This window comes from Elgaria multicarinata, chromosome 5 (genome assembly GCF_023053635.1).
Source record: "Elgaria multicarinata webbii isolate HBS135686 ecotype San Diego chromosome 5, rElgMul1.1.pri, whole genome shotgun sequence".
In the NCBI taxonomy this organism is placed as follows: Eukaryota; Metazoa; Chordata; class Lepidosauria; order Squamata; family Anguidae; genus Elgaria; species Elgaria multicarinata.
The window spans coordinates 131,833,405-131,977,260 of NC_086175.1; the positions used below are offsets into that span (position 1 = coordinate 131,833,405).

Genomic DNA, 143,856 nt, shown 5'->3' on the forward strand with positions numbered 1-143,856 from the left:
CTTATCTGGACAGAGATAGCCTAGCTACAGTGATCCATGCTCTGATAACCTCTCGTTTGGATTACTGCAATGCGTTATACGTGGGGCTGCCTTTGAAAACGGTCCGGAAACTTCAACTGGTACAAAACAGGGCAGCCCATTTACTAACAGGGACTGGCCGGCAAGTTCACATCACGCCAGTCCTTTTCCAGCTTCATTGGCTGCCAGTCCAGGTCTGGGCCCGATTCAAAGTGCTGGTATTAACATTTAAAGCCCTTGGGGCCAGGCTATCTGAAGGAATGCCTCCTCCCGTATGCACCTGCCCGGACCCTAAGGTCATCCTCAGGGGTCCTTCTCTGCGAGCCCCTGCCAAAGGAAGTGAGGCAGGTGGCTACCAGGAGGAGGGCTTTCTCCGCTGTGGCACCCTGGCTGTGGAATGAGCTCCCCAGAGAGGTCCGCCTGGCACCTACACTGTACTCTTTTACCTTTTTATTCTCTCAGTATTTTAACACTTAATTTTAACTTAAATTTAAATTTTACTGTTCTAACTCTGTATTTTAATCTTATACCAATTTTGCTGCGTGGTTTTATCCTGGTTGTGCTTTTTATACTGTATTTTGTATTTGTGTTTTTAACCTGCTGGTCGTTTTATTATGGTTTTAATTTTTTGTGAACCGCCCAGAGTGTGTCAGCTATTGGGCAGTATAAAAATGCAATAAATAAATAAATAAATAAATAAATAAATCTTATAGACTTCACTATGGAAAAATCTCAGCTGTCTTTTTTTTTAAAAAAGCAAGTTCCTAGCCCTCAAGAATATGAAGATAGGCTTGGAAGGATGTCACAAATTGTTGTGAAATTTCAGAAACCAGAACGGGGCGAAAATAGATTTCCTTTGCTCAGGTCAGGCTTCACAACTCTTTTCCCCCGACCCTAGAATGAACAGATTAAATGATCCAAACTGCAAGTTTCCATAGTATCTACAGGCCACAGATCTTCACTTTTCTTAGAGGACACACTGTCCTTTAAGGTTATTTTCTGAAGCCAAGCCTCAGGAAAAAAAAATCTCACTCTACTATGGATTAATTTTGGGGTTCCTTTCTGAAATTGAACCACTGGGAAAGGATTCAAAGGGAACTAGGAAATAAAGGGCCCAGAAGACAAAATTCAGAAGGAAAGTTTGAAAGGTTCTTTTGCCCAAAAGCTTTCTCAGATAGTGGGGCATAGCAAATTCACAGTGGCGCTAATATCTAGGCATATGAGAAATTGCTGTGGGCGCCGCCACAAAATGGCTCCCTTTGTGGATGCGGCTAGTCAAAAGTGGGAATGGCAAGGATAGAGGCTGGAAGGAAGGTAGAAACAGCAAGGCAAAAGAGGAGAGGGTGGCTAGAAAGAGTGAGGCTAGAAAGAGAAAGAAGTCCGCTCTAACATTTCCCATGATTTTCTTCGAATATTTTTCTAAGGGGGCAGGAGGGGAGAGGTTTATGAGGGCAAGTGGAAGTCCCCATGGAGCCACCATGGTGGCCACTACACTGGCCCCAAGGGCTACACTGCTCTCAGTTGAGGGACAAGGCACCAAACCCTGCAGGTTTCCTTGAGTTATGCTTTTCTCAGCTGAAAGTCCTTTGTACACAGACCAATCGTGAACCTTTGTTTATGTCTTTTTTTTAATCCCATCCATCTTTAAAGAAGACCAGGTCGGCCTACATCGGGGTGGGGACACTTTTCTCACCGGGGGCCACATCCCCTCTTGAGGCAGGAAGTCCCACAAGCTGTGGGTTCTACAAGGTGTGGTTCTCTTCTCTTCTCTTCCCCTCCCCTCTCTCACCCCCCTATTTATACAGGTCGACCCACCCGACCCAGAAGATTTATGAACAGTTTTCGACCTGTCCGGAAGCTGGGCAGAAGGACCTAAGGGCTGCCTTGATGGATTGGTCGTGGGCCCCTCGAGTGCAGGATGACACCCACTAGCACGAGAGACACAGCTGGCTGAGCGCCCCACTTGCAGCCCGTAATGGAAGGCAAGGCTGACCCTGGAGGTGGCGTCCGGCTGCGTCTGCCTTCGCCTCGCCAGCTTGGATCCAAGACCCCTCGAGTCCAGCACTCCGTCTCCCCCCGAAACATCCCAAGAAGAAGAGCAAAGAATGTGACATCTTGTCCCCAACATCTGTTATTCAGATGTGCCTGGAGGGGTCCAACTAAGCAAAAGAACCACAGGTAGACTCATCATTGTCTAAATCTTTTTAGACTCATCACTGTCTAAACCTCTGCTTGGCAGACGTTCTGGGCTGTCCGAGGCCTCTTTTCTCAGACCCGAAGGCCTCGGTTCTGCTCCTGCAAGGCCCTGCATTGGAGAACCTTTCTTCTGTTTTGGTAGTGGCAGCTGGAGGACGGGTCTCAGCTCCTCCACCAGCATCTCACATTCCTGGACACTCTCAAGCCCAGCGAGCATGGGCAAAGGGCACAGGCCGGCCTGCCAGCCTGCAGAGACAAAACGAGAGCCCGTGGGCAAGGCAGTCTGGAGCCGCGACCCTCTGCGTGAACCCATGGCCACGGCTATCTCCACAGGACCACCGTCTTGCTGCGGTCCACGCTGCCAATGTACGTGCCGGAGGGAATCCAGGCCACCGCGTTCACAGACGACCTGGAGGCAAAGGAGCAGAAGAAAGAGAGGGAAGACGGGTCACCCGAATCCGATGAAAGGTTTCATAACGGAATCCCTGCAGCAGAATTTTGCCTCTGCTCCTACGCAGGACCAGACCCCAGCTGGTGGGGGCGCCAGGGCAGTACTGGGGTGGGGTGGGGTGGGGCCCCTAGGATAGGGGTCTCTGTGCTTTGTTAACAAACCCCACAGAGTGGGGTGCTCATTTCAGTTCTAAGAACGTTGCAAAAGACCATGCAAAACTTCCTGACTGTTAGAGCAATACAACAATAGAATCAGTTACCTAGGGAGGTGGTGGGCTCTCCCACACTAGAGGCCTTCAAGAGGCAGCTGGACAACCATCTGTCAGGGATGCTTTAGGGTGGATTCCTGCATTGAGCAGGGGGTTGGACTTGATGGCCTTGTAGGCCCCTTCCAACTCTGCTATTCTATGACTCTATGATTCTATGATTTCTACCTTGTATTTCTACCAGACCAGGAATACTGGGAATTGTCATCCAATTATGTATTTTATGCTTATTTATTTATTTATTACATTTCTATACCGCCCAATAGCCGGAGCTCTCTGGGCAGTTCACTTGCTGTGGTTCCCCACCTTGATCCAATCGGAGAGGTGGGTAAGAAATATTATTATTATTATTATTATTATTATTATTATTATTATTATTATTACATCATCTCGAGGGCACCTGGTTGGGGAAGACTGCTTCTAAGTGCATTACAGTTAACTGAACGAAGGTCAAGTGATCTGCAGCACTTTGTGCCATTCCTCCTTCAACACGTGGATCCTTTGCTTTCCTCAACTGAGATATACCAGCCCTCGGGTTAAAAATACAGAAAGGAGAGGGAGGGGGGCGTCTCTTTCACATATCTCACAACTCTGTGACCCATAGAGGTCGGGTCTGAACCGGGATGCCTCAGCGACACGGCTCCGAGCTCCACCCCACACCTCGAACGAACGGAGACGGTCCTCACCGATGCACTCCGGGCAGACTGGTCTCCAGTTTCCCCGTCTCGATGTTCCAAAGGAAGAGGGTGCCGTTAGCGGATCCAACCAAAGCGTAGCTCTTATCAGGGCTGGAACGGGGGAAAGGGAATGGAGATCAGTCGTGTGAGTGTGTGTGTGTGTGTGTGCTCCCTGCTGCCAGCCACCCCAGGGGAGGGATGTGCACAACCTGGGTGCGTACATCAAGAGAGCCAAGGTGCAGCCCCACAGGGCCACAGGGTGTCAAAACTAGGGTGACCCTATGGAAAGGAAGACAGGGCTCCTGTGTCTTTAACAGTTGTACAGAAAAGGGAATTTCAGCAGGCGTCATTGTCATGCATGCAGCACCTGGTAAAATCCCCTCTTCGTCACAACCGTTAAAGCTATCTGGTCACTCTAGTATACCTCCTGCTGCTTTAACGGCTGTGATGAAGTGGGAATTTCAGCAGGTGCTGCACGCATATGAATGACACCTGCTGAAATTCCCTTTTCTACACAATTGTTAAAGATACAGGAGCCCTGTCCTCCTTTCCATAGGGCCAGCCTAGGCAAACCGTTACCCCCACAGTTCAGCTCAGGTCTCTGTTCCTTCTTCCTCTCCAATTCCTTCATTTCTTCTGGCCCCTCCCCCTCTGGTCTGCTGCTTCCCTCCCACTCATCTGAACCCCCTCCCCTCTCCACAGGGTCTGTGCCGCCTTCCCCTCCCCCCCTTTCAGGGCCTGCCCTGCCTCTGCCACCCCTCCCCTCCCCTTTCTAGGTGGTTTTGCCATCACCTGCGCAGCCGGGGGGGGGGGTGAAAGGCAGGGAACCTAAGTGCTCAAAGAGAGCATTTGGGGTCAAGATGGCGGACGAGGGGATGGAGTATCATAGAATCATAGAATCGCAGAGTTGGAAGGGGCCTACAAGGCCATCGAATCCAACCCCCTGCTCCATGCAGGAATCCACCCTAAAGCATCCCTGACAGATGCTTGTCCAGCTGCCTCTTGAAGGCCTCTAGTGTGGGAGAGCCCACAACCTCCCTAGGTCACTGGTTCCATTGTTGTACTGCTCTAACAGTCAGGAAGTTTTTCCTGATGTCCAGCTGGAATCTGGCTTCGTTTAACTTGAGCCCGTTCTTCCGTGTCCTGCACTCTGGGAGGAGCGAGAAGAGATCCTGGCCCTCCTCTGTGTGACAACCTTTGAAGTCTTTGAAGAGTGCTCTCATGTCTCCCCTTAATCTTCTCTTCTCCAGGCTAAACATGCCCAGTTCTTTCAGTCTCTCTTCATAGGTCTTTGTTTCCAGACCCCTGATCATCCTGGTTACCCTCCTCTGAAGTAGGATGAGGGTGCAAAAGTGCCGCTGGAGGGAAAGGGGGAAGAGGGCAGGGTGAAGCCGGGGCAGGCTGGAAGCTGCAGTCCAGCACATCTGGAGAGCACTAGGTCAGGGAAGGATGATCTAAGGACAGAAGAGGCCAGGTGCTATTGGCAGGGTGGACAACCGAGGGACGTTTGGAAACCGGCATTTCACTGATTCAGCAGATGCAGCCTCATCTCTGGCTGCATCAACGAGTTTCTCTCTTTGGGTTCTTCTTTCTGTTGTTTTACCCAGTACATGTCAAGAAATACTTTTGTAAGCCGCCGTGAGAGCCTTTTTTGGCTGAATGGCGGCATAAAAATCCTTAAATAAATAAAATAAAATAAATAAATAAAAATCATGTCTCCCCTCAATCTTCTCTTCTTCAGGCTAAACAGGCCCAGTTCTTTCAGTCTCTCCTCATAGGGCTTTGTTTCCAGAGCCCTGATCTGGTTGCCCTCCTCTGAACACGCTCCAGTTTGTCTGCCTCCTTCTTGAAGTGTGGAGCCCAGAACTGGACACAATACGCAAGATGAGGCCTAATCAGTGCTGAATAAAGGGGAATCAGTACCTTGTGCAATTTGGAAGCTATACTTCTATCAATGCAGCCCAAAATAGCATTTGCTTCTCTTTTTTTGCAGCCACATCACACTGTTGGCTCGTGTTCAGCTTGTGATCTACAACAATTCCAAGATCCTTCTCGTTTGTAGTACTGCTGAGCCAAGTATCCCCCTTCTTGTAACTGTGCATTTGGTTTCTTTTCCCCAGGTGTAGAACTTGGCATTTATCCCTATTAAATTTCATCCTGCTGTTTCCAGCAGAAAACATGCAGATAGCGAACAGGGGTGTTATGTACGCAGACACAAAGTTTAGCTATGCCATTCTGCTGTAGGATGTGATTTAGAAAAGGTCAGGCAGATATATCAGTCTAGTTGCCGGCTTATTCCTAGAATTGTGAACAATGGAAATTGGCAGAAGCAGGTGAGGCACACGGCAAAAAAAGAAGTCAAAGAGAGAATGACCAGATTCTCTCCAGCAGTTAGAATCTAGCATAAGTAGTTTTCTCTGAATTGCCAGAGACTCACCTGAACACGGCCTTAGTCCCATCAGAGCTGCACTTGAATCCTTCCACCCTACAGGAAAAAAAGAGGGTGACAGTGAACCAAGAACCTCCCTTTGCCCGCCCAGAGGGGTAAAGTCTTGTTCTACTTCCATTTGAATTGAGCCTCAAATATCAGGTTTTCATGGACAAATTTCATGGAACACCCCATACGCCAAAGATCTAAAAATCCCCGAATAGTGATGGGGAGGCCCAATCGTGGTTTATATAAGCCTTGGCTCAAAAATAAGCTGAGCCACTTTTCCAAAACCTGGATATGCCAGGAATTCTTCTCTAGCTTGGAGGAAAAAGTGCAATGGCTCCTAACACCTGTCTTTCTCTTGGACATGAGCACTGCAAGCTCCTGAGACTCATCTCTGAGCCCCGGATGAACACATCTCACTGCTTTAGGGTAGATTCCTGCATTGAGCGGGGGGTGGGACTTGATGGCCTTATAGGCCCCTTCCAACTCTACGATTCTATGATTCTATGACATCTCGAATTCTGAATCTGATCTCTGAACGTCCGAAACCTGAGTAAGAAGGGAAGTGCACTATGCTCTGGCAAATGAATGTGCAAGATGTACATTTGCAGAGATCGCTCAAATGTAGAGACGGGGCACATGCAAGGGAAACTCACCGGGTGGGGAGGGAGGGGGGTGTTCCGCTCTCCTCCGTACCTGCTGGTTCCTGGCGGGTGCCATCTCCCGTCCCTCATTAGCGCTGCAAGTTCTTCTCCTGCACTTCAGTCGTAGGAGTGGGCTTTGTTTATGAGCGAGCCAATTATTTATTTATTTATTTATTGGATTTCTATACCGCCCAATAGCCGGAGCTCTCTGGGCGGTTCACAAAAATTAAAAACATTCAAAGTATAAAACCAATAGTATAAAACCATACTATAAAACACAATATAAAAGCTCAACCAGATAAAAACAGCGGCAATGCAAAATTACAAATTTAAAACACCAAGTTAACATTTATTTATAGACTGTTAAAATGCTGGGAGAATAAAAAATTAGGTGGCAACGCTCCGATCCAGTGCGCCTACTGGAGTTTCACACCCTGCCCAAGTGGCTGGTCTAAGGGAAGGCACGAAGGAGCATCCCCTGGGCCCATTACCTGCACGCAAGTCTCCCGCTCACAAGTGACAAGCCAGCCGTGCGGCTTCTTGCGGTGCACCGGGCTGGCTGTGCTCGTATGGGCACACCTGAAGCCAGCCCGATCCTGGAAGCCTTCTGGAGGGCCCCATCCTGCAAGGACTCTGCCTAAGCACCCCAAGAGTGGCTGTAACCTAGTCCAGCCCTGGTTTCATTTGACCTTGAGAGACTGAAAGAACTGGGCCTGTTTAGCCTGGAGAAGAGAAGATGGAGGGGAGACATGATAGCACTCTTCAAATACTTGAAAGGTTGTCACACAGAGGAGGGCCAGGATCTCCTCGATCCTCCCAGAGTGCAGGACACGGAATAACGGGCTCAAGTTAAAGGAAGCCAGATTCCAGGTGGACATCAGGAAAAACTTCCTGACTGTTAGAGCAGTACGACAATGGAACCAATTATCTAGGGAGGTTGTGGGCTCTCCCACCCTAGAGGCCTTCAAGAGGCAGCTGGACAACCCTCTGTCAGGGATGCTTTAGGGTGGATTCCTGCATTGAGCAGGGGGTTGGACTCGATGGCCTTGTAGGCCCCTTCCAACTCTGCGATTCTATGAACTCTATTTGGGATTCTCTCTCTCTTTTCTCTTAACTCAAGGTCATGAGAGGGCTAAAACATTCGTGTTCCAAAGACTTAAGGGTACTGAGATGCAATCTCAGGTGGCTGAGATCAAGACTTGCCAATCGAATAGTTTCTATGACTCCTATATTCCCGTGTATTTTTCTTTTCCGGAATACCTCGTAGATCTACCAAATATTAAAATGAGGGTTGCCTTCACTCAGGCAAGATTAAATGCTCTTCCATTGGCAGACTGGGTGGGATGGCACAAGGGGGTTTCTAAGAAGGATGGAGTAGGCCTGGAAGTGGGTAAGCGGCCTGTTCTGGATGAGGTGGCGCTCCCTCTGAAGGAGCAGGTACGTAGCTTGGGAGTACTCCTAGACCCATCATTGTCACTGGAGGCCCAGGTGGACTCTGTGGCACGGAGTACTTGGGGTCAGCTTCGGCTGATCCGCCAGCTACGGCCTTTCCTGGACAGGGACAACCTAGCCACAGTAGGGCATGCACTGGTAACTTCCCGATTAGACTACTGCAATGCACTCTACGTGGGGCTGCCCTTGAAGACGATGCGGAAATCGCAGCTAGTGCAAAATGCAGCAGCTAGATTGCTGGCAGGTAGTTCTTACAGAGCCCACATAACACCGGTCTTAAAGGAACTGCACTGGCTGCCTATACGTTCCGGTCAGAATTCAAGGTGCTGGTAATGATGTTTAAAGCCCTAAACGGCTTGGGACCTCGATACTTGAGAGAGCGCCACTCCTTATATATCCCTGCCCGAGACCTTAGATCTGTTGCAGGAGCCCTTCTCCGCATCCCACCAATGCAACATATACGTTATGATGGGACAAGGGAGAGGGCCTTCTCTGTGGTGGCACCCCGGCTGTGGAATGCCCTCCCCTGGGAGGCCCGATTGGCGCCAACGTGGACTGCATTTCGACGCCAAGTAAAAACATGGCTTTTTAACAAAGCCTTTGATGGTTAAACTCACTGGCGCATTGTTTTAACTGTTTTAACTGCATCTATTGCTTTTAAATTATATATTGTTTTAACTTGGATTATGGTTTAATTTGTTTTTAACTGTGTATATTTATTGTTTTATACTGTATGTTTTTATCTGTACGTGGTTCCGGCTCAGCAGCGGCTCAGTTCCCCCTCACCTGAACACCTGCCGGATGTTGTGCATGCGGAGGTCGATGACCTTGAGGGCGTTGTCGCGGGAGCAGCTCAGGAGGTGCATCTGATCTTGGCTGATGCTCAGGGAGGTCACCTTGCCTTCCACGGGGATCACCTGCGTGCACCGGGGGGCCCTGGGGAAGGGAGAGATTCCACCAGGTGGGTGTGTCATATTACACGATGCCACGGAGAAAAGCTAGGCAGGGGATTGGAACACCCTCTGAAAATGGCCTCTCATGGGGCAATTAAGATAAGGGGGGAACCAAAAGAAACTTCCCTTGTCACCAATGGAGACTTAGGCTGTTGCTAGATGAGGCGTTAGCGCGGTGTGAGGCCCGGTCTCCCTCCTGTGCATCCAGATGACGCACAGGGGATTCCGGGGTCAGGCCGGGCTAAGACCTCGCTTGAACCGGGATAAGCGGACTCACTTATGGCCCGGCTGCGGAAAGTCTAGCGACTTCCGTGGCTTTTCCCGGCTGCTCGCTTACTCACGAGTAGCTGGGAGAAGCCACGGACTGGGCACAGCATTCCATAGGAGCGCTGTGCCCATCAGGCCGGGGGGGGGATCACGGGGGGGGGGAGATGGGGGCCGGAGGAAAGACCGACCCGGCAGGAGGGGGGGGGGAGAAGAACAGGCACGGAGCATGGGCATTGGGGATGGGGGCGGGGGAAGAAGAACGGGCACGGACACAGCCATGGCGGACAGGGGCGGGGGAAGAAGAATGGGCACGGGGGACAGGGCATGGCGGACAGGGGGAGGACGGGTGAGCGAGTGGGCAGGGGGGGCATCATACATCATGGGGGGCGAAATCAGGGGGAACGGGGAACCCTTTATTTTTTTAAAAAAAGCACATACCTTTCCGGTGGTGCGCTCCAGCGCACATGGCCCTTTAAGGGGGAAAAGCGGAGCACGCGACCTTTCCCTTGCCCCGTCGCGTGATGACATGTGGAAAAGTGCAACGGCGCACGCTAGCTGTAGCGCGCCGTCACCCCGACTCCCGGCCGGATTATCCGGTAGGTCTAGCAAGGCCCTTAGGATAGATTCAGGGCCCTGGGAAATAGATCCAGGGCCAGGCCCCCAGGCCTAGTGACACCCCTGCTTATAGGAGTGCCGGGAAGCTGAGGCAAAACACGGCAGGACACTAAGGATCTTTGGGTAAGGCAGGAGCAGCAGCAGCAGCTGCCCGCCTGGAGAGCCCTGGCTGATGTACGGCGCAGCGTATGTGGTGCACGAACCCAACCGGAGGCTGCTGCGAGGGGAGGCCAGGCTAGCGAGCCAGGTGAGCATCACCTTTGGAGCCAAGGGGTTTTTTGAAACTGGTCCAGTTCCAGCCCAGCAACTCTGGTAGGATCCCCAGACGCTTTGGCCGCTGAGGCTAAACCTGCGTTACGGCATCCAGGAAGAAGCCTCCCTTTGAGGGGACGGAAGCCGCTGTGCTAGCCAGCCGGAGGAAATGGATCCTGCAGCATTGCCCAATGAACGGAGGGCTTCTGGAGCCCTCACAAGCGAAAGGAAGGGGGCAGCCTGAGTGCATCTGGATGCCGGCGGCAGCAGGAGACCCATTTCGCACCCTGACCTCCCTAATACAGGGAGTACGAATTCCAGGCAAAGGAGGAGGCAGGGAGTGCGAGAGGCGCACTCGATACGAGTGCTTTGAGTCACCTGTGAAGCGTATCGGCTATAAATAGAATCATAGAATCAAAGAATAGCAGAGTTGGAAGGGGCCTACAAGGCCATCGAGTCCAACCCCCTGCTCAATGCAGGGATCCACCCTAAAGCATCCCTGACAGATGGTTGTCCAGCTGCCTCTTGAAGGCCTCTAGTGTGGGAGAGCCCACAACCTCCCTAGGGAACTGGTTCCATTGTCGTACTGCTCTAACAGTCAGGAAGTTTTTCCTGATGTCCAGCTGGAATCTGCCTTCCTGTCACTTGAGCCCGTTATTCCGTGTCCTGCACTCTGGGAGGATCGAGAAGAGATCCTGGCCCTCCTCTGTGTGACAAGTCCTGCTCACACATGATGAGTGAGAGATGGAGCAAATCAGACCAGTGAAAATGCTTATGGGCAGAGAGCAGCACAGAGGCCGGAGGGTCTCAGTCTGAATCCTACCCAAGATACGAAAGGGGACCCCTCTTTGGCGGGTTTGTCGTTTATTCGTTCAGTCGCTTCCGACTCTTCGTGACTTCATGGACCAGCCCACGCCAGAGCTTTCTGTCGGACGTCGCCACCCCCAGCTCCCCCAAGGTCAAGTCTGTCACCTCCAGAATATCATCCATCCATCTTGCCCTTGGTCGGCCCCTCTTCCTTTTGCCTTCCACTTTCCCTAGCATCAGACTCTTCTCCAGGGTATCCTGTCTTCTCATTATGTGGCCAAAGTACTTCAGTTTTGCCTTTAACACCATTCCCTAAGTGAGCAGTCTGGCTTTATTTCCTGGAGTATGGATTGGTTTGATCTTCTTGCAGTCCAAGGCTCTCTCAGAATTTTCATCCAACACTACAGTTCAAAAGCATCTGTCTTCCTTCGCTCAGCTTTCCTTATGGTCCAGCTCTCGCAGCCATAGGTTACTACGGGGAATACCATTGCTTTAACTATGCGGACCTTTGTTGTCAGTGTGGTGTCTCTGCTCTTAACTATTTTATCAAGATTTGTCATTGCTCTCCTCCCAAGAAGTAAACGTCTTCTGATTTCCTGGCTGCAGTCAGCGTCTGCAGTAATCTTTGCGCCCAGAAATACAAAGTCTGTCACTGCCTCCACGTTTTCTCCCTCTATTTGCCAGTTATCAATCAAGCTGGTTGCCATAATCTTGCTTTTTTTGAGGTTTAACTGCAACCCGGCTTTTGCACTTTCTTCTTTCACCTTTGTCATAACGCCCCTCAGCTACTCCTTGCTTTCAGCCATCAAAGTGGTATCATCTGCATATCTGAGGTTGTTAATGTTTCTTCCTGCGATTTTAACTCCAGCCTTGGATTCGTCAAGCCCAGCACATCGCATGATGTGTTCTGCATACAAGTTAAATAGATAAGGTGAGAGTATACAGCCCTGCCGTACTCCTTTCCCAATCTTAAACCAGTCTGTTGTTCCGTGGTCTGTTCTTACCGTTGCTACTTGTTCGTTATACAGATTCCTCAGGAGGCAGACAAGATGACTTGGTATCCCCATACCACCAAGAACTTGCATCAGGAAAAACTTCCTGAGTGTACATACATTTTTATTATGCGGTCACAGACTCAATAGAAACAATACCCACAATCATTAATTTAAAACCATAAAATCACAGTCATTTGTTCATTATACGAACAGGCTAAAAGAGTTATTTAAAACATACACATATTTAAAATATATAGGCATAGGTAGAACACCTGGTACAAAAGATAAGCAACAGCAGCATGGGATTGAAGTTACAATTAAGATGAGGTCGATTTGCGAGACCTTTGTATGGAGAAGAGGAACTTAGCCACTAACTCTGTTGTTAACTTGTTTGTACCTGCCAGAAAATATTCCAAATATTGTTTGGGTGTCCTTCCAGGGCATTTTCTCATAAGAGGGCCAGGAAATCTATTTCTCTCCTCCCTGTGGAAGCTACATTAAAAAAAAAAAAACACGGTCCAGCGTTTTGACTGCTTTGTCACCACACCCATGATCTCCTTACTGCCAAGTCTAAAGGCCATTATTCCGTTCTTATTCTCCTTGATCTAACTGCAGCCTTTGACACGGTTGATCATGATCTTCTCTTAGATTCCCTTCATGACCTTGGATTTTGTGGCTCTGTCTATAACTGGTTTGCCTCCTATCTAGCGGGTCGCTCTTTCAGCGTGTTGACTAATGGCAGCTCGTCTTCCTCCTTTCCCCTTTCAGTAGGGGTTCCGCAAGGCTCGGTGCTTGGCCCGTTGTTGTTTTCCTTATACATGTTGCCCTTGGGCAAGCTTATTCAATCTCATGGTCTCCAATATCATCTGTACGCCGATGATACACAACTATATCTGTCATCTCCGGAACTTTCTCCTGATGTTCACGATCGTATCTCGGCATGTCTTTCAGATATCTCAGCTTGGCTGCTTCATCGTCGCTTGAAGCTTAACATGGCAAAGACTGAATTGCTTGTTTTTCCTCCTAAACCTTCTCCTCATCTCTCATTCTCTCTTACTGTCAATGATGTTACGCTTACTCCGGTCAAGGAAGCTCGTAGCCTTGGCTTTATCTTCGACTCCTCGCTCTCCTTTATTCCTCATATTGAGGCAGTAGCTAAATCTTGTCGATTTTTCCTGTATAATATTGCCAGGATTCGATCATTTTTGTCTGTCTCTTCTGCCAAGACGCTTGTTCATGCACTGGTTATTTCACGGTTGGACTACTGCAACCTTCTTCTCTCTGGCCTTCCTTCTTCTCACATCAGCCCGTTGGTTTCTGTTCACCACTCTGCCGCAAAGATCATCTTCTTAGCACGCCGCTCCGACCATGTTACTCCGCTTCTGAAATCTCTTCATTGGCTTCCAATTCACTTCAGAATCCAATATAAACTTCTCCTGTTAACCTTCAAAGCTTTTCACGGTCTAGCTCCTTCCTATCTCTCCTCTCTCATCTCACACTATTGCCCCGCTCGTGCTCTTCGCTCCTCTGATGCCATGTTTCTCGCCTGCCCAAGGGCCTCTACTTCCCTTGCTCGGCTTCGTCCATTTTCGTCTGCTGCCCCTTACGCCTGGAACGCTCTTCCAGAACATTTGAGAACTACAAGTTCAACCACAGCTTTTAAAGCTCAACTAAAAACTTTTCTTTTTCCTAAAGCTTTTAAAACTTGATGTTGTGCAGACTTCTACTGTTACTTTCTACTGTTAGTTTTTCCCTACCCTGTGCCTGCTTACCCTTCCCTGTACCTGTTGGCATTCTCTTCCCCTCCTTATTGTTTTACTATGATTTTATTAGATTGTAAGCCTATGCGGCAGAGTCTTGCTATTTACTGTTTTACTCTGTACAGCACCATGTACATTGATGGTGCTATATAAATAAATAATAATAATAATAATAATAACACAGGGACACAAAAGCGGTCCTCATATGGGATGCGCTGATAACGCCCTTCCAAGATTGCAGAAGTAAGGCAGTTAAATCTAGCCCTTGTAAAAGCATGTCGGTACTTGGGGATGGTCAGATAGTCCAGATATCTAGCGTATCTGGGAAGTTCCAAAATTAGACCAGAGTGTATTTGAGAGCAGGATCTACGTGCCTTTGTCATAGCATATTGAAAATCTATATCCTTAATCCGTTGTTCTACTATGGATTTTGCCACAGAGTAATCTTGTGTATGTAGAAAATGCATTGGTAGACCTGATATGCGCAATCTGACAGTAAAACCTTTGAACCATGAACTGGTAAAAACATCTCTTTGCAAAAGATAAAGATAACTTTGGGATGAGTTGGCATATACAACCTTTAGCCAGTATCGAAAGGCAAGGGACCAAGCCCTGCCTTCTATAGATGCTAGGCCAGCCTCCAGGCGCAATCCGGCAGATGGCACACACCTCGGCATTCCAAAAAGTGAGTGCAAGGAGTTTGACAGAACACTCTCGGGAGTTGTATTAAATCCCTGGATCCATAGCCAACTCTGCTCCGCTTCCAGCTCCTGTCCCTCACCTGTCAGTTCCTCCTTCAACTCTCTCGGCATTCCCTTCGGTCTCAGCTGATGAACTGTCTAAAATACTGCGCTCGTCGAAGCCTTCCACTTGTTCCCGTGATCCGATTCCCTCTCGCGTCTTTATTAATCTTATCCCCGCTATCCTCCCGTCCTTGCTTCACATCATTAATTTTTCTCTGTCCTCTGGTTCATTTCCTTCTGCTTTTAAACATGCTACAGTCTCTCCCATTCTCAAAAAACCTACTCTTGATCGACTATCCCTGTCTAACTACCGACCTGTCTCCCTCCTGCCCTTTGTCTCAAAGATCCTGGAACGTCTGGTCTACTCTCGTTGTCTTGACTTTCTCTCTAATAACTCTGCTCTGGATCCCTTTCAATCTGGCTTCCGTCCTTTGCATTCCACTGAAACAGCCCTTACCAAGATCACCAATGATCTTCTTACTGCCAAGTCTAAAGGCCATTATTCTGTTCTTATTCTCCTTGATCTAACCGCAGCCTTTGACACGGTTGATCACGATCTTCTCTTAGATTCCCTCCACGACCTTGGACTCTGTGGCTCTGTCTATAACTGGTTCGCCTCCTATCTAGAGGGTCGCTCTTTCAGCATGTCGGCTAACGGCAGCTCGTCCTCCTCTTTTCCCCTTTCAGTTGGGGTTCCGCAAGGCTCGGTGCTTGGCCCGTTGTTGTTCTCTCTATACATGCTGCCCTTGGGCAAGCTCATTCAATCTCACGGCCTCCAATATCACCTGTATGCCGATGATACACAATTATATCTTTCATCTCCGGAACTTTCTCCAGATGTTCACGATCGTATCTCGGCATGTCTTTCAGATATCTCAGCCTGGCTGCTTCATCGTCGTTTGAAACTTAACATGGCAAAGACTGAATTGCTAGTTTTTCCTCCTAAACCTTCTCCTCACCTCTCATTCTCCCTTACTGTCAACGATGTCACGCTTACTCCGGTCAAGGAAGCTCGTAGTCTTGGCTTTATATTTGACTCCTCGCTCTCCTTTACTCCTCACATCGAGGCAGTAGCTAAATCCTGTCGTTTCTTCCTGTATAATATTGCCAGGATTCGACCATTTTTGTCTGTCTCTTCTGCCAAGACTCTCGTTCACGCACTGGTTATCTCTCGGTTGGACTACTGCAACCTTCTTCTCTCTGGCCTTCCTTCGTCTCACATCAGTCCGCTGGTCTCTGTCCACCACTCTGCCGCTAAGATCATCTTCTTGGCCCGCCGCTCTGACCATGTCACTCCACTTCTGAAATCTCTTCATTGGCTTCCAATTCACTTCAGAATCCAATATAAACTTCTCCTACTGACCTTCAAAGCTCTTCACTGCCTAGCTCCTGCCTAGCTCTCCTCTCTCATCTCACACTATCGCCCCGCTCGGGCTCTCCGCTCCTCTGATGCCATGCTTCTCGCCTGCCCAAGGACCTCTACTTCCCTTACTCGGCTTCGTCCTTTTTCTTCTGCTGCCCCTTACGCCTGGAACGCTCTTCCAGAACACTTGAGAACTACAAACTCAATCACTGCTTTTAAGACTCAGCTCAAAACTTTTCTTTTCCCTATAGCCTTCAAATATTGAGTTTGTTCTGACTTTACACTGTTGGTTTTGCCCTACCCTGTGCCTGTTTACACTTCCCTGTGCCTGTTTGCATTCTCCTTCCCTCTTTATTGTTTACTACAACTTATTAGATTGTAAGCCTACGCGGCAGGGTCTTGCTATGTATTGTGTTATCTGTACAGCACCATGTACATTGATGGTGCTATATAAATAAATAAATAAATAATAATAATAATAATAATAATAATAATAATAATAATAATATTGGGATAGTGTACAACAACTGGGCCAGAATTTTAGCCTTCAAACTTCCTGAGTGTTAGAGCAGTACGACAATGGAACCAGTGACCTAGGGAGGTTGTGGGCTCTCCCACACTAGAGGCCTTCAAGAGGCAGCTGGACAACTGTCTGTCAGGGATTATTTATTTATTTATTTATTTTATTACATTTATATACCGCCCCACAGCCGAAGCTCCCTGAGATGGATTCCTGCTTTGAGGTGGATTCCTGCATTTTTTAAAAAAATAATTTTATTTATTAAACTCCATTTAACAAAGCAGTTTTTAAAAAAGTTAAATATATATATATAAACTCACAAGTCAGACAGCGTTTCTAATAAATACACAAACACGATTTCTGTAGTTGCTGAACCGAGCTTGTTTCCTTCAATTTACTGTGGTCAGAGGAAGATTTGTTAAACCAGAGTTGGATGCCACATCTGTACCATTGATGTAATTAAGAAAAGGAGACCATATTTCATTGAATGGGTCATAGCTAAGTTGGCCCGACGAGACTCTGCGGTGGTAGGTTAATTTTTCAGAGCAGGCTATATCCCACACTTTCCCTTTCCATCCAGTGAGTGTAGGGCCCTTCGGATCCTTTCTGTGTTCGGCGATTTCTAAACGAGCTGCCGTAAGGAGGATAAATACCAATTCTTTATGGGTAAGGGAGGGGTTTAGAGCATTGGGCAGGGACAGCAGGGCCTGGCTTGGTTCTGGCAAGATTATCTGATCAGTGGCCTTAGAAATTATATTGAAGATAGTTTCCCAGAACTGCTTCAGGGCCTTACACTCCCACCACATATGTAAGTAAAAGCCCTTTTCATCGCATCCTCTCCAACACAGTGGGGAGATTGAAGTCGTTGCATGCGAGAGTTGAATTGGAGTTATATACCATCTTAATATAACCTTGAGGGCTGACTCCTGTATGCGGGACGATATTGTTCGGAGGGGGGGATTTATCCAAATTTGTTTCCATTTTATATCTTCAATCTGTATATGTAGATCAGTTTCCCATATGCTCCTCAGAGCCAGGGAAAAGGAGGTGGATTCCTGCATTGAGCAGGGGGTTGGACTCGATGGTCTTGTAGGCCTCTTCCAACTCTACTATTTTATGATTCTATGATTCTCTCCCTAACAGGTGGCAGTGTGAGAAGCGCCTGCTACGCTTTTTAAAAAACCCTTCTTTCCAAAACACTCAAAACAGCTTGAAATCAAACACAAAAAATAACAACATAAAATACGTATTTTGTAACACAAAATGCAAAAAAAGAAGAAGAAAAAGACACCTTTCCCGCATCAAACCATGAATCAACCTGGCAGCAAACATAACAGCAGCAGTCACAAACAGGGAGGCAGGAGGAATTTGGTCTTTGCGAATTCCACTGCAAAGGGACCTGATGCTCTCCCCCATGAACAAACGTGAAGATCGGAACTTAAGTTATCCACCACTTTTCCAAATCATCGTCATCATTATTTGCATCCCGCCTTTTTCCCTATACTGTGGGACTCAAGGCAGCTTTACAAAATTAAAACATATACAATAAAAAGATGTCAATAGAAATATAGTGCTTTTTATACTGTATTTTGTATTTGTGTTTTTAGACTGTTGGTTGTTTGATTATGGTTTTAATTTTTGTGAACCGCCCAGAGAGCTTCGGCTATTGGGCGGTGTAAAAATGAAATGAAATAAATAAATAAATAAATAAATATACAAAAGTTCAAAATATAATTAAACCAGCTGTAATATTAAAACATTTAAAAAGACAAATGACAATAAAAAATCCAGTGCTTTAGCACAGTTCCAGAGTATTTGAATACTCTGGACCAGACAATTCAAGAACGACGCAGACAAGCTGGAGCGTGTTCAGAGGAGGGCAACTAGGATGATCAGGGGTCTGGAAACAAAGCCCTATGAGGAGAGACTGAAAGAACTGGGCATGTTCGGCCTGGAGAAGAGAAGATAGAGGGGAGACATGAGAGCACTTTTCAAAGACTTAAAAGGTCGTCACACAGAGGAGGGCCAGGATCTCTTCTCCATCCTCCCAAAGTGCAGGACAAGGAATAACGGGCTCAAGTTACAGGAAGCCAGATTCCAGCTGGACATCAGGAAAAACTTCCTGACTGTTAGAGCAGTACGACAATGGAACCAATTACCTAGGGAGGTTGTGGGCTCTCCCACACTGGAGGCCTTCAAGAGGCAGCTGGACAACCCTCTGTCAGGGATGCTTTAGGGTGGATTCGTGCCTTGAGCAGGGGGTTGGACTTGATGGCCTTGTAGGCCCTTTCCAACTCAGCTATTCTATGATTCTATTTCCAAAGGCCTGCTGGAAGAAATTTCTTTTTGCCTGCTTCCAAAAGGCAAAGAATGGTGTGCCAGAGCCATGCAGCAGCCACCGAGAAGGCCCTCTCCTGCGTTCCCACCAGGCGTGCCTGGGATAGCAGTGGGACTGAGAGAAGGGCCCCCCGAGAAGGTCTCACAACATGGGCAGGCTCCTAAGGGAGAAGACAGTCTTTCAGATAACCTGGGCCCGAGCCGTAGAGGGCTTTATAGGTCATAACCAGTAGTTTGAACTGTACCCAGAAACAGCCCGGAAGCCAGTGGAGCTGTTCTAACAGGGGGGTTGTGTGCCAAAGCAGTCCCCCCCATCTCGCCCCCAAAGTGACATTAAAATGGTTGGGCCAGGTGGGCTTCACTTGGGAGGGCATCAGACAGTGTGGGCGCCACGTCGGGAAAGGCGCAAACTCCACCCCCTCCCCCAAACTGCAATGCCACTACTAGAATGGTTGCTTGTGGGCTCACCGGCTATCCCAGAAGCGGATCGTCTTGTCGTGGTGTCCGCTGATGAGGATGGGGTCACAGCACACAAGGTCATTGCAGTAGGAGAAGACATTGATGGTTCTGGAACCTGCCCAAAGGACGGAGACAGAGGAGTCAGCGAGGGAAAGGCGCGGGAAAGGACTAGCATGGAGGTCCCCAACGCAGCGCCCACAGGGACCTCTAACAGCACCCACAAAACTCTCCACTTCCTGCCCCCGTAAGAAAAAATTACAACAAACATCTTGGAAAACGTTAGGGCCGTCTTCTTTCCTCTTCCTTTCCAGTTTTGCTCTTTCTCTCCTTTCTCTCCCTTTCTTTGCCTTGTAATTTCCCCCTCCCTCTGAATCTTGCTACTTCTCTCCCCTCCCTAAGCTCTGGCTGTCCTCTTTCTCTCCCCCTTTGCCTTGCTATTCCCCCTCCCTCCCAGCCTCATTATTTCTCCCCTGACCCCCACATCCTCTCCTCACTTTTGACTCACCAGGCCCTCAAAGCAACCCTTCCGGGACTAGCCACATCCTCCATGGGAGCCATTTTGTGGCGGCGCCCACAGCAATCCCTCAAATTCCTAGATGTGCCCGCAGGTGCAAAAATAAATTAAAAAAAGGTTGGGGATTTCTGACTTGAAGGAACTCTCTCTGCCTCGAGAACTGCTGCAGGTCAGAGCAGGGTTTGCCGGCCTGACTCCATATAAATGTGCCTATGGGTCCAAAAACGGTTGAGGAGCCCTGGTCCAGCAACCCATAAAGAAGCAGCCCCGGCGTGTGCCTTGCTGTCAGCCTCAGGGCCGTCCTCTCACCGGGGAAGTGTTGCTGCTACTCACACGCCCCTTTGCCCAGGTCCCACTCTTTCACCGTCCTGTCTCGGCTGCCCGTCACAGCCTGGCACTGGGTGGACCGGAACTTGGCAGCCGTCACTTTGTCAGTGTGTCCCGTGAGAATCTCCTAGACAACAGAAGAGTTGGATGATATTAAGGGATAGGTTGCTTCTTAAGAACATCAGAAGAGCCCTGAGGCTGGATCAGGCCAAGGGTCCGTCTAGTCCAGCACTCTGTTCACACAGGGGCCAACCAGCCATTGGCCAGGGATGAAGAAGCAGGACATGGTGCAGCAGCACCCTCCCACCCATGTTCCCCAGCAACTGGGGCACACAGGCTTACTGCCTCGAATACTGGTGAAAGAACATAACCATCAGGGCTAGTAGCCGTGGATAGCCTTTGCCTCCAGGAATTTATCCAACCCCGTTTTAAAGCCATCCACCATCACTACATCTTGTGGTAGTGAGTTCCATAATTTAACTATGCGCTGTCTGAAGAATTACTTCCTTTTATTTGTCCTGGATCTCCCACCCATGGGATGGACCCCACTGGGTTCTAGTATTTTGAGAGAGGGAGAAAAATGTCTCCCTATTCACATTCTCCACACCATGCATAATTTTGGACACCTCTATCATGTCTCCCCTTACTCTCCTTTTTTCCAAGCTAAACAATCCCAGCTGATGTAACCTTCCCTCATAGGGGAGATTATCCAGCCCCCTTAATCATTTTAGTTGCCGTTTTCTGCACTTTTTCCAGCTCTATAATATCCCTTTTTAGGTGTAGTGACCAGAGCTGTACACAGTATTCCAAGTGTGGTCGCACCACAGATTTGTATAAAGGCAGGATGATGCTGGCAGTTTTATTCTGAATTCCTTTTTCTTATAATGCCTAACATTTCCCTTGCAATAATATTGTCCTTAATTGGAAGATGGAGAAAGCAAAGAGCAGGCATTTCAGTCTTCTTGAACTGTCTGCATCTCTGGCCTTAAAAAGTAAAGGAAAAACACAAGAGGGCAATTCAATCATAGAATCATAGAATCATAGAATAGCAGAGTTGGAAGGGGCCTACAAGGCCATCGAGTCCAACCCCCTGCTCAATGCAGGAATCCACCCTAAAGCATCCCTGACAGATGGTTGTCCAGCTGCCTCTTGAATGCCTCTAGTGTGGGAGAGCCCACAACCTCCCTAGGTAGCTGATTCCACCGTCGCACTGCTCTAACAGTCAGGATTTTTCCTGATGTCCAGCCGGAATCTGGCTTCCTTTAACTTGAGCCCATTATTCTGTGTCCTGCACTCTGGGAGGATCGAGAAGAGATCCTGGCCCTCCTCTGTGGGACAACCTTTTAAGTATTTGAAGAGTGCTATCATGTCTCCCCTCAATCTTCTCTTCTCCAGGCTAAACATTCCCAGCTCTTTCAGTCTCTCTTCATAGGGCTTTGTTTCTAGACCTCTGATCATCCTGGTTGCCCTCTTCTGAATACGCTCCAGCTTGTCTGCGTCCTTCTTGAATTGTGGAGCCCAGAACTGGACGCAATACTCTAGATGAGGCCTAACCAGGGCCGAATAGAGAGGAACCAGTACCTCACGTGATTTGGAAGCTATACTTCTATTAATGCAGCCCAAAATAGCATTTGCCTTTCTTGCAGCCATATCGCACTGTTGGCTCATATTCAGCTTGTGATCTACAACAATTCCAAGACCTTTCTCATTTGTAGTATTGCTGAGCCAAGTGTCCCCCATCTTGTAACTGTGCATTTGGTTTCTATTCCCTAAATGTAGAACTTGGCATTTATCCCTATTAAATTTCATTCTGTTGTTTTCAGCCCAGCACTCCAGCCTATCAAGATCACTTTGAAGTTTGTTTCTGTCTTCCAGGGTATTAGCTATCCCACCCAATTTGGTGTCATCTGCAAATTTGATCAGCGTTCCCTGCACCTCCTCGTCCAAATCATTAATAAAAATGTTGAAGAGTACTGGGCCCAGGACTGAGCCCTGCGGCACCCCACTCGTTGCCTCTCCCCAGTTTGAGAAGGTTCCATTGATAAGTACTCTTTGAGTCCGATTCTGTAGCCAACTGTGGATCCACCTAATAGTTGTTCCATCTAGCCCACTTTTAGCTAGTTTGTTAATCAGAATGTCATGTGGTACTTTGTCAAAAGCTTTGCTGAAGTCAAGATATATGACATCCACAGCATTCCCACAGTCCACAAGGGAGGTTATCCTATCAAAAAATGAGATCAAATTAGTCTGACAGGACTTGTTCCTGACAAATCCATGTTGGCTTCTAGTAATCACTGCATTGATTTCAAGGTGTTTACAGATTGACTTCTTTATAATCTGCTCCAGAATTTTCCCAGGGATGGATGTCAGGCTGACTGGTCTGTAGTTCCCAGGTTCCTCCTTTTTGCCCTTTTTTTTTTTTCAAGACAGGAGACTTCAGAAACTCAATGAACTAAACAATGTTAAGTGCTCCTCCTGGAAACTGAACAAAGGACTTTGGATGATGGCAACTGAATCTGAGTTGGCTGCTGTATCGCACTGCAGGCATGGCTTGCACCAGTTTTTGTTCTTAGAATCCCCGTGGTCCACTAATATTGTGGAATTTTACAAAGCACGTCAATCTTGACTGGATTTGTGGCCAGTTAAATTTGGCCATCTCTTGCCTATTTCATGCAATACGCAAGTGGAGTGGAGCAATTTATGCACGAGTGGAGGGTGGCGACAAGGGAGAGGGCCTTTTCAGTGGTGGCCCCCCAATTATTTTATTCATTTTTTTATTACATTTTTATACCGCCCACTAGCCGAAGCTCTATGGAACGATCTCCCCGACGAAGCTCGCCTGGCGCCAACATTGCTATATTTTTTGGTGCCAGGTCAAGACTCTTTCTCTTCTCCCAGGCATTTAACAACATATGTTGAGTTGATATATAATCTGTTTGTATGCTTTTTTTGTTTGTTTTACTTTTTGTATATCTGTTTTTAATGTTCAATGTTTTTAATCTTTGTAAACCACCCAGAGAGCTTCGACTATAGGGAGGTATATTAATTAATTAATTTATTAATTATAGTAGAGGTGTGTGTGTGTGTGTGTGTGTGTGTAGCACCCTCCAGATGTGTTGGACTACAATTCCTAGCCCGGCTGGGGGATGCTAGGATTTGTAGTCCAACACATCTGGAGAGCACCACATTGGGGAAGACTGATCTATACCCTGGAAGGTGAACCTTATTAAAAATACTCCTTCACCCTGATTACTAGGAGCTCTGAACCAGGAGCAGACAGAAGGCAGAATCTGGTCCGCCAGCAGGTCCACCTGTGGCCTCCTCAACTTTGGCACCAAACTCTGGGATCCGTTCCCCAGGGAGGCTCACTGGGCACCTGCTCCTGTCAGCCTCAGCCAAAGACCCTTTCTTTCCCCAGGCCTTCGCACTTTTCGACTCTTGGGTTGTTTTCTGTTACTTGGGAGCTCAGCTTGGGATGTTAATTAAATGGCCATGGTTCTGCTGTGATCCAGGGATGCGTCGATCCGCAGGAAGCAGAGACAGAGAGAGAAACAGAGACAGAGAGAGAAACAGAGAGAGAGAGAGAGAGAGAGAGACAGACAGACACACACACACAGAGACAGACAGACACACACACACACAGAGACAGAGAGAGACAGACACACACACACACACACAAACAGAGAGAGAGACAGAGACACACACACAGAGAGACAGACACACACACACACACACACAGAGAAACAGAGAGAGAGAGACAGAGACACACACACAGAGACACAGAGACAGACAGACACACACACACACAGAGACAGAGAGAGACAGACACACACACACACACACAAACAGAGAGAGAGACAGAGACACACACACACAGAGACAGACACACACACACACACAGAGAGAGAAACAGAGAGAGACAGACAGACACACACACACAGAGACACAGAGACAGACAGACAGACACACACACACAGAGACAGAGAGAGACAGACACACACACACACACACAAACAGAGAGAGAGACAGAGACACACACACACAGAGACAGACAGACACACACACACACAGAGAGAGAGAAACAGAGAGAGAGAGACAGAGACACACACAGAGAGACAGAGAGAGACAGAGACACAGACACACACAGAGAGACACACACACACACACACAGAGAGAGAGAGAGAGAGAGAGAGAGAGAGCTCTTCAAGTTCCAGGCTCAGAAAGCTGAATTGTGTGACACACACTTGAAGTGGAAAAGGCAGAAGTCCACGGACAGGAATGTAAACCATTTCATGCGGCGCGTGGAAGCGGAGAGTCTGCCGAAGTACCAGAGTCCCCGTTAAAGCAGACGGAAGCGATGGGGCAGGAAGGTCCACTTTGGTCCTCTCCCAAGAGCAAAACAGCACCTCTTTGACAAACTTAAGAGCTTGGGGAAGGGTTATAGAGATCCCCTTAGGGAGCCCGAACCGTCTCCCTTTAGGACCAGCCTCACAGCTCCTCCTGCTTGGCACTCCGGCACCCAGGGTCCTCTACTGTACTTTTCAGCACGCGACGCAACTTTATGTTTCCCATCTGATTTATCTTTCCCCAGGCTTGGGAGAAACCTACGTGTCTTGCAAGCTCACCAAGGAATTGAATGCAGAGATTTGAATGCTGACTAAGGTGACCCTATGGAAAGGAGGATCGGGCTCCTGCATCTTTAACAGTTGTATTGAAAAGGAAATTTCAGCAGGTGTCATTTGTATGCATGCAGCACCTGGTGGAATCCCTTCTTCATCACAACAGCTAAAGCTGCGGGTGCCCTGCCCTCTTTTAAATCCGTTCCCTCTAGTATAGCTCCTGCAGCTTTAACTGTGGTGATGAAGAGGGAATTTCACCAGGTTCTGCCTGCATACAAAGAACACCTGTTGAAACTCCCCTTTCTATGCAACTGTTAAAGGTATAGGGGCCCTGTCCTCCTTTCCATATGGTCACCCTCATGCTGAGTCTCTCAGACATCAGCCAGAATTCAGTCCTCCAGCAATATTCTTTTAAAAAATCCGTCCTCTTCAGTCTTAGATCCAGCAGATCGAAAGCTGTCCCTGGAATGCCCCATTTTGATCTTACCACTGGTGGAAATGCAGTCAGCAGCACTCTTATGGCCCCAGAGGATCCACGCATGGGGTGGTGGTGGTTGGGGGCTCACCTACAGACGTCCTGCCCTGCTGGTGAAGCTTGTCTCCACTGGCAGCACTGAACTTCCACCCCATCCTAACGCCCCCTGAGATACCCCCCCAAGAGGTTAGGGCTGCCCGGCATGCCTGTAACCAAGCCACAGAATCAAAAAAATCCCATATTCATAGAATCATAGAATAGCAGAGTTGGAAGGGGCCTACAAGGCCATTGAGTCCAACCCCTGCTCAATGCAGGAATCCACCCTAAAGCATCCCTGACATGGTTGTCCAGCTGCCTCTTGAAGGCCTCCAGTGTGGGAGAGCCCACAACCTCCCTAGGTAACTGATTCCATTGTCATACTGCTCTAACAGTCAGGAAGTTTTTCCTGATGTCCAGCTGGAATCTGGCTTCCTTTAACTTGAGCCCGTTATTCCTTGTCCTGCACTGTGGGAGGATCGAGAAGAGATCCTGGCCCTCCTCTGTGTGACAACCTTTTAAGTATTTGAAGACTGCTATCATGTCTCCCATAGATCTTCTCTTCTCCAGGCTAAACCTGCCCAGTTCTTTCAGTCTCTCCTCATAGGGCTTTGTTTCCAGAGCCCTGATCATCCTGGTCGCCCTCCTCTGAACACGCTCCAGCTTGTCTGCGTCCTTCTTGAATTGTGGAGCCCAGAACTGGACGCAATACTCTAGATGAGGCCTAACCAGGGCCGAACAGAGAGGAACCAGGACCTCATGCAACTTTGAACCTATACTTCTATTAATGCAGCCCAAAATAGCATTGGCCTTTCTTGCAGCCACATCGCACTGTTGGCTCCTATTCAGTTTGTGATCTACAACAATTCCAAGATCCTTCTCATTTGTAGTATTGCTGAGCCAAGGATCCCCCATCTTGTAACTGTGCATTTGGTTTCTATTTCCTAGGTGTAGAACTTCCTCCCTTGTTGGCCCAGCCTTGACTACTCTCCACTTCCTCTGATTCCTTGTGATGAACGTGAGATTTCAGGCGTCTTCTCGGAGCTGGAACCCTGCCCTGCTAATTCCCACATACATGGATAGCACTATGATATCAACATCATCATCACTACTTAAGTCAGCCTTCCTCAACCTGGGGCGCTCCAGATGTGTTGGACTGCATCTCCCAGAACGCCCCAGCCAGATGGCTGGGGCGTTCTGGGAGATGCAGTCCAACACATCTGGAGCGCCCCAGGTTGAGGAAGGCTGACTTAAGGTCTTTCGGATTGGAAGCGTTTTATAAATGGAATTCTCCCACACCCAAGTCAAGGCTTTGACCAACGGCTGTCAAAGGGGAGCATTCTATGGAGACCACCAACCCCGGAAGTCCAGAGCTCTCTGTTCAACCCTTGGCATCCAATCAGGAGGCACCAGGAATAGATTCTAACACTTCTCCTGAGCGATATCCTGGACAGGCCAACTGCATAAGCTTGGGGTACGGCATGCGTGTTCAGAGGAGGGCAATGAGGATGATCAGGGATCTGGAAACAAAGCCCTATGAAGAGAGACTGAAAGAACTGGGCATGTTGAGCCTGGAGAAGAGAAGGTTGAGGGGAGACATGAGAGTAGTCTTCAAATACTTAAAAGGTTGTCACACAGAGGAGGGCCAGGATCTCTTCTCAATCCTCCCAGAGTGCAGGACACGGAATAACGGGCTCAAGTTAAAGGAAGCCAGATTACGGCTGGACATCAGGAAAAACGTCCTGACTGTTAGAGCGGTACGACAATGGAACCAGTTACCTAGGGAGGTGGTGGGCTCTCCCACCCTAGAGGCCTTCAAGAGGCAGCTGGACAGCCATCTGTCAGGGATGCTTTAGGGTGGATTCCTGCACTGAGCAGGGGGTTGGACTCGATGGCCTTAGAGGCCCCTTCCAACTCTGCTGTTCTATGATTCTATGATCCTCAGGACCCCTTGCAATGATACAGAGCAGGCAGGCCACTCCAGGGTCAAGCTCAGCTGTGCGCGAGGCAGCAGGGTTCACACCCCAGCATCTTCTGCCACGGGCTGTTTCCGGGGAGCATTCAACGCCCAACTCTCTGGATCAAGCTTCTCCACCCAACTCTTCCACTGAAAACCCGCTAAAGAAACAAAGAAACAAACACACACACATGGATGAGCTCACCTTGAATTGGCAGTCTCCGAGTTTCCATAGCTGAGCAGCATTGTTGTACGTGGCAGCTAAGACGTGGCAGCCCTGGCAGGAGAGAGAGAGAGGGAGAGAGAGAGGATGAGAGCAACGTGCTGGTGTGATCAGCCGCCTCTGCTCTGCCTGGGCTTAGAGTGCTGGGAATGATGGGAACTGTGGTGCAACACATCTAGAGAGAACCATGTGGGGGGCTGATGGCCAAAGGCCTAATTTACCACAGCGGTGACCTGGCCTGAACAACATCAGACAGAAACTGGGCCCTCCCAGCCAGCTGTAGAGAAGGAGATGAGAAAGGGAGATCAGAGGGGAAACAGGACCATTCCACCCGGCCTGCTGAAGAACTACTTCGTTTTTTTCTTCATCCCTCCGCATTCCTTTTTCCTTGTGTGCCGTGTCTTTTTGGATTTTAAGCCTGTGGGCAGGGGCTGTCTTCTTTTTCTGACTGACTGAGGAATGGGATGAAAATGAACACGTCCTCTTGCTTTCTAAACACTAAAGCTCCAAATGAAGTCGTCTCCCCCTGCCTACATCTCACACCTGCTGCCACCCAGCCTGCCCCACACCATGAGGCCACATAGCTCGTTGGCAGAAGGTCCCCGGTTCGATCCCCGGCGGCATCTCCAGGTAGCGCTAGAACCAAGACTCCTGCCTGAAACCCTAGAGAGCCATGGCTGCCAGTCAGTGTCAGCATTACTGGGCTAGATGGATGGAGGAGAGTCTGACTCAGTATCAGGCAGGCTCCTATTGAATCTGATGAATACCCACTGCAAGAGGGAGCGAAGGAACTGGGGAAGGAAAGGCCGGGGTCCAAATTTGCAGATGACGCAAAATTGGGTGGGATAGCTAATACCCTGGAAGACAGAAACAAACTTCAAAGGGATCTTGATAGGCTGGAGTGCTGGGCTGAAAACAACAGGATGAAATTTAATAGGGATAAATGCCAAGTTCTACATCTAGGAAATAGAAACCAAGTGCACAGTTACAAGATGGGGGATACTTGGCTCAACAATACTACAAATGAGAAAGATCTTGGAATTCTTGTAGATCACAAGCTGAATATGAGCCAACAGTGCGATATGGCTGCAAGAAAGACAAAGGCTATTTTGGGCTGCATTAATAGAAGTATAGCTTCCAAATCACGGGAGGTACTGGTTCCCCTCTATTCGGCCCTGGTTAGGCCTCATCTAGAGTATTGCGTCCAGTTCTGGGCTCCACAATTCAAGAAGGATGCAGACAAGCTGGAGCGTGTTCAGAGGAGGGCAACCAGGATGATCAGGCGTCTGGAAACAAAGCCCTATGAGGAGAGACTAAAAGAACTGGGCATGTTTAGCCTGGAGAAGAGAAGATTGAGGGGAGACGTGAGAGCATGTCTCTTCAAATACTTGAAAGGTTGTCACACAGAGGAGGGCCAGGATCTCTTCTCGATCCTCCCAGAATGCAAGACACGGAATAACGGGCTCAAGTTAAAGGAAGCCAGATTCCAGCTGGACATCAGGAAAAACTTCCTGACGGTTAAAGCAGTACGACAATGGAACCAGTTACCTAGGGAGGTGGTGGGCTCTCCCACACTAGAGGCCTTCAAGAGGCAGCTGGACAACCATCTGTCAGGGATGCTTTAGGGTGGATTCCTGCATTGAGCAGGGGGTTGGCTAGATGGCCTTAGAGGCCCCTTCCAACTCTACTATTCTATGATTCTCTTGATTCTGCTTGAGAGGCCAACTGTGGAAGGTGGCTGAAGAGACTCAGACACACAGGCAAGCCGGAACATCCCACGCGCTGCGCAGGGCTCCTACAGCAGGTCACAAAATCATCACTGTTTGTGACCCGGACTCAGACGGACAGACTCATGGTTTCTGGCTCGCTTTCTGCATCTTCTCTAATTGCCTTCTCCGTTTTGTCTGCCCTTGGGGCCGGCAGGTCAGCCCGCTAATGAGCTCTGAACGCTTGTTCGCTGATTCTGAAATCTTCTTTGCCAGGTGGCTGCAGCTGGTTGACACAGACCCTCGCGGCGCCCTCGTATCCTCCTCTGTTTTCAGGTTCATCAGGGAAAGGAAAAGCACATCTGTGTTTGGGAAATGTTTACTCCAAAGGGTTGCCTTGAACTGGCAGCAGCTGTTGCAAGCAGCTGTTTGCTGACCTCTGGCGTACATCTGCAGGAAAAGCTCCTTCCAAAGGGCGCGCTCCAGGCGCTCCGTTAAATCCTCCAGAGCTGCTAACTTATATCAGGACAGACAGTTCTGCTGACTCTGACTGGCAGCAGCTCTGCAGGGTCTCGGGAGGAGGAGGGGTTTTCCCATGACCACCTAACCCTTCTAACTGGAGAGGTTGGCAGGGATTGAACCCAGAACGTTGATTCTTTTTTTTTAATTAACTGAGGATGTTTTGCATAGCTTCTTTTTTTTTTTTTAATTAACTGAGGACATTTTGTATCATTTGTTTTTAAATAGTTTAACTGTGGACGTTTTGAGTTTTAAAAGTTCACGTTGCAAACTGCTTCGAGATGTCTTTTTAGATATAGTCAGGCGGTCTATAAATGGATTAAATAAATACGACCACATCACGCCAGTCCTTCTCCAGCTTCATTGGCTGCCAGTCCAGGTCCGGGCCCGATTCAAAGTGCTGGTATTAACATTTAAAGCCCTAAACGGCTTGGGGCCAGGCTATCTGAAGGAACGCCTCCTCCCATATGTACCTGCCTGGACCCTAAGGTCATCCTCAGGGGTCCTTCTCCCGAGCCCCTGCCAAAGGAAGTGAGGCAGGTGGCTACCAGGAGCAGGGCCTTCTCTGCTGTGGCACCTCGGTTGTGGAATGATTTCCCTATCCCAATACCCCCACCCCAGCATACCTGGGTGCAAGGCGCCATCTCGCCCGCCCAGCCAAAGTGAAGCCGGGACGCTGGGCTGGGGGTGGGGGCGGCTTCGTAACGGCGCGCCCGGCCGGAAGCTGCTCTGAGAGAGCGAATTCCAGGAACGCCGTTCTGAAGCTGCCCACCCACCCCAGCGTTCCGGCTTCACTTCGGCACCCACCCAGCGGAAGCGAAGCCAGGACGCTGGGGCAGGTGGGCAGCTTCGGAATGGCGTGCTCAGAAGCCTCCCTCAGAGCTGCTGTGGGAGAGCGGTTTCTGGGCGCCCCCCTTAACTTGGCGCTCTAGGCAGCCGCCTGAGTGGCCTCTATGGTAGCACCGGCCCTGGCCCCTGACACCCTGCCCACTCAGAGTTGGTCATACTGGACTAGGTGGAACTGCCATCTGGCTCAGTATAATAAGGCAGAGCCATTTTTCCGGTGAGCATGGCTTTCCCCCGCCACTGACTATTCCCAACCAGCCCACCTACTGAAACGGAAGGCCCCGTGAGCAGCGGATGTGGCTTCCAGGAAGGCCGGATCACTAGGGCCCCATCCAAACCCTTGGCGGTTCTCACCCATCCGTGATTCAGGGGCACACTCACCGACGGGTCAAACTCGACGCTGGTGATGCTGCCGTTGGCGCCTTCCAACGTCTGCATGTTCTCCAGCCGGCCTGAAGACAGCCAAAAAAGAACGCCCAGGGTGAGTCCACCCGCCGGCTCTTCCAGGGAGAACCAAAGCAACAGCAATGACAAACTACACCGCTCTGAAGAAGCAATCGCGGAACATTCCGAAGAGAGAAAGTACTGCAGGAACTGCCGAATGTCCAACAAAAAAAGGTCCAGTGAATAATAAAAAGTAGGGTGTCGCCATTTCTTATGAAACTAAGAAGTGCCCTGATGCTGGATTAGACCGAGGGTCCATCTAGTCCAGCACTCCGTTCACACAGTAGCCAACCAGCCGTCGGCCAGGGACACACAAAGCAGGCCATGGTGCAACAACACCCTTCCACCCATGCTCCCCAGCAACTGGTGCACACAGGCTTACTGCCTCGAATACTGGAGATAGCACACAACCATCAGGGCTAGTAGCCATGGCTAGCCTTCGCCTCCAGGAACTTATCCAACCCCCTTTTAAAGCCATCCAAATTGGTGGCCATCACTACATCTTAGGATCATAGAATCATAGAATAGCAGAGTTGGAAGGGGCCTACAAGGCCTTCAAGTCCAACCCCCTCCTCAATGCAGGAATCCACCCTACAACACACTTGATAGATGGTTGTCCAGCTGCCTCTTGAATGCCTCTAGTGTGGGAGAGCCCACAACCTCCCTAGGTAACTGGTTCCATTGTCGTACTGCTCTAACAGTCAGGAAGTTTTTCCTGATGTCCAGCTGGAATCTGGCTTCCTGTAACTTGAGCCCGTTATTCTGTGTCCTGCACTCTGGGAGGATCGAGAAGAGATCCTGGCCCTCCTCTGTGTGACAACCTTTTAAGTCTTTGAAGAGTGCTATCATGTCTCCCCTAAATCTTCTCTTCTCCAGGCTAAACCTGCCCAGTTCTTTCAGTTTCTCCTCATAGGGCTTTGTTTCCAGACCCCTGATCATCCTGGTTGCCCTCCTCTGAACACGCTCCAGCTTGTCTGCGTCCTTCTTGAATTGTGGAGCCCGGAACTGGACGCAATACTCTAGATGAGGCCTAACCAGGGCCAAATAGAGAGGAACCAGTACCTCATACAATTTGGAAGCTATACTTCTATTAATGCATCCTAAAATAGCATTTGCCTTTCTTGCAGCCATATCACACTGTTGGCTCATATTCAGCTTGTCATCTACAACAATTCCAAGATCCTTCTCGTTTGTAGTATTGCTGAGCTAAGTATCCCCCATCTTGTAACTGTGCCTTTGGTTTCTATTTCCTAAATGTAGAACTTGGCATTTATCCTTATTAAATTTTATCCTGTTGTTTTCAGCCCTGCACTCCAGCTTATCAAGATCACGTTGAAGTTTGTTTCTGTCTTCCAGGGTATTAGCTACCCCACCCAATTTGTTGTCATCTACAAATCTGATAAGCGGTCCCTGCACCTCCTCGTCCAAATCATTAATAAAAACGTTGAAGAGCACTGGGCCCAGGACTGAGCCCTGCGGCACCCCACTCGTTGCCTCTCCCCAGTTTGAGAAGGTTCCATTGATAAGTACTCTTTGAGTCCGATTCTGTAGCCAACTGTGGATCCACCTAATAGTTGTTCCATCTAGCCCACTTTTAGCTAGTTTGTTAATCAGAATATCATGGGGCACTTGGTCAAAAGTTTTGGTGAAGTCAAGATATATGACGTCCACAGCATTCCCACGGTCCACAAGGGAGGTTACCCGATCAAAAAATGAGATCCAATTAGTCTGACTGGATTTGTTCCTGACAAATCCATGTTGGCTTATAGTAATCACTGCATTGATTACTTGTGGTAGTAAGTTCTGTAGTTTATCTACGCGCTGTGTGAAGAAGGCCTTCCTTTGTTCTGTCATGAGAGGTCTCAGTTTCCCTCTTTGCGCAAGGTGCAGCAGTGGCTCCAAGCAGGAGGGTGGCCATCCACGCGGCCTGCAGTGGCACTGATGCAGAAGGGGAGCCTGTCACAGCAGCCCCCACCCCATGGCTCACTCCCCCATTCCTTGCTTGTCCCATTTGCTTGAGGAGACAGGTGAATGATGGGAAATGGGCTAGGAGGAGGCACGGCAACAGCCACGTCTCCCACTGGCTCTTACTGTGAAAGGTTCAGGTCAGTTGTCTGGGGGGGAGGGGCACCCTACTGTGTGTCAATGGGGCTAAAGTAAGACTTCTGTCCCCAATGGGAGGAAATGACTTGCTGAACTTCTGAGGGCTTCTGGAGCTGTGTTCAGAGGAGGGCAACCAGGATGATCAGGGGTCTGGAAACAAAGCCCTATGAGGAGAGACTGAAAGAACTGGGCCTGTTTAGCCTGGAGAAGAGGAGACTGAGGGGAGACATGAGAGCACTCTTCAAATACTTGAAAGGTTGTCACACAGAGGAGGGCCAGGATCTCTTCGCGATCCAGGACACAGTGCAGGACATGGAATAATGGGCTCAAGTTACAGGAAGCCAGATTCCAGCTGGACATCAGGAAAAACTTCCTGACTGTTAGAGCAGTACGACAATGGAACCAGTTACCTAGGGAGGTGGTGGGCTCTCCCACACTAGAGGCCTTCAAGAGGCAGCTGGACAATCATCTGTCAGGTATACCTTAGGGTGGATTTCTGCACGGAGCAGGGGGTTGGACTTGATGGCCTTGTAGGCCCCTTGCAGCTCTACTATTCTATGATTCTAGATCCGATGGGCTGTTTTCTCTTTCCCCCCTCACCACCACATCCTTCCCTGTTGCTCCTTTCTGCAGTTTATTCCTGCATTTGCACCTTCTGAATTGTCAACAGGCTCATCGCTGAGGCATCCGTCCAAAAATACCTCACAGGCAGAGCTTTCCAGAGTCCAGGCAACTTTTTAAACATTCAAAATTATTTTTAGGCTGCCCTTAAGGGTAAGGAAATAACAAATCCTGTCCAATGGAAAGAATTATAGGACCAGTTCTGATGTAGCAATAAGCCGGAATATTGTGAACAAGGCGGCATGCTGGTGCACCCAGGCCAGTTGCTGTAGGGTGACCCTATGAAAAGGAGGACAGGACTCCTGTATCTTTAACACTTGCATAGAAAAGGGAATTTCAGCAGGCTCTCCATAGGTACAAAGGACCCCTGCTGAAATTCCCTTTTCAATACAACTGTTAAAGATACAGGAGCCCTGTATCTTTAGGGGATTTAGATTGAGGGGGAGACATGATAGCACTCTTCAAATACAAATCGTCGGTGCTGCGTCATATAACCGACGCAGCGCCGATTCTCAGCCACCACCATCAGCATCATTTTTATTATTATTATTAATTGCATTTTTATACCGCCCAACAGGCGAAGCTCCCTGGGCGGTTCACAAAAACTAAAACCATTCAAAGTATAAAACAAACAGTATAAAAACATGTTATAAAATACACATTAAAAACTGATTAAAAACATACCATACATGATTAAAACATCTTTAAAACCTTAAAACATCTTTAAAACATTCTAAAATTCCACTGGATAGGCCTGCCGGAATAGATCAGTCTTTATTGCTTTTTTAAATTCTAAAAAACCGTCAAGTTGACGAATTTCCTCCGGAAGGCCATTCCACAGTTTGGGAGCAGCAGAGGAAAAGGTCCTCTGGGTAAAAGTTGTTAATCTAGTTTGTACCAGATGAAGTAGATTCTTCCCAGAGGACCTGAGTGTGCGGGGTGAATTGTACGGGGGAAGGCGATCCCGCAGGTAGCCTGGACCCAAACCATGTAGGGTTTTAAAGGTAATAACTAATACTTTGTACTTCGCCCGGAAACTAATCGGCAGCCATGGGGCAAAGACAACGCTTAGACAGGCCCAAGTTGTTTTATGCTAAGTCAGATTTCTTTGCTCAGTTTATAAATTTATATCCCACCCTTTCTGGAAAAAGAAACATTTCTAGGGCATCTTACAGACACACACACACACACACACACACACACACACACACACACACACAGAGGCTTCTTTGGCTAAAGAAACTTTTACATCTATCTATGACAAGACTCTGTGTTTTTTTCTTTTTAAAGTTGGAATGTTTGGCAAGAGCTTATCTAACATTGTGCAAACCAACCCACGTTCAGGCAGCTTTTTCCTATTGTTTTGGATAAACTTGTTTGCTTTAAAACAGAAGCTAATAGTTAGGCTTGTGTGGCAATTTCTGCAGAATCCGGGATGTGGAGCAGAGAAGAAGGATTGCAAAAGCAAACATCGAGCCTGTAGGAGTGTTTAGGCGATATTAAGAGCCAGAGACTGAAAGAACTGGGCATGTTTAGCCTGGAGAAGAGAAGATTGAGGGGAGACATGAGAGCACTCTTCAAATACTTAAAAGGTTGCCAGGATCTCTTCTCGATCCTCCCAGAGTGCAGGACACGGAATAACGGGCTCAAGTTAAAGGAAGCCAGATCCCAGCTGGACATCAGGAAAAACTTCCTGACTGTTAGAGCAGTACAACAATGGAATCAGTTGCCTGGTGAGGTTGTGGGCTCTCCCACATTAGAGGCCTTCAAGAGGCAGCTGGACAACCATCTGTCAGGGATGCTTTAGGGTGGATTCCTGCACTGAGCAGGGGGTTGGACTCGATGGCCTTGTAGGCCCCTTCCAACTCTGCTATTCTATGATTCTATGAAAGTAAAGGTAGCTATGCTTGGATGGAATTTCCAGCCCCCTGGGTTGCTAGATCCTTGCAAAACTACGTGCTAAAGACAGTATCCAAGTTTACATGAGTGCTAACGTAAACTATTTAGATGTCCCAGGATAAGGGTCTTAAGCTCACACCAATAATTGTAGGTGGCACAATGAGATTTCCCAGAAAACCCATCCTGCCAGCTAATGCAATTCCCATTGCCTTTATGGGAGAGCAATTTGTGCCTAATCTACACCAAGCAGGATATTGCACTATGAAAGCAGTATATAAAAGGCAGTAGACACACTACCGCTTTATAGTGGTACTGAAGTGCACTGACAACTGTTGGGGCCCACATTGACACATATACCATAGTCAGCTTTCATAGGAAAGAAAGTGAGGCAGGTGCCTACTAGGAGGAGGGCCTTCTCCATTGTGGCACCCCAGTTGTGGAATGAGCTCCCCAGAGAGGTCCGCCTGGCGTCTACACTGTACTCCTTTCGTCGCCAGCTGAAGACCTTTTTATTCTCCCAGTATTTTAACACTTAATTTTAACTTAAATTTAAATTTTACTGTTCTAACTCTGTATTTTAACCTTATACCAATTTTGCTGCGTGGTTTTATCCTGGTTGTGCTTTTTATACTGTATTTTGTATTTGTGCTTTTAACCTGTTGGCTGTTTTATGATGGTTTTAATTTTCGTGAACCGCCCAGAGAGCTTCAGCTATTGGGCGGTATAAAAATGTAATAAATAAACCGCCATATCCTGCTTGGTGTGGCTCCTGCCTTTTCTATACCACTTTCATACCTCTTTCGTAGTGCAATATTATCCTGCTTGGTGTACATGAGGCCATAATTTACATTCGTGCTTATGCCAACTTGGATGCTACCCTTAATGTTTGCAAAAATCATGAAAGGTAGAAACACGTTTTTAAAAAATTGCTAGTTGACATATTATTATTATTTTTATATTGTTTTTATGTCTTTTAAATTTTTGTATACTTTTAATGTTTACTATTTTTAATTGTTGTAAACTGCCCAGAGAGCTTCGGCTGTGGAGCGGTATATAAATGTAATAAAATAATAAATAAATAAATAAATAAATATTTTAGAATCCAAATTCATACGAAATTCTGCAACTGTAAGTTCACATTAAAAGAAAGAAAGAAAGAAAGCAATCCTCAGTAGAGGACAGATATGGGAGAAAAACACAACGCCATCGATTGTAAGACGCACATTAATTTCAGTACCACCAACAGAAAAAAAGCTTTGATTCTAAGAAATAATAAATGCACCCGCGATTCTAAGATGCACCCCATTTTTAGAGATGTTTATATGGGGAAAAAAGTGTGTCTTAGAATCGAAGAAATATGGTACAACCAAGGCCAAAACTCTGCAATAAGAGCAGCAATACATCTGATGAGTATTGGGGCAGTGAGTTACCACTTGTCACGGGCGGCTGGCAGGACCCCCGTTCAAAACCTGCTTCTGGCGTTAGCCAGTCCTGGAAGAGGGCAGGTGATGCCGCGTGCCTTCAACTCACCTCCAACCACGTTCCAGAGTCTGATCAGCCTGTCCGTCCCACCTGTGGCCAGCATGCTGGAATTTGGACTGAACCTGATGGCGTTGATCTCGGAGACGTGGGCTTCCTGGAGTGGGGGGGGAAGAGGACAAAGGAAGAGAACAGACGCAAGTTCAGCTCCTGAAGCCAACACTGTAGTTCTGCAGGTGTGGATAATGATCCTAAACCCATCTTTCTGCCAGAAACACTTTCCTTGGGGATGAGGATACGGGATCATGGAATGGATGCACAAATTCCTGCACAAGCCTGGCTTTCTGGCTTAACCGCCATTGTTAAAGCCACGGTTTAAGGTGTCTTCTGAACGGGGCCTATTATTCCATGACACCCTGGAGAGCTGCTGACAGTCAGGGTCGACAGTACTGAGTTAGATGGACTTATGGTCTGACTCCTAGGTTCCTATGGAATTAAGATGGTTATGAAGAATATAGTTTTATTTGCATTTTGTTTAGAGGTGTTCTGTGTCTAATGTGAAGTGAGGGAAAGGGGCGGATCGTGTCACTATCAGTACTCACATGTACTACAGAGGTAAGTGAGATATTATAAAAACTTTTTAATATACTGATAAGTTACACTAGTTCCCAAAGTTCAGGTATACTTCCACTGTAAAGCTGTATACTATATCATTAAAAAAGCACTGACAAGTACTCAAAGACCATTTAGAAAACACTCAAAGATCAAAAACACTTAAAAATCAAAACACTTGAAGACCATACGCGTTTTGACCCAACAGAGGTCTTCTTCAGTGGTCACATGAACTATATATGCACATGAAAAAGCTAAGAACTATTTTCAAATTGCCATTGCCATTAGATGTCACAGCCACTTGCCTTTTGGAATGGATAGAGTGGGCTACTATATTTTAGCTAGTATCCAAAATTTGGAATGAGGCTGCATGTCCCAACAGCTAATATGGTATTTTGTTGGCAAGGTACCTGTATCTATTGCTTTTAAATTATATATTGTTTTAACTTGGATCATGGTTTAATTTGTTTTTAACTGTGCATATTTATTGTTTTATACTGTATGTTTTTATCTGTACGCTGCCCTGAGATCTTAGTGATAATAGGGCGGGATATAAATATTTTAAATAAATAAATAAATAAATACTACTAGTACAAATGGTGCTAGCCTTGCTACTGAAAAGAATCATACAATCATAGAATAGCAGAGTTGGAAGGGGCCTACAAGGCCATTGAGTCCAACCCCCTGCTCAATGCAGGAATGCACCCTAAAGCATCCCTGACAGATGGTTGTTCAGCTGCCTCTTGAAGGCCTCTAGTGTGGGAGAGCCCACAACCACCCTAGGTAATGGTTTCCATTGTCGTACTGCTCTAACAGGCAGGAAGTTTTTCCTGATGTCCAGCTGGAATCTGGCTTCCTGTAACTTGGGCCCGTTATTCCGTGTCCTGCACTCTGGGAGGATCGAGAAGAGATCCTGGCCCTCCTCTGTGTGACAACCTTTTATTAAGTATTTGAAGAGTACTATCGTGTCTCCCCTCAATCGTCTCTTCTCCAGGCTAAACCTGCCCAGTTCTTTCAGTCTCTCCTCATAGGTCTTTGTTTCCAGACCCCTGATCATCCTGGTTGCCCTCCTCTGAACACGCTCCAGCTTGTCTGCGTCCTTCTTGAAGTGTGGAGCCTAGAACTGGACACAATACTCTAGATGACGCCTAACCAGGGCCGAATAGAGAGGAACCAGTACCTCACGTGATTTGGAAGCTATACTTCTATTAATGCAGCCCAAAATAGCATTTGCCTTTCTTGCAGCCATATCGCATTGTTGGCTCATATTCAGTTTGCGATCTACAACAATTCCAAGATCCTTCTCGTTTGTAGAGGTTCTTTGCCAACAAAATACCATATTAGCACTTGGGACATGCAGCCTCATTCCAAATTTTGGATACCAGCTAAAATATAGTAGCCCACTCTATCTATTCCAAAAGGCAAGTGACTGTAACATCTAGTGGCAATGGCAATTTGAAAATAATTCTTAGTTTTTTCATGTGCATATATAGTTCATGTGACCACTGAAGAAGAACTCTGTTGGGTCGAAACGTATATGGTGTTTAAGTGTTTTGCTTTTTAAGTATTTTTGGTCTTTGAGTGTTTTTTAAATGGTTTTTGAGTACTTGTCAGTGCTTTTTTTAACGATATAGTATACAGCTTTACAGTGGAAGTATACCTGAACTTTGGGAACTAGTGTAACTTATCAGTATATTAAAAAGTTTTTATAATATCTCACTTACCTCTGTAGTACATGTGAGTACGGATAGTGACACGATCCGCCCCTTTCCCTCACTTCACTGCCGTGATTTTTAGGGGCCTGGAGAGGTTTCTCTTTGCTGTTCTGTGTCTACTGTACACTGCCATGGAATCCATTGGATGAAAGAAAGTATAGATGCATTTTAAATAAAGAATCCAGTTCTGGGCACCACCGTTTAAGGAGCATGTCAGCCACTGGAGTGTGTTCCGAGGATGGCAGGGAAGGAAGTCAGGGCAGGGGCCTGAAAATCAAGGTCCTTCGAGGAAAGTTTGATGGAGCTGGGCCATGCATGAAGCTTATTTGGCAGGTACATTTACACCTGGGAATAGAGGTGAAAAACTGTAAAAATAATAATAATGGGGTTCAATGGTATTGAAATACAGAAAGAACAGTCCATGATAATTCAATTGGAGCTGAAATGTTTCCAAATTCATTGATTTCAAATCCGAATGATAAAATCTGGAATATTACATCATTAGTTTCCTAGGTGCATATCCAAAATAAAACAAGGGTAGCGACAGGCATCTTTGACTTACCTGTATGTCACTCACGGTGGACGGGAGGCAGGCAGCCACGCAACAGGGAATACTGCAGTACCGGTCCGTCGACATGCTACTGATGGAGTTCCCACGTTTCAGCCTGAAACTAACCAAAGCAGGTGAAAGCTCTACGGTGAAGGTTTGGCCCAGCATAGATACAAGAGCATCGGCCACTGCAAATGCGCTTCATGCTTGCACACTTCTCTGTATGCTCCACCGCCCTCCCTCCGATTCACCGCAATTAGAACATGCTGCGACTTCCAAATCAGGTAAAGGATGGTTTCTGTAAACTGTAGTTTGCTTCGAAACCAGCACTGGAAACCCAATTCATAAGAACGTAAGAAAAGCCATGCTGGATCAGACCAAGAGTCCAGCATGCTCTGTTCACACAGTGGCCAACCAGCTGTCAATGGGAAACCCACAGGAAGAGCATGAAGGTAACAGCACCCGCCCACCTGTATTCCCCAGCCACTGGTGTACATAGGCATATTCCCTGCCAAAGGAATGAGGCAGGTGGCTACCAGGAGCAGGGCCTTCTCTGCTGTGGCACCCTGGCTGTGAAATGAGCTCCCTAAGGAGGTTCGCTTGGCACCTACATTATATGCTTTTAGATGCCAGGTGAAGACCTTTTTATTCTCCCAGCATTTTAACAGTCTATAACTAAATGTTAACTTGGTGTTTTAAATTTGTAATTTTGCATTGCTGCTGTTTTTATCTGGCTGAACTTTTATATTGTATTTTATAGTATGGTTTTATGCTGTTGTTTTATACTTTGAATGTTTTTCATTTTTGTGAACCGCTCAGAGAGCTCCGGCTATTGGGCGGTATAGAAATGTAATAAATAAATAAATAAATAAATAAAAATAAATAGATACTGGAGGTAGCACATAGCCATCAGGGCTAGTAGCCATTGTTAGCGTTCTCCTCCAGGAGTTTATCTAACTCTGTTTTAAAGCCATCCAAATTGGTGGCCGTCTCTAGGTCTCTTGTGGCAGTGAGTTCCATAATTTAACTACGCGCTGTGTGAAGGAGGACTTCCTTTTATCTGTCCTGGATCTCCCACCAATCAGCTTCATAGGATAATGACCCCATTGGATTCTAGTATTATGGGAGAGGGAGAAAAATGTCTCCCTCTCCATATTCTCCACACCAGGCATCATTTTGGACACCTCTATCGTGTCTCCCCTTCACCTCCTTTTTTCCAAGCGAAATAATCCCAGCTGTTGTAACCTTCCCTCGTAGCAGAGATGCTCCAGCCCCTTGGTCATTTTAGTTGCCCTTTTTTTTGCAACTAAATTGTGATTTCCCATTTCGGTTTGGATGCAGCAATGGCTTATGATAACCTTATTTGGCCTGGGTCAGATGTTATGGCAAAGTATAACGTCTGTGGATTGGGAAATGATTTGGCTTCAGATGCAGAGTGCTGCAGCTTCTCCTTGGTGGACTGGAGAAAGCGAGTTAAAGGTTCGATACTCCCGCATGGGTGAAAATTATGCAAACTTTTGAATACATCCATTGTTTTAAGATTTGGGAGGGAGGAAAAAAGTAACTCCTACTTACATTTAATTATACATCCTGCTCCCATAACTCCTGCTTACAATTATTTTTTAACGATTTCTGTTAATTCCAAGGTGGCCACTTTGCTGGACCCCAAAACAAGCAGGTAGAAGCCAGACAGGTAACACTTTTTGTCACGACGAGGCGTTCTGTGGAATTCTAAAGCTGGGGGGGGGGGGATCTACACAGCGCCATGAAGGCACTTGCGTGCGCCTCCAGTGCGCCTCGGAAGTCATTGTGTAAATCGTGCCTCGGACTACGCTGGGAAGGGCGCCTCTAGTCCCTCCATCAGGCTGGCCCCGCCCCATCCCGGCCGTGGGCTTTATAATAGGAAATCCTTCCTCCCAATGGCCCGGGCTGAAGCATTAAACCTGTTGTTGCTGGAGGGGGCAGACAAGCATCCTTCTCCCCCCCCCCCCCCCCCGTCGCCCACAGAAACGCCAAGGCAGCAAGGAGGTTGCACTCACCCAGGGCCCCATAGCTCTGTGGGGATGAACCTGAGGGAGAGGCCGCCCCCTCCAGCAGCAACAGGTTAAATGCTTCAGCCCGGGCCATTGGGAGGAAGGATTTCCTATTATAAAGCCCACAGCCGGGATGGGGCGGGGCCAGCCTGACAGACGGACTAGAGGCGCCCTTCCCAACGTAGTCAGAGGCAGGATTTACACAATGACTTCCGAGGTGCACTGGAGGCACACGCAAGTGCCTTCATGGCGCTGTGTAGATCCCCCCCTGATCCAATAAAAGGCTATGTTCTCTCAACTTTCTGTAGTATTTCAAGGACATTCCAGACCCGCCTAACGCTGATCACAGACAAGCTGAGCAATCAACTTACTCAAGCAAACCCTTGAAAACATCCACGTATCTGGTGAGGGTCATGGAGGTGGCAGAAGCGGATCTAAGGAAATAGAAACCAAAGGCACAGTTACAGGATGGGGGATACTTGGCTCAGCAATACTACAAACGAGAAGGATCTTGGAATTGTTGTAGATTGCAAGCTGAATATGAGCCAACAGTGCAACATGGCTGCAAGAAAGGCAAATGCTATTTTGGGCTGCATTAATAGAAGTAGAGCTTCCAAATCACGGGAGGTACTGGTTCCTCTCTATTCGGCACTGGTTAGGCCTCATAGAGAGTATTGCGTCCAATTCTGGGCTCCACAATTCAAGAAGGATGCAGACAAGCTGGAGTGTGTTCAGAGGAGGGCAACCAGGATGATCAGGGGTCTGGAAGCAAAGCCGTATGAAGAGAGACTGAAAGAACTGGGTATGTTGAGCCTGGAGAAGAGAAGATTGAGGGGAGACATGATATCACTCTTCAAATACTTAAAAGGTTGTCACACAGAGGAGGGCCAGGATCTCTTCTCGATCCTTCCAGAGTGCAGGACACGGAATAACCGGCTCAAGTTACAGGAAGCCAGATTCCAGCTGGACATCAGGAAAAACTTCCTGAATGTTAGAGCAGTGCGACAATGGAATCAGTTGCCTGGTGAGGTTGTGGGCTCTCTCACACTAGAGGCCTTCAAGAGGCAGCTGGACAACCATCTGTCAGGGATGCTTTAGGGTGGATTCCTGCATTGAGCACGGGGATGGACTCGATGGCCTTATAGGCCCCTTCCAACTCTGCTATTCTATGATTCTATGATTCTAAACGAAAAGCCAAATGGGAAAAAAATGATGACAGGAAGAATGGGACATAGAAAGGGAGGGGCCCTGATGGAGAGCAGCGGGGGGCTCGGGGGACTGGGCTAAGGTCAGCGTTGACAGATTAGGAAGCTCACAGGTTTCTTCTCCTTCTAAAGTTTACAGCTTACCGAAAAGGTCTTCTCAACAGCTTCTCGCCATTCTCCTCTTCAGGGACGTCCTGGGTAGCCATCTTCTGTTTATCCAACTTCTCTTCATTTGGTTCTCTGATTTAGAGAAAACATGTCGTGAATCAGAAAGTATAGTAGCAGGTTCTCTGAAAAACCACGCAAACATATTTTTGCATGAAATATCCTTTCATGCTTTAGGGTGGATTCCTGCATTGAGCTGGGGGTTGGACTCGATGCCCTTGTAGGCCCCTTCCAACTCTGCTATTCTATGATTCTATGATATCGGTCAAGTAGCCATTGATCCTTGGTCCAGTGGAGGCTGGTGGCTCCGGTGTCACTGGGACGATAAATCCGCTCTGGGTTTCAGGCAGAACCAGCCAGAACTCTAAAGGAAAGTACCTTGGATAGCTCCTTTAGAGTTCTGACTACTTCTGACTGAAACCCAGGGAGGGGGGTGCAGGTGTGTGTACAGCAGATTACAGCTAGAAACAGGCAAATAAGTCCAGAGGTCCATTTCATTTTCACCCATAAGACCTTTCCATCCCAATTCCGCATTAATTTGTGTCTTTATAAAACCTCCCCAAAATTCCTCTTTCCTCTTCTCTCAGGCATTTAAAGGCATTGAACGCTAAGTTTGTTTTTTAACGGACCCCAGAATTGTTGTTTTAAATGGATGCTGCTGTTTTTCTACTGTCGTTTTTATGTCTCTGATGGTTTTTAAATTTTGTATATTTTTAATGTTTACTGTTTTAAGCTGTTGTGAACCGCCCAGAGAGCTTCAGCTGTGGGGCGGTATATAAATGCAAATAAATAAATAAATAAATAAATTGCAGGTAAGTACATATTTAGCCTCGTGTGGCGCAGAGTGGTAAAGCAGCAGTTTCTGCAGCTGAAACCCTCCCCACGGCCTGAGTTCAATCCCAGCGGAAGCTGGTTTCAGGCAGCCGGCTCAGGTCGACTCAGCCTTCCATCCTCCCGAGGTCGGTAAAATGAGTACCCAGTTAGCTGGGGGAAAGGTAATCACGGCCGGGGAAGGCAACGGCAAACCACCCCGCTATAAGGCCTGCCAAGAAAACGTCAGCGAAAGCTGGCGTCCCTCCAAGAGTCAGCAATGACTCAGTGCTTGCACAAGAGGTTCCTTTCCTCTAAGTACGTATTTAAATCTGCATTTCTAAAAACGTACCCTTAAATATGTACTTCTGTCGAAACCTGCATTTCCAAATGTCGTTCGTAACAAAGATTCGGGAAGTGCGAACGCCGGGGGATAACAAAAGTTCTGATCCCTACATTATTCCAGGCGCTCTGGATCGGGCCAGTTTTTGTCAGAATCAGAAAAGACGGGATTCCTCAGCTACCTCTAATCACAGGGAAAGGGCTCTGTATTGTAGGGTTCCACCCAGAGAGCCGCTGCAAACCCATCACCTCAGAGCAGCCTTCCTCAACCTGGGGCACTGCAGATGTGTTGGACTACAACTCCCAGAATGCCTCAGCGAGCAGAGCTGGCTGGGGCATTCTGGGAGTTGTAGTCCAACACATCTGGAGCGCCCCAGGTTGAGGAAGGCTGCCTTAGAGAGATGAGCAGTTGCCACTCAGAGGATTTGGGACATTTTAGGTCTTAGCAAAGGTGGCGCACACTCAGCCCTGAGCAGCATATTATATACACACTGGCAGCTGCCTTGCTATCTCCCCGTGGGTCCCTAATTAGCCAACAGCGCCGAGGACACAATAATCAAAGCCTCAATTAACTCAAGGCTCTTCGGCTGCTCCCTTTGCCCTAATCAGGCTCCCCGGAGGAATCTGGTTTAGAGACAAACATTTCTGGGGAAGGGCCAAGACCTTGCTTCGGTTTGCCCTTGGCTTCTACTCAAACAGGTGGAAGAGGAAGGAAAACGGACTCACGTCTTAATGCGGACCACCGTCTTGGTGGCCTTCTTCAGCTCCTTGGACAGCCTGGCTTGCTTTGCCCTACAAGGAGAGAGAGAAGAGCACTGGGTGATTGGGTGAGAGATTTCACTTCCAGTCATCATGCGAAGGAGGAGGAGGAGGAGGAGGAGGAGGAAGAGGAGCAGGAGCAGGAGGAGGAGGAGAAGAAGAAGAAGTAGTAGTATCAGGAGGAGGAGGAGGAGGAGCAGGAGCAGAAGAAGAATTAGGAGGAGGAGGAGGAGAAGAAGAAGAAGAATTAGGAGGAGGAGGAGGAGGAAGAGGAGCAGGAGCAGGAGCAGGAGGAGGAGAAGAAGAAGAAGAAGTAGTATTAGGAGGAGGGGGAGGAGGAGGAGGAGGAGGAAGAGGAGGAGGAGGAGGAGGAGGAGGAGGAGGAGGAGGAGAAGAAGAAGAAGAAGAAGAAGAAGAAGAAGAAGAAGAAGAAGAAGAAGAAGAATTAGGAGGAGGAGAAGGAGGAGGAGGAGGAGGAGGAGGAGGAGGAGAAGAAGAAGAAGAAGAAGAAGAAGAAGAAGAAGAAGAAGAAGAAGAAGAAGAAGAAGAATTAGGAGGAGGAGGAGGAGGAGGAGGAGGAGGAGAAGAAGAAGAAGAAGAAGAAGAAGAAGAAGAAGAAGAAGAAGAAGAAGAAGAAGAAGAAGAAGAAGAAGAAGAAACTTCTTCTTCCCTTGCTCGGCTCCGTCCATTTTCTTCTGCTGCCCCTTACGCCTGGAACGCTCTTCCAGAACATTTGAGAACTACAAGTTCAACCACAGCTTTTAAAGCTCAACTAAAAACTTTTCTTTTTCCTAAAGCTTTTAAAACTTGATGTTGTGCGGACTCTATACTGTTAGTTTTACCCTACCCTGTGCCTGCTTACCCTACCCTGTGCCTGTTTGCATTCTCTTCCCCTCCTTATTGTTTTACTATGATTTTATTAGATTGTAAGCCTATGCGGCAGAGTCTTGCTATTCACTGTTTTACTCTGTACAGCACCATGTACATTGATGGTGCTATATAAATAATAATAATAATAATAATAATAATAATAATAAGAAGAAGAAGAAGAAGAAGAAGAAGAAGAAGAAGAAGAAGAAGAAGAAGAAGAATTTCTTACCCACCTCTCCCTTTGGATTGAGGCAGGGAACAACATGAAGTAGAACAATACAATACGTAAGACTGGTTAAAAGAGCATATAAAACAGAAACAATATTTAAATAACAATCACAACATCTTAAAATTCTTAGGCTTAAAATTCATCTGGGTAGGCCTGCTAGAAGAGACTGGTCTTTACAGCTTTCTCAAATTCTGGAAGACTGTTAAGTTGACGCATCTCCTCCGGCAGGCCCTTCCACAGTCCAGGGGCGGCAGAAGAGAAGGTCCTCTGGGCAACAGTTGCCAGCCTAGTTGTGGCTGACTGGAGTAATCCCTTCCCAGAGGACCTGAGTGTGTGGGGCGGTTTGTCGGGAGAAGGCGATCATCGGCGGAGCACAGGCGTTGCGCCGGAAGCTCCCAGGTTCAACTCCTGGCATCTTCAGGTAGGGCTGGGGAAAAATCCACCTCAAACCCTGGAGAGCCACAGCTGCCAGTCAGTGCAGACCAGGGAGAGCAACGCGATGCCCGCGGGCACCACTGGGCCCATGGTCGCCTCCCCTGCGCCCATGATAACCTGGGATTATTTAACGAAACGGAATCCCGGGAGGTCAGGAGCATTTCAAAGTGAATCGCAGGCCTCTAGCTGTCCACCACCTTCATTGGGCTCGCAGTGGACCCAGCCACCCAGGTTCACTTCCTTGCCCGTTTCAGGCGCTCCGTCTGCACCCCACCCGCTCCCGTGTCATGGATTTGAAACTCTACAAGGTTTCCAGCTTTTCCCAAACTTCCCTGGAGCTCCCGGGCTCAGGCCTGGGGTTCCCGTTTGGGCCCGGCAGACCACCCACCTCTCAATCCTCTCGTTCTCGATCTCAGCGGCCTCCACCTTCTGCCGCATGAGCTGCTTGAGCAGCTCCAGGCCTCGCTCGGCCTCCTGGCGGAATTCCCCGTCTTGCCGGCGGTAGAGCTCACGCAAAGCGTCGTAGCCTTCCTTTATGGCGGCGTTCTGGCGGCTCCGCTCCTCCACCCAGCCCTGCAACCGGCGATGTTTGGCCTCCAGATCGGAGACTTGCCCACGCAGGGAGGCCAACCTGAAGACAATCAAAGCGGGCAATGAATCTCCTCCAGCCATCCTTTCTTTCAAACAGGCCACGTCTTTCATTAACCGCACTGACAAGCACCCCGAACTGGGGCTTGGAATCTGCATTGCAGGGGATGACTCTTGTGGTGGCATCTAAGGTTGCCAGAGTCCATGGGGCCAGGGACCGTAGGGCTGAGCCTGGCCAGCAAGTCAGGGAGTGGAGCACAGCGGGGGCAGCGGAGGGCACTTGGCCGGACAGGGAAACGGCCTGTGTGCGCCTGAGGTGTATACCTTGATGCACACGAACGGTGGAGCACACAACGAAAACTCACAAGCCAAGCCAAACGGGGGGGGGGAAGCCCACCCACTTGCCTCTGTCTCTTCACCCTGATAATTTTGTTCCTTTTCCCCAAGAACCCCATGGAGGAGGCAGATTTTATGTCGAACCTGAGACCAGGCAACTCTTGGCTCCACCCACAGAACTCTGCTCCTTAGTCTTTAGCATCGGGGCAGGCAGTCGACATCTTTGGGCCCGTGGGCACACTTGTCTTTTTCCCAGGCCTGAGAGCACATTTATCCCATGGTCAGTTGGGCCTGTGCGCATTTACTTTGGGGATTCTGTCTTTTCCTGCTCCTCTGTTGGGATTCCGTCTTTTCCTGCCCCATCCCCACTGGGATTCTGTCTAGCAGCCATCCAGAGAGAAGGAGCTGAGGGTTGACTTTCTGCTCTGGGGCAGCTCCACCACTGCAGAGGATGGTGTTGCAACCACTACCAGTTCCATAGGAGTCAGGTCATTCCAAGGACCAATGAGGGTCCACAAGGTCCTATAAAGCTGCCGACTCCATCTTGCCTCCTCAGTCTGAGCAATGGGTTGGTGCAGCGCAGGCTGAGCCCTCGGGCAGCTCATCCCCACCGTCAAACTACCAGCTGGCACGACCCTTATTATCAGCGCTTGAATGCTAGGCCCCGAAAAGAGAGCGTCCACCCTAGGCCTGACGCGTAAGACGGCCACCGCCACCGCCAATAAAGAAAAGGCCATCGTGGGAAGACGTTGTGAAGCACACCCAGCTGCACAGAGGCACTTTTACCTGCCCCGTTGCTCCTCCAGAGCGGCATCTTTCGCTTTAAGCAGAATGTTCCATTCATATATCCTGTACGCCAGCTGCAAGGAAGAGAAAGAGAGCGGTTCCCTGGTCATTTTGTGTACAGCTTATCTTGCAAAGAAGATTGCAGAATGTAAATAAATAGTTCTGGAAAGATTGAAGGCATCAGGGCAAAAACAACAAAACTTGAAACTTAGTTAGCATCAAACTTAAGGATACCTTTTTAGCTGAATAATAATAATAATAATAATAATAATAATAATAATAATAATAATAATAATAATAATAATTTGTTACCTGCCTGTCCCTCTGGATCGAGGCGGGGTACAACACAAATGAAGACACCATAAAATACATATAATTGATTAAAACATTTAAAACAAATATGTTAAGGCATCTTAAAATTCAACTGAGTAGGCCTGCCGGAAGAGATCAGTCTTTATGGCTTTCTTAAATTCCAGAAGACTGCTAAGTTGATGAATAGCCCTATGAAGCCCTATGAAGAGAGACTGAAAGAACTGGGCATGTTTAGCCTGGAGAAGAGAAGATTGAGGGGAGACATGAGAGCACTCTTCAAATACTTAAAAGGTTGTCACACAGAGGAGGGCCAGGATCTCTTCTCAATCCTCCCAGAGTGCAGGACACGGAATAACGGGCTCAAGTTAAAGGAAGCCAGATTCCAGCTGGACATCAGGAAAAACTTCCTGACTGTTAGAGCAGTACGACAATGGAACCAGTTCCCTAGGGAGGTTGTGGGCTCTCCCACACTGGAAGCCTTCAAGAGGCAGCTGGACAACCATCTGTCAGGGATGCTTTAGGGTGGATTCCTGCATTGAGCAGGGGGTTGGACTCAATGGCTTTATAGGCCCCTTCCAACTCTGCTATTCTATGATTCTATGAATAAATGCTATAAGTACACCATCAGACTCACGATTTGCATTAAAAGCAGGTTGTGGCATTAATATATCCAGGTTCCTTTTGCCTCATCATCTCCTTGACTCCCTGGACCACAGCTGTACAGCCCCACAAACCCCTCTAAGACCCTACAGAACCGTGCTGGATCAGACCTAGTATCCTGCATCCCACAGTGGCCGACAAGATGCCCCCGTGAGAAGCCCACTTATGGGATTTGCTGTCACAAGATGTAGTGGTGGCCACTAGCTGGAAGTTGACGTCCAATATATCTGCAGGGTAGGGATGGAATCATAGAATAGCAGAGTTGGAAGGATCCTGCAAGGCCATCAAGTCCAACCCTGCTCAATGCAGGAATCCACCCTACAGCATCCCTGACAGATGGTTGACCAGCTGCCTCTTGAAGGCCTCTAGTGTGGGAGAGCCCACAACCTCCCTAGGTCACTGATTCCGTTGTTGTACTGCTCTAACAGTCAGGAAGTTTTTCCTGATGTCCAGCTGGAATCTGGCTTCCTGTAACTTGAGCCCGTTATTCCGTGTCCTGCACTCTGGGAGGATCGAGAAGAGATCCTGGCCCTCCTCTGTGTGACAACCTTTCAAGTATTTGAAGAGTGCGATCATGTCTCCCCTCCAGGCTAAACATGCCCAGTTCTTTCAGTCTCTCTTCATAGGGCTTTTCCAGATGGAAATCCAGCCCTTTTTGGGCTCCCCAGACTTCTGCAGCATGCCCAACTCAGTTTGCTTTTGTGAGACCGGTCATGCAGTTTCTCCAAGTTACAGGGACTTTAACACATCTTTTTTGTTGTTGTTTTGGGTGTAATTTGTACACATAAGATTTGTGCAAATTTCAATCGCAAATTTCAGTCATAAATCCTGCCAATTTGCATAAGTCACAATTTGAAAAGATTATAACGTAGGTGCCAGGGGCCATACTATGCATGTTCATACAGAAAAAACTCCTGCAGGGCTGGCTAAGGCATCTTTGGAGTTGTAGGACATTTTTCTGTCTAAACATTCATAGATTGTTCCCTTAGGTTCCTAGGCCATTTGTGAAGCTTCTCCCCAGATTCCCAGGTCCTGGCTCAGAAGGCGCTTACCTCATTGATGCTCTCCAGTTGTACCATTGGGTCCGAAGGTCTCTTCACCAACCTCTGTGCTGAGTCCAAGACCGCATCAAATGCACCGTCAGAAGACTCCTGCGTGGAGCTGCAAGCAAATCAGCAAATTCAGATGAGAAATGAGGTTTCTGAACCTGGATAATAACAACATCGCAGTTCTGGTTTAGGGTGCACATGAAACAATCATGGTCTGCTTTCAAATCTTCCTTTGTTTACATGGGGGAAATACAGCTATACTTTTGAGTATAAGCTTTATCACACCAGCGTTATATTGTGCAATCACTGTGAATTGCATGCAAAGGACTCAGAAGTTTTCCAGCTTATAATTTATTTATTGCATTTCTATACCGCCCAATAGCCAGAGCTCTCTGGGCGGTTCACAAAAATTAAAAACATTCAAAGTATAAAACAGCGGTATAAAACCATAATGTGAAATGCAATATAAAAGCTCAACCAGATAAAAACAGCAGCAATGCAAAATTACAAATTTAAAACACCAAGTTAAAATTGTCAGCTGCCTTGTGAAGGCCCCTACCTTGAAAGGCAGCCAAGAAATGTTTTAAATAATTTAAAAGGGGGGAAAAAACCATTTTGGTGCAGAATTAAAAAGCCCCTAGCCTCTCCCAAAGAATTATAAAGATCGCTGGGAAGCTTAGCTCTGTGAACACCCAAAGGCCTTCTGGCGTCAGCAAGGTGAGGTGGAGGGAAACACTGAGCAGCCAACGTGGGCTCCCTCAAGAAGGTGTGGAATCCCGTGGCTGGTCAAGGCCACAGAATACAGAAGATCATCACCAGCACGGACCGCGAAAAACCAAGCGAAATGCAAAAAAAAAAGTACTATTGCCATATTTCAAAGCAGTACATAACTAGGCACTTGGGTGAGTTCCCAGACCACTGGGTCTTCTGGAAACGGATGAATGTCCAGTGGCAACACTCTTTCCCCTCCTCTAAGAGCAAGTATGCAGGGACAGGAGCCCAGATTCTAGGCAGCTATTTGGTGCAAAAATCTGGAAGGTTCTGAGGAGTGCTGGAGGAACCTTCTCATTCCAAATCATGCCTATCAGTGAGATGCTGAATATAAGAAAACCCACCCACTCAAACTCTATTTACACTACATAGACTAGTTTGATACCAGATTCACTATCTTCCCCCAAAGAACTTTGGGACATGTAGCTTGGAGAGGGTTCGGAGAAGTCTGCTAGAACTTTAGCCACCTTTGCAGAAATATTATTCGCGGGAGGAATCACCAAGGAAATGGAATGGCTGTTAAAGCCAGTTTAAATCTATAGCCTGACTCATCTTTGGGACTGTCATTTGGGCACATCTAGGACACAGGAGCCCCCTCCCCACTGCTAGAACAGACCAAAGGTCCATCAAGTGCCAGATCCAGGGGCCATCCAAATGATTCCTTTCCAGGAAGCACAGAAGCAAGGCACGAAGGCAACAACTTTCACTCTTCCCTCATACATCACTTGACTACCACAACAATGCTTCAGAGCTGCATCGCCTCTAAAAACACGGGCTCCACTTAGTTGCCATGGCTAACAGACTGATCCTCCATGAATGTGTCTGTGCATCTACCATCTGTGTGAATTCCACAATTCTGGAATTGTGCTCTGGTATTGAACAGTGTGCTCTTTCTGGCATTAGGTGAAGGATCTTGGAATTGTTGTAGATCACAAACTGAATATGAGCCAACAGTGTGATGTGGCTGCAAAAAAAGCAAAATGCTATTTTGGGATGCATTAATTGAAGTATAGCTTCCAAATCGCTTGAGGTACTGGTTCCCCTCTATTCAACTCTGGTTAAGCCTCATCTTGAGTATTGCATCCAGTTCTGGGCTCCACAATTCAAGAAGGACACAGACAAGCTGGAGGGGGTTCAGAGGAGGGCAACCAGGATGATCAGGGGTCTGGAAGCAAAGTCCTATGAAGAGAGACTGAGAGAACTGGGCATGTTTAGCCTGGAGAAGAGAAGATTGAGGGGAGACATGAGAGCACTCTTCAAAGACTTAAAAGGTTGTCACACAGAGGAGGGCCAGGATCTCTTCTTGATCCTCCCAGAGTGCAGGACAAGGAATAATGGGCTCAAGTTACAGGAAGCCAGATTCCGGCTGAACATCAGGAAAAACTTCCTGATTTTTAAAGCAGTATGACAATGGAACCAGTTACCTAGGGAGGTTGTGAGCTCTCCCACCCTGGAGGCCTTCAAGAGGCAGCTGGACAGCCACCTGTCAGGGAGGCTTTAAGTTGGATGCCTGCATTGAGCAGGGGGTTGGACTCGATGGCCTTGTAGGCCCCTTCCAACTCTACTATTCTATGATAAGACCTTTTTATTTTCCCAGCATTTTAGCAGTCTAGTCTTTTAACTTTACTGTTTTAAATCTGTTACTGTATTTTAAAATCTCTGCATTGCTGCTATGTTTTATTCTGGTTATATTTTTATATTGCAATTTTAAGCTTCTATATTTCATTCTGCTTTTGTGCTGTATTTTGTGGTTTTAATTTTTGCGAACCGCCTAAATGGCTTTGGCTATAGGACGGTATAGAAATGTAATTAATAAATAACTCTCATGTTATTGCTGTTATTTTACTTAAGTGTGTGCGTGTGTGTAAACCATTTCAAGTTAGTATTTTTTATTAAGCACGTGAGAACGTATAAAACATTTTAAATAATCACTCAATCATGTAGTAATATTGGGCACAGAATTCAGCATCTTGAGAATTGTAAGCCTACAAAACTACTGGCCATCACTACATCTTGTGACAGTGAATTCCATATGGCATTCGTGCGTTGCACAAAGATGCCTAGTCCTGACGCCTTTACGCTACCTCCAATGTCAGAGGCAGTATGCTTATGTAAACCAGTTGCTGGGGAACATGGGTAGGAGGGTGCTGTTGCACTCATGTCCTGCTTGTGGGCTTCCTATTGGGGCATCTAGTTGGTCACAGTGGAGAACAGACCACTGAACTAAACAAGCATTTGGGCTGACCCAGCACGGCTGTTCTTATATTTCCTTTTGTCTGTCTTGAATCTGCTGCCAATCAATGTCAGTGATTCAGTTCTAGTATTATAAGAGAGAGAAAAGGGGTGCTTTGAGATGGAAGGCCGCTAGCATTACGAACCAGAAGGCATTGAGGAGCCATTCCATCTTTTCTTTCTTACGTGATTACTTGCACTAAGAAAAAGAAAGAATTGGCCATGGAAAAACACAGGAGGGCTTCTAGATGAAGGTGATGGTGTCTGGACCCCCTGTGAAATTCTGTGAACAGGGCAAGACAAGGGCACCGTAAAAGCCTCATCACAAAGCCCTCGAAGATCTATGGGCCCACTTTTGCCATCCCGTCGTGGGCTGTGGTAACCCCTCCCCCGTGGGCCATCTGAAGGTCCACTCTGTCTTAAACCTTATTGAGGTCCATCTTTATTGTTGCATGAATTGGGAGAGTAGAAAACATCCACCTTTTTACCAGCCTGCTGGGAAGCATCAAAAGTGTAGTTCAAACTCGTCTGCACTGTATGGATTTTGAATGTCCACCCTTAAAAAAGGTGACCCCGGCATGGCTGAGGTCGCTGACTCATTGCTGGCTCACAGGCAAGAGCCCTTCTTCCTACTTGGGAGCCGTTGGCTTTCATTTCGCTTCTGCTAGGGAAGAAGTCAGAGGTGGATGCCAGGGTTTTTTTTTTTTAGTGTGCAGTTGGACACAAAATGTGCAGTTGGAGGGAAAAAAATGTGCAGTTGGAGGAAAAAAAATGTGCAGTTGGAAATCTGATAATGTGCAGGTGAAAAAATAAGACATGTGTTATGTGTATGTGTGTATTAAGAACTTAACAACAGACAAAGTCAGGGATGGCAGGTAACACAAATTATGTAAGGATGCAGGTGAAAGAGCCCTTGATGGTGGGACTGGTGTTGTTGGGTCCTGTGACAGGGTTGCCTGAATAGATGTGGGGGCAGAGTTGGCGCTTGGGTCTATTGCATGGTCTGGTCCCTCTGTCTGTGTCTCTGTCCTGTGTCCTGAGGCTTGTGTGTGAGAGAGAAGTGTCTGTGCTGCTGATGGGCTGGAGTTCAGGGATGGTCCGTTGCCGTGGTTTCAATTGGGGGCTGTAGGTGGCAACCAGTGGTGTTCTTCACTTCGTCTGTCAACCTTCCTGGGTATCCGCATGGCCCTGTCAATCTGCCTTTAAGTTTAAGGTGCTACTAGCGTTGGTGATCATCTGTCCAGTCGTGGAAGTGAAATAATGTGTTTGGCTTGACCGTGTGTGTGTGTGTGTGTGTGTGTGTGTGTCTGACAGGGCTTTTGTGCAGTTGGAAAATTTGCTTTAAAAAAAACCCTGATGGACGCTTTGCAGGAGCTGTGTTAACGGAAGAAAGGTCTGTTTGTAACCCCCCAGGAACAGCCGCTGCTATTCAGATGGGCTTTGGTACTGTGAAGTGCCAGGTCACGTTGCTTCGGCGCTCATAAATTTCAGCTGCCAAGCAAAACTACTGTACACTCATCGCGGAAAAGGGGAAGATGTTTCTGCGGTTTTGCTACCAGTCACCCTGATACCCCTAAACAGGGCAGATATCTGACATTTTGGTACCTGGCAGGAGGAAGACCCATCTGGTTATCCAAAGACTTGGTTTGTAGCTTTGCAATGAAGTTGTCCAAGTTGGATTTTTCAAGGAGTTTGTTATCTACAAGAAAAGAAAAAGAACAGAGGCTATGAAAATAAATCCTGGAGGATCTAACCTGCTGTTGGCAATGACGTCTGTGCTATTTTCCACCCCTATTTTTTCTGTGAACAATGTTCTGCTTTTAGAAAGTCATTGTTCAAGGAACTGATTAGTGACCTAACGGGATACGCACAATACAAGTCAAATAGGACAGTCAGAAAGGATACAATACCATTCAAATCTAACATCAAAGTTGCAATTAAACTTTTTTCAAGGGATTATCTCCTTAGGAAGCACATATATTTATGGACACGGCTTTCACGCATGCTAAAATCAGTGGGTTCCCAGTTTTCAGTACCTTCATTTCCCCCCCTTAAAATCAAAAAAATGTCATGGAAACGTATGCTACTGAGTTGTCATGTTTTCAAATATTTACAAGTATTCTAATATTTGTTTGTTTATTTATTTATTTATTACATTTATATACCACCCCCATAGCTAGAGTTCTCTGGGCAGTTTACAGAAATTCTAAAATGAGATAAAAACAAGTATACAAAATTTAAAATTCTAAAACACAGAACATACATACATGAAGCATTAAAAACAGTTAAAATAAACATGTGGGTGATTAAGATGTGCCGCCATATGCCTGGGCAAAGAGGAGAGTCTTAACCTGGCGCCGGAAAGATAGCAGCGTTGGCGCCAGGCGAGCCTCGTTAGGGAGATCGGTCCATAGTCTGGGGGCCACCACCGAAAAGGCCCTGTCCCTCGTTGCCACACTCCTCCGAGCCTCTCTCGGAGTAGGCACCCGGAGGAGGACCTTAGATGTTGAACATAGTGACTGGGTATATTCAAGTCGGGAGAGGCGTTCCGTCAGGTATTGTGGTCCCAAGCCACAAAAATTTCTTTAGAAGAACAGTTTTGAATTTGTATAAATATAACCCCTAAGCGCTATGTAATGATTCCCGGTGCTGTCAAATATTTCAGGTCAGCTACTTTTCCGGGGGGAAAAAAGTCCACTACTGTATTTAAAATGAACTTGAACGGCAGAGCAATCCTTAGCCCCAAACCCAGTTGCTGGCTCCAAGTTCTGAAGGACCGTAAGACAAGACACTTTCAATGGGGCGCTGCCATTGGCACATGCACAAAGGCCCTCTCTTGTATTACTTCCTCCTCTTTGAGAGCAATGAGGTTTTGGCACTGAGGATTAATTCTGGGCTTGAGCTATTGCAAAGATAAATGCATTTATCTCATCTATATTCCATGATATCTCTAAGGAGCAAAGGTAGGGTGACCATACGAAAAGGTGGACAGGGCTCCTGTATCTTTAACAGTTGCATAGAAAAGGGAATTTCAGCAGGTGTCATTTGTATGCGTGCAGCACCTGGTGAAACTCCCTCTTCGTCACAACAGTATATATGGAGAACCTGGTGAAATTCCCTCTTCATCACAACAGTTAAAGCTGCAGGAGCTATACTAGAGTGACCAGATTTAAAAGAGGGCAGGGCACCTGCAGCTTTAACTGTTGTGATGAAGAGGAAATTTCACCAGGTTCTCCATATATGCAAATGACACCTGCTGAATTTCCCTTTTCTATACAACTGGAAAGGAGCCCTGTCCTCCTTTCCATATGTTCAGCCTAGGATTGAGACCCTGTCCCCAGAAAGTAGGGTGCATTTTTCAATTCTGTAATTAAGATTCATTGGCCTGTTCAGACAACACACTAACCCATGATGGTTAAGGTAGGGTGCCCATATGAAAAGGAGGACAGGGCTCCTGTATCTTTAACAGTTGTATTGAAAAGGAAATTTCAGCAGGTGTCATTTGTATGCCTGCAGCACCTGGTGAAATTTCCTCTTCATCACACCAGTTAAAGTTGCAGGTGCCCTGCTCTCTTTTAAATCTGGTCACTCTATTATAGCTCCTGCAGCTTTAACTGCTGTGATGAAGAGGGAATTTCACCAGGTTCTCCATATATACAAAGGACACCTGCTGAAATTCCCTTTTCTATGCAACTGTTAAAGATACAGAAGCCCTGTCCTCCTTTTCATAGGTCACCCTACCATAGTGGCTACATAAGCACGGTTTAAACACGCTCACTAACCACTTGCCACAAGAGTTAGCAGCCTAACCATGACTTAGCATGTTGTCTGAACAGGCCCAATGTTATATTTGTTTATAAACGATTACTACCATCGATGGGATTTCAGACTGTGGCAAGAAATGTAAATAATTAGCTATGCAAAAGAGCAGGCAGGATGTCCCGTCATATTTTCATTTCTCAGGGATGAGAGATGGCAATCCTGGGTCTATCCATGTCAGTACAATCAGTACTTTTAGGCCAGCTCAGCGTTTAACAGCAGCAGTTGCCATGACACCGCCCTCCTTCCCTCCCAAATCTAGCAGAAGGCTGAGTAGGCCGCAGGGATTCATGAGCTTCAAGCTGGTTACCATGGCTACGAAGACACACAGAACACTGCAGGCTTGTAAAAGGGATGGCAGAAGCGTTTGGTAGCGAAGGCAGAAGCCAGTGACTGAGTGCTTCTGTTCTTCTGGAATCAGCTACCTAGGGAGGTTGTGGGCTCTCCCACACTAGAGGCCTTCAAGAGGCAGCTGGACAACCATCCGTCAGGGATGCTTTAGGGTGGATTCCTGCATTGAGCAGGGGGTTGGACTCGATGGCCTTGTAGGCCCCTTCCAACTCTGCTGTTCTATGATTCTGTGATTCTGCCAGAGACAGTGGAAGCTAGGGTGACCATATGAAAAGGAGGACAGGACTCCTGTATCTTTAACAGTTGTATTGAAAAGGAAATTTCAGCAGGTGTCATTTGTATATATGGGGAGCCTGGTGAAATTTCCTCTTCATCACACCAGTTAAAGCTGCAGGTGCCCTGCCCTCTTTTAAATCTGGTCACTCTAGTATAGCTCCTGCACATTTAACTGTTGTGAAGAAGAGGGAATTTCACCAGGTTCCCCGTATATACAAATGTTGTTGTTTATTCGTTCAGTCGCTTCCGACTCTTCGTGACTTCATGGACCAGCCCACGCCAGAGCTTTCTGTCGGCCGTTGCCACCCCCAGCTCCCCCAAGGTCAAGTCTGTCCCCTCCAGAATATCATCCATCCATCTTGCCCTTGGTCGGCCCCTCTTCCTTTTGCCTTCCACTTTCCCTAGCATCAGCCTCTTCTCCAGGGTGTCCTGTCTTCTCATTACGTGGCCAAAGTACTTCAGTTTTGCCTTTAATACCATTCCCTCAAGTGAGCAGTCTGGCTTTATTTCCTGGAGTACGGACTGGTTTGATCTAATTGCAGTCCAAGGCACTCTCAAAATTTTCCTCCAACACTACAGTTCAAAAGCATCTCTCTTCCTTCGCTCAGCTTTCCTTATGGTCCAGCTCTCGCAGCCATAGGTTACTACGGGGAATACCAAATGACACCTGTTGAAATTCCCTTTTCAATACAACTGTTAAAGATACAGGAGCCCTGTCCTCCTTTTCATAGGGTCACCCTAGTGGAAGCCGGCTTTCAGAGGGGGAAAAGGAATGTTTAGCCTGGAAAAGAGAAGGCGGAGGGGAGACATGGCAGCACTCTTCAAATACTTGAAAGGTTGTCACACAGAAGAGGGCCAGGATCTCTTCTCGATCCTCCCAGAGTGCAGGACACGGAATAACAGGCTCAAGTGACAGGAAGCCAGATTCCGGCTGGACATCAGGAAAAACGTCCTGACTGTTAGAGCAGTATGACAATGGAACCAGTTATTTAGGGAGGTGGTGGGCTCTCCCACACTAGAGGCATTCAAGATGCAGCTAGACAGCCATCCATCAGGGATGCTTTACGGTGGATTCCTGCATTGAGTTGGGGGTTGGACTTGATGGCCTTACAGGCCCCTTCCAACTCTACTATTCTATGATTCTATGAATTTAGGAGAGCCAGTGTGGTGTAGTGATTAGAGCATTAGACTGGGACTCGGGAGATTTGGGTTCTGGTCCCCATTCAGCCATGAAGCTCAAGGGGTGACTTTGAGCCAGTCACAGACTCTCAGCCTAGCCTACCTCACAAGGTCGTTTTTGTTGTGTGGATAAAAAAGAGAAGGAGGATATAAACGTAATAATAAAAACAACATTTTGCACATTGGGGAAAAAAATGATCTGATATGCTCATCCCAGAAGTGTTTAAGCAGTGATTTGAGATTAAGTTTGTATCATACGCAGAACTAGCTGCATGTTATAGCACAGGGAGCTGAACGCATGCGTGACTTGGCCGGCCCTAACAGACGTGAACAGGGTGGGGCCAGAAGAAGAGGCTCAGGGCAGCCGGCTTCCCAGCACCATGAGGCTTCAGATGACACAAAAAGGGAGGAACTGAGCAATTCAGCTGGCTGGCAGGAGACTGCAGGTGCCATTGCTGTACAAAGTACGGTGAAATGTAAAAGGGGCGCAGAAACTCAGGTGCAACAGCCGAATCCAGCCCACCTGGGGCCAAAGCCTTCCGGGGCTACCCAGGTGGAACAGCTTTGGCTATTGGGCGGCATAAAAATGTAATAAATAAATGAACAAATAAATAAAATATCCACACACACACCAATAACTTCTCCAAAACTGAATTTGACCTTCCAGAATTAAATTGCACACGATTTTGTAAACCACTCAGAAAGCGCCAGATATGGGGCAGTATAAAAATGTAATAAACAACAGCAATAAGAACAACAATAATGTAAAACCAGAGGAAAAGCCAACCAGAAAACTTAGCTGTTTTTTTTAGCCAGGGTCATAGTCCCTGAAAAAATGAGCAAGGGGGACCCCAAAAACTACTCTCTTGAGTCTAAAAGATAAGATGGGTTTAAGCTAAGGAGGAGCAAAGTTTCACATCTGTCTGCCGATGTGGATGACCAAACTCAACCCTTCTCATCCACCAAGAATGCCCACTAAAACGTAGACTGTACCTTGTACGTAGCTCTGTTTAAACAAACTGCATTCAACATTGTACCCATTTCATTGTCATTTATATTGTTCTAAAAATACCTTTAGTATATATATTTTGCATTACAAAGAACCCTGAAACCTACTCAACTCATTGGGGGGGGGGGAACCAGCCATTAAGCACTGCTACATCAGCCATATCAATTACAAGGTTCCCCACGTGAATATACCCGGTCACTACGCTCAACATCTAAGGTCCTCCTCCGGGTGCCTACTCCGAGAGAGGCTCGGAGCATGGCAACGACGGACAGCGACTTTTCGGTGGTGGCCCCCAGACTGTGGAACAATCTCCCTGACGAGGCTCGCCAGGCGCCAACGCTGCTATCTTTCCTCTCGAAGGCCTTTAGTGTGGGAGAGCCCACAACCTCCCTAGGTAACTGGTTCCATTGTCGTACTGCTCTAACAGTCAGGATGTTTTTCCTGATGTCCAGCCGGAATCTGACTTCCTGTAACTTGAGCCCATTACTCCGTATCCTGCACTCTGGGAGGATCGAGAAGAGATCCTGGCCCTCCTCTGTGTGACAACCTTTTAAGTCTTTGAAGAGTGCTATCATGTCTCCCCTCCATCTTCTCTTCTCCAGGCTAAACAGGCCCAGTTCTTTCAGATTCTATTCATAGGGCTTTGTTTCCAGACCCCTGATCATCCTGGTTGCCCTCCTCTGAACACGCTCCAGCTTGTCTGCGTCCTTCTTGAATTGTGGAGCCCAGAACTGGACGCGATACTCTAGATGAGTCAATGCAACAGAAAACTCCACAGAACTCTCATCACAACACTGCCACACAACCATTGTGCAGGAACTCTCTCCTCCACACAGTGTGGATATTCTGTGTGGAATGTTTTCCAAAAAAACCCTCCAGTGTTGTGTGGAGTTCTCCCGCCAGACAACACATTTCTCAATGGTTGTGTAAAAACTCCACCATGGAGTTCTAAAACCACCATTGAGAAATGTGTTGTCTGAACTGAGCCAAACTCTACAGTCTCCAGCAGGAAGTGGATGCCGAAATGACTCCCTTCTCCTTCTTAATATGTGTAGCATTGCCTCAAACAGGAACTCAACGATTTGCAGATCCTAGTTTCTGCTGCATATTAAAATTTGTAATTTATTTATTTTTATTTATTGCATTTGTTTTAGGAATGTAGACCCCAACCTTCGAAAACATTCCAGGACATTTCTCAAAATTTCAAAAGGCAATCACACACACCCCACCACCACCAAAGAAAAAACAAAATTACTGTATACTGGGCTAAACGGACACGTGATCTAATGTTGGTTCCTATGGCTGCAATACCTCGCTTGGCCACCTACAGTGGTGGTGCTGCAGGAGAGCAGAGAAGGGAAGGTCCACCATGGGGGTGGGAAGACCCTCTTGCCAGAGTCCCTGGTTTGAGCATCCTTGAACCTGGGCTCTCAACCCTCCTCAGTCATTAAGCTCATTGGACAACCAGGGGCCAACCACTCTCTTGTAGATCACAAGCTGAATAGGAGCCAACAATGCGATATGGCTGCAAGAAAGGCAAATGCTATTTTGGGCTGCATTAATAGAAGTATAGCTTCCAAATCACGTGATGTACTGGTTCCTCTCTATTCAGCCCTGGTTAGGCCTCATCTAGAGTATTGCGTCCAGTTCTGGGCTCCACAATTCAAGAAGGACACAGACAAGCTAGAGCGTGTTCAGAGGAGGGCAACCAGGGTGATCAGGGGTCTGGAAACAAAGCTCTATGAAGACAGACTGAAAGAACTGGGCATGTTTAGCCTGGAGAAGAGAAGATTGAGGGGAGACATGAGAGCACTCTTCAAAGACTTAAAAGGTTGTCACACAGAGGAGGGCCAGGATCTCTTCTTGATCCTCCCAGCGTGCAGGACACGGAATAAGGGGCTCAAGTTAAAGGAAGCCAGATTCCAGCTGGACATCAGGAAGAATTTCCTGACTGTTAGAGCAGTACGACAATGGAATCAGTTACCTAGGGAGGTTGTGGGCTCTCCCACACTCGAAGCCTTCAAGAGGCAGCTGGACAACCATCTGTCAGGGATCCTTTAGGGTGGATTCCTGCATTGAGCAGGGGGCTGGATTCGATGGCCTTGTAGGCCCCTTCCAACTCTGCTATTCTATGATTCTTACAGGGCTTGCTGTGTGTCCAAAATGGCAAGAAAAGCCACATGCACTGTTCTAAGCAACTTGGAGAGAGTATTTGAGAGAGATGGGATGAATAAAGACGTGTGATGTGAGTGTTTGAGTCTGTGCTAGTGGCTGCAGGACACCAGGGTGGGATGGTGTTATCAGTTCAGATTCAGTGAAAATGTCATTAATTATCCAGTACCATCAAATCACATTGTAATTTGCGTGAGCAAAAAAGGCAGGTCTCTGGCCCCAAGGAGCTTACATCCCATTTCAGCAGTGGCACGGGAACCCATAAAGGACAGGGAGGGGCAGAGGGAAGGAGATGCCTTGTGCACAGGAAGCACTCGAAGGCTGAAACTGAGGCACAGCGAGCAGAGAGCGCAGTCCTTGGCCAATACTGCTCCAGCTGCACCCATCCCAAGGAGAATCGGCACATCAAAAACAACAACTGCCCAGAGTAGTCGGCTTTCTTTTCACAGCTTGTCCTTTTGCACAGTTTAATTTTTAATATGTTCTCTTCACCAAACTACAAGTTTGCAAGCAGCACAAATTAGGGATGCTTTGAATTGGCAGGAAAAGAAAGAGGCTCACGTGGGCCTTTTCATCAGCAGGGGAGGGGACGGGGGGGGGATATCAATTTGATGAGGGTGGAGACAGGTTTCATGCCTGAAATTAATTGTTGTTGTCAATGTTTAAAAATGTGTAGAAGAGCTGGGGCGTGTACATGTAACATGTACACTTAGGCCTAATCTACACCAGGCAGGATATTGCACTATGAAAGCGGTATATATATAAGAGGCAGGAGCCACACTACTGCTTTATAGTGGTATTGAAGTGCCCTGACAACTGTTGGGGCCACCTGCTGCTCACCCCGGGCTCGTCCCTGTGAGTCCAGATGATGCACAGGGGATCCCGGGGTCAGGCAGGGGTGAAACCCCCCGGACGCGGGGTAAGTGAAACCCCATTTAGCACGGTTTTCCCCGCAATCTCAGGTTCAGCCCGAGACTGCGGGCGTGTAGCCTGTTCTACTGCTGTTCTCGGCTGCTGCACTTACACACGAGTAGCTGGGAACAGCGGTGGATGGGCCGCAGCGCTCCCACCGCCGCCGATATCCCCCGGCCTGGGGGACATCGGCGGTGGCCATCACAGGCCGGGGACATTGGTGGCGGCCATCACAGGCCGGGGGACATCGCGGCAGCGGGAATTGGCGGCCGGCGACATGGGGGGGGGCGCGATCGGCAGCCCAACAACTTGGGGGGGCGGGAATTGGTGGCCGGCGACATGGGGGGTAGGAATTGGCATCCAGGGGTGAATGGGAGATCACAGGGGTGGGATTTGCAGCCAGGTTGGGGAACTTGGGGGCAGGGCCCCCAAGGAAACCCTATTTTTTTTAAAAAAAAAAACAAAAAAAAAACCTTACCTTTTTGGTGGTGCGCTCCTGCACACGCGGGCCCTTTAACAACAACAAAAATGGCAGACGCGACGGGGCTTCGTCGCGTCTTACGTGTAGATAGGCGCGACAGCCCGTGCTAATTGTAGCGCAGCCTCGCCACGCCTGAAGCACCGATTTTCAGGTAGGTCTAGCAAGGCCCACGGACCACATACCGCTTCCATACCACTTTCATAGTGCTATATCCTGCTTGGTGTGGCTCCTGCCTTTTATGTACTGCTTTCATAGTGCAATATCCTGCTTGGCGTAGATGAGGCGCTAGTCAAAGTGAGGGTCCGACCTAGAAAAGACCGAACAGGCGCAACCACGGGCTTTTCTTCTTCCCCGACACCTGAGACCCATCCGTGACCCTAACTCACAACGTAGGACTTGTTTAAACGCGCTGCCAAAGCTCTCCAAAACGGCTTGCGGTAAGGACCAATACAAAATTCAACGAAACCACTGATCGTGAAAGAAAGCGCTGCCACAGAACGACCACAAAAGCCACCAACACCACATCTGCATCGTAGCAGGACTGAGCAAGGACGTCCCTCGGTTTACATGCAAGAGTCCCAAATACTCTCCAGACAGGACCGTCTTCATCAGCCTACAGAAGATGAAAGGGGAGACGGCCCAGTAGGCTTGCGTGGGAGGAGCATTCCATGTTAAGGAGTCACTGCTGGAAAATCCCTGCTTCCTCAAACAGGGGTGGTAGGCCTGCAAGAGCACCTCTACACGTAGGCGGGGATCCGGGCCTCCCAGGCTGGCAGTCGAGATGAGGCCAAACAAACGCAAGAGTGAACTTCTTCTTTGTCAGGTCAACAAAGGAATTGTCAACGAAAGAGTCTACAGTCACAGAAAGGTTATCATTCATAATCATGGTGCAACAGAGGAAATATTATGTCAATGATATAAAAACGTACAGCCTGTTGAGCCGCCACAGCAGAGTGCAGTCATATTTAAAAACAAAATAGCAGGCAAGATCATAACAGGTGAAGCAACGTCCCAGGAAAAAGACAAATCAGCGAAAGGGCCAGGGAAAACCAAGGACTCAGAGGGAACATGGCGACCTCTGTGTACTATGCGACAGCGCATAGTTAAATGATGGAACTCACTACCACAGGATGTATGGCCACCCATGTATGGCCACAGGATGATGGCCACCCATTTTTAATGTTTAGTCTTTTTAATCTAATCTTTTTAAGTTTTGTAAACCACCCAGAGAGCTTTGGCTCTTGGGGGTCGTGGTTTATAAATGTAATAAATAAATAAAATAAATAAATATGCAGAACATCAGAAGAGCCCTGATGCTGGATCAGACCAAGGGTCCATCTAGTCCAGCACTCTATTCACACAGCGGCCAACCAGCCAGCGGCCAGGATTGAACAAGCAGGACATGGTGCAACAGCACCCTCCCACCCATGTTCCCCAGCAACTGGTGCACACAGGCTTACTGCCCAGTCTACTCTCACTGGCAGCAACTCTTCAGGTAATTCCATCCCCTGCTATCTGATCCTGTAATCTGACACAGCTTGGGACCACAATACCTGACGGAACGCTTCTCCCGACATGAACCTACCCGTACACTGCGCTCAACATCTAAGGTCCTCCTCCGGGTGCCTCCTCCAAGGGAAGCTCGGAGGATGGCAACAAGGGAGAGGGCCTTTTCGGTGGTGGCCCCCCAACTGTGGAATGATCTCTCCGCTGAGGCTCGCCTGGCGCCAACATTGTTATCTTTTTGGCGCCAGGTCAAGACCTTTCTCTTCTCCCAGGCATTTAACAACATATGCTGTTTATTTTTAAATGGACCCCAGGACTGTTGTCATTTAAATGGATACTGTTGTTTTTATATTTTTTGATGGTTTTAAATTTTGTATAATTTTTTAATGTTCACTGTTTTTAATTTTTGTAAACCGCCCAGAGAGCTTTTGCTATGGGGCGGTATATAAAATAAATAAATAAATAAATATGAGAGAAAAACATTCACTCCAAAAGAAATAACGTTTGTTGTTGTTTTCCTGCGAGAAGGCAAACAGAAATACATTGTATTGGGGAGAAGGAAGAACAGCGTTTGTCAGTAAATACGCCCAGAAGTTCAGCACAAACGGGAAATGCATTCACGGAGGCAGGCCAGTTGCGAACGACTGCCAGCCAACGTCATCTATTAATCCGATCAGAGACGGCACACGTTGAGTCACTACTCAGTTTGAAGAAGTGATCGTGCAATTTATAGGATTTGCGGCACATGTAATTTTTTTTTTTATACGGATGTAAAACAAAGAGAGCTTTGAAAGGGAGAATTACTCCGCACGAGAGTCAAGGCCAACCCAGACGGGAGGCAGAGACCCTCATCGTGGATCTCCTGCGGTTTCTGTTTTGCTAATCAGCAACCCTGCAGAGATGTTTGAAGACTGGGAAAGCAGTAATTTCCTTTTTTTATATATATATAGTTTTTATTTGTTTTCTACACTATATAAACATACATAAAACATTACAATAGTAATAATAATAACAAAAGAAAAACATTAAACAACTGCTACATACATATTGAATAAATGTTGAGTACATATATGTTGAATAACTATTACCTATACATTATCATACTACAACATCCTCATTCTTAACATAAAAGTGCACCCCCCACCTCGGGATCATTCCTGAGTCCAAAATCTAATCGTTTCCTCTGCTGGCGGTTTCCCACTTCCCTTAGTAAACACAAATATTAGGAACTGTTTCCAGATTCCTTCAAACTCATTTATTTTAGTTACGCCTTTTCTCCACTTAATATTACATGTCAATTTATCATTAATGGCTATATCCCATACTTCTTTGTACCATTCTTCAATAGAATATTCCCCTTGAATCTTCCAGTTCCTAGCTACCATCAATCGCGCTGCAACCAGCAAACTCGATATCAGCTCTATAGTTCCTTTTCCACACTTTATATCTTCAAATAGTGACAGCAATGCAATCTTTGGTGTTTGTTCTATTTTCATTCCCACTATTTCTTCAATTTCTGAAAACACCATCTTCCATAATCTTTGTACATATTTGCATTGCCACCACATATGTAAATACGTTCCTTTTTCCCCACAACCTCTCCAACAATTTGCTGAATGCTGATCATTTATCTTATTCAATCTAATCGGGGTTAGGTACCACCTCCATAAAATTTTAAAATAATTCTCCTTTATTCTCACTGATAAACTTCTCAACACTCTTTGTTTCCATAGTCCCTCCCAGCTCTGTCGCCCTATTTGTACCTTCAAATCTGACTCCCATACCATTTTCTCTGGGTTCTCTCTAAACTCCTTCTCTAACAATAATTTATATATTTCACTCATTAACCCTTTTAAAACTATACTACCTCCTTTCCCTTTTTCCTTATTTACTATTAACTCTTCAAACTTCGTCATTTTTCTACAAACTCTATTATCTTTAATCCACTTTTTATTCCATTGTTCTAATTGCCCATATTCTAACCAAGATAATTTTTTCTCCTTTAACAATTTTTCCATATCCTCTCTTGTTTTTATATCTCTTAACCAATCCTTTAATTTCATTTTACTTTTCTCTTTTAATATTTTACATAATCTACCCTTCAGATCCTCTGGGAAATTCTTTAACATTATTATTGGTGCTAAGGGAGAGTTGCTCGGAAGCAGCTTCCCTTTAAATTTACTCCAAATTTCCCATTGAGTCCTCAGGAGTGGATTATCTATACTTCCAACCCACTTTCTCCCTCCATCTTTAAAAAAAAATTGTCCAAATTCATCTCTACGTTACTTATAGTTTTTTCTTCCATCCAGTATAAATCTCCTACTCCTATAATTGCTTCTACAATATGTCTTAATCTATTTGCTACGTAGTATAATTTTATATTTGGGAGACCCAATCCACCCTTTTTTTGGCTTAGATACCAATTATTTTTATTCACTCTTGCTCTCTTTTCTCCGTTACAATATTTATTAATAATAGTTTGCCAACTTTTTATCTCCGTTTCTGATATTTTTATTGGTAACATCCTAAACACAAAATTAATTTTAGCTAATATCTTCATTTTTATTAAGGCTATTCTTCCGAACCAAGATAAATTTAATCTTTTATATTTCTCCAATTTCTCTAATTCCTCTTTCTTTAACCTCGTTAAATTTTCCTTTTCAAGATTCTCTAAATTTTTTGTAATTTTAATTCCCAAATATTTAATCTCCTCCTTAACTTTCATTTCTATTCCCTTATGTTCCCAATCCTTTCCCTCCTTCTTAGTATAATTAAACAACATCATCTCTGATTTAGACCAATTTATTTTTAACCCTGTAATTTCTTCAAATTCCCTCAACTGATATTTAATTCTTTCTAATTTTCTTATTGGGTTCTTAATGGTCAATAAAGTATCATCCGCAAACATGTTTAACTTTATTTCCCTTACCTCTCCAATTCCTTCTAATTCTTCATCCTCCCTTAGTGCCTTCGCCAAAACTTCCATAACCATTACAAACAGGACCGGCGAGAGCGGACATCCTTGTCTTGTTCCTCTGGCTAGTCGTATCTTTTCAGTGAGTCCGTCATTTACCACCACTACAGCTGTATTTTAGGAATATAACTGTTCTATTACGCTTTTAAATTTATTTCCAAATCCCATCTACAATAATCTTTAATGCCTGCCAGCTCACACAATCAAAAGCTTTAAAAATATCCAGTGCCAAAATTCCTGCCTTAATATTTAATTTTTTTATTACATTTATTACATTTAAAACTCTTCCCACTAGATTATGCATCTGCCTTCCTGCCACAAACCCACATTGATCTTCTCCTATATATTCTGATATAAATTTATTTAATCGTTTAGCCATAATAGATGTGAAAATTTTAGCATCCTGATTTATTAACGAGATAGGTCTATAAGAATCGGGACTAGTCAAATCTTTATCTGGTTTTGGGATCAGAATTATCAATGAATGTTCCCATGATTCAGGTATCTTCTCTCCTAATAATATCCTATTATAAAGTTCCAATAGTTTTGGAACTAAAAATTATTTGAAGACCTTATAATATTCTGGTCCTAAACCATCTGCTCCTGGTGATTTAGCAACTTTTAAATTATCAATAACATCTTCAACTTCTCTTTGAGTTATTGCTTTCTCCATTAACTCTTTATATTCTGGTTTTATTCCATTCTTTACAAACCTTCCAATATACTTCTCCACCTTTTCTTGTTGAGTTTCTTTACCCTTATATAGTTCCTGATAAAATTCCTGAAAATTTTTTATTTTATCTTTCATTATATGACAATAATTCCCTCGATTATCCTTCAATGCTTCTATCCCATTCCTCCCTTTTTCTTTTTGTGTGAGTCTGGCAAGCAACCTAGAATTCTTATTACTGTTTTCGAAATATTCCCTTTTCATGTAAATTAAATTCTTTTGAACCTCCTCTATATTTAAATTTTCTAATTGTTTCTTCTTAGCTTGTATTTCTACTAATTTATATTTATCTTTACCTCGCCAATATTCTTCCTCCAAATTTCTAATTTCTATCTCTAACTTTTCCTGCTCTGCACGTTGTTGTCTTTTTAAGCTACACATCTCTCTAATACAGATTCCTCTTACTACAGCCTTCATGGTGTCCCAAACGACTGACCCAGCTGTTCCTCCCTTTTCGTTAATTTCCCATGACTCCAACAATTCCTTCTGAATTTTCTCTACCACTTTATTATATTTCAATATTTTTGTATTCAACTTCCATCTATATGCCTCTTTATAATTCTTCTTAACTGTAAATTCTAAACTTAACAAGGCATGATCAGTTACTTTTATTACCCCCATTTCCATTTTACTAATCTTCGTTACAAAATCTTTTGAGACAAATATATAATCTATCCTGGAGTATGTATGATGAACTGGGGAAAAGTACGAGAATCCAGGCCTAATCCCGTTGAGTAAACGCCACGAATCTGAATAATCATTTTCTTTTACTAATTTATTCAATATAGTTATATTATTCCTCTTTTCAACATTAGTGGGATTTGACCTGTCCCATCTATTATCCATAACCATATTAAAATCCCCAGCTAATACGACATACCCCTCCTTGAATTCTTCTATTTCTTTAAATAGCTTTATAAAAAACTCTCTATGTCTCTCATTTGGGGCATACACATTAATTAGCGTATAATACCTTTCCTTCAATTTTACCTTTTAACATAAGATATCTGCCATTATCATCTTTTTTTGTTTCTTCTAATATAAACCCACTTTTTTTTGAAATCAAAGTGGCCACTCCATTTTTTTTTTGATGTCCCTAACGACTTTTCATAATAAGCTACCCACTTTAATTTTATCATATTCGAATTCTCGAAGCCTTGGTGTGTTTCTTGGACCATTATAATATCCGATCCTTCTTTATTAAACATTTGTTCTATTCTCTTCCTTTTCACGACTGCCCCCAAACCTTTAACATTGAGTGTTGATACTTTTATCTTTTTATCCATATTCACCCTTTTGAAATCTCTTCCGATCCCTTGTGCTCTGCAACTCAAATTTACTTACATAAAAACACAAACTCCATACAACAATCCCCCACCCTCCTACCCCAGCCCCTCCCCTCCTGCCTTCCCCCCCTCCCCACCCCCCCACTCTGATCCCCCCCATATCCCCGTGAGTCTAATACTCCAGCCATCTACTTTAAAGGGGGGGGGAGGCAGTGCTGCGCCTGGCCGGCAAGTTTCTATGTTGGCATTTCTATTTGCAATTATCTCAAGACATAATTAACAATTCTATTACTCCCCAGATGTCCCAGCCTCGTTCCCCCACCCACCCACTCCAGTCCCACTTGCTTCCCCATACAGACCCAGCCTCCTCAGCAACTCTTTACCTTGATCCAATGAGGTTACTCTGTGTTCCCCCCTCCCATATGTAAATCTTAGAAAAACAGGGTAACCCCATGCATAAGGAATTTTATTCTTCATTAATGTTTCCGTTATTGGTTTAATACTGCGTCTCCAATTTAGTGTGTGTTGAGAGAGATCATTATAAATTTGCACTGCTTTGCCTTTGTACTGCAACTGAGCCATAGATCTCAATTCTTTCATAACTTGCTCTTTTTTGTAATAGTTACCAAATTTCACCAAAATGTCTCTAGTCCCTTTGTAGTTTTGCCCCCCCACACGGTGGACTCGATCCAAATCCGATCCGTCTATTGGTACGTCAGGCAGCAGCTCCTTGAACCAATTCAGAATGATTTCTCTTAGATCTTCTCCTTGTGTCTGCTTCAGCTGTTTTATTCGAATTGAAGATCTGCGAGATTGGTCCTCCAAGGCTATCAGTCTTAATTCATAATCTTTAAATTGTATTTTAGTTGATTTTTCAAAAGCCTCTTGCTTCTTCTGGTCCAAATCCGCTTTTGCCTCCAAATCTTTGATCTTATCTGAATTTTCAGATGTCTTATCAGCCAAAACACGCATTTGTTGTCTAAAAACATCCATTTGTTGATCCATTTTTTAAAAAATAACAGTATTATTCTCGGCTATTGCCGCTTTAATTTCCACTAAAGAGGGAGGCTGACTGCCAATTGCTTCTCCCCCTTCAGCCATGTTTTTTTCTTTATTTGGTACTGTATCTAAGAAAACTGGGCCTATATCTTCGTCTTCCTGTTCTGCTTCAGGGACTGTATTTTCTAGGTGGGAGAGATTATGATTGGATGGTTTCTTTTTTTGTGTATTTAACCTTTTCCACTCCTTCCTAATTCTGCTTTTAATGTTAGACATAGGACGCTTCTGGGCAGGGCATAAATCTTAGAGTCCAGCTCACTTTCTTGGCTGCTTTTACTAGCTTATCTTCTGTATGTGTAAACACTCTTCCTTCTTCCCAAGGGGGGGGGATATATCCAATTCACAACAGCATTCACTAGAGGGGATCAGAACTAATCATACACAGTCTGTCAATATCCCACATCTCCCTCACCGAATGCTGTTTTCTTCCACCCCTACACCCCCCCTTCACGCCACAACGATAATTACAGCAAACAGCTTCCACTTTACAAAGCCAGTATTTCAGTCTTTTCCATTTAAGATAAAAGATGAAAGGTGAGAATCGCTATAAATCAAGTCAGCGTCTAACAAAAACAAATTATTTCTTTCCAAACTGCGCCACACCAACAGGCAGACCAGTCCGATTCACTTTCACTTTTGCAGCCGCAGCTTATACAAACATTCCGTCTGTCTCACCTTATCTCTTCAGCTATTTCCAACACCAGCAGCATTTATAGTCCTTTTTCCATCATTTGCTCAAAGATTTATGCCCATTAAAAGAGAGATAATTGCTTTTCCCGGCAAAGCCGATCAGAGCCTCAAAAGAAACCCGCCGTCTCCATGGCCGCCAAGCTCCGCCCCCCGAAAGCAGTCATTTCCGAGAGGGTATTTAGCCTCTTCTTCTCCGTCAATTCCCACCTTTTCCCCAGCAGGTAGCATGAAGCTGAGGGAACTGCACTGGCTGCCTTTTTGCTACTGGGCCAGGTTTAAGGTTTTGGTACTAGTGCACAAAGCCCTAAACAACTTGGGACCAGGAGACCTGAGAGGGCGCCTTCTCCCTTACCAACCTGTCTGGTCGCAGAGGTCATCAGTCGGCATGCTCTTGGTGGTTCCACTTGGACCTCTGGCCCAAATGGAGTCCATCTGGAGAAGAGCCTTCAGTGTGGTGGCCCCCTTTCTATGGAACTCCCTGCTTCCGGAGATCAGGCCGGTGCCAAAACTATGCTATTTCCAGTGCCTCCTGAGAACATCTTTATTCCAGGAAGCTTTCCTTGACGGAGCAGCCACACATTTTACCAGTACTCTGTTTTTAAAAATAACAATTTTTAATATGGTTTTTCCACTTGTTTTGTCTATTTGTTGTTTATTGTTCACTGCTCCAGAATCTAGATGCAGAGTGTTTCTAAATGCTACAAATAAAATAACAGCAGATCCAGGGGAAGGGGGCAATTTACATGAGGTGAATTTACGTGAGGTACTGGTTCCTCTCTATTCGGCCCTGGTTAGGCCTCATCTAGAGTATTACGTCCAGTTCTGGGCTCCACAATACAGGAAGGACGCAGACAAGCTGGAGCGTGTTCAGAGGAGGGCAACCAGGATGATCAGGGGTCTGGAAACAAAGCCCTATGAAGAGAGACTGAAAGAACTGGGCCTGTTTAGCCTGGAGAAGAGAAGATGGAGGGGAGACATGATAGCACTCTTCAAATACTTAAAAGGTTGTCACTCAGAGGAGGGCCAGGATCTCTTCTCGATCCTCCCAGAGTGCAGGACACGGAATAACAACCAACTGTCAGGGATGCTTTAGGGTGGATTCCAGCATTGAGCAGGGGGTTGGACTCGATGGCCTTGTAGGCCCCTTCCAACTCTGTTATTCTATGATTCTATGATTGGAGAGGGCATGGGCAGAAAGCATTAAACCCTCTCTCCCAAAACACAGCACTCCCATGGAGAAGCTGATGGACCTCCTAGATCACATCTGGTTTGGCCCTAAGAGAAGAACATAAGAAGGGTCAGGCCATAGCTAGACCTAAGGTTTATCCCTGGATCATCCAGGGGTCAAACCTGTTCATCAGGGGATCCAGTGCTCAGGCAGGGGCGAACCCTGGATGATCCCAGGATAAACCTTAGGTCTAGCTGTGGCCTCAGTGTGGTGTAGTGGCTAAAGTGTTGGACTGGGAGTCGGGAGATCTGGGTTCTAATCCCCACTCGGCCATGGAAACCCACTGGGTGACTTTGGGCCAGTCACAGACTCTCAGCCCAACCTACCTCACTGGGTTGTTGTGAGGATAAAAATGGAGAGGAGAAGGAGAACTATGTATGCCGGCTTGGGTTCCTTGGAGGAAAAAAGGCAGCATACAAATGCAACAAATAAATAAAATAAATCAAAAGATCAGACCATGGATTGATGTAGTCCAGCATTGTGTTCACACAATGGCCAACTAGCTGTCGGCCAGGGACCCACATGTACGTAGGCTTACTGCCTCTGATGCTGGAGGTAAGCGCATAGTTATCAGGACTAGTAGCCACTGATAGCGGCCTCTTCCAGGAATTTAGCCAACCCCCTTTTAAAGCCACCCAAATGGGTGGCCATCACTACATCTTGTGGTAGTGAGTTCCATAGTTAAACTCTGTGCTAGGTGAAGGCGGCCTTCCTTTTATCCGTCCTGAATCTCCCACAAACCAGCTTCAGGGGATGACTCCACTGGGTTCTAGTATTATGGGAGCGGGAGAAAAATGTCTCCCCAGCCACATTCTCCATGCCAGGCGTCATTTTGCCTGCCTCTATCAGGTCTCCCCTCCGCCCCACAGCTAAACAGTCCCAACTGTTGTCACTTTCCCTCATAGATCAAGCGGAGGGTTGCTGACCCAGCGGCCAACAGAAGCAGACAAACTGCCAGGCCTCTTGCTAAGTCAAAGTTCGCTCAAACTACTTATAGCCAACCCAATTCTAACAATAGTTTCCAATTCTGGTATGCTGAGCCATCACACACTAGAGCAGCCTTCCTCAACCTGGGGCGCTCCAGATGTGTTGGACTACAACTCCCAGAATGCCCCAGCCAGCTGGCTGGGGCATTCTAGGAGATGCAGTCCAACACATCTGGAGCGCCCCAGGTTGAGGAAGGCTGCACTAGAGCCTGTTTGGCAATTCAGGCTTCACGCCGAACCATAGCTAAGCTTCCTTCACCGTGGCCAGTGTGGTGTAGTGGCTAGAGTGTCGGACTGTTAGTCAGGAGATCCGGGTTCTAGTCCCCACTCGGCCATGGAAGCCCACTGGGTGACTTTGGGCCAGTCACAGACTCTCAGCCCAGCCTACCTCACAGGGTTGTTGTTGTGAGGACAACATGGAGAGGAGGAGAATTTTGTACGCCGCCTTGGGTTCCTTGGAGGAAAAATGATGGGATATAAACGCAATAATGATAATAATGGCATGATCCATTTGTGAACCGCCCAGAGAGCTTCGGCTGTCAGGCGGCATAAAAATGTAATAAATAAATAAATAAATAATAAAAATTATTTTATATACTGAGTGACTTTGAATTTAAATTACACAAAAAGCAAACGTAGTTGTGTTTGATGGTGCTATATAAATAAATAACAATAATAATAATAGTGTTGGCCATAAGCAAAATTCCAAAAGCCCTATTAGGGTAATACCTCTCTTAGGCCAATACAAAGATCACCAAAAAGGTGCAAGCTTTTGAGATCTCCAGAGCTCTTCATCAGGCAAGAAGCAATGGGGGCCTGCGTATTCCACCTAAGAATGAAGTAACAGCTGGAATGAAGTAACAACATATTTTGCAAAATGGTGAGGGTTCCCCCCACCCCAAACCCCATTCTTTGTTTCTTGTTCCAGCAATGCTAACGGCAGTCCCACGTACTAACTGGAGCCTAACTGGAGTATCTGCACCCCCTTCCTCTCACTTTTCATCTCAAGACTCCGACCCTGCAGACGTCATGAATTCAACACCAGGTCGGACTTTCTCTCTCCTATTTCAACACCCCACAACTGCTTTTTGTAATTTCTTGCCTGATGGAAGAATCCGGGGAGCTCAAAAGCTCACGTATTTCTGTGGCCTTTGAATTGCCCTAATAACAGCCTTCCCCTAATAGGGATTCTGAACTTAGATAGTTTCATATAAGGGTTCGTGATGTTTACAGCTTGCTGCCCTAAGGCTAATTTAGTTCTTCACAACATTGCGGTCTCTTCCAATTTATTTTGAAATCGGGTGCAACTTCCTTCCTCCTTTCAGCAAGCTGAAATTCACATTGAGTGAATTAAAGCTGCAACAGCTCTGACGAGCATTGTGATTTCATTCACGGATTTAAAGGATTTTTTAAGATACGCGATAGGAGTCGACGTATCTTACAAGGTCTTAGCACTGCCGTCGGGTATTTCACAAGAACCTGTGGCCTGTGAATGTACAAAGATGCCTTGCAGGACATGTTTTTTCCTGTCTAAAAATGCATAGTATTGCAGCCTAAGTGGTGCAGACTTTTGAATAAATAAAAACAAACAATTTAATTCAGACATTTTATGTCTGAAAAACTAGCTAAAAGTGGGCTAGATGGAACAACTATTAGGTGGATTCACAGTTGGCTACAGAATCGGACTCAAAGACTACTTATCAATGGAACCTTTTCAAACTGGGGAGAGGCAACGAGTGGGGTGCCGCAGGGCTCAGTCCTGGGCCCAGTGCTCTTCAACGTTTTTATTAATGACTAGCTGTACGCTGCCACGCGTTGCTATGGCTCAGTCTGGTTAAATTGAAAAGAAAGAAAAGACAAAGCGGATGTTTCTAATATGTTTAATTTCACAATGCTTGTGGATATACAATATTTTTAGTTGTTCCATTGTCTGTGTAGTTATAGAGATTGTCTGGTTTGCCGACTCTAGAACACGCAACATATAATTGTCCATGTGAGAAGCAATCTGTGTCTAGATCTAAACCGCACAATTCTAAAGATTGGCCCTGAGCTTTGTTGATGGTGATTGCAAACGCCAATCGAATGGGGAATTGCAATCTCTTAAATTGAAATGGCATATCTGTTGGAATCATAGGAATGCGAGGAATGAGGACATCTTCACCTTTGAAAGGTCCTGTCAAGATTGATCTCCGACTATAACAATTGCCACTTCGTCTATAGTTGGAGCATTGAATCTTCGCACATGTTCTCCAACAGGCGTTTTGTCAGCATGAATAACAATCTTGTGTGTATCAGATGGCATCATGTCAATTGCTGTTTTGAACAAATGAACTAAATTGTTTTTTTCGTGAAGTAGCTGTTGCAGTTTTGAAATGGACCTTTTTATGCCGGTATAAATTCCGCAGCATGCATTCAATTCATCATTGCCATCACCAATGAAATACATTTGTAGGAATTTATGTTGACTATCTTGAAACGGAAGGAAGGAGCCGGCTTTATGATAAATTTGTCCTTTGACTTTGAAAGTTGGCTTTGAAAGTTCTCCAGCAGGCATTTTGTCAGCATGAATAACAATCTTGTGTGTATCAGATGGTTTTTTTCGTGAAGTAGCTGTTGCAGTTTTGAAACGACGGACCTTTTTATGCCGGTATAAATTCCGCAGCGTGCATTCAATTCATCATTGCCATCACCAATGAAATACATTTGTAGGAATTTATGTTGACTATAAATGGAGCTGTGATGATTTCTGCACCGAACGACATCATTTGGAAGCATGAATTGTATTTCCTGATGTTAGATAGGAAATGCTTTGATTCTGCGGTATATCCGGCAAGCAAAATTTGTAATGGCTCTGGTGGTTCTCCAAGTTGAGGCAGTTTAATTTTTCCAGAAGCACAACACATTCCTTTTGTTTCTCCATTAAATTTAAGAGCCTTGCAATAAGGACACACTTCAGTCACAGTGCCGATGAGAACATGCCGCCTCAAACTATAATCATCAGTTGGGTTGTACCAGAATGCAAGGCGATTGTAATCATGTGATTGTTTACCACGGAGTCGTGTTTGATGCTGATGTGCTGTTTCTCATTGACGTCTTTCAGCCACTCTCAGCCTGTCGCGTTCATTCTGTTGAGAACAAAGCAGATCTGAAGCTGTAGAACGCGATTGCCGTGCTCGCAACCGTGCATCCTCAAGTCTGGCTGAACGTTGCTTGGCTGGTTCCTTGGCACGTATTTGAGGCATGCTTTTTCTTTTTTTCTCGTTTGCTGATGCCCATTCTTCCTCAGTCTCATTTGCAATTTCTTGTCACAGTGCTTCCGCTCCGCGAGTACGACGACCTAAGTGTGATCTTCTGCGAGGCATTATTTGGATGAAGTAAAGCAGATTGTTTGGATTTTTAAAAAGGATGTTTTTACGGTGAGGAGGTTAGTGGAAACTCCTGGCAGTTACCTTTCTTCAGAATGTGTAACTGTCACAGGTGTGACATCTATATTCACTCAGCCAATTGTGAGAAAACATGCAAATAGGAGAGGAGGCAGAGGCAGCGGATTGGCCTACTGGTTGGCGATGTCACAATGATCAGCAGGACTGGTTTTGAGGAGGCCTATTTCTTCGATTTTAAGACAAACCTTTGACCCCATATAGAACATAGTTACATAACAACGCTCCCATATCCGAATGCAACATTGTGTCAAAATTTCAAAGCAATCAGTGAAGAACTTTCGGAGATATAACGTCTGTTTCGAACGGACATTTACATTTTTATTTATATAGATTTGGACGAGGAGGTGCAGGGAATGCTGATCAAATTTGCAGATGACACAAAATTGGGTGGGATAGCTAATACCCTGAAGACAGAAACAAACTTCAAAATGATCTTGATAGGCTGGAGTGCTGGGCTGAAAACAACAGAATGAAATTTAATAGGGATAAATGCCAAGTTCTACATTTAGGAAATAGAAACCAAAGGTACAGTTACAAGATGGGGGATACTTGGCTCAGCAATACTACAAATGAGAAGGATCTTGGAATTGTTGTAGATCACAAGATGAATATGAGCCAACAGTGCGATATGGCTGCAAGAAAGGCCAATGCTATTTTGGGCTGCATTAATAGAAGTATAGCTTCCAAATCACGTGAGGTACTGGTTCCTCTCTATTCGGCCCTGGTTAGGCCTCATCTAGAGTATTGCGTCCAGTTCTGGGCTCCACTATTCAAGAAGGAGGCAGACAAGCTGGAGCGTGTTCAGAGGAGGGCAACCAAGATGATCAGGGGTCTGGAAACAAAGCCCTATGAGGAGAGACTGAAAGAACTGGGCATGTTTAGCTTGGAGAAGAGAAGATTGAGGGGAGACATGAGAGCACTCTTCAAATACATAAAACGTTGTCACACAGAGGAGGGCCAGGATCTCTTCTCGATCCTCCCAGAGTGCAGGACACAGAATAATGGGCTCAAGTTAAAGGAAGCTAGATTCCATCTGGACATCAGGAAAAACTTTCTGACTGTTAGAGCAGTACGACAATGGAATCAGTTGCCTGGTGAGGTTGTGGGCTCTCTCACACTAGAGGCCTTCAAGAGGCAGCTGGACAACCATCTGTCAGGGATGCTTTAGGGTGGATTCCTGCATTGAGCAGGGAGTTGGACTCGATGGCCTTGTAGGCCCCTTCCAACTCTGCTATTCTATGGTTCTATGATTCTAAGCAACCCGTGTGTGTGTGTGTGTGTGTGTGTGCGTGCGTGCGTGCGTGCGTGAGAGAGAGCGAGAGCGAGAGAGACCTTTCTTGGAAAGAGATGGCAAAGGAGGACAGCCTGGCTTCTGTACCTTCAACAGGTGGGCAGAAAAAGAGAATCTCCTTGCGATCTCCCCCTTTTGCACAACTATTAGATACAGAAGCTCTGGTCTGCTTCGCATTTGGTTGCACTATATATACAGTGGGCTAAGGGGAAGAGGGACCTTAAGAGAGAGGAAATGCGATGGTGATCTAAACAGATGGATGTACACACACATCACCTGGTTCATTCATTCATTCATTTGAATTGTTTCAAAAGTGCAACCCCCTGCTCAATGCAGGAATCCACCCTAAAGCATCCCTGACAGATGGTTGTCCAGCTGCCTCTTGAAGGCCTCTAGTGTGGGAGAGCCCACCACCTCCCTAGGTAACTGGTTCCATTGTCGTACTGCTCTAACAGTCAGGAAGTTTTTCCTGATGAGTGCTATCATGTCTTCCCTCAATCTTCTCTTCTCCAGGCTAAACATGCCCAGTTCTTTCAGTCTCTCTTCATAGGGCTTTGTTTCCAGACCCCTGATCATCCTGGTTGCCCTCCTCTGAACACGCTCCAGCTTGTCTGCGTCCTTCTTGAATTGTGGAGCCCAGAACTGGACGCAATACTCTAGATGAGGCCTAACCAGGGCCGAATAGAGAGGAACCAGTACCTCACGTGATTTGGAAGCTGTACTTCTATTAATGCAGCCCAAAATAGCATTGGCCTTTCTTGCAGCCATATCGCACTGTTGGCTCATATTCAGCTTGCGATCTCAAACAATTCCAAGATCCTTCTCGTTTGTAGTATTGCTGAGCCAAGTATCCCCCATCTTGTAACTGTGCCTTTGGTTTCTATTTCCTAGATGTAGAACTTGGCATTTATCCCTATTAAATGTTGGAACCTGGAAGTATAAAGTTGGAGCTATCTTGGAACCTGGAAGTATAACACACCTGTTTTAGCATCGCTTAGTTTGTCACAAGGGCCAGCTGAAGGCCCATCCTCAGCGCACACTCCCCTCCCAGGGAGTCGGGGTTGGCTACCAGGGATACAAGAAGAGCTACTTAGAAGCTGGTTCAGTGGCAGAGGTGCACTGCAGAGATTAGCAGCATGAGAGGAACCTTTCCCCCGGCACGCCTGATTTGTTCTCACAAGCACACCCTTCCCAGGAAGGAAGCATAAACACGCCACTGTACTCAGCGCCGTCCAAGCACTCTAAACACCTGGCGCGCATGGGCGCCCCAGATATTGAGGAACCAAGGAATCACATGGAGATGAATCAGGCAGGGACACAGGCAGAACCGACGCTGCTCTTGACGTTAGCCGGAAAGCCGCTTGTAAATCACCAAATACACAAATTGCAAAGTGGGGATAATGATGCCCTGAGCTCCTCAAAGAAATGCGTCTATATTTAATTTAACGCTTGATGAGAGAAGTAAGATGGACATGGCATGCAGAACTAACTCTGGTCGCTGGAGAAAAGGCCTCTCGGTTCAAAATGCCTCTTGTCTAACACATGCAGCCCTTGCATGCATATAACGGCAGCACTTCTGCTAACGCCTGGAACGCTCTTACAGAACATTTGAGAACTACAAGTTCAATCGCAGCTTTTAAAGCTCAGCTAAAAACTTTTCTTTTTCCTAAAGCTTTTAAAACTTGATGTCGTGCAGACTTTATACTGTTAGTTTTACCCTCCCCTGTGCCTGCTTACCCTACCCTGTGCCTGTTTGCATTCTCTTCCCCTCCTTATTGTTTCATTATGATTTTATTAGAATGTAAGCCTATGCGGCAGGGTCTTGCTATTTACTGTTTTACTCTGTACAGCACCATGTACATTGATGGTGCTATATAAATAAATAATAATAATAATAATAATAATAATAATGCTAAAAGAAGAAGAGAATTTTGTCCCCTTGTGATTTTCTTCTTGTCACTCCATAAGTTGTGTTGCTAATCTTGTGCCTTTAGCACAGCCTTCCTCAACTTGGGGCGCTCCAGATGTGTTGGACTGCAAGCTGGCTGGGGCATTCTGGGAGTTGTAGTCCAACACATCTGGAGCGCCCCAGGTTGAGGAAGGCTGATCTAAACAGATGGATGTACACACACATCACCTGGTTCATTCATTCATTCATTCATTCATTTAAATTGTTTCAAAAGTCCCTATAGAGGTATGGCAGAAGCGCCTTCCCAGGGCAAGAAGACATCAGGTTTGCAGGGTCTACTTTGTGTTTTTATTAGGACCCCAAGACCCACCACGTAGAGCCTGGTGCAGAAGACAGACGCTTAGAATTAAAGGATTCTGAGTGCAGGAGTTTGTTTTGCGTAGCGGAACTGAACAGCGCTGACAAAAATCCACTCCTGCTTACCCCAAGCTTTTTTCATTTCAGCAGGATATAATTTAGGGACAGGGGCGGGGAGTCATGGCGTTGCTGCTGTTGTTAAACGACTGGCAGTTAGAAATCTTTGCAAATCACCCAGAGATCTACCACTAGACCTACCTTCTGCCCCTGACTTATGGCTAGGCCAGTTTTGCGACTCTGACTGGCAGTCGCCAGCCAGGACTCAGGTCTTTCTTCCTCACCACATCTAATGGGAGAGGTGATCAAGGATTGAACCTGAGACGGCTGTCAGTGTGCAGAGCATACAGCTCTATCACTGAGCGAGAGCCCTTCTCCACAGGCCAGGAAGAGGTGTGAAGCGTTTCCAGAGTTGGGCCAAGACATCTCAGTGCCTGAGGCACAAAATCCAAATGGCATCCTCTTTCCTGCTAAAGCAGCGGAGGCCCAAACCACCAGGGTGCTCAGCTGTGCAATCTCACAGAATCATAGAATAGCAGAGTTGGAAGGGTACCATAAGGCCATCTAGTCCAACCCCCTGCTCAATGCAGGAATCCACCCTAAAGCATCCCTGACAGATGGTTGTCCAGCTGCCTCCTGAAGGCCTCCAGTGTGGGAGAGCCCACAACCTCCCTACGTAACTGGTTCCATTGTGATACTGCTCTAACAGTCAGGAAGTTTTTCCTGATGTCCAGCTGGATCTGGCTTCCTTTAACTTGAGCCCATTATTCCGTGTCCTGCACTCTGGGAGGATCGTGAAGAGATCCTGGCCATCCTCTGTGTGACAACCTTTGAAGTATTTGAAGAGTGCTATCATGTCTCCCCTCAATCTTCTCTTCTCCAGGCTCAACATGCCAAGTTCTTTCAGTCTCTCCTTATAAGGCTTTGTTTCCATACCCCTGATCATCCTGGTTGCCCTCCTCTGAACATGCTATGCATGTCGTATCCACGTTATTTGAAAGGTCCCCACCTCAAAAAGCCCCATTAAAATCTTTGATGTCATAGAATCATAGACTAGTAGAGTTGGAAGTGGCCTATAAGAGAGCTTCGGCTATTGGGCGGTATAGAAATGCAATAAATAAATAAATAAATAAAATATAAGACCATCGAATCCAACCCCCTGCTCAATGCAGGAATCCACCCTAAAGCATCCCTGACAGATGGTTGTCCAGGTGCCTCTTGAAGGCCTCCACACTACGGAGGGACCCCTGGATCCACGTCTGGGCATGTTGAGAAGTGGGCAGGTTGGAAAAGACCCACCTGAGGGACTTGAGTGGAGGACAAAACAGCAGAGAGATGGAGGATGTCAATTGATACCACATCATCCCATGTATCATTGAAACATAGAATAGCAGAGTTGGAAGGGGCCTACAAGGCCATCGAGTCCAACCCTCTGCTCAATGCAAGAATCCACCTTCAAGCATCCCTGACAGATGGCTGTCCAGCTGCCTCTTGAAGGCCTCCAGTGTGGGAGAGCCCACAACCTCCCTCCACTGAAATGAATGGAAACGGTGCAGGCGCACCACCATCCCTCGGTCACTTCGGTGCCCCTTGCACAGGGAACTGCCCCACAGCTCAGGTCTGTCGACTGTCACCCAGATGCTCTAAATGGACGCACAAATCCTGGCCTTGCCTAGTGGTAGGACCGGCTCTGGGCTCCCTTTTGGAATACACAAACACAGCAGCCAGTTGGATGGTGTGCACTCCTACTAGGAGAGGTCTACTAAGTGCAATCAGAGGCCTGCAGAAAACAGGGGTTTTTAAAAGCAAATTTTCCAACTGCACAAATACCCTGTCAGACACCACCAGCCCCTGCCCCACCCAAACACATTATTTCTCTTTCACGACTGGACAAATGATCACCAACTAGTAGCACCTTAAACTTAAAGGCAGATTGACAAGGCCATGCGGATACCCAGGAAGGTCGACAGACCAAGTGAAGAACACCACTGGCTGTCACCTATACCGCCCCCAATTGAAACCACGGCAATGGATGAATCCTGAACTCCAGCCCATCAGCAGCACAGACGCTTCTCTCTCACAAGCTTTGGAAGGCGGAGCAGTCCTGGCCTAAAGACACCCTCCCAACCTGAAGGGGATGCTAACCAGCAAAAGGACACAGGTTGCTTCATCCCACGTACCTGTTTCCCTCGAATTATCCCCTACAGTGCTAAGCTGTCGGCGTTCTTGTTGTTGCTACCGGGCGGCTAGATCCTTTGCATACCAGGAAATGGGTTTAAGGGGGGAAATGTAAAAAAAATCATTAAAAAACCAACGGATGACCCAATCTGTTTCAAATTTGCTATGCTTAAAGCTCTCCTTAATATCTATTACTGTGCCGATTTTGATGTCTTTATCTTTAAAGCTTACACAGATGTAAGCATTTGTTTAATTATTTCTTCAAATCCTGCTCCTGCGCTCCAGTGGCCGCTTGGATGATATGCTCATAAACTGGTATCAAAATATGGGGAGTCTTTTGCCTTTATAGCACAATTAAAGCAGGATGCCTGGGAGTACTTCACAATGAAAGCAGATTGTAAGCTGGAAAACTTCGGAGTCCCTTGCACACAATTCGCAGTGATTGCACAGTATAACGCTGTTGGGATAAAGCTCAGACACAGACAGAGGGACCAGAGCATGCAATAGAGCCAAGGGCCAACTCTGCCCCCACATCTATTCAGGCAACACCATCACAGGACCCAACAACACCAGTCCCACCATCAAGGGCTCTTTCACCTGCATCCTTATAGAATCTATGTTACCTGCCACCCCGACTTTGTCTATTATTAAGTTCTTAATACACACATACACAGGGCCGGTGCTACCATAGAGGCTACTCAGGCGGCCGCCTAGAGTGCCAAGCTAAGGGGGGCGCCGAACGCCACACCTGGAAGGCGCTCTCCCACACTGGCTTTGAGAGGGTGGCTTCTGGGTGCGCTGTTCCGAAGCCGCCCGCCGGCCCCAGCATCCTGGCTTCGCTTCGGCTGGGTGGGCGCTGAAGCGAAGCCAGAATGCTGGGGTAGGGGGGCGGGCAGGCGAGCGGCTTCGGAACAGTGCGCCTGGAAGTCACTCTCCCAGTGCGGCTTCCGGCCGGGCGCGCCATTCTGAAGCTGCCTGCCCGCCGGCCCCCCCACCCCAGCATCCTGGCTTCGCTACAGCTGGGTGGGCGAGATGGCACCCCACGCCCAGGTACGCTGGGGTGGGTGTGGGTGGTTAAAGCAGCTCACCTGCCTAGGGTGCAATATAGTCTGGCACCGGCCCTGCACATACACATAACACGTGTCTTGTTTTTTTCACCACTTTTTTCAACTGCACATTATCAGATTTCCAACTGCACATTTTGTGTCCAACTGCGCACACGAACAAAAGCCCTGGTGGGAACCTGGCAGTGCCCCCGCCGCCCCCCCTTCAGGAGGCGCCCCGGGGCCGCATGGCGTGACTCAGCTGCCGCCCCCACCAGGGCGCCTCCTCCTCGCCGCCCCCCCCCCCCACGCCTTGGACTGCAAGCAAACAGACGCCGGAGGCCAGCGATCGCTGCTGCCCAGGCATACATCCGAGGGGAGGGGAGGTTCGGCTGGCCTATTGCAGAAACTGCAGGCAGGAGTTGCACTGGGGCGGTTTTCATAGAATCATAGAATAGCAGAGCTGGAAGGGGCCTACAAGGCCATCGAGTCCAACCCCCTGCTCAATGCAGGAATCAACCCTAAAGCATCCCCGACAGATGCTTGTCCAGCTGCCTCTTGAAGGCCTCTAGCGTGGGAGAGCCCACAACCTCCCCTAAGTAACTGGTTCCATTGTCGTACTGCTCTAATAGTCAGGAAGTTTTTCCTGATGTCCAGCTGGAATCTGGCTTCCTTTAACTTGAGTCCATTATTCCGTGTCCTGCAGGGCACGGAATAATGCAGGCCATGGTCTTGGTTTCACCCACGCGAGATTTTCAGGGCACCTGTCCCGAGCAGCAAAAGCGTCGTGGGACGGAGTCGCCCAGGAACCGTCGCTGGAGGCGCTCTGCACATGCTCGCCGAGCTCTTCCCCGAAGCCCCGCGGCCCGCCTCCCTCCGCGCGGCCAGCCTCTGAACCCCCCCTCCGCCCCATCCAACGCCCCGGGGCTGGTTCCAACACCGCCACCCTAGCCGCGCGTCTTGCTGCTGCGAAGGGCGCCCTTGGGCATGTGCAGAGCGCGCCCCCTCTCTCCCGCCGCCGCGCCCCCCCCTCACTCACAGGCCTGCACCAGGTCGAGGAAGAGTGCCTTCTGCGCCCGGTCGCGCTGCTTCAGCTGCCGGACGATGTGCCGCTTCCAGCAGCGCCGCCACAACCGGCTGCTCTCGGCCATGGCGTCGGCATCGGCGTCGGCGGGAGGGGGACGGAACTCCCCGCCACGTCACCGCCCAGGAGGCGGGGCCTGAGGGGGGAATCCCCGGGAGTTTCGGCTCCGCCTATCGGAACAGCCTTCCTTTAAACCTGCTTCTGCCCTCCCAGGTGGGTTGGACTGCAACTCCCACCATCCCCAGCCGGCGGAAGGGGCCTCGGCCTATAAACCCTTCTCCCCGGCAAAGGCACCCTCCCCGGCTCGCCAGCAGAACCGGAGTTATAGAGAATCCGAATCATAGAATAGTAGAGTTGGAAGGGACCTCTAAGGCCATCGAGTCCAACCCCCTGCTCCATGCAGGAATCCACCTTAAAGCATCCCTGACAGATGGTTGTCCACCCCCCCCTTTTGAGAGTGACCCTTCTTCGGCCCCTCCACGGCTAGGCTGACCATATGAAAAGGAGGACAGGGCTCCTGTATCTTTAACAGTTGTATTGAAAAGGGAATTTCTGCAGGTGTCATTTGTATATACGGAGAACCTGGTGAAATTTCCTCTTCATACAACATTTAAAGCTGCAGGTGCCCTGTCCTCTTTTAAAATGGTCACTCTAGTATAGCTCCTGCAGCTTTAACTGTGATGACAAAGAGGAAATTTCACCAGGTTCTCCATATGTACAAATGACAACTGCAGAATTCCCTTTACTATGCAACTGTTAAAGATACAGGAGCCCTGTCCTCCTTTTCATATGGTCACCCACCGGGCCCAACGCTGCCTACTCTGACTGGCAGCCGCTGCCTGGGCGCTCTCCCCACCCTGCGCCCTGCTGGGGTCCTCTGAATGGGCCTGGGGCTCCACCACAGAGCCGGCGCCCCTCCAGGGTTTTTTTTTTTTTTTTTTTTTAGTGTGCAGTTGGATACAAAATGTGCAGTAGGCGGAAAAAATGTGCAGTTGGAAATCTGATAATGTGCAGTTGAAAAAAATGGTGAAAAAATAAGACGTGTTATGTGTATGTGTGTATTAAGAACTTAACAATACACAAAGTCAGGGTTGGCAGCTAACACAAATTATGTAAGGATGCAGGTGAAAGAGCCTTTGATGGTGGGACTGGTGTTGTTTATTTATTTATTTATTTATTTATTACGTTTTTATACCGCCCAATAGCCAAAGCTCTCTGGGCGCGGTCACAAAAATTAAAACCATAATAAAACAACCAACAGGTTAAAAGCACAAATACAAAATACAGTATAAAAAGCACAACCAGGATAAAAACCACGCAGCAAAATTGATATAAAATTAAAATACAGAGTTAAAACAGTAAAATTTAAATTTAAGTTAAAATTAAGTGTTAAAATACTGAGAGAATAAAAAGGTCTTCAGCTGGCGACGAAAGGAGTACAATGTAGGCGCCAGGCGGACCTCTCTGGGGAGCTCATTCCACAACCGGGAATGACACAGCGGAGAAGGCCCTGCTCCTAGTAGCCACCTGCCTCACTTCCTTTGGCAGAGGCTCACGGAGAAGGGCCCCTGTAGATGATCTTAAGGTCCTTGTTGTTGGGTCCTGTGACAGGGTTGCCTGAATAGATGTGGGGGCAGAGTTGGTGCTTGGCTCTATTGCAGGGTCTGGTCCCTCTGTGTCTGTGTCTCTGTCCTGTGTCCTGTTGCTGGTTAGCATCCGCTTCAGGTTGGGAGGTGGTCTGTAGGCCAGGACTGGTCTGCCTCCCAAGGCTTGTGTGTGTGAGAGAAGTGTCTGTGCTGAAGATGGGCTGGAGTTTAGGGATGGTCCGTTGCCGTGGTTTCAATTGGGGGCTGTAGGTGGCAACCAGTGGTGTTCTTCACTTGGTCTGTCGACCTTCCTGGGTATCCACATGGCCCTGTCAATCTGCCTTTAAGTTTAAGGTGCTACAAATGTTGGTGATCATCTGTCCAGTCGTGGAAGTGAAATAATGTGTTTGGCTTGACCGTGTGTCTCTGTGTGTGTCTGACAGGGCATTTGTGCAGTTGGAAAATTTGCTTTAAAAAAAAAAAACCTGCGCCCCTCCGGGAGTCACGTCCTACGAGTGCATTGCGTGTTGCATTCCGCTTAAGGCAGGGGAGAAGCCCGGGGAGGGAGCTGCGCATTTCGGTTTGGACTTTGCCAGATGCAGCCCGTGGACTTCCTCGTCGGCCTGCCAAACGCCCCTCCCACAGTGAACGCTGGTGACTGGGCAGAGGACAAACGCCACTGAGAGAATAAATAACAAATAGAATCATCCCTGTGCATCCAAATGCCACACAGGGGACCCCGAGAGCAGACAGGGACGATCCCCCCATTTTCCTGGGATGACCCTTAGAAAGGGCCTAAGGCAGGATCGACGCTACTGCTTTACGGTGATATTGAAGTGCACTGCAGGATTGACGCTACTGCTTTATAGTGGTACTGAAGTGCACTGACAACTCTTGGGGCCCAGGACACATCTACACCAAGCAGGATATAGCACTATGGAAGTGGTATGGAAGCGGTATAAAGGTCTGCGTCAATGGGCCCCAACAGTTGTCAGTGCACATCAATACTGCTATAAAGCAGTTGTGTGGCTCCTGCCTCTTATATACCACTTTCATACCACTTTCATAGTGGAATAAATATCCTGTTTGGTGTAGATGAGCCCAGAGTCTCACAAAAGCGTAAGTCCCTTGCTGCTGCTGCTGCTGCTGCAATCTCTGAGCATTTATTTGGCAAACCTATTGAATAACTGCGTGGCTTTGTGGAGGTTGTCGAGGAAATCAAGCTGGGTGGTTCTTTGACTATGCCCATAAGTATAGGAAAACAGCTCTATAAATCATTAGCTATGTAAACCATTGGGTTCATGGCTTCCTGCTTCTTTAAAACATATTTTTAATGCTGAAATTGCTTTCACGATTAAGCTGATGCTGAAACCACGTCACAAGACAGGCGGTGTCCACTCCAGCAGTTGGAAGATGGAGTAAGATGTCTGCAAGGCAAGATAACCGATAAAAGAAACAGATGGAGATGTATTTCCTGTAGCTGTTGCAATACCCATATATGTAGTGTATGCTACATATATGGGTACAGTCAGAGAAGTACTTAAACTTTGTACATGCCTAAATGCTTTGCTTCTCATTGGTTATTACATTACAGAGCTGTATTATGATTGGTGGGAAAGTTCTGCCATTGTATCTAAGGGGAACTGACCCTATAAATATGTTAGCCTTTCCTGAAATTATTGGGCAGTTCCTCAGGTCTTCTGAGACTGTCACCCTGAAGCGCTGCTTGTAATAAACCTTCTAAAGAGAGAGAAATGGTGTCTTGAGAGTCTGTGACCACCACTCAGCGAACCACAGGGACCCGCTCTTTCAGGTTCCACCACAAGGTGAAGTCAGTCTCAGTTACCACAGGGAAGTACAAGTTCCGGCTTTACTATTAAACGGATTTCAGATGCACCCCCATACTTTTAAGTCATGCAATTCCACACTCAAGAGTAGCCCCACTGCATTCAGTGGGACTTTCTCCCAGTTGTGTGTGGCTCTCTGAGCCTAGGCACCTGCAAGTGAACAATGGGGCAGAGAAAACAGGGAGGAATCCAGACTCTATTCTTTCTTTCTTTAATCTCCTTCCTTTCCACTATAAAATGATGGCTGCACCTTAAAGGCTAACAAATCTGTGACAGTTTAAGCTTTCTGATGAAGTGGCTTGTGATCCCCCAAAAGATATGCCATTTGTCATTTTAAATGTTTTAATATTTGAACATACTTAACACATTTTTAACTTTTTTATATTTCTATTTGTATGTTCCTGTTTTAAATTTTGTAATGCTGCCTTGAGGCCCAGCATTGGGCAAAAGGTGGGATATAAATAAATATAATAATAATAATAATAATAATAATAATAATAATAATAATAATAGGCTGTAATAAATATTTTAGCCTCAAGACTTGGTCGTTTCGTAAGTTTAAACTTTGTAGTTTTTGTAAGTTTAAGTAATCTGTTTCCAGTCCTCTGATATAAAGCTGTCTGCTGCTCCAGAACAGTTCGTCCCATAATAAAGGAACCCATTTAGGTCTTGACCATTTTATTTATTTATTGCATATTTTTACTGTCCAACAGCCGAAGCTCCCTCAGATGCCTTTTCTACATCCTGTACAGCACCTAGCACAGTAGAGCCATTAAGATGATGTTGATGATGATTTGAAGGTGAATATGTTGCATTCTTGAATGAAATGATGGGTTGATTTTATACATGCAGGATTCTCTGAACAAGTTTTAAAAAGGGTAATATAGGGCAACAGTGACACCTAGTGGCCACACTTTTGACATGTTTCCCCTGTGCCTGTCCCCTCCCACAATTCCCAACTTTAGACCTGTGCTTTCTCTCATGTGAGGGCCAAAATGCACAGTGTGCTTAATGCACGGCACATAGCTGTTTCCATTTTAATGAACTGTGTTAAGAGACAGTAACGTAATTCTTGGAAATGCAGCAAAACTGCCCTTTGCGGAATGCGTTAGAATCATAGAATAGCAGAGTTGGAAGGGGCCTACAAGGCCATCGAGTCCAACCCCCTGCTCAATGCAGGAATCCACCCTAAAGCATCCCTGATGGCTGTCCAGCTGCCTCTTGAATTCCTCAAGTGTAGGAGAGCCCACCACCTCCCTAGGTAACTGATTCCATTGTCGTACTGCTCTAACAGTCAGGAAGTTTTTCCTGATGTCCAGCTGGAATCTGGCTTCCTGTAACTTGAGCCCGTTATTCCGTGTCTTGCACTCTGGGAGGATCGAGAAGAGACACTGGTCCTCCTCTGTGTGACAACATTTCAAGTATTTGAAGAGTGCTCTCATGTCTCCCCTCCATCTTCTCTTCTCCAGGCTAAACATGCCCAGTTCTTTCAGTCTCTCTTCATAGGGCTTTGTTTCCAGACCCCTGATCATCCTGGTTGCCCTCCTCTGAACACGCTCCAGCTTGTCTGCGTCCTTCTTGAATTGTGGAGCCCAGAACTGGACGCAATACTCTAACAGTCAGGAAGTTTTTCCAGTTGGACATCAGGAAAAACTTCCTGACTGTTAGAGCAATACGACAATGGAACCAGTTACCTAGGGAGGTTGTGGGCTCTCCCACACTAGAGGCCTTCAAGAGGCAGCTGGACAACCCTCTGTCAGGGATGCTTTAGGGTGGATTCCTGCATTGAGCAGGGGGTTGGACTCGAAGGCATTGTAGGCCCCTTCCAACCCTGCTATTCTATGATTCTATGAAGCCCAACCAGGGCCGAATGGAGAGGAACCAGGACCTCACGTGATTTGGAAGCTATACTTCTATTAATGCAGCCCAAAGTAGCATTTGCCTTTCTTGCAGCCATAGCGCACTGTTGGCTCATATTCAGCTTGTGATCCTGTAGGGTCATGTACCCTACAATAGACAGTCTTCCACGTGAAGTTTTTCTCTCTTTGCAGGGCTGTCCAGACTATGCCTGGTTTAAAGAGGAAGAAGCACCAGGAAGGAGAGCAAACGGCGTTTAAGGTGACCCTATGAAAAGGAGGACAGGGCTCCTGTATCTTTAACAGTTGTATTGAAAAGGAAATTTCAGCAGCTGTCATTTGTATATATGGGAAACCTGGTGAAATTTTCTCTTCATCACACCAGTTAAAGCTGCCCTCTTTTAAATCTGGTCACTCTAGTATAGCTCCTGCAGCTTTAACTGTTCTGATGAAGAGGGAATTTCACCAAATTCTCCATATATACAAATGACACCTGCTGAAATTCCTTTTTCTATGCAACTGTTAAAGATACAGGAGCCCTGTCCTCCTTTCCATAGGGTCACCCTAGCAAACGGGGTCCTTGAGTGTGGCAGCTTCTCAGAGACTGAGCAGGCCAGGGGGGCACACACGTCACCGTCGTCCCACTAGGGAGAGATTTCTGCTGTATTTATATTGCAGTAATTATTTCTGAGTTTCCATCTACACATATAAATTAACAGATGCAAGTTTTATACCAATCCACTGCCGGAAGCCTAAGTAGCTAGCCTACCCCTTTGCCTCTCTGAGGCACGGAAAGGAAAAGGCGAGCTGGGAGCAGCCTCACTGCTGCCGGTAAAAGTTCTGAGGTTAAAAAAAAAAAGGACAGGAAAGCAAGGATGCTTTGGGGACTCTTCTTTACACCACCTTCGTTGCCCTCTTGGCACCTGTGGGCTCTGATTGAGGCTGCAGCTCCTGGATACCACTTTGTGGCTATTGAAGTGATGGAACCAGGGCTGGAGCGCAATCGTCTGCAACCCCCAAAATGGTGTGCGCCTATCGTGAGGCACTGCAGAAGACCATGGGGTGTGGTGCAGGAAGCAGTGCCAGGGCAGGGCAGGGCGGCCATATTTCCTCAGGTACATTATTTTGTTCAGGCTTTGAGGTTTTGCCACAACCAGAACACAGCCCAAGTTCCTGCCTGAAAGCGTGTCTCTCTCCAGCAAAAGAAATAAGCTACTGAGGTAAAATCCGAAAGGCTTGGATTTGACAGCTTGGATGTGAGCCCTATGAGGAGAGACTGAAAGAACTGGGCATGTTTAGCCTGGAGAAGAGAAGATTGAGGGGAGACATGATTAGGGTGACCCTATGAAAAGGAGGACAGGGCTCCTGTAAACCACCCAGAGAGCCCTGGCTATGGGAGCAGTATATAAGTGCCATAAATAAATAAACAAATAAATAAAATCTTTAACAGATGCACAGAAAATGGAATTTCAGCAGGTGTCATTTGTATACATACAGCACCTGGAGGAATTCCCTCTTCATCACAACAGTTAAAGCTGCAGGAGCTATACTGCAGCTATACTGTGACCAGATTTAAAAGAGGGCAGGGCACCTGCAGCTTTAACTGTTGTGATGAAGAGGAAATTTCACCAGGTTCCCCATATATACAAATGACACCTGCTGAAATTCCCTTTTCTATACAATTGTCAAAGATACAGGAGCCCTGTCCTCCTTTTCATATGGTCACCCTAGACATGATAGCACTCTTCAAGGGCTTGAAAGGTTGTCACACAGAGGAGGGCCAGGATCTCTTCTTGATCCTCACAGAGTGCAGGACACGGAATAAGGGGCTCAAATTACAGGAAGCCAGATTCCGGCTATACATCAGGAAAAACTTCCTGATGGTTAGAGTAGTATGACAATGGAACCAGTTACCTAGGGAGGTTGTGGGCTCTCCCGCACTCGAGGCCTTCAAGAGGCAGCTGGACAGCCATCTGTCAGCGATGCTTTAAGGTGGGTTCCTGCATCGAGCAGGGGGTTGGACTGGATGGCCTTTGAGGGCCCTTCCAACTCTACTATTCTTAGATTCTATGATCACAAAACACCGTATGTTAAATAAAGTTGTGACTCTTAATCCCATGGGCTGTTTTATGTCCTCATTTGGGGGTGACAAAACCCCTGTAGGAATCCCGGAATGAGTGTGGCATATGATACATATTTATTTTTCGGAGTCATTGTAACCATCCCTGCCTGACATGTATGCATACAGAACATACATGCCATAGATATGGCAAATACACGCAACGTTCAAAGAGGAAGGCCCTTTGTTTGAAGACTGCAGAGACAGAAGAAAGAAGCAGAAATATTCAACAGCAGAAAAGAAACATGTGGAACAAACACCCCAGAGGGTGCATCCACACGTATCTTCCTCGGAAGCTCTTCCCGTGTCTGTTCAGGTGGCAAATGTCACCCTCGACTGTTCTCCTTTCAATGCCACGCCGCCTCTCGACAGCTGTCCTTTCACCACCAGGCAGCCTTTCGATGGTGGGTCTCTCAATAATTGCTATAAGAGAAAGAATGGTTATTTCTCAGCAGCTGCCATTGCTTGAGGGACCATCTTTGCAGGCACATACACACACACACACACACACACACACACACACACACACACGGGATCCGTGCCTGTGCAAGCAGTATTTCAGAAACTTCTAGAGTTTTCTGGAAAGCACCCGGGTCCTGATTTTGGAAGTAAAAACACATGCTGGGAATAAAGGTAAGGGTCTGCACGTAGCACAATCTTTATGGAACAGTAGGGGCAAGGGCTGTTGCAGAAAGGAGTGGTATTATTTGTCCGCCCCACCTTACCACACAGGTATTTAAGGCCCTGTTCAGAAGACACCTTAAACCTTGGCTTTAACCACAGTGGTTAAGCCAGACCGTGTTCAGAAGACGCCTTAAACCAGCAGTCCCCAACCTTTTGGGCACCAGGGACCGGCTTCGTGGAAGACAATTTTTCCACGAACCGGGGGGGGGGGGGTTGAGGGGATGGTTTTGGGAAGCCCCCACCCTACTCCACTCCAGCATCCTGGCTTCGCTTCGGCTGGGCAGGTGAGATGGCGCCCCAGGCCCAGGTGTGCAGGTGTGGGGGTGGGTGGGTGAATGCAGCTGACCTGCACGGCCTGGTTCCTAACAGGCTACGGACCGGTACCGGTCTGTGGCCCAGGGGTTGGGGACCCCTGCCTTAAACCACGGTGACAAAGTTTTTTTGCCTTAGCTAGATCTAGTGGTCTAGTGGGAAGGAGGGGTGAAGATCTCGTGATTTTTTTATCACAAGATCTCCCCCTCTGTTCACACGCGGCACGAGATGACCTCAGAGGGAGAGGTGTCGCGCCCACCTTTTTTTAAAAAAAAGAGACCAAAGCGCACGAGCGTTTGTGCACAAAACGTAAGTACTTTTTTAAAAAATAATTATTTTCCCACTCACCCCACCCCACCCCCAATGGGCGCAGAGCTCCTGAGGGACCCCCGTGCGCGGGTCCCGGCTCCTCGCGAGGAACTGCGAGGAGCCGGGACAAACCGTGGCGCCCGGTCACACATTCCATGGTCTTCAGCTCGAGACCACAGAAAAACCGGGCCTAAATTGGAATGTGAGATCCCAGGGCAAGGGAAGGATGATCCCTCCCTGATCCCAGGATCTCCTGTGCATCATGTGCATCTCCTGTGCACAAGGACGATCCCGGGTATCGCCCCGGGATTTTGCCTCGTCTAGCTAAGGCCTTCGTCACCATGGTTAAAAAGCCATTGTTTAAGGTGTGTTCTGAATTTAGTCCGGTTTTCTGGCTTAACCATCTTGGTTAAAGCCATAGTTTAAGGTGTGTTCTGAACATAGTCCGGCTTTCTGGCTTAGCCACCATGGTTAAAGCCATAGTTTAAGGTGTGTTCTGAACATAGTCCGGCTTTCTGGCTTAGCCACCATGGTTAAAGCCATTGTTTAAGGTGTGTTCTGAACATAGTCTGGCTTACTGGCTTAGCCACCATGGTTAAAGCCATTGTTTAAGGTGTGTTCTGAACATAGTCCAGCTTTCTGGCTTAGCCACTATGGTTAAAGCCATAGTTTAAGGGGTCTTGTCTTCTGAATGGTGCCTAAGCCTCCACCAGCAAGCTGAGCCTGTAAATCTGTGGTAAGTCTGAAGGGAGAATGGCCAATGTAACACCAATTTTTAAAACGGGATCCAAGAAACTATAGGCCAGTTAGCTGATCTGATCTTCTCTTATTTATTTATTGCATTTTTATACCGCCCAATAATCAAAGCTCTCTGGGCGGTTTACAAAAACTAAAACCATAAAAAACATTCAAAATGTAAAACAAACAGTATAAAAGCATAATATAAAATACAATATAAAAACACAGCCAGGATAAAATGAAGCAGCAATGTAGAGATTAAAACAGATTTAAAATACAAATTCAAAACAGAAAAAGTTAAAAATCAAGTTGCTAGACTGTTAAAATGCTGAGAAAATAAAAAGGTCTTCACTTGGCATCTAAAAGGGTATAGTGTAGGTGCCAAACGAACCTCCTTAGGGAGCTCATTCCACAGCCGGGGTGCCACAGCAGAGAAGGCCCTCCTCCTGGTAGCCACCTGCCTCACTTCCTTTGGCAGGGGCTCGCGGAGAAGGACCCCTGAGGATGACCTTAAGGTCTTGGCAGGTACGTACGGGAGGAGGCGTTCCTTCAGACAGCCTGGCCTCAAGCCAGGGACATATTTTTGTTAGAAGATTAGCATTATCTGCTTGTGGGTTTTCCGGTTGGCCACGGTGTGAACAGAATGTTGGACTGGACGGGTCCTTGAGCTGCCGCCTTAGGCAAAGAGTGGAACTGGATGAGTCCCTGGGGTTTTGCACTTCCTGCTTCTTTGGCACGATTGTTATGGTCTGCATTCCATGGGTGGGAAGGTGGGGGTGACCATGTGGTTTGAATTTAATACTTCCCCTCTTATGCATGCTCTCTTCACCTCCATTGAGGCACCGCCATCTAGTGGCAGATCTATTTTTTTTCAGATATTACCACATTAAAAGTGGTAAACTTACTATATTTGCTGGCGTTTCGGGTGGCGGTCTTTTCCATAATCCTCTAGCAAGCCTATGGATAAAGAGCACAGCAAAGTTAGTGGAGTTTCAGTGTGGGTCAAGCATTCATACAAAAAATGGAAATTGTACTCCTAAAAAAGGGCTGCCTTTTCTACTTTGTACAGCACCATATACATTGATGGTGCTATATAAATAAATAATAATAATAATTCTAGTCTCAGGGTATAAAATGACTAGGGTGACCATATTTTGGAAACCAAAAAGGAGGACAACATGGTCGCCCCCAAGGGGGCGTGTCCAGTACCAAGGGGGCGTGCCCACCCGAACATAGCCTTGGTCACATGTCTGATTTTACAGCACACATTTAAGACAAATCTGTTCTACATAACATCTTAATGTTAAAATCACTGAAATAAAGAACAAGTGAGAGATTCAATGTATCTGAAATTAACTTCACTCACTCCTACTTTTGTAGGTTTTGCTGTACTTTGAAGCTTTTGCTATACTCTGTGTGTTACATTCTCCCCTTCCCTCAAATATCTTTTCATTGCAAGCTGCTGTTGTTGTTAACAGGGTTTACTACTGCCTCCAGATCTGTTTCAAATTTGGTACGGCTAAAGCTCTACCTAAAAGCTTTCATGGTGCCAACTTTCAGCTCTTTATCTTTAAAAATGACAGTTTAAAAATAATAATTTTAAAACCTCATTTTTTAAAAAAATCCTAAAAAATCAATGGATGAACAGATCTGTTTCAAATTTGGTGTGGCTAAAGCTCTACCTAAATCCTATCATGGTACAAAGTTTCATCTCTTTAACTTTAAAAATGACGATTTTAAAAATAATAATTTTAAAACCTCAATTTTTAAAAAATTCCTTAAAAAATCAGTGGATGAACGGATCTGTTTCAAATTTGGTACGACTAAAGCCCTTCCTAAGAGCTACCTTGGTGCCAAGTTTCATGTCTTTATCTTGAAAAATGACGGAGTTATAAGCATTTTTGTTAATTCCCATTAGAGCTGCTCTTTGAAAAAAATCAGGATTTCCCCTCCCCCTCCCAGATTTGCCATCAAAAAACCTGGACAAATCCAGGCAAATCCGGTCATATGGTCACCCTAAAAATGACCCACAGTGTTGTGCTGGGAATGAAGAGAAAGACAAAGACTTACAACCACGCGATCAGTTGCTCCCTCCTGAGAATGGCGAAACAGAGCAGGGCAAGGAGGAGCAACACCCCCATCACGAAAATTGCACCCAGCAGAATTAAAGAGACTGGGGGGGCATAAAAGAGAAAGAGCATCACATTTTGCATGCGGGACTTAAAGGCCTGGATATGAATAGCCCCACACTCAATCCAGATTCATATGCAAATACTTCTATGGGGACCAGGCAGGAGATCATAGAATCACAGAATCATAGAATAGCAGAGTTGGAAGGGGCCTACAAGGCCATCGAGTCCAACCCCCTGCTCAATGCAGGAATCCACCCTAAAGCATCCCTGACAGATGGTTCTCCAGCTGCCTCTTGAATGCCTCTAGTGTGGGAGAGCCCACAACCTCCCTAGATAACTGATTCCATTGTCGTACTGCTCTAACAGTCAGGAAGTTTTTCCTGATGTCCAGCTTAGGGTGACCATATTTTGGAAACCAAAAAGGAGGACAAAATGGCCGCCCTCAGGAGGCGTGGCCACCCCAACATGCCCACCCCCAAGGCGGAGCCAACTCAACATGTCCGGCCCCCAAGGGGGTGTGGCCTCGGTCACATTTATTTATTTATTACATTTTTATACTGCCCAATAGCCGAAGCTCTCTGGGTGGTTCACAAAAAGTAAATGATAGCAACCAATGAGTGCCAAAGGCACACAACTACTATAATAATGTATTAAATACTAAAAAAAGAATTAACACTTATATAAAACTATTTCTTTATTTTTATAACTTAATAAACAACCACAACAGTCATAGAACACATTAGAATAGTGGTTCCCAATTGGTGGTCTGCGTAACCCACCCAGGAGGTCCACCATGGCTTGGCATTTGAAAAACAATATACAATTGTAGAAACATATAATCACAAAATCTCAGCAATATTTTATCAATTGCCATAAACTTCTTTCAATAGGCTTTTAGCCTGTATTGCCACAAAAATTGAAACCATAAAAAAGTAATAAAACATCAATAAAAACACAAATACAAAATACAATATAAAATACAATGCCTAATATGCAGTTTCAGAATTTAACATATTTTTATTTCCTGTACAAATTCTAAGACTTTTCTTCCTGACATGGCCTGGAATATTTTTCACCAGACCTTATTTTTCTTAAAAGGGGTGGAGTGTTTTACAGGAAACGGTAAAACTGCTTGCAAGTCCAATTCTTGTAATTATATTTAAGCTGTAAGAGTCCTTTCAGTGTCTCCACAGACAACTGGCTCCTTTCTTTCGTCCACTGTGTTTCCATCATCGAGAAGATACGTTCCACATTTGCATTGTGTGACGGAATTGCATAAAAGAACTGTGCGATCTTCAGCAGTTCAGAGTAGTAATCTGCAGTTTTTGAACTTTCAAAAAATTTAGTCCACTTTTGATGTGCCATCAAGTCTTTGAAGTCAACGTCATCACACATACTTTCAAAATATTTTTTCAGATTTGCAAACTGATCAAAGCAACTGACATCATTGATGACCACTCCCTTCTCTGTCAAGTACTCCATGGTAGTCTGCACATCAGCCCATTTTGGTTCCTCAGTCAGGGCAATCCATTTGAATATTGAGAACTCTTCTAGGGGTCTCATCCACTTCTGGAGATAGTCAATGCACCTCTTGTACTGCTGATTTACTTGGGCACAGAATGAGTCACACCGTACATCAAGTCCCTCCCTGCGATTTTTCCCCAGGAGTTCCCTAACTTTAAGAGACAAAAAATTGTTGGTCTCCCGTTCACGGAGGACGTACATGACAGAGTCCAAACATTTCAACACTTCCACCACGGAGTTGTTCTCACGCTCCAGCTCCTCGATGTATTTGTGGAACATGCTCAAGAGTGCGTGCATGTGCCAGAGGTAGATCTCGCTGAAGCTGTCTTCAAAGAACTTCTGGATCTCAGGAGGTGGATCGTCTAGAGAAAGAAAGAAGGACTTCACGGCTGGAAACATCTGTAGTAGCCTTGTTATTGCAGGGAATAAGGATAGCCACCGTGTCCTGGAGTGGGAAAGCATCTGTTTATAGTCAATTTCCACAAAATGGCAAAACTCCTTCAGACTCTCTGTTCTCACTGTGTAAATGTGGAAGTATTGGTATATGTTAGAAATATTAGTATCCACTTTCACATCTAGTTTCTGTGCCCCGTAATGTACACAATTGTTCAAAATGTGTGCTGAGCAACCCACACCAATCAAAGTGGTCTTCTGCAGCAGCCTTTTCAAGTTTGCAAAGACGTTATTCCCTTGCTCAGCCCGCCGTAGTCCACCAAACATGGTATTGCAGTTGTCACCTGTGAAGGCAATGCACTTCTCCAACAAGCCGTTCTTCTCCAGAGTGCCCTTCACATAGTTTGCAATTGTATCTGCTGTCTCATTTGGTGTGTTTTTCAGTTCGATGAGCTTGGACTGCAACCCACCATTCTTCCAGTCAAAATACTGAACTAGAACTGGAAATATTTTCACCGCACCATGGTTGCTTGCATCCGTTGAGACTCCACAGTATGGAATGTTGTAGTCTTTCATTGCTTGCAGGGCATATTCCACAGACTGTGGTGCAAGCACAGAGCTCACAATTGCTTCTGTCTTGGTGCGAGCACTTGCAAACTTCCGGGCTAGTTCTGAGTCAGGGAATAGTGTCTTGAACAAGTCAGAGGTGCAGTCCATTGATCTAAAGGTGTGGTGATGCATCACAGTGTGGAAGGCCATTGTACCCTCCAATGCAGTGATCTCATCCTCCGTTTTGGTTCCTGGTTTCACAAAGAAATCAGTCACTTTGCAAGAAGACTTTTCTCCTCGAACAGCCGCCCTGTGCTTCGCTGAGTCCACATGGTTTTGCAAATCCAAAGCAGCTTTATGTGCAACAGACACGTAAGTGCCAGGCCTGCATATGGTGCACTCAGCCTCATTCTCATCACGACCCTTCTTGAAGCAGGTAAATTTGGCCATCAGCTGTGGTGTGAACTTGCACTTCGTTTTTGGCATGATAATGTATTTATGCAGTGTTGTAAACCAAAATCTAAAAGACAAGACAGTAAGAGATCACTGAGCATCTCTGAATCCTACAACAAATCTGTTACTGTCGTGAAATGCAGGAAAAAGGGACAGAACTACAACAACAACACTTCCCTTAACATAGATTTCAACTTTGAAAAACTGTATAACTTCTTGTCCAAGGCAAAAATAATCTGGACATACTGTAATTCTTAATTTTAAAGTTCAGTTGTATTGAACACCAAAGAATCCACATTAAGTGTATGTTCAACACAATAAAACAAAACCATCTTCAAAGCAGTTAGCTACAATTCACAGGCAAGTTCCTTTTAAATGCAATCTCAAACACGTCACTTATTTCAGCTCACCCTAAAAACCGTGCCACTACACAGTATAGCATAAGTATATGGATTTAAAGCATCCATTTTTCAGAAGCAGGTAAGATTCAAGACTCAAGTACATTTTACACAACTGTTTCCTTGTCTGGAGAGCTATGTAGAAACAGTGAGTAGCAATGAAGATGCAGGGCAGTTGTTAGATATCAAGATGTCTATCACATGAAAACACTTTCAGACAACATGTAAAATTACTGGCAAGAAAATGATAAGGTTTAGAATATGTCTAAAGTCATGAATGGCCACCTTTATAACTTCGATCTTGCATTTGCAATGCAATGCATAGCTACTGGGTTTAAAGGCCCAGAGCAGTTTCCATTAAAGATAATGGTTTTTGCAGGTTCAATGCTAATCTATTATCTCCATGGCACAAGGAATTATATTAGGGCGTGGAAAAGTAAAGGATAACTGGCATTATTAATATCATATTATCAGCATCAAGAGCAAGAGACGGAGCCTTATTAATATTAAAATCACCATGCATTACAACACCGGCAAGAGACGCAGCTTTATTAATATTAAAATCACCATGCAAGAGACGGAGCCTTACTATAGCATCACCACCCATTATCAACAGCAAGATTATTATTATTATTATTGTTTATTTATATAGCACCATCAATGTACATGGTGCTGTACAGAGTAAACAGTAAATAGCAAGTCTCTGCCGCATAGGCTTACAATCTAATGATTGTAAGGAGCATTTTTAACATTATCACCACCCATTATCACATCACCAGCAGAAGGAGTTTTATTAGCATCACCACCCATTATCTGGACACGTAGATACTGGGAAATAAGTTTGCATGGTCTTGCAACCTGGGCTAGTTTCCCTGGACCCCAAGTCTTGGTCAAATGTACATCCAGCATGGGAGCCCAGCCATCTAGCATGGGGAAAAGTCCTGCAATAATAATAATAATAATAATAATAATAATAATAATAATAATAATGGAAACACACTCTGTGTACACTCAGAGGAGCTTTAATATACTTCATTGTATTTAGCACTTTAAAAATATGGACAAATGGAAGAGAAGGAGCATTTTTAACATTACATCACCATTTCCATTTTTCAGGGACAAAACTTGTAAAATAGCCATTTTAAAGTAGCTGAAGCAATGAAGCCCCTCTCTCAAGCTCTAGCCTCCCCCCCGCCTTTCCCTAGCCCTGCGTCCCAGCCTCTCCTCCCTCCACCTCACCATTATTATTATTATTATTATTATTATTATTATATTTTATTATTATTATATTATATTATTATTATTATTATCACCACCCCCATGCCAAATTAGGGAGGATGGTGGCCTTGCCTTGTCCTACCTTTTCCCACGTTGTCGTTGCAGAGTTGCCTCCTCCCTCCTCACCTCGTGTCCTGCTGCTGCCTGGTGCGTGGCTGGTGGATGTCCTCAGGCTCCGCCTTCCGCTTGACCGGCCCACGCCTTGCCCTGCCAGGTTGTCCCCTTATGGCTTCCCTCCCTTGTCCTCCTGATGACCACCTTGGTCCGCCACCAGGCTGCTTCCCCCCCCACTGCTTGTTCTGCCCCCCCCCGTTGCCTTGCCACAAGCGGCGGCGGGCGGGTGGCACAAGCGGCGGCTTGCACCGCACCAGGCCGCGCCGGGTCGGGCCGCGCCAGGCCATGCCAGGGCTGCCGCTGCGGCCGCGCCGGAACGGGCCGCGCCAGGCCGCGCCGCCCGCCTCGACGGTTCCCCTTGCTGCTGCGGCCGGGCCGCACCGGGCCGCGCCGCGCCGCGCCGCCCGCCTCCCTTTGCTGCTGCGGCCGGGCCGCGCCAGGCCGCGCCGCACCGGGCTGCGCCGGCCCGCACTGCCCGCCTTGACGGTTCCCCTTGATGCTGCGGCTGCCTGCGGCCGGGCCGCGCCAGGCCGCGCCAGGCCGCACCGGCCAGGCCGCGCCTGGCTGCGCCGGGCCGTGCCGGCCGCCTCGATGCCAGCCTGCTTGCCGCTGCGGCTGCTGCGGCCGTGCCGGGACGGGCTGCGCCAGGCCGCGCCGCCCGCCTCGATGGTTCCGCTTGCTGCTGTGTTCGCGGCGGCGGCGGCGGCGGGCCGGTGGTGACAGCGGCCGCAGATTGCCCTCCACCTCGCCGCCTCCGCCCGCCTCTGCCGTGCTTGCCTTGGATTATAAAGATTATAAAGATGGCCACCGTGCAAAAACGCTGCAGGCAGGTAAGGGCGGCCGCAGCCGAGTCCCCCCCCCCGCCCCGGTGTTTCAGCGGCCCACTCTGGATCCTCCGGATCGTGCGGTTTCCCCGGTGGCTAACGGAGTAAACCGGTGCCTATGGTCACCCTAGTCCAGCTGGAATCTGGCTTCCTGTCACTTGAGCCTGTTATTCTGTGTCCTGCACTCTGGGAGGATCGAGAAGAGATCCTGGCCCTCTCCTCTGTGTGACAACCTTTTAAGTATTTGAAGAGTGCTCTCATGTCTCCCCTCCATCTTCTCTTCTCCAGGCTAAACATGCCCAGTTCTTTCAGTCTCTCTTCATAGGGCTTTGTTTCCAGACCCCTGATCATCCTGGTTGCCCTCCTCTGAACACGCTCCAGCTTGTCTGCATCCTTCTTGAATCGTGGAGCCGAGAACTGAACACAATACTCTAGATGAGGCCTAACCAGGGCCGAATAGAGAGGAACCAGGACCTCCCGTGATTTGGAAGCTATACTTCTATTAATGCAGCCCAAAATAGCATTGGCCTTTCTTGCAGCCCTATCGCACTTTTGGCTCATATTCAGCTTGCGATCTACAACAATTCCAAGATCCTTCTCGTTTGTAGTGTTGCTGAGCCAAGTATCCCCCATCTTGTAACTGTGCCTTTGGTTTCTATTTCCTAAATGTAGAACTTGGCATTTATCCCTATTAAATTTCATTCTGTTCTTTTCAGCCCAGCACTCCAGGCTTTCAAGATCACTTTGAAGTTTGTTGCTGTCTTCCAGGGTATTAGCTATCCCACCCAATTTTGTGTTATCTGCAAATTTGATAAGCGTTCCCTGCACCTCCTCATCCAAATCATTAATAAAAATATGAAGAGCACCTTCATATTTGCTTTCTATCCTGGTCCCTGAAGGAAGCTGGTGGCTTTTGGGGGGGGGGAGGGGAAGCAGGAAAATCCTGCTTGGTGTTAAACTGGCTGGACTGGGGAGGAGGGAGAGAATAGAAGAAAAGCTGTACTTGATACAAAACAGCATTCCAGAATATAGCACTGCACACACACACACACACACACACACACACCTGGCATCACATAACGTTTTCCGTGTATTTTGCCGGTACCCTGCAGCAAATGCTGTGATCTGGCTGGCTCAAGGAGATTCCGGTGCAGAGCAAAAATAAATAAATAAATAAATTCTTGCCTGGCTTTTAGTGGTCTGCGAGCATTATCAAGCCCTAATTTTCCAACATCTCCGCTATGCAAACTACTTGCTCGAGCAAACATTGAGAACATGGATTATTATTATTTTTTAGGTTGCTATTACAGGAAGGTATTATAGGTTCTGTTCAGGAAAAACCCACCGATTACATATTGGAATCCAAGTTCTTGAAGAAGCAGCTGCTATTTGGCACTACCAGGCCCTCCCACTTGTAGAAGTAGAAGTAGTTTGAGGAGATGGCTGCCTGTGGTTCAGTTGTTGCTCTAAGCGCTGTGCCGTCATGGTCCAGGACCCAAACTCTCATCCTCAGGGGATCCCAACTGCTTGGGAGCTGATTCCCTAGGAAGACCCCGGGGACCTGCCCCGAGTAAAGAGGAGGCTGCATTGTTGTCCTAGGAATCTGAGGATGCCAACTGTAAAGATTGCAGCACCATAAAGATTGCCACCCCGGGGTGTTGCAGCCTGAGGCCACTGAACAAACTAGGACCCTTAGTTAGTGTGGTAGCAGCAGGGCTAAGCAACGTAAAGGGAGCCAGGACTCAGGGCCGGCGCTGCCATAGAGGCAGCTCAGGCAGCAGCCTAGAGCGCCAAGCAAAGGAGGGCGTCGAATGGCGCACCCGGAAGTTGCTCTCCTAGAGCCGCTTCCGGGCGCTCTGTTCCAAAGCTGCCACTGCCACGGCCGCCTCCCCCAACCCTAGCATCCTGGCTTCAAAGCCAGCGCCCCGCCGGAAGCCGCTCATGGCTTCGAAGCCAGGACGCTGGGGTTGGGGGGCAGTGGCTTCAGAACGGCATGCCCGGAAGCCTCTTCCGGGCGCGCTGCTTCGAAGCCTCCGCCCTGCCCCCCAACCCCAGCGTCAGAGCGGGCGCAGGGCGGCTTTAGTACGGCGCGCCTGCCTAGGGCGCAAAATAGTCTGGCGCCGGCCCTGCCAGGACCGCTTTTAAGCCTCAGTCATAATCTGTTGCTTGTTGTATCAGTATACAGACAAATGTGTCTGGCTTCCAGCACCTCTTGGGGAGGGGGTGTTCTCTGTGGTACTGCCCTATCCCTGATTCCCTGGGAAACACGATCTGCCCAAAACCTTGGCGAAAATTCAGTCTGTAGTGGAACCCTGTAACTCAACGCCTCACCAGCACCCAACAAAGCCAAGCCCATGACTCAGGCAGAACAGGACACCCCTAGCCAGATCCTAAACAGATCAACAACAAGGTTAAAACACCAGTCCCCCCTTCACGCACACACCCAGGGTGGGCCTGATGAACCACAGAGCCACAGAATACGCATGGGGCTGTGAAGGAGGAGAGATTTGATTTTGATCGGCCTCCATAAATCGAATTACATAAGCACACAACAAGAGCCCTGCTGAATCAGACCAAGGGCCCATCTAATCCATCGCTCTGTTCACACAGTGGCCAAGCAGCTGTCAACGGGAAACCCACAAGCAGGTTAATAAGGTTGATTGATCGGTTGGTTAAATCGATCCGATAATGCTGCAGCTAGATATTTATTCCCATTTACATACCCAAGATTATGTATGTATGTATGTATGTATTCAAGAGGCAGCTGAACAACCATCTGTCAGGTATACTTTAGGGTGGATTCTTGTATGGAGCAGGGGGGTTGGACTTGATGGCCTTATAGGCACCTTCCGACTCTATAATTCTATGATTCTATGATTCTATATCTTTCCTTTTTTCCTCCAAGGAGCCCAAGGCGGTGTACAAAATCCTCCTCCTCCGCTCTATTTTATCCTCACAACAACAACCCTGTGAGGTAGGCTGAGCTGAGTCTGTGACTGGCCCAAAGTCACCCAGTGGGTTCCCACAGCCGAGTGGGGACTAGAACCCAGATCTCCCGACTCCCAGTCCAACACTTAAGCCACAACACCACACTGGATTATATGGTTGAGTGGAACCATTCTCCTTACATTCACACTTTTACCACAGCCTGAAATGAGCTGCAGTGCATACAGGATCAACAGCTGGTGTACAGGCAGGGTAGAATCATAGAATCATAGAATAGCAGAGTTGGAAGGGGCCTACAAGGCCATCGAGTCCAACCCCCTGCTCAATGCAGGAATCCACCCTACAGCATCCCTGACAGATGGTTGTCCAGCTGCCTCTTGAAGGCCTCTAGTGTGGGAGAGCCCACAACCTCCCTAGGTCACTGGTTCCATTGTCGTATTGCTCTAACTGTCAGGAAGTTTTTCATGACGTCCAGCTGGAATCTGGCTTCCTTTAACTTGAGCCCGTTCTTCCGTGTCCTGCACTCTGGGAGGATCGAGAAGAGATCCTGGCCCTCCTCTGTGTGACAACCTTTCAAGTATTTGAAGAGTGCTATCATGTCTCCCATCAGTCTTCTCTTCTCCAGGCTAAACCTGCCCAGTTCTTTCAGTCTCTCTTCATAGGGCTTTGTTTCCAGACCCCTGATCATCCTGGTTGCCCTCCTCTGAACACGCTCCAGCTTGTCTGCGTCCTTCTTGAACTCATCCTCTTGAACTATTCAAGAAAATGTCCCAAGACACCAACAGTACAGGGGGAAACTCCTCAGTGCCTGGAAATCACAAAAGCCCTTTCATATAAAAGGGACAAAACAGAACCAACGAAAAGAAGAGAAAGGAAGGGTACTTACAGCTGGCGTGCGGTGGCGGCCCGCTGTCAACGCTTCCTCCAAATCCTGTGATCTTGCAGAAGGGAGGGGCCCAGCCATACTGACAATGGCAGTTTCTCTTGCTATTGCACAGCTGAAAAACACCAAGTACATGAGCAGGAGCTAGAAAATAAGCCCCTGGTGCATTCACCCCCTGCTAGGACAAATACCCCCAGACAAGCAGTCATGTCAGTCGAGAAGAGCCACAAACTTAAGTTTAAATCACCGCTTTCCCCACGCATGGGCGTGGGAGCATCAGCTTTCTTGGGCCGGATCTAAACTATTGCTTTAAAGCGCTTTATAACAGTTTTATAGCGCTTTAAAGCAGTTAAAGCGCTTTATAACTGTTATAAAGCGCTTTAAAGCAGTAGTGTAGATCCGGCCATGGTCAGTGTTTCCTTGAATTTTGTTAAGAAAAAGTGATTGAAATAGGGTGTGTGAACCGTTTTAACTGAGGGCTTTTAAAAGCCCCGTGGTGGCACTGCGTCAGTTATACGATGCGGCCGCTGACCTGCAACCACCACGGGGCTTTCCCGCAAAGCTGCGTATTAAAAAATTCAGGGACTTATCCTGATTTTTTACGCTAGAGCGAGGTCACTATGGGGCCCCCCTTGTCTGACCTCGCTCTCGCGTCAAGATGGAGGCGTTCCCAGGCTGAAGGTGAACCCTGATTGGATGCAGGAAGCCTGGGCAACGGGCAGGGTGTGGGCCCAGCTAGCCAAATGGCTACCAAAAAGCCCGCAGGGCCTCCTGCATCGCCATTACCCACTGCCACCCCGCAGCAATGAAAGCACGGGGTTTTCCTCAAAGCCTGTGTGGTGTAGTGGCTAAAGTGTTGGACTGGGAGTTGGGAGATACGGGTTCTAGTCCCCACTCGGCCATGGAAACCCACTGGGTGCCTTTGGGCCAGTCACAGACTCTCAGCCCAACCCACCTCACAGGTTTGTTGTGAGGATAAAGTGGAGAGGAAGAGGAGGATTACGTAAGCTGCCTTGGGTTCCTTGGAGGAAAAAAGGTGGGATATAAATGCAACAATAAAATAAATAAAATAAAAATGGCGCCAACGCGGCGCCATGAAGGCAGTTCCCTAGGAGTGAGGTGGGTGTTTGCTCTTCTGCACTATTTTTACCAAAGTATAGCAGTTCTTGTGGGGAGCAGTCCCCAGGGACTGAGGAGTTGGAGGGGCAGGAGAGGCCGAGCATATTCTTGCTAGCAAAAGCTTGGGAAGATGTCACTGAAGGGTGGGGGGAATAAGAGAAGAGAAGATTGAGGGGAGACATGAGAGCACTCTTCAAATACTTCAAAGGTGGTCCCACAGAGGAGGGCCAGGATCTCTTCTCGATCCTCCCAGAGTGCAGGACACGGAATAACGGGCTCAAGTTAAAGGAAGCCAGATTCCAGCTGGACATCAGGAAAAACTTCCTGATTGTTAGAGCAGTACGACAACAGAACCAGTTACCTAGGGAGGTTGTGGGCTCTCCCACACTAGAGGCCTTCAAGAGGCAGCTGGACAACCATCTGTCAGGGATGCTTTAGGGTGGATTCCTGCATTGAGCAGGGGGTTGGACTCGATGGCCTTAGAGGCCCCTTCCAACTCTGCTATTCTATGATTCTATGATTCTACCCTGCCTGTACACCAGCTGTTGATCCTGATTGTGCTTTTTATACTGTATTTTGTATTCGTGCTTTTAACCTGTTGGTTGTTTTATTATGGTTTTAATTTTTGTGAACCGCCCAGAGAGCTTCGGCTATTGGGCAGTATAAAAATGTAATAAATAAATAAATAAATGATGAAAGGCAAGTGGTCCTGCACTCTCAGAAGGCTGTTTCCATACCATGCCAATATCACCCTGGCTCAAAGAATCAAATTCTCTTTGTCTAATCTCCAAAACAAGGAGTACTTTCAAAAGGAGGGTTCTTAGAATTAATAATCAGAGCACTTGTGCAGATATTCCGTGTGCAGATATTTTCTGCGGTTAAAAAAACACACAGCTAGAAACAGCAGTGGGAAAACCCAGGAGGATTATAAATGGACCCCCACACCCATGACATTCTAAGAGCGTCATCAGATGGGGGAGAAATCATGTTTCCTTAATGTCGCTTTCCACACACCCCACTTCTGTCCCACAACACTTCCTCTTTCTTCAAATGGAGAAGAAAGAGGAAGTAAACAATGACCATGTGGCCCATAGAGTGGGCGTTTTTTATCCCACTGCTTCTCCTGCACACAGCAGGAAATGGCGGCACGTTTCACGACAGCTGAACAAAGTTGGATTTTCCAGGTCTTTTTTTGCGACGGGAAAATGAGCAGATGGAGCAGGAGACACCCGAGAGGTGGACACTGTCATCAAAAAGACCCGTGAAAAAATGGGAGTGGGCAGTAAGTAACAAGCGCTTGTCTGATGACGCTCTAAGAATGAGGCATGGCGGTTGCGCAATAAAAACCTTGTCCAGAAGCACGCTACGGTCGAGAGATAAATGCCAACATTCCATTAACCTGCTTGGGGCTCAAGGGATGATAGTTTCTCCCCCCCCCCTTTTTTTTTTAATTTTGGCTGCTTACCCCTCGGTTGTTACATTTTGAGAAATCACAATCGTATTTCAGAACTGCCCGATGGACACATGATCTGTTTATGCATATCTAGAAAAGGAGGTATAAAATGTTAATAATAAGAATAAATAAGCAGCCAGAAAGCCTCAATGCTGACAACTTAGAAGACGGTTGATTTTTTTAATGATTTTTTACATTTCTCCCCCTTAAACCCTTTTCCTGGTATGCAAAGGATCTTAGGAGCGCTGCTGCCTGGGGTGTGATTTAGCCAGCAGCAACAACAACAGCTTGGGGTGGATCCCTGCATTGAGCAGGGGGTTGGACTCGATGGCCTTTTAGGCCCCTTCCAACTCTGCTATTCTATGATTCTTTACGCTACGGGGATAATTCGAGGGAAACGGGTGTGTGGGATGAAGCCTGTGATCTCTGGCAAATGTTCCCTTGGGTACAGGTATTATCTCCAAAGAGAAGCAGGTGGTGGGTTCTGCTGGACAGAGAGCTGCACTTCCCACACCCTTCACTCCTGTAATGCCACACATTCAACCACGCCATCCAGCCCCCACTACACTTCAAGGAGCTTCTTTGCTTTGTTTCGTTAAAAAAACAACCAGCCATAAAACATCTGGCCCTCTCCTGCTGTGTTCCCCGGCAACTAGGGGCAGGGCCTTCTCTGCAGTGGCACCCCGGCTGTGGAACGAGCTCCCCAGAGAGGTCCGCCTGGCGCCTACACTGTACTCCTTCTGTCACCAGCTGAAGACCTTTTTTATTTTCTCTGTATTTTAACACCTAATTTAACTTAAATTTAAACTTTGCTGTTTTAATTCCACATTTTAACCTATATCAATTTTTGCTGTGTGGTTTTATCCTGGTTGTGCTTTTTATATTGTATTTTTATTTGTGTTCTTAGATCGTTGGTTGTTTTTATGCTGTTCATGATTTTAATTTTTGTGAACCGCCCAGAAAGCTTTGGTTATTGGGTGGTATAAAAACGCAAATAAATAAATAAATAAATAAATAAAACTGCTAATTTAGAGACCTGCTGCTGAACTTGGAGATAGCAAAGAGCCACCTCGACTAGTAGCCATTGAAAGGCTGAGGGCAAGTCTACACCAGGCGATATCCTGGGGAACGTCCACATGACGCACAAGGGATCCTGGGAACAGGGAGAGAGGATCCCTCCATTTCCCCGGGATATCGCCATACGCCTTTTTCTTGGTTTTTCCTGCAGTCTTGGGATTGTCCAGAGACCACAGGAGGTGTGGGCGGCCATCCTGGTTTTGTCCCAGCTCCTTGCGAGCAAATGTGAAGAGCCGGGAACCAGGCACAGGGCACGGAGCTCTTCAAGCGCTCCATGGCCATCAAGGGTGGAGAGGGGAGCAGGGTCGGGGCTTTAAAAAAACAACAACTTATATTTGTTTATTTATTTATTTATTTATTACATTTTTATACCGCCCAATAGCCGAAGCTCTCTGAGCGGTTCACAAAAATTAAAACCATAATAAAACAACCAACAGGTTAAAAGCACAAATACAACATATAGTATAAAAAGCACAACCAGGATAAAACCACGCAGCAAAATTGATATAAGATTAAAATACAGAGTTAAAACAGTAACATTTAAATTTAAGTTAAAATTAAGTGTTAAAATACTGAGAGAATAAAAAGGTCTTCAGCTGGCGACAAAAGCAGTACAGTGTAGGCGCCAGGCGGACCTCCCTGGGGAGCTCATTCCACAGTCAGGGTGCCACAGCAGAGAAGGCCCTCCTCCTGGTAGCCACCTGCCTCACTTCCTTTGGCAGGGGCTCATGGAGAAGGGCCCCTGTGGATGATCTTAAGGTCTGGGCAGGTACATACGGGAGGAGGCGTTCCTTCAAATAACCTGGCCCCAAACTGTTTAGGGCTTTAAATGTCAATACCAGCACTTTGAATTGCATTTTGCGCTGGAGCGCAGTTGCGGTGCAGGTCCTGTCCTTTTTTTAAAAAAAATGGCGGTCACGACATCCTCCTTCCTGCCTGGATGTCGTGCTCCGCGTGTGAACACAAGGGGAGGATCTTGCGATCAGCATATCGCGAGATCCTCCCCACTCCCTCCTGGATCGCCAGGAGGTGTAGACATGCCCTGATCTCCCATGAATTTATTTAAACCCCTTAACCTAAAGCATGGCAGTTTAGCACAGTGCAAATTGGGCTTCTGCTCCAAACCAGAAGACCTCAATCTGTGGTAGAAGCATGTACTTATGTCAAAATGTGGCAGCTGTACTTTCTCAGAGGGCCCACTGCAGAAGAGGTGTGTACTGAACAGACTCTACGCTTAGCGGACACTTACTAGTAAAAAGAACAAGTTTACCGAAAGACTTGTCCAGCACAGTATACCTGGTTCTCTTATTACTGTCTGTTTTACTTGTTCTTATTTATATTTTTCCAATTTTAATTGTGATTTGTTTTAAAATCTGACAGCTGCATCAGACATTTTACAAGGAAAGTGAAGGCAGGATGTGATTTTAAAAAAATCCCTCCCATATATATATATATATAGAGAGAGAGAGAGAGAGAGAGAGAGAGAGGGAGAGAGAGAGAGAAGTCCTCTCCCAAACTAGGCCTCTTGTTCAATCAAGGGCAGGCAAGGAGTCCCGCTGAAGTTACCCTGTTGATGCCACAAGTTGTTCCATCTCTCACTGCTCCAACATCATACACATCCTCTCCAAGATGGAATTCTGTACCCCAGCACAACGTATCCTCCACTGTGGTCTGAACTACTCCCTGTCCGGTTGGCATTTTTGGAAGTTTGCTCACATGGGTGCACTGGACCCTTCCGCAAGGGACATCTCTGAAAGAAAAGCGAGGAGGAGGGGGAAACACCTTACAGCTACTGGAGACCACCATAGGATAGAAAGAAGCCTCTTGCTTCAAGGACTAACAACTTTCAAATCTATCTAACTATCTATAAAACGCTTAGGTATGTTTCCGTAAAGGCTTCAGCTGATATAGGTTGCTAAGCAACAGTAACAATGTGTAACGTCAGCTGATACAGGTTGCTAAGCAACAGTAATGTGTAATGTCAGCTGATACAGGTTGCTAAGCCCCTCGCCTGACTCCTCCGGGCTCTCCAAGGTAATCCTACCCCCCTTTCTGCCTCTTAGCTCCCCCTCCCCACACACAAAAGGGGCAGTGCCACGGTCCGGAGCATGAGCGAGGCACGGCCGGGGCCCTTGGTGGCCGGGTAGGAGGCCGCTCGCCTGCTGCGAGCCCAGGCCCCGGCCTAATCTCATACGAGCTGGGCGGGCGGCCCAAGGCTGACAGGAACCCCAGGGAGAGGGGGACACCTGTTCCCCCTCCCCCCAACCTCCCTGCCCCCCAGGTCTCCCAGACGGCACTGTATCGGCGACCTCCAAGTAGCCTGCGCCCCCGCGATGATATTTAATTAATAAACTTTAGGATATGCTACAACGGCGTGTGTTACGCCGGGTACAGCTAGTGGTTTGTAATAGGGTGACCCTATGAAAAGGAGGACCGGGCTCCTGTATCTTTAACTCTTGCAGAGAAAAGGGAATTTCAGCAGGCATCATTTGTATATATGGGGAACCTGGTGAAATTCCCTCTTCATCACAACAGTTAAAGGTGCAGGAGCTATACTAGAGTGACCAGATTTAAAAGAGGGCAGGGCTCCTGCAGCTTTAACTGTTATGATGAAGATGAAATTTCCCCAGGTTCCCCATGTATACAATTGACACCTGCTGAAATTTCCTTTTATTATTTATTTATTTATTTATTTACATAGCACCATCAGTGTACATGGTGCTGTACAGAGTAAAACAATAAAATAGCAAAACCCTGCCGCATAGGCTTACATTCTAATAAAATCATAATAAAACAATAGGAAGGGGAAGAGAATGCACCAAACAGGCACAGGGGAGAGTAAAACTAACAGTATAAAAGTCAGATCAAAATCAAGTTTTAAAAGCTTTAGAAAAAAGAAAAGTTTTTAGCTGACCTGTAAAAACTGCGATTGAACTTGTAGTTCTCAAATGTTCTGGAAGAGCGTTCCAGGCATTAGGGGCAGCGGAAGAAAATGGACGAAGTTTCAATACAACTGTTAAAAATACAGGAGCCCGGTCCTCCTTTTCATAGGGTCACCCTATTTGTAATCTCACCAATGCCCAAGTGCAATGGCGGAGGATTGGCTGGGTTTTTCTCAGAATCGCTCCAGCATTGGTTCTGCAGTAAAAGGAGGGGTGTTCTGTGAATGTGGAGTGAAGGGAGTGATGGTCTAGCTAGTTTTATCAAGGGGCAGTAAGCCTGTGTGCACCAGTTGCTGGGGAACATGGGTGGGAGGGTGCTGTTGCACCGTGTCCTGCTTGGTTGGTCCCCGGTTGATGCTGGCGCAAAGTAGCGGCCCCAATGAAGGCATCGTCACAACTATTTTACACAGTGCTTTAAAATGGCCTAATGGTTTTGGGATGACGGCAGGGCGGGGGATTATCCCGAAACCTGGCCAGCCCGCTGGGGAACAGAACCGTGTTCTTAATCGGACAGTTGCTCACGGGCACAACCTACTCTTCATTGCATTTCTTGAACCGCAGAAATCTCTCCTTGCCACAGTTGCCAGATCGATCGCCTTGCATGTTCACTTGCTTGAAACAAATCAGTGGGGCCGGCCGCGTCCCTGCGGGAGAGAAAGGCGTGAAAGGGAATGCTGGGCTGAAAGGTGGTATAGGGATACCTCAAATAAAAACCACACAAACAACTAAACAACAACAACAACAACAATAATATTTATTTCTTACCTGCTTCTCCCTCTGGAACAACATTGAATACAAAAATATAAAATACATAAAACTGATTAAAAACATATAAAACCGATACAATATTTAAAAATCACTCAAGTATCTTAAAATTCGACTGGGCCTGCCGGAAGAGATCAGACTTTATAGCTTTCTTAAATACTAAAAGACTGTTAAGTTGGCGAATCTCTTCCGGCAGGCCGTTCCACAGTCTGGGAGCGGCAGAAGAGAAAGTCCTCTGGGTAACGGTTGTTAGCCTAGTTTTGGCTGGCTGAAGTAGATTCTTCCCAGAGGACCTGAGTGTGCGGGGCGGATTGTACGGGAGAAGGCGATCCCGCAGGTAGCCCGGACCCAAACCATGTAGGGCTTTCAAGGTGATAACCAACACTTTATACTTCGCCCGGAAACTAATTGGCAGCCACCAAAGTGATTTTAAAGATTTTACTGTTTAAACAGCATTATGTGGTGGAAAAGCACATAAGAGACCTTGTGGCCAATGTACTTAGTACACCTACAGTTCCCCCCACACTGCATTCTGTTCTGCCAAAGGATCTGTGAATTTCGTTGCTGACTGGAGAGGCAAAGGCCAAGCCTGCTGGTCACAGAAATACTTGAGAGTTCAGAATCCACTCCCCTTCTCCATGTCTTGTGTGTTCTGAATTCCCCTGACAGGAGCCACAGCGAAAGTGACAATGGAGGAAGAGGATGCCAGCTGAAACAGCAACTGATCTATCGCCAACATTAGTATGGAAGCTGAAATCCACTTTGGTAAATTGCTGGCTGGTTTTAACTTATAAAGCCTTACACAGCTTGGGACTAGGGATGTGCTCCGCTTCTAATCGGACCGGAGAAGCAGTAGCGGAGCGGGGGGCTTCGCCTGCCCTTAAGGCGGAGGCGAAGAGGATTGGGGGGCCGGCGGAGCGTGGCGAAGAGGATCGAGGTGAAGGCGGATCCTTCGCCTCGATCCGGAGCTCCACCGGAAAGGTAAGTGGGGTTTACCGGGCCCTGCCGCTGTCACTGTCGCCCATGCGGCAACAGCAGCAGGGCCCGGTAACCCCCCCGCCCTCCTCTCCCTTACCTGCCTCCGTCCGCGGTCCGTCAGCGTCTCCAATTGAGCCTGTGGTTCCAGCAGGAAGTCTGGGCCGCAAGTGCCACGGGCTCAATTGAAGACGGCGACGGACCACGGACAGAGGCAGGTAAGGCCCCCCTCCTCCTTACCGGGCTCTGCCGCTGTCGCCGCATGGGCGGCGATGGCAGCAGGGCCCGGTAACCCCCCCCCTATGGGGGGGGACCGGAGCTCCGATCCATATCCGGAGCTCCGAGCGAAGCGGAGTGGGCACAGGCGGAGTGGGGGCGGGGCGGAGCGGGCCGATCCGAAAATGGCGGATCTTAAAGTGAAGCGGAGTGGGGGGTCCGTGCACACCCCTACTTGGGACCACAATACCTGATGGAACGCCTCTCCCGACATGAACCTACCCGTACACTGTGCTCAACATCTAAGGTCCTCCTCCGAGTGCCTACTCCGAGGGAAGCTCAGAGGATGGCAACAAGGGAGAGGGCCTTCTCGGTGGTGGCCCCCCAATTGTGGAATGATCTACCCGATGAGGCTCGCCTGGCGCCAACATTGTTATCTTTTCGGCGCCAGGTCAAGACCTTTCTCTTCTCCCAGGCATTTAACAACATATGCTAAGTTTGTTTGTTTTTAACGGACCCCAGAACTGTTGTTGTTTAAAATGAATACTGTTTTATACTGTTGTTTTAATATTTTTTTTGATGGTTTTAAATTTTGTATTCTTTTTTTAATGTTCACTGCTTTTAATTTTTGTAAACCGCCCAGAGAGCTTCGGCTATGGGACGGTATATAAAATAAATAAATAAATAAATAAATAAATAGGAGACATGGAGGTCCACAAACGCCTGATCCCAGATGGCCCTTCGGTATGAAATGGTCAGAACCTCAAGATTAGGAAAAGAAGCAGGTATTTGTGAAGAACATGGGGCCTTGCTGGTTTATGGGCTGTACTGGCTCTTTAAGTGTACTGGCTTTTTAATTGTATTATTCTTTCTGCTTTGTATCTGTTCTGGTATGTGCTGTGTAGCCAAGATGGTATGTTAAGTGGAGGTGGGAGTGTGGAACTCTCGGCGCCGAGACTCCAAGGTCATATTGGGTCTGTCACCTGCAGGTTATCTGCAAGGTCATTAGGATAATTGGGTTTAGTTGTGAGAGAGAGGGCGAAGCCCTCCCCAAGAGGGGAGGGTTGTTAAGAGCCAGGCCGAGCTAGGGGTTGGTTCAGCAAGGTCATGGGGCCCTAAATCCAAAAAGGGATAAAAAGGGGATCCTGTTTGGGATGAAAATCTTCTGTTCTAGTTTTGGAGGGCGAACACCCAAGTCAGCCTGGGATGGCTGCTTGGAGTAAGCTGGGGTCTTTTTGTTTATTTTAAATGTCTGGATTTCCTGAGACAAGGCTAGCCGCTTTTATGGCTGGGGGTGGGTTGTGTGTTTGCAGGGCCGGATCTACACTATTGCTTTAAAGCGCTTTATAACAGTTTTATAGTGCTTTAAAGCAGTAGTGTAGATCCAGCCCAGCTTTTAGATGGAGCTGTTGCTTCTAGTACATCCTCCTTTTGTGATCCATCCTTTAACCTCCTTCCTTCCTTCCTTCCCGTCCTCCTTCCCCTCTTTCCCATTTGCTGCTACCTCTGGCCAAAACCTTACGTGTTAGTTTTAGCTGAATGGTATTAAACTTGTTTTGGCCCGTAAGCTGAGTGTGTGTGTTTTATTCCAGGAATCTCTGGCTCGTCCCGGTTGGAAAGTGGGCGAGGGTGAGGGGTGGCCGGGGACAACAGGACGTTTGGTCCGGGGCCTACCTTGCAGGGAGGTTGGATTGACTCCAGCCTTCGTCTACAGTATTTTTTGGTAATAAAAAAGCCAGACTTACCGTGGCCAAAGATATCTGTGCATTGTTTTTGGAGGCTAAGGCACTTCCCCGTATAACAAGTATCAGCCGTGCCACATGGCATCCCGTCTTGCTTATGTACATCTGCCGGGCAACTGGCAGAAGTCCCATTACAGTACTCCGGAAGATCACACTCAGTAACAGGCGCTCTACACAGGGTTCCCTCTTCTAAAAACTGTTGGAAACAATAATTTAAGTGTCTGATTTTGATCGTTCTCGAAAAGCATAACTCGGCAATTGTGTTTTTCCGTCAGAAACAGCTGGGACGAAATACATGTGACACATTTTAAAGCCCTGATGTTGCTTGTTTTTATCTTTTTCTTTTTAAAGTAGGTGATGTGGGGTTGACTGAGAGATCAGCGCATCAGCAGTGGGAAGGAATGCACAACCCTTTCCTTATTCACCATTTCTATGCCCCAGTGCGGCCTTCCCCAAGTAGCTTGTGCTGTGGACTCCTGAATTGATAACCTCCAAGTTAGATTACTGCAATGCGCTCTACATAGGGCTGCCTTTGAAGACGGTTCGGAAGCTGCAGCTCGTGCAAAATGCAGCGGCCAGATTGATTTCGGGAACCAGAAGGTTCGACCATATAACACCTGCTCTGGTCCGCTTGCACTGGCTGCCTGTATGTTTCCGAGCCCAATTCAAGGTGCTGGTTTTGACCTATAAATGGCTTGGGACCACAATACCTGATGGAACGCCTCTCCCGACGTGAATATACCCGGTCGCTACGTTCAACATCTAAGGTCCTCCTCCGGGTGCCTACTCCGAGAGAGGCTCGGAGTGTGGCAATGAAGGACGGGGCCTTTTCAGTGGTGGCCCCCAGACTGTGGAACGATCTCCCTGACGAGGCTCGCCTGGCACCAACGCCGCTATCTTTCCGGCTCCAGGTTAAGACTTTCCTCTTTGCCCAGGCATATGGCAGCACATCTTAATCACCCACATGTTTAGTTTTTTTTCAACGATTTTTAATGCTTTATGTGTGTACGTTCTCTGTGTTAGAATTTTAAATTTTGTATACTCGTTTTTATCTTAATTAAAGAGCCCTGGCTATGGGGGCGGTATATAAGTGCAATAAATAAAATAAATATAAATAAATTAAAAAGGTGCGCGGGCCCTTGCAAACGCCCATTTCAAGCAGGGGGAGAAGCGAGGAATGGAGCCAGGGCGGGGGGAAGGCCATGGGGCTTGAGTGCATACTTCCACATAGAACATGGAGTTAAGCCCCTTAGGGCAGTGAAGGCAAGAAGCTCACACACATTACGTAGAGCAGCCTTCCTCAACCTGGGGCGCTCCAGATGTGTTGGACTGCATCTCCCAGAATGCCCCAGAGCTGGCTGGGGCATTCTGGGAGTTGTAGTCCAACACATCTGGAGCGCCCCAGGTTGAGGAAGGCTGACGAAGAGGAAGAATGGAATGTTTGGGATCCCGTTTCATCCAATCACAGTCACATTATTATTATTATTATTATTATTATTATTATTATTATTGTTGTTGTTGTTATTATTATTATATTTAGATGTATCCCGCCTTTTACCCAATACTGGGCCTCAAGGAGGCCTTACAAAATTTAAAACATACACATTTTAAAACCTAGGAAAAGAAATGTACAAAAATTAAAATCAAATACAATACAATATTAAAACATTAAAGGTTTAAAATACACGACAATTTTACAAGTCCCTCACATAGATGGAGGGCCGGATTATTCTCCAAAGGCCTGCCAGAACAAAGAAGTTTTTGCCTGCTTCCGAAAGCCCATCAAGGAGGGAGCCAGCCTAGCTTCCCCGGGAAGAGAGTTCCAAAGCACTGGAGCAGCCACCGAGAAGGCCCTCTCCCATGTTCCCACCAAGCGTGCCTGTGAAGAAGGTGGGACTGAAAGAAGGGCTTCTCCAGAAGATCTCAAAGCACGGGCAGGCTCATAAGGGAGAATATGGTCTTTCAGATAACCTGGACCCGAGCCATATGGCCTCCAAGGGTGACCATATGAAAAGGAGGACCGGGCTCCTGTATCTTTAACAGTTGTAGAGAAAAGGGATTTTCAGCAGGTATCATTTGTATGCAAACAGCAGCTGGTGAAATTCCCTCTTCATCGCAATAGTTAAAGCTGCAGGCGCCCTCCTCTCTTTTGTATCTGGTCAAGAGGGCAGGACTCCTGCAGCTTTAACTCTTATGATGAAGACAAAATTTCACCAGCTGCTACATGCATTCAAATGACACTAGCTGAAATTCCCTTTTCTATGCAACTTTAAAGATACAGGAGCCCTGTCCTCCTTTTCACATGGTCACCCTATCTGATGGAGTGTATAGGGCACACTCTATAAGCTAGGGTGACCCTATGAAAAGGAGGACAGGGCTCCTGTATCTTTAACAGTTGCATTGAAAAGGGAATTTCAGCAGGTGTCATTTGTATGCATGTTGCACCTGGTGAAATTTCCTCTTCATCACAACAGTTAAAGCTACAGGAGCTATACTGCAGTTATACTGTGACCAGATTTAAAAGAGGGCAGGGCTCCTGCAGCTTTAACTGCTGTAATGAAGAGGGGTTTTCACCAGGTTCTCCATATATACAAATGGCACCTGCTGAAATTCCCTTTTCAATACAACTGTTAAAGATACAGGAGCCCTGTCCTCCTTTTCATATGGTCACCCTATATAAGCCAACACAAAAGGGAAAGGGTTTGGGGTGTGTGTGTGTGTGTGTGTGTGTGTGTGTGTGTGTGTGTGTGTGTGTGTGTAGTTTATAGCCGAGTGGGAGAGCACATGCTTTGCATACCTACAGGGTTCAATCCCTGGCAACTCCAGTTAGAACCATCTGGTAGCTGGTGATGAGAAAGATGATCTCTCCTGGAGACCTGGAGAGCTACTTCCAGTCCAGATAGGCAGTATTGGATTAGATGGACCCCTGGCCTGACTCAGTATGAGGAAGCCTCGTCAGTTCACAGGAGCTGAACAGGTTCTGGGTCAACCCTAACCTGAGCCAGACTTCCTTTATAAGCTCCCTTTAAGTCCTCCTTCCAGCTCCCATGACTGTGAGTGTGGCAGGAGCTGAGGGCACCCAATGGGACATTTTCTTATTGTTGGCATTTATATCCTGCCGTTCGTTCAAGGAGCCCAAGGCGGCTCGCGTAGTCTTCTTCCTCTCCGTTTTATCTCTGCAAGAGTCCTAGGAGGTCACCGGCCCAAAATCATCCCAGTGAGCTTCATGGCCAAAAAGGGTCAGGATCCTCCAAGTCCCAGTCCTACACTCTAACCAGTAGAATCATAGAATAGCAGAGCTGGAAGGGGCCTACAAGGCCATCGAGTCCAACCCCCTGCTCAATGCAGGAATCCACCCTAAAGCATCCCTTGACAGAGGGTTGTCCAGCTGCCTCTTGAAGGCCTCTAGTGTGGGAGAGCCCACAACCTCCCTAGGTAACTGATTCCACCGTCACACTGCTCTAACAGGAAGTTTTTCCTGATGTCCAGCCGGAATCTGGCTTCCTGTAACTTGAGCCCATTGTTCCGTGTCCTGCACTCTGGGAGGATCGAGAAGAGATCCTGGCCCTCCTCTGAGTGACAACCTTTTAAGTATTTGAAGAGTGCTATCATGTCTCCCCTCAATCTTCTCTTTTCCAGGCTAAACATGCCCAGTTCTTTCAGTCTCTCTTCATAGGGCTTTGTTTCTAGACCTCTGATCATCCTGGTTGCCCTCTTCTGAACACGCTCCAGCTGTCTGCGTCCTTCTTGAATTGTGGAGCCCAGAACTGAACACAATACTCTAGATGAGGCCTAACCAGGGCCAAATAGAGGGGAACCAGTACCTCACGTGATTTGGAAGCTATTAATGCAGCCCAAAATAGCATTGGCCATTCTTGCAGCCATATCGCACTTTTGGCTTATATTCAGCTTGCGATCTACAACAATTCCAAGATCCTTCTCGTTTGTAGGATTGCTGAGCCAAGCATCCCCCATCTTGTAACTGTGCATTTGGTTTCTATTTCCTAGATGCAGAACTTGGCATTTCTCCCTATTAAATTTCATCCTGTTGTTTTCAGCCCAGCACTCCAGCCTATCAAGATCACTTTGAAGTTTGTTTCTGTCTTCCAGGGTATTAGCTATCCCACCCAATTTTGTGTCATCAAAATTGGGTGGGATTGGGTGAGATTGGGTGGGATTGGGTGAGAGGCAGTACACCACACTGCCTCTCCCAGCAGGCTGGTGGGTCTACCTACTAAGGTGAAACAAAGGCAGGTTGGCTCAGCACTTACTCGGGGCCTTGCTAGACCTACGAGATAATCCGGTTGGGAGTAGGGGCGATGGCGCGCTACAGCTAGCGCACGCCGTCGCCCTTTTCCAGATGTGACACGCAACGGGGCAAGGGAAAGCCCCGTCGCGTCCGCCATTTTTTCCCCCTTAAAGGGCCATGTGCGCAGGAGCGCACCACCGAAAAAGGTAGGTTTTTTAAAAAAAATAAAGGCTCCCCCGCTCCCCCTGACCCTGAATCCCCACCCCCACCCAATGCCTGATGCATTTTTATCTTACCTTACATTTCTCACAGCAGAGTCCATAAATGCAGTCAATGTCCTGTTTGATTGTACAGTTCTTTTGGCAACAACTGTGCCTTCGGCATTCCTGCAAATAGAGGGATCAGCATCTCACCAATACAGTATTTTATGTGCAGTTTCAAACATTAACTGCGCCATAGCATGTGCACATATATTGTATCTGCCGGCTGCTTTGCAAATTCAATGACGATGTCTAACCGATTCAGCCCTGCTGCTAAGAGAGAGGAAGGAGCTGGCTAAGAAATAAAATATATTATTACTCCGGGTCTTTTATGGGAATTATGCCCTATCCTTCCATGTACACCAGCACTTTTTGTTCCAATAATTCGTGAAAAACTGAATTGAGATTTGAGAGCTATACACCATTTAAGGGGAATAGAATAGAGCCTCGTGTGGCGCAGAGCGGTAAAGCAGCAGTTTCTGCAGCTGAAACTCTGCCCATAGCCTGAGTTCGATCCCAGCGGAAGTTGGTTTCAGACAGCCGGCTTAGGTCGACTCGGCCTTCCATCCTCCCGAGGTCGGTAAAATGAGTACCCAGTTAGCTGGGGGAAAGGGAATAACGGCCGGGGAAGGCAACGGCAAACCACCCCGCTATAAGGCCTGCCAAGAAAGCGTCAGCAAAAGCTGGCGTCCCTCCAAGAGTCAGTAATGATTCAGTGCTTGCACGAGAGGTTCCTTTCCTTCCTTTTTCAATAGAATCATAGAATAGCAGAGTTGGAAGGGGCCTACAAGGCCATCGAGTCCAACCCCCTGCTCAATGCAGGAATCCACCCTAAAGCATCCCGGACAGATGCTTGTCCAGCTGCCTCTTGAAGGCCTCTAGTGTGGGAGAGCCCACAACCTCCCTAGGTAACTGATTCCATTGTCGCACTGCTCTAACAGTCAGGAAGTTTTTCCTGATGTCCAGCTGGAATCTGGCTTCCTTTAATTTGAGCCCGTTATTCCGTGTCCTGCACTCTGGGAGGCTCGAGAAGAGATCCTGGCCTTCCTCTGTGGGACAACCTTTTAAGTATTTGAAGAGTGCTATCATGTCTCTCCTCCATCTTCTCTTCTCCAGGCTAAACCTGCCCAGTTCTTTCAGTCTCTCTTCATAGGGCTTTGTTTCCAGACCCCTGATCATCCTGGTTGCCTGGATGATCAGGGGTCTGATCACCGCTGCCACACAATTCCAGGCTCTCTTGTATGAAATGTAAGTGATCATCTGGGTCCATTCCAGATGAGTTTTAGGTCTGGTTTTGGCACAGAAACTGGCTTGGCCTCTCTTTTTATATTGTATTTTGTTTTGTTTTTTGGTTTTAGATTGTTGGTTGTTTTATTATGCTCTTCATCATTTTAATTTTCGTGAACCGCCCAGAGAGCTTCGGCTATTGGGCGGTATAAAAATGTAATAAACAATAAATAAATAATAAATGGGACAAAGATAGTGCGTCAGTGTTCATTTTCATGGATTTCTCAATGGTTTTTGATCCCATTTCAAATTAGATGCCATCAATATACTGATGACACCTATCGCTACCTCTCCATTACATCTGATTCAGGGGAGGCAGCAGAAGCGCAAAACTGGTGCTTGGGATTCATATTGGATTGCTTAAAAGGAAATAAAATGAAGTTCAATCCATAATTTTCCTTCATTGCCGAAGATACAAGACAGATACCTGCGCTTGAACTGAAGTTTTCAGGAAGGACATCTGACAAACTGAGGCAACTAGTGGTGACAAAAGATGAAGTTCTCAACCTTACTGACAAATTGAAGGAAAATAACTCACCAAGCCCAGATGGTATCTATCCTAGAGTTCTCAAAAAACTGAAATACTAAATGGCTAATCTTCTAACCAAAATATGCCACATGTCCCTAAGATCAGCCTCTGTACCAGAGGACTGGAAGTAGGCCAGTTTAACCCCATTTTTTAAAAAGGGATCCAAAAAATTTAGGGTGGATTCCTGCATTGAGAAGGGGGTTGGACTCGATGGCCTTGTAGGCCCCTTCCAACTCTGCTGTTCTATGATTCTATGATTCTATGAAATTACAGGCCAGTTAGCTTAGTGTCTGTTCTGGATAAATTGATTGAAAGCACGATTAAAGAAAAAATTAGCAAGCATATAGAAGAGTGAGCCCTACTGAAAAAGTATCAACACGGCTTCTTCAAAGGTAAATCCTTCCTCACTAACCTTTTAGAGTTCTTTGAGAATTGTCAACAAACATGTAGACAGGGGTGATGTGGTAGACATTGTTTACTTGGACTTCCAAAAGGCTTTTGATAAAGTCCTTCACCAAAGACTCCTGAGCAAACTTAGCAGCCATGGAAGAAGAGGAGAGGTCCTCTTATGGATCAGTAACTGGTTAGAGAACAGAAAGCAGAGAGTAGGGATGAATGGTCAATTCTCCCGATGGAGGGAAGTAAATAGTGAGGTCCCAGAGGGATCGGTATTGGGACCAATTCTTTTCAGCTTGTTCAGAAATGATCTGGAATTAGGAGTGAGCAGTGAAGAGGCCAAGTTTGCCGACGACACCAAATTATTTAAGGTTGTTAAAACGAACAGAGATTGTGAAGAGCTCCAAAAGGATCTCTCCAAGCTGGGAGAGTGGGCATCCAAATGGCAGATGCGGTTCAATGTAAGCAAGTATAAAGTGATGGACGCTGAGGTAAAAAATTCCAACTTCAAGTATAACCTGATGGGATCTGAGCTGGCGGTGACTGAACAAGGTTGTGGTGGACAGCTCGATGAAAATGTCCACCCAGTGAGCAGCAGCTGTAAAGAAGGCAAATTGTCTCAAGGAACAACACCGGGGACACATCAAAGGGAAAGAACTCCTGGCACTAGAGCTAATTTCCCCAACAGACTTGGAAGACAGAGAGCGAGCAGAGAAGTTTACCTGACCGCAACAAGGCTCACAACCTTCATTATAAGGAACTTTTCTGAAGCATTTCCCTAGCTTAGAAGTTTATACCTCATTTCATGTTGGCTGACAGTGATATAACTTTATGTATGTTTCTGCAGGAGCTCATGGTCACATAATCTAAGGAAGTAAGTGAACAAGGGGGATTTGATGCGCCACTTCCAATGGACCTGCCGGCACCCTCATCTGGATTTTATAATTGTATTTTATTGATTTGTTTATTGTGATCAGTGTCAGAGTTGGAAAATTTACCCACAGAGGGTTAAGCCCTGGAAGAAGAAAAATGGACTTTGGCACAATCTCTGGATCCTCGATTTCTCTACAGGTGTTACACATCATTAGGAAAGGAAAGGAACCTCTCGTGCAAGCACTGAGTCATTACTGACTCTTGGAGGGACGCCAGCTTTCGCTGATGTTTTCTTGGCAGGCCTTATAGTGGGGTGGTTTGCCGTTGCCTTCCCTGGCCGTGATTACCTTTCCCCCAGCTAGCTGGGTACTCATTTTACCGACCTCGGGAGGATGGAAGGCTGAATCGACCCAAGCCGGCTGCCTGAAACCAGCTTCCACTGGGATCGAACTCAGGCTGTGGGGAGAGTTTCGGATGCAGAAACTGCTGCTTTACCGGACTGTAAAATGTCAAGGCCTCCTGACTTAACAGCGAATTGAATAATTGGCTGATGAAACTGTGTGCAATACCATGTATGAAATGGATATAAAGTTGTACAGATGTAATGATGGTGTGGGTGGATGCTGGTTGGTGATGTCATGTATGCTGGATGTATTTTGTACAGAAGACGTTATATACCTCAGTAAAATCTTTGCTGAAGAAAAGCTATACTTGTCGTGAGTATATTTTCTTCCTGGAGGGACAGAGATCAAAAACCCAGCAGAAGAATCAAATGCTGAAGCTGCTGTGTTGCTGCTTAATCTCTTCTAAGTCAATTCCTGACAATCAGAGGGGTAGATTTTTGTGTTTCCCTACCACTGCTCTGGCCTCCTGCTGTCCCACAATAGCAACGGTCCCTTTACACGGGGAGAGAAAGAGGAAGCAGCAACAGCCACACGGCCCATTCAGGGCCCGTTTCTATCGCGCTGCTTTTCCTGCACACAGCAGGAAATGGCAGCACATTCCATGTTTTTTTTTTTTTTAAAAAAGGGCAAATTAAAAGGGGTCTATTTTGCAATGGAAAAATTAGTGGAAGGAGCGGGAGGCCGGTCAATGTCATCAAAAGGACCCATGAACATCCGTAAGTGGGCAGTAGCAGGCGTGTGATAAAACAGTTATCTCTTGATGCTCTAAAAATATTTCTAGGCTGCCTCATTAGGTGTATGAAACTTGTTATGCTTTTAAAAGACTCCTTTCTTTTGTATTTAGGCTGCTGCCTTAGGCACGCTTTCCTAGGTGGGACTTACTTTTGAGTAAACACACGTAAGAGTGCACTGTTAATTGGTAACTTATACAAAGGTCCAAAAAGAACAAAGACATACAGGTAAGGTTAAATGAGTTAAAATAGCAGCAAGCATCCCTCTGCAAAAATAAATACTGTCATTTGATAATATTTTATCAACAACTTACAGTCATGTCTCTGGATTGTGGGTGGTTAGCAAATGAATATTCGTCCTCTGATCTTTGTGCCCACTGTTTAAAAAGAAAAAAGAAGTTTCAGCCAATCAATGATGAGATCAATTTACATATATCTACACAGTGAAAAACTGATGTGGTATTCTCAAAGATTTTAAGAAAATAGCTGATCTAGTTTGACTGGAATTGCCAGAAAGGCTACTGAGAAATTGTTAACCCATCTCCCTCAAAATAAAAAGAGGTATTTTTATGAAATGTTAAGGAAAGAGCAACTAAAAATGCTTAATTAAACATTAAGCATTTAACAGCCCGTTTACTAACAGGGACTGGCCGGCGAGATCACATTACGCCAGTCCTTTTCCAGCTTCATTGGCTGCCAGTCCAGGTCCGGGCCCGATTCAAAGTGCTGGAATTGACATTTAAAGCCCTAAACGGTCTGGGGCCAGGTTATCTGAAGGAACGCCTCCTCCCATATGTGCTTGCCCGGACCTTAAGATCATCTACAGGGGCCCTTCTCCCTTCTCCTGCCAAAGGAAGTGAGGCAGGTGGCTACTAGGAGCAGGGCTTTCTCCGCTGTGGCACCCCGGTTGTGGAATGAGCTCCCCAGAGAGGTCCGCCTGGTGCCTACACTGTACTCCTTTCGTCGCCAGCTGAAGACCTTTTTATTCTCTCAGTATTTTAATACTTAATTTTAACTTAAATTTAAATTTTAATGTTTTAACTCTGTATTTTAATCTTATATCAATTTTGCTGCGTGGTTTTATCCTAGTTGTGCTTTTGATACTGTATTTTGTATTTGTGCTTTTTAACCTGTTTGTTGTTTTATTATACTTTTAATTTTTGTGAGCCGCCCAGAGAGCTTCGGCTATTGGGCGGTATAAAAATGTAATAAATAAATAAAATAAATAAATAAAATAATTAACCATTTGACATAAATATGTAAATAGCAGTGATCACATTAAAGAGAAGACACACAAATACTGAAAATAGTTGGATTCTGGGTAATTCTCATTTAATTCTGGGTAACTTATGAAAACTAAGATGACCTGGGTGGTATTCCCAAGAAAGAGTGTTGGATCATAAAACCCTATCACTTCGGTCACAGAGTTATTTGAGTAATGAAGAGGTGTGAGTTGGACTGTATTATTCAAGATGAAAAGTGTATTTAATGTCTTTGCTTTCTAGTTTGTAAGAAGCTACCTCATACCAAAATCAGAACATACTGTGTAGAGATTGTCCAATGGCTATTATTTTCTACTGCTATATAAATTAGGGCTCACAGAATTTCAATGTGTTAATAAGGACAGTAAGGCGTATACCTTATCACACTGCCAGAGGCACTTACTACTATCAGGATACGTCACAACATACAGCAACATCTGACAGAGGGAACAATGACCTCCATCACACACCTACTTTTTTTCCCTAGTATGCACTCGTGATTTTGACCTCTGTTTCTTTAGCGGGAGAGCCTCATGTGGCGCAGAGTGGTAAAGCAGCAGTTTCAACAGCCGAAACTCTCCCCACAGCCTGAGTTCGATCCCAGTGGAAGCTGGTTTCAGGCAGCCGGCTCGGGTCGACTCAGTCTTCCATCCTCCCGAGGTCGGTAAAATGAGTACCCAGTTAGCTGGGGGAAAGGTAATCACGGACGGGGAAGGCAACGGCAAACCACCCCGCTATAAGGCCTGCCAAGAAAACGTCAGCGAAAGCTGGCGTCCCTCCAAGAGTCAGTAATGACTCAGTGCTTGCACGAGAGGTTTCTTTTCTTCCCTATCCTTCTTTAGCGGGGCAAGTGCTGGTCCCTCTCACGATCGAAGCTAAGCCGGGGGACTCTCTTTTCACTTGTTTGCTCTCCTGTTATTGCGCCCGCCCTGCCCTGCCCCTTCTCCTTTCCCCAACACTTCATTGGTGGATGATGGACATGGGACCCCTCCCCCACCTTGCTCTGGCTTTGTTGTCTTCCAGCTACATACGATTAAATCAGTTTAACTCCTCTTTCCATATGCTTACATTTTGGTGGCAGAAAGAGAACCGAAATCTATCTATCTATCTATCTATCTATCTATCTATCTATCTATATCTATCTACCATCCATCTTCATAGAATCATAGAACAGCAGAATTGGAAGGGGCCTACAAGGCCATCAAGTCCAACCCCCTGCTCAATGCAGGAATCCACCCTAAAGCATCCCCGACAGATGGTTGTCCAGCTGCCTCTTGAAGGCCTCTAGGGTGGGAGAGCCCACCACCTCCTTAGGTAGCTGGTTCCATTGTCGTACTGCTCTAACAGTCAGGAGGTTTTTCCTGATGTCCAGCCAGAATCTGGCTTCCTTTAACTTGAACCCGTTATTCCGTGTCCTTCACTCTGGGAGGATCAAGAAGAGATCCTGGTCCTCCTCTGTGTGACAATCTTTTAAGTGCTCTCATGTCTCCCCTCCATCTTCTCTTCTCCAGGCTAAACATGCCCAGTTCTTTCAGTCTCTCTTCATAGGGCTTTGTTTCCAGACCCCTGATCATCCTGGTTGCCCTCCTCTGAACACGCTCCAGCTCTTGTCTGCGTCCTTCTTGAATTGTGGAGTCCAGAACTGGACGCAATACTCTAGATGAGGCCTAACCAGGGCCGAATAGAGAGGAACCAGTACCTCACGCGATTTGGAAGCTATACTTCTATTAATGCAGCCCAAAATAGCATTTGCCTTTCTTGCAGCCACATCGCACTGTTGGCTCATATTCAGCTTGCGATCTACAGCTTGCTTCCTTCCTTCCAGATTTGAGAGGGGAAACTAATAGCAAATGTCAAGGGGACGGAATGCACCAGAAGACAGCAAGGCGCTTCCGTTTGTTTGGAAAGATCCAGCCGACAGTTCAACGTTTGAGGGACTGGTCCCTTTGCCCGATTTTGCACGTTAAAATGGAGACCATTAGGGGAACCTTGCAAAGAAACAAAAGAGAACAAAATGGAGAGGCGTCCCATCTTCCCTGCTGGTAAAACTTCAGGTGTGTTTGGAAGTGGCAAGTAACACACTCAGGATTTGCACAGCGGAGAGCTTCTGGGCTCTTGTTCAGCTCAGCTCCTTACACCCTTGGCGAAGAAGAACGCTCTACATTTGAACACTTGGAGGAGAACCAACAAGACCAGGCAGAAGATTGGCCTTGTTCCCAACGCTTTTCGGGGGAAAGCTCTGGAAATAAACTCCTTTCAGCACAGTTAGATTTAAAGGGTTGGGGGTGGATGGGAATGGGAGGGGGGAATGCGGCTCTGTTGCCCTTCCTCAATAGATGCTCCACAGTGACCCCCATACAGGTTGTAGATCCAACCACACGCTGCGCGGTCCAAAGTCTGCCGAGAAGGAAGAATCACCCAAGGGGGGGGGGAGAGAGGAAACACAAGAATGTTGCAGTCAGACTGGGCGCCATTTCAGCATGCAAGGAGGGTGGGGTTGGAGCAGCAAAAGCCCTTTCGACTGGCTCAGAACAGCCCCGCCCTCCTCTTTCGCCAGCAAGCACACGTTCAAAGCACACGCCCCCAACCAAGGACATAGCGCAAGGACAGCAATACACAGGGGCAGGAGGGCGCTTTAATCCCACACGGAGGAAATAAACCAGACTTTCCCGCTCCAAAGTAAGACAGAAAAGAGAGGGGAAGAGGCGAGATGAGTGCAGGACAGGGACGGCGTCATGTGAGTCCTGCGTTGCAAAACCACAAACCAGGCATGATGAGAGTGTGATAAAACGCCGGTGTGATGGAGCAGAATGTAATTCTAGCAATATTCTATTCACTTACGGGCGGCTGTTCTGGTTGTCTTTGAAGGGATAAACTCAGGATCAATTCTTCTTCTGTTTCCTGATAAAGGTAGAAAAAGTTGCTGAATGCCATAGCTCATCACCTTTTTCATAGTTTTATAAACAGATACTTGTCCTAAGGGAGTTGTAAAATAGTATCCTGCAGAGGCAAGGGGCATAATTTAACTCTCTCTCTCTCTCTCTGAGTTTAAGACACCCATAAAAGTTAATCTCTTCCAGCAGGCCTACCCAGTTGAACGTTAAACCAAGAATTTTTCAGATCTGTTGATTGTTATTTTGATGTTGTATTGATTTTATATGCGCTTTAAATGAATTTAAAGCTTAATACCACAAGATGTAGCGATGGCCACCAATTTGGATGGCTTTAAAAGGGGGTTGGATAAATTCCTGGAGGAGAAGGCTATCAATGACTACTAGTCCTGATGGCTAAAATGACAGTTTCCACGGGGTAGAAATTAGGGCTGTGCAGGGACCCCCCAATCCATCTTGGAGGTCGATCTGGAGCCCCCGAAGCAGCCCTGATCCACCTCGGAGCTGCCTCGGGGGTTCCATTGTCGTACTGCTCTAACAGTCAGGAAGTTTTTCCTGATGTCCAGCCAGAATCTGACTTCCTGTAACTTGAACCCATTATTCCGTGTCCTGCACTCTGGGAGGATCGAGAAGAGATCCTGGCCCTCCTCTGTGTGACAACCTTTTAAGTATCTGAAGAGTGCTATCATGTCTCCCCTCCATCTTCTCTTCTCCAGGCTAAACATGCCCAGTTCTTTCAGTCTCTCTTCATAGGGCTTTGTTTCCAGACCCCTGATCATCTTGGTTGCCCTCCTCTGAACACGCTCCAGCTTGTCTGCGTCCTTCTTGAATTGTGGAGCCCAGAACTGGACGCAATACTCTAGATGAGGCCTAACCAGGGCTGAATAGAGAGGAACGAGTCCCTCACGTGATTTGGAAGCTATACTTCTATTAATGCAGCCCCAAATAGCATTTGCCTTTCTTGCAGCCACATCGCACTGTTGGCTCATATTCAGCTTGTGATCTACAACAATTCCAAGATCCTTCTCGTTTGTAGTATTACACAGTAATCTTGCACAGGATCACTGAGATGATAGGGTGGATTCCTGCATTGAGCAGGGGGTTGGACTAGATGGCCTTGTAGATCCCTTCCAACTCTGCTATTCTATGATTCTATGAGAGGGGAGTGAGGTTAAAACATCCCCCTACAGGGCACGTTCACCTACTGCAGCTTTCTGGGGCAAAAGGATTGTGCAGCCTTGTCCTAGAATATTTCAAAAGGTAGGTAAATACAGACATGCACATATCAGTAATTCCTTCATTCGTTCTGAAAGTCTTAACTTCCAACCTCATCAAGTCCACAGTCGCACTCTTCATTTTCATCAATGACGCCGTTTCCACATATCTTCGGTTTAAATCTTCCGGTAGGTAAGTTCAGTAAACATTCTTTTCCTGGTTGTCTTATTAAATCGTGATATATCACCCTGCTGCAATTGCTCAATCTGTGACATTTTCTGTAAGACATGAAAGTGCCATCCAGTAGGGTGGTGTTTATTTATTGTCTTCATCTATATCTCGTCTTTCAGAAGACAAATCCTTCTAAGGTGGCATTCAACAAAACACACAGCCTACCTGGGGCATGTGTGTGTGTGTGTGTGAGTGGAGGGCCATGCGGGGGCCCATCTGGAGCAACTGCTGCATGACATTTAATTCATCACCCCTTTGTGCCCAGAAGACATTTGACTGACAGCAAAAATCCTTACCTGTTCTTCTGATGAACAGGGATTCATTCAACATTTGATTATCTCCTGCCTCCGGGGACCAGAGAGGAAGGCTAAAATCCTTCCGTGGGAAGGGAGGCATCTGTCTTAGGCCATTGCTAGACGAGGTCTTAGCACGGTGTGAGGCCCGGTCTCCCTCCTGTGCATCCAGATGACGCATAGGGGATTCTGGGGTCAGGCTGGGCTAAGACCTCCCTTAAGCCGGGATAAGCGGATTTGCTTATGGCCCGGCTTTTCCGCAGCCCTGGCCTCAGGCTAGGGTTAGTCGCGAGTAGCCGGGAGAGATAAAAGGAAGAACTTCACACAGCACATAGGCAAACTATGGAACTCGCTGCCACAAGATATAGTGATGGCCACCCATTTGGATGGCTTTAGATGGGGATTAGATAAATTCATAGAGGAGAAGGCTATCAATGGCTGCCAATCATGATGGCAATATGCTACCTCCAGTCTCAGAGGCACTATGGCCATAGCTAGACCTACGGTTTATTCCTGGATCGTCCAGGGGTCAAACCTGTTCATCTAGGTGACACACAGGGGATCCAGTGCTCAGGCAGGGGCGAACCCTGGATGATCCCAGGATAAACCTTAGGTCTAGCTGTGGCCTATGACTCTCAGTTGCTGGGGAACCTGAGCGAGAGGGTGACATAGCAGCCATATCCGGCTTGTGGACATTCCAGGGGGAATCCGCACGTCGTACCGACACTGCTTCTAAGCGACCCCAGTGCGACGTGACAGCGATCGTGTAACTTGCCTTTGGAAGAGCCGAGGAAGAGACGTCTTTGCCGCCGCCGCCGCCACCCACAGACCTCCTCGCCGACCGGCGAGGAGAGCTCGGCTGAAGAAGGCGGGGTGGAGAGCAGAAGAAGCTCTCCACCCCGCCTTCTTCCCCCGAGCTCTCCGTCCCAGCTGGCGAGGAGGTTAGAGAATGCTGGACTATAGGCCTTTGCTCTGATCCAGGATGGCTCTTATTCTCCTGTCTACAATGGGAGAATGTATTAAAAAAAAACCTTTTGTGGATTTTGAATATTAGTATTAGTAGACAATAAATGCAATAAGTAGACAATTAAGGGAAACATTTGTCTGTACTTTAAAAGTATCTGTCACTTACGTTTGAAGTTCTTTGTCTTATTTAATATAGCTTGCAAAAACTGAAGCATCAACCAGACCCACGGACATTTAGCCTCCCTCAGACATTAACGGCAGCATCCATGAGCTAATTAACCCATGAATTGCAGGGCCGTGCGTGAGCTGCTCGCAAGCTGCTTCCTGTTTCCATTAACAACCCTCAAAGGCTGCATTCGAGGGTTGTTTCTGTGACATCCGAACAGGGGCACTTGAGGTTGTTTATGGGTTAATCAATCCCAAGTTAACCCAAGAAAAGGTCGTGATTTAACTCGGGGTTGTTTAACCCATGAACAACTTAAAGTGGCCCTGTTTGGACATCACAGAAACAACCCTGGAATGCCATATTAATGGAAACAGGAAGTGGCTTGTGCACAGCTTGTTTGTGTTCCCACAATTCATGGGTTAACCCAGATGCTGCTGTGACATCTGAACAGGATCAACACCTGTCTGTTTCAGAATCGGGACATTCTGCTGTCCAGTGACATGGGTGGGACCTCTGCCACAGCAGGGAGTAGAGGACAACCTCCAGGTGCATGTGCCCAAAAGTGCCCAAAAAGAGTCAAGGCATCAATTAGCATTTGAAAACAAGATCATGATCCGTTTTTCTTTCGCTTCCTAAAATCGTAAGAACACTAGAGAGGTTAAAGTGCAGCCCTACTCACACATCGCTTAGTGATGCTGCCATAAGACACTTGCCGTTCTGAGCACAATTACAGTCACAGTTGTGGCCTGCATATTCCGGTGCGTCATCATGGCCAAAGCCAAGGGAATGACCCAACTGATGCGCGATATTTAAGCCATCACTTAACGTATCCTCCTGTGACTGTATACAATAAGTCAAAGCAAAGGACATGAGCAGGTTATTAAATATATAGATGGATTAAAAAACAACCACACACATTTGCTGCTGCTACTGTGATTCTATAAAGGTGGAAGAATTTACTCCTAGGGAGGTGGTGGGCTCTCCCACCCTAGAGGCCTTCAAGAGTCAGCTGGACAACCATCTGTCAGGGATGCTTTAGGGTGGATTCCTGCATTGAGCAGGGGGTTGGACTCAATGGCCTTGTAGCCCCCTTCCAACTCTGCTGTTCTATGATTCTATGATCCTTAGACCCCCACACATTCCAACATGGCCTGAGCACGGTATCTTCCCGGCAGACTGCCCCTTGGACTGTGACACATGCTTGCAAATATTCTTAGGCTCACTTATCTAGCGCCCATGCTGATTACTTTATGACATCAAGTTAGCAACTAGCTTTTCCAAAAGAGATTTTCTCTTGGCTAATTGGATGTGTTTATCTACTGTCATTGCTTACATACCTTTTTCCTTTTTGGGGTGTGTGTGTATTATCTTTGACCTCAATTTTCAATAATTTGTTTTATTGACGTTTTTGATTGTTTATGCATCTTTTGTGGTTTTAATTTATTTTTATTTGTTTCTTTTAATCTGTATGTTGCTTTAGATCAGCCTTCCTCAACCTGGGGCGCTCCAGATGTGTTGGACTACAACTCCCAGAATGCCCCAGCCAGCTGGCTGGGGCATTCTGGGAGATGCAGTCCAACACATCTGGAGCGCCCCAGGTTGAGGAAGGCTGCTTTAGATGCTGGTTTTCCTCAACAGCAAAATGTAGCTTAAAATGCATAATTGCATTTTTTTAAAAATAAAACCACACAGGAATCATCATCAGGGTTTCACAGCACTGGCAAGAACAGGAAGGAAATGGAGCAGCTAAAACTCTGCTTCCAGTTGGACCAACAAGGCCATAATCAGCCGCCATCTAATTCATACTAAGAACGATACATGATAGAGGTGCTATGCATGGTGTGGAGAAAATGGTGAGGGAATTGGACAAATCCATGCCAGATAAGGCTATCAGTGGTTCCTAGTCATAGGCCATGGGTAGACCAGGCCTACATCCCGGGATTGTCCCGGGATCATCCCTGTGCATCCAAATGACACACAAGGGATCCCGGGAGCAGGCAGGGACGACCCCTCCATTTGCCTGGGATAATCCTTAGGTCTAGCTAAGGCCTCGATGTCTATATGCTATCTCCAGTAGCAGAGGCAGTATGCCCAATGCACACCAGCTGCTCCATGGGTGGGAAAACACTGTTGCATTCATGTCCTACTTGTGGATTTTCCAGAGGCAGCTGGTGAACAGAATGCTGGACTAGATGGGCCCTGGGTCTGTGCCAGCAGGGTCCTTCTTATGTTCGCCCACTTGGCTCAGCAATACTACAAACGAGAAGGATCTTGGAATTGTTGTAGATCACAAGCTGAATATGAGCCAACAGTGCGATATGGCTGCAAGAAAGGCCAATGCTATTTTGGGCTGCATTAATAGAAGTATAGCTTCCAAATCACGTGAGGTACTGGTTCCTCTCTATTCGGCCCTGGTTAGGCCTCATCTAGAGTATTGCGTCCAGTTCTGGGCTCCACAATTCAAGAAGGACGCAGACAAGCTGGAGCGTGTTCAGAGGAGGGCAACCAGGATCATCAGGGGTCTGGAAACAAAGCCCTATGAAGAGAGACTGAAAGAACTGGGCATGTTGAGCCTGCAGAACAGAAGATTGAGGGGAGACATGAGAGCACTCTTCAAATCCTTAAAAGGTTGTCACACAGAGGAGTGCCAGGATCTCTTCTCGATCCTCCCAGAGTGCAGGACACGGAATAACAGGCTCAAGTTAAAGGAAGCCAGATTCCAGCTGGACATCAGGAAAAACTTCCTGATGGCTAGAGCAGTACGACAATGGACCAGTTGTTAGCAGAACCACCTCCATTTTTAACAGGAAACTGTATAGTATCCATTGCACACCAAGCAAAATGTCATAATGCCCTGTATGAGAATGTCTCCTTGTGTGCGTCCTTGCATCCTTGATTACTAATATAAACAAGAGTCCTGGCTCCAGCTGTCTGTGTTGAAGTTAACTCTCTGTAACTTACTGTCAGGCCAAAGGTATTGTTTACAGGACTGTTTAGCATAATTAGCTATGCCTCAGTGTTATGTTCTGATTGGTTAATGCTGCTACTGGGCCCTGCCCCTTGAAAGCTTTAATACTGTACCATATTCCCTATGTCTTTTGTCTGATTGCTCCCTTTGAAGAGACCAGGCCTTGATTACTAATCAATAAAGCGCTTTTGAACCCTCTGTCGTTGGAATGGTGGAGTCGTGCTTAAGGGCTGTTTGGATCTCGTCCTTGGGTGAAAAGAACATTGATCTAACAAATGGCGCCTGACTCGGATCTACCCCAAGACGGATTCATGCCTGCCAGTGGAGCCTAGATTGAGAAGCGATCGCCAAGAGAGATTTCTCTTGCCTCAAGTAGGTTAACATGCACTGTGCAGACATGGAGACCGAATTGACGGGACCATTCGAGCCAAGGTTACAAAATCGACTCCACCCGACAGATGGAAGGGAACAGGCAACAACAATTTGCAATCAGACGTGATTAGAAAGGGCGAAGACGGGAGACGGCTATTTGGTGAGTGAAACCTTTAATCCCATGGACCCTGACGGGAAATGGAGGGAGTGGGTGTTCACAATTGACCTCAGAAATGGGAAGCTTATAGTCAGTATTGGAAAAGAGTCCCCGAGCCCATTGGGGTTGTTGTCTTTGGGAAAGCTTTCATTGAAATTGAAATTGAGATTTTGAAACTGTAACAGTGTAACAATGAGTTAAAAATGTTTGTGACTGTGAATGAATGTCTTTTTTATGTTAGATTGTGGATTTTTTGAACTTGATCCAAAGTTAATTTCAGCTGTGTCATTGGAATCAATTTGCAAACATAGAAATGTAATTGAGTAAATGTACCTCTCAAAGGATCGCCCTTTAGTGTTGGAATGTGAATTACAGAAAAGTTGGTGTTGTGTTAAAGTGAAAGGAAAAAATTGTCAGTTTGTGTTTTCCACCCGGCCCAAGTGAAAGAAATTTGAAGTTTTTGTTTTCCTTCTCCTCCCTAGTGTTTTTTGCTTCTCCTATGCTTAGCAGCTAGAGATAAGCAGTGAAAAGTTTTTGTTTTAGATTTTGAAGACTTTGTGTATTTTCTCTTTCACAAACCTCAGATAATTAGAACCCCATTTTCACGGAAGATATAGTCTTCCATAGCTTTGAAGATTCACTGCCTGAGTTGAAAAGCTCAAGTCCTTGTACAAATAGTTTTGCCAACCGTTTTGCCAATATGAGAGAAAGAAAAAGTATGTTGTTAAAAGTGGATGAGAGAAATGTCTGAAAAAAGAGAGAGAGAGAGAAGGCTGTGCAGAACAGATAGTTTGAAAAAAGGTTGTTTTGGTTGTTTTGCAAAGATGTTGATTTGAAGTGAAGTTGATTTGAAGAAGAGTAAAGTATGTGAATAGCAGAGGTGAAGAAGATGAGAAGTTGAAACGTAGTGAAAAAGGAAAGTGTTTGAAGGTTAGTGTACGTGGCATGGTTTTTGACCAGAAGGAAAAGGGGGGTGAAGAAGCCCTGCCTTGAAAAAGTTAGTGAATGGACAATCTTGCATCCTCTGCTGATGAAGATTGGAAATACTGAATTGCTATATTTTTGTGTGTGTTTTGAACGTTGTGTTCTGAAAATTGCCCAGTGGTTCTTTTTTTTGGGGGCAGAGATATTCTAACTTTGGCCTAATAGAACTTTTGAAATGCTTTGAGCCCTGAGCCTGAGCCCTAAATGCAACTACAATTGAAGCCTAAAAGCACCCCTGTGTTCTTGCATCAGTATCCTTTGAAATTAGAAGCCAGAAGAAGAATACAACTATTGCTTTTTAAAAATGGACTTGTGAAATGATTAAAGCAATTAAAAACTCCAGCTTGCATCACTGTGTTTGCCCTACCAGCCTCAAGTGTGCTGTGCCAAAAACGTGGCACAGACCAGTGGAGTACAGTGGCAGAAGCTAACACCTGAACCCTGCCTGCCAGTCCAGATATGAGATCAACCTCCTCGTGGACCCAAGGCTTGCCTCATTGAATCCTGCCACGTTGATACCTGAACTACAAAGAAAAGAAGTTCCAGAGCATGAATGCCTTGAAGTCTTGCAACTTGGCACCAAACTTCGCCCAGACCTATATGATGACCTCGAGTTGTTTACTGATGGATCCAGCTACAATTGTACAACAAGCAGCTGAACTCGTAGTATGCACAGAAGCCCTGATGCTTGTTTCAGGCAAAGGACTATATTTACTGATTCAAAATATCACATGGACAGATTTGGAAAGAAAGAAGATTTGTGACTGCCCATGGAGCAGTGACCCATGGAGAATTAACAGTTGATCTGTTAAAAGCCCTGATGTTGCCAAAAGAATTGGCTAATTTGTCTACAAGCGAGCTGCCATAATTGGAGCTAGCCCATTTCTCAGTATTTGAATCCACCTTATGAAAAAGAAGACTTGGAATTAGCACAATAACTCTAAGTTTTCGAGAACCCAGAAAGATGGGATTTGTTACCCCTGATGTGCCAAGAATCATCATGACCTCCCTGTCATGACCTCCCTGAATCAGCCAAAGAATATAAATGCACAGTGAATTGTTTTTACTGGCTTCATTTGTAAATGCATCAAAAGAAAAGCCCCTGCAGACATGGACTTGTTATCTTTTTTTAAGAATCCAGATTGACTTTGTTGAAATGTAAAAAGTTTTTTGAACACCTACTTGTTTTTGTTCAGGTTTTCTTGCCTGAAACCATAGAATCAGATCTAGAAAGCTATTTTACTTCTTAGGTAGTGTAGAACATGGCACTTTTGTCCTAAAAGTAGGCTGGCATCTCATGAAGATTCCAGTCTGGAAGGCAGATAGAGTTAATAGGACCCTGAAAAGAGACCCTAGCAAATTAGAAATTTCCTTGAAATGGGTGGATGTATTTCCAATTGCATTGTTAAAATCAGAAAAAGGTCTTAAATTGTTTCATTTTGAGCTAATGTTTGGCTTTTCCTCTCAGTTTTTAGTGGGGGAACAAGAAAGAATTAAATAGGAATTGGGAAATGTTTTATTCCAAGAATATGTAATTGCCCTGCAGTTTTCTCTTTTCCAGCTCCATCGTTACCTGCACCTTTCCAGAGATTGTCGTTAGAAGAACCCTGCCTATTCCAGCCTACCTGCTTAAAGTAAGACCCCAGGATTGAGAAAGCCCTTGCTGCTTTGTACTTGTAAGTTGTAAGTGAAATTATTATAGACAGATAAATGGACACATTGTTCTAAAATAAAGCCTCCCCTGTGCCAGAAGGACACAGGCAAAGCAAAGTTCATCTGCCTTCTGGTGCACCGGAAGCCACCAGCAACATAGGCGAAAAAACCAGCACGGAGCAACCTAGGTACTCAACCCAACATTTAAAAGACACTAAAGTTATCTTACATGTGTGTGAAGATTGTGTAGTTGTAATTTTGATAATTCTTACTTTAGTAGGTTCCAAGTGTTTCTTTAATTGTCATAGCAAATGTTTTTAAGAAAGGATTTGTGCCTTTTACCACTCATAAGTGACTTGGCTTCGTTCCACAACTGCCAAATGTTCTTTGCAAAAGCTTATCTTCCTGCAGAATTGTGTACACATATTATGATTCTACCCAAGGACTTTTAGAGCCCTACGTTAGTTGTAAATGAAAGTTAACAAAGAATAGCAGAGTTGGAAGGGGCCTACAAGACCATCAAGTCCAACCCCCTGCTCAATGCAGGAATCCACCCTGAAGCATCTCTGACGGTTAGTTGTCCAGCTGCCTCTTGAATGCCTCTAGTGTAGGAGAGCCCACAACCTCCCTAGGTAACTGATTCCACTGTTGCACTGCTCTAACAGTTAGGAAGTTTTTCCTGATGTCCAGCCGGAATCTGGCTTCTTTTAACTTGAGCCCGTTATTCCGTGTCTTGCATTCTGAGAAGAGATCCTGGCCCTCCTCTGTGTGACAACCTTTTAAGTATTTGAAGAGTGCTATCATGTCTCCCCTCAATCTTCTCTTCTCCAGGCTAAACATGCCCAGTTCTTTCAGTCTCTCTTCATAGGGCTTTGTTTCTAGCACTCTGGACCTCTGTCTGCGTCCTTCTTGAATTATGGAGCCCAGAACTGGACACAATACTCTAGGTGAGGCCTAACCAGGACTGAATAGAGAAGAACCAGTACCTCACGTGATTTGGAAGCTATACTTCTCTTAATGCAGCCCAAAATAGCATTTGCCTTTCTTGCAGCCATATTGCGCTATTGGCTCATATTCAGCTTGTGATCTACAACAATTCTCGTTTGTAGTATTGCTGAGCCAAGTGTCCCCCATCTTGTAACTGTGCATTTAGTTTCTATTCCCTAAATGTAGAACTTGGCATTTATTCCTATTAAGTTTCATTCTGTTGTTTTCAGCCCAGCACTCCAGTCTATCAAGATCACTTTGAAGTTTGTTTCTGTCTTCCAGAGTATTAGCTATCACACCCAATTTTGTGTCATCTGCAAATTTGATCAGCGTTCCCTACACCTCCTGCCAAATCCATTTCGGCTTCTAGTAATCACTGCATTGATTTCAAGGTGTTTACAGATTGACTTCTTTACAATCTGTTCCAGAATTTTCCCAGAGATGACTGGTCTGTAGTTCCCAGGTTCCCAGGTTCCTTTTTGCCCTTTTTGAAGATAAAGACAACGTTAGCCCTCCTCCAGTCGTCCGGCACCTCACCCATCTTCCATGATTTTACAAAGATAATAGACAAGAGTTCTGAGAGTTCTTCTGCTAGCTCCTTCATTACTCTTAGATACAGTTCATCGGGCCCTGGAGATTTAAACTCATTCAGGGAAATTAGGTGTTCTTTGACCATTTCTTTATCAATCTCAAACTGCAATCCTGCCTCCTCAAACTTCTGCTTCACTTTTTCCAGGAGAGAGTCATAGACCCGCTTTTAGGAGAAGACCAAGGCAAAATAGGAATTAAGCACTTCAGCCTTTTCTTTGTTGTCTGTTATCAATTTGCCTTCCTCATTAAGCAGTTGAACCACCCACTGATGATCTATTTAGATGGCTCACTAGTTAGTTGTCCAATATAGAGTAGTTAAAAGAGGGATTTCTTGCATTGTATTTTGTTCCATTGTAATGATTTTTGTTTATCCTTGCTTTTTGCCTTCCCTGTATTTTGTCTTTCATGAAAAGTCTTGCAAAGTCTGTAATCCACCAGCAAATGTATTTGTATTGTGAAGCCTTAGCCACAGAGGATCTAAAAGAAGCTAGCAAGCTTGAGTTTTGTATTGCTTTAAAAGGGGGGGAATTGTTAGCAGAACCACCTCCATTTTTAACAGGAAACTGTATAGTATCCATTGCACACCAAGCAAAATGTCATAATGCCCTGTATGAGAATGTCTCCTTGTGTGCGTCCTTGCATCCTTGATTACTAATATAAACAAGAGTCCTGGCTCCAGCTGTCTGTGTTGAAGTTAACTCTCTGTAACTTACTGTCAGGCCAAAGGTATTGTTTACAGGACTGTTTAGCATAATTAGCTATGCCTCAGTGTTATGTTCTGATTGGTTAATGCTGCTACTGGGCCCTGCCCCTTGAAAGCTTTAATACTGTACCATATTCCCTATGTCTTTTGTCTGATTGCTCCCTTTGAAGAGACCAGGCCTTGATTACTAATCAATAAAGCGCTTTTGAACCCTCTGTCGTTGGAATGGTGGAGTCGTGCTTAAGGGCTGTTTGGATCTCGTCCTTGGGTGAAAAGAACATTGATCTAACACAGTGACCTAGGGAGGTTGTGGGCTCTCCCACATTAGAGGCCTTCAAGAGGCAGCTGGACCACCATCCGTCAAGGATGCTTTAGGGTGGATTCCTGCATTGAGCAGGGGGTTGGACCCGATGGCCTTGTAGGCCCCTTCCAACTCTGCTATTCTATGATTCTATGATCCTATGATTCTAAATGTAGCTCTGGTTAAGTAGTAGCTTAAGAGCTCCTTTACCATTGCTGTTGTCACGTATATCCCCCCCTCCAAGACAGACAATGAATTTAAGGGACACATTACTGTCAGAAGCATAAAGAGACTGATAATCACCTACACGCACAGCAGACACCGAAGCATGATTGTAAATACAATAATTTTCTTTCCACGCAAGTCCTAAAGGAGACCCGTGAGACCTGTAGCCGTAACAGGAGATAATACATGTTATAGTTATGTTCGGATGACATCCTGGTTGTGCTTTTATATTGTATTTTATATCACGGTTTTATACTGTTGTTTTATGCTTCGAACGGTTTTAATTTTTGTGAACCGCCCAGGGAGCTCCGGCTATGGGGCAGTATAAAAATGCAATAAATAAATAATTAAATAAATAATGACATCAGACCAAAAAAGCAGGAGGGAGGTGGACCAGGCAGTGGCACTGCCAGGGGTGAGGCCCCCACCCCACAAAAAATGCCCTGCACACACATCTGGGCACTTCGCCCACAACAATTTCGCTACTGTCCCCCACTCATTCTTTCGGTTCTTTCTACATGCACATTCTTGAAAAAGCTTTGCGCTTGAAAGCTTGCACATTTTGTAGAATTTTGGCAGGTCCTAATAAACGTATCGTCCAACGGTGGATTTTGGATTTGCTAACAGTGGTTCCCAAAGTTTTTCAGGTCACCGCCCCCTTGGTTCCACAAACTCATATCCAGTGCCCCCTACCCAACCCTATAAAATCATTATTGAGAATAGCGGTTTTCAACAACCCACTAAGGAAGATAATAACAATAAAATTCAAAACAGTAACAATTAATTGAAAATTTATTCAAAATCCAATTACATTTTTTAGTTTATTCAATTAAACTTGATCCAGTGATATCATCTTTTCAAAGTTTGATAGTCATTTAGCAAGAATATTAGATATCACATTTAGTAACCAGGGTAGAGAACCTCACTATTCTGTAAATTCTTAATGGGATGGATGGGCCTGATGAAGTGATACCAGTTTTCCAATGTCTGGTTTAAAGTCACTTAACATGAGTCTTAAATCACCACATTTAGTAATCCGTTTTGCAGCCGGCGTGGCAGGGCACACCAATTAGGGTATGCCTTTTCATTAGCGTTTTGGTGCTTTTTAAACATTTCAATCACCGTTAAAAGGACTCTTCTTAAACGGTATTAATACATGTGTGGATTCTTCCCCTATATGGCTTGGGACGAAACTACCTTCTCCCATAAAAATGTCCCTGGGTTTTAAGGCCTTCTGAAGAGGCGCTTCTTGGAAAAGACCACCTCAAGTGCCCCCCTGCCGCCCCTTTGCCTCTTAACGCCCCCCTATGCAATCCCACCGCCCCCGAGGGGGCAGTGTGGCATTACACCCCACAAGTCAGTTCCCAAATGTATGTCTGCAGTTTGTAAGGGTTTTAGAATGTTGGCCTGAGTGGGCGGAGTTAGAATGTCTTGGGAGGGGGAGGAGTCATATATAAGGGAAGGACTGAGGGGATTTGGGGGAGACTTTTGAGGTACTCTGAGGCCATAGCTAGACCTAAGGTTTATTCCTGGGTTGTTCAGGGGTCAAACCTGTTCATCTAGGTGACACACAGGGGATCCAGTGCTCAGGCAGGGGCGAACCCTGGATGATCCCAGGATAAAACTTAGGTCTAGCTGTGGCCTTAGAGCAGCCTTCCTCAACCTGGGGCGCTCCAGATGTGTTGGACTGCATCTCCCAGAATGCCCCAGCCAGCAGCTGGCTGGGGCATTCTGGGAGGTGCAGTCCAACACATCTGGAGCGCCCCAGGTTGTGGAAGGCTGTCTTAGAGTCTTTAGTGCTCTCTGTGTTTAAGGTACTTAAGTTCTGGGAAATTTGAGGGTCAGTGTAGAGAGTGGTGTCTTTGGAATGTGCTGTGCACATAGTTGACATATATTAATCCATACTGATAATAAAGAAAGCTCAAGAGTGATTGTGTGAGAGAAAGGAAAGCGCGTATGTGAATGAGTGAAAGGATTGGATGAAAGGTTTCAAAAAGGTTTTTAAATGTTTTATTTGAAACAAAGCTTGTGAACTTTTTAAAAATAAATTTTAATTATTTTGTTTTTAACTACCACAAAAATCCCATGTGTCTGTTTGGCATTTATCATCTGAAGTTTATGCATTTAGCACCCACTCTGACTAGAGTTCACCTCAGCACATATGAATCACAGTGTTTTATTTTATATATTGAAATCCTTCTCCATTTAACCCCTTTCTCCACATAGTTAGGAGGAAGGTGATTTTTATCCCTCGCCTCAGGCGTATCAAGCGGTGGTGCTTGGCTTGAGCAGGGAGTAGCCGCGGCCGGGCCGGGTGTTCAGAGCCTGTGTCGTGGCAGGTGGTACCGCCCACTTTGGGAACCACTGCTTTAGAAAGAGCTCGGATTCCAAAGTGAAGGTTGAGGCCTAGCCTGCCAGGTTGCAACTACCTAAGGAGAAAGAATAAGGCAGACGCTCTTCACTAGTCACTGCT

General features: G+C 46.5%; 2 protein-coding genes across 4 annotated transcripts; both read right to left on the minus strand.

The window, feature by feature from the left end:
- Positions 1–2,205: 2,205 nt before the first annotated feature.
- LOC134399276 (protein Atg16l2-like) lies at positions 2,206–85,526 on the minus strand. Of its 3 annotated transcripts, XM_063127246.1 has the most exons (18): positions 85,411–85,526; positions 55,041–55,134; positions 50,436–50,544; positions 48,412–48,485; positions 47,090–47,332; positions 45,135–45,200; positions 43,236–43,331; positions 42,258–42,320; positions 39,866–39,974; positions 37,028–37,133; positions 30,812–30,882; positions 27,342–27,413; positions 20,056–20,176; positions 19,218–19,323; positions 8,924–9,073; positions 6,045–6,092; positions 3,617–3,718; positions 2,206–2,623 (listed from the first exon to the last, which is right to left on the minus strand). In XM_063127246.1, exons 1-18 carry the CDS (start codon positions 85,520–85,522, stop codon positions 2,536–2,538), a joined length of 1,830 nt encoding a protein of 609 aa, XP_062983316.1. In that variant the 5' UTR covers positions 85,523–85,526; the 3' UTR covers positions 2,206–2,535. The 3 variants fall into 3 exon arrangements, with proteins under 3 accessions (XP_062983316.1, XP_062983317.1, XP_062983318.1); XM_063127247.1 differs by lacking the exon at positions 42,258–42,320; XM_063127248.1 differs by lacking the exon at positions 8,924–9,073.
- A 20,183-nt stretch (positions 85,527–105,709) lies between these two features.
- LOC134399664 (disintegrin and metalloproteinase domain-containing protein 30-like) lies at positions 105,710–133,312 on the minus strand. Its single transcript, XM_063127746.1, has 9 exons — positions 133,122–133,312; positions 130,899–131,064; positions 121,235–121,324; positions 116,693–116,885; positions 113,527–113,635; positions 111,616–111,799; positions 108,985–109,062; positions 106,404–106,515; positions 105,710–105,729 (listed from the first exon to the last, which is right to left on the minus strand). Exons 1-9 carry the CDS (start codon positions 133,310–133,312, stop codon positions 105,710–105,712), a joined length of 1,143 nt encoding a protein of 380 aa, XP_062983816.1.
- Between the last annotated feature and the right edge of the window lie 10,544 nt (positions 133,313–143,856).

What these genes read in the sequence shown, in the direction of transcription:
- LOC134399276 (XM_063127246.1), bottom strand. Translation starts at nt 85,522, where the DNA reads ATGGCCGAGAGCAGCCGGTTGTGGCGGCGCTGCTGGAAGCGGCACATC. An exon ending in CCACCGTGAGTGACATACAG is followed by an intron (nt 37,134 to 39,865) that starts GTAAGTCAAAGA and finishes CCCCCACTCCAG; the next exon opens with GAAGCCCACGTCTCCGAGAT. An exon ending in GGACCTGGGCAAAGGGGCGT is followed by an intron (nt 19,324 to 20,055) that starts GTGAGTAGCAGC and finishes TCCTTTGGGCAG; the next exon opens with GTTCCAGAACCATCAATGTC.
- LOC134399664 (XM_063127746.1), bottom strand. Translation starts at nt 133,312, where the DNA reads ATGTCCTTTGCTTTGACTTATTGTATACAGTCACAGGAGGATACGTTA. An exon ending in CACAGATATCTTTGGCCACG is followed by an intron (nt 113,636 to 116,692) that starts GTAAGTCTGGCT and finishes TCTCTCCCGCAG; the next exon opens with GGACGCGGCCGGCCCCACTG. An exon ending in TTCAAGAAATGCAATGAAGA is followed by an intron (nt 111,800 to 113,526) that starts GTAGGTTGTGCC and finishes CTTTTCTTTCAG; the next exon opens with AGATGTCCCTTGCGGAAGGG.